This window comes from Anastrepha ludens, chromosome 2 (assembly GCF_028408465.1).
Source record: "Anastrepha ludens isolate Willacy chromosome 2, idAnaLude1.1, whole genome shotgun sequence".
In the NCBI taxonomy this organism is placed as follows: Eukaryota; Metazoa; Arthropoda; class Insecta; order Diptera; family Tephritidae; genus Anastrepha; species Anastrepha ludens.
The window spans coordinates 173,546,437-173,668,059 of NC_071498.1; the positions used below are offsets into that span (position 1 = coordinate 173,546,437).

The 121,623-nt window shown below is 32.4% G+C and overlaps 2 protein-coding genes across 3 annotated transcripts; one reads left to right on the top strand and one right to left on the bottom strand.

Moving 5' to 3' along the window:
* Positions 1–9,350: 9,350 nt before the first annotated feature.
* Positions 9,351–77,551, top strand: LOC128855894 (probable cyclin-dependent serine/threonine-protein kinase DDB_G0292550). 2 transcript variants are annotated; one of them, XM_054091121.1, is made up of 3 exons: positions 9,351–9,756; positions 22,737–25,812; positions 77,180–77,551. In XM_054091121.1, exons 2-3 carry the CDS (start codon positions 23,615–23,617, stop codon positions 77,181–77,183), a joined length of 2,202 nt encoding a protein of 733 aa, XP_053947096.1. In that variant the 5' UTR covers positions 9,351–9,756; positions 22,737–23,614; the 3' UTR covers positions 77,184–77,551. The 2 variants fall into 2 exon arrangements, with proteins under 2 accessions (XP_053947096.1, XP_053947095.1); XM_054091120.1 differs by lacking the exon at positions 77,180–77,551 and adding an exon at positions 35,963–36,327.
* A 15,139-nt stretch (positions 77,552–92,690) lies between these two features.
* Positions 92,691–94,095, bottom strand: LOC128855850 (histone-lysine N-methyltransferase SETMAR-like). The gene is made up of 2 exons (XM_054091062.1): positions 94,083–94,095; positions 92,691–93,421 (listed from the first exon to the last, which is right to left on the bottom strand). Exons 1-2 carry the CDS (start codon positions 94,093–94,095, stop codon positions 92,691–92,693), a joined length of 744 nt encoding a protein of 247 aa, XP_053947037.1.
* Positions 94,096–121,623: the final 27,528 nt, after the last annotated feature.

The following is a 121,623-nucleotide window of genomic DNA, read 5'->3' on the forward strand; positions in this document are numbered from 1 at the left end:
CAGTAACTCTTAACCTTACATACTAAAAAAACATTAAACAAGCAACGGCACCGGATGACAGCTGCTATGCGGTGAATAATTAACACTGTCCAGCCATTGTTTAATTGTTTCTGTTTTATTTATTAAATATCTATATTTTTATTATTTATATTTTTTCCTTATACTCATAAATACATAAATTTTGCTATGAAAATAAGTATTAATGCGCGCTTGCTAATCGGGCTGCATGTATGTATGTATATATGTTTGTATAAGTCTCCTATTGTGAAGTCGTCGCGCCCCTATGACTATGCATCGCTATCAGCAATGCGCATTTGCTTTGAACAGCCTCGTCGTTGCTGCTGCCTAGTGCCAAGTGTGGTGTGGTGCGTTTAACGTCCAGTCTATGCGCCTTATTTGTGGAGTACCCCTGCAGGGAAAATCCGAAAACTGAACCAGTAAGCTTCTGGAGAATGTTGATTTGCATTTTCCCCCGTTTTTCATAAAGCCAAATAGTGTCTTTGAAATGGCAATGTTCTATGAAATATCATTTTTTCTTCGTTATAACACTTTTTTGTGGAATCAGAAATAATTTGCTTAGATTTTATTCTTCGATAGATTTAGATTAGGAAAAGGGACCAAGACAGGTAGTATCGTCATCAGTTCAAGCATGACAATTTCGATTTTATGTTTCAACTCGTGAATTGTCTGCTATGCAGCTTCTGATCACCAATTGGCTTCACCATTACAGCTGACTATTCTATTGAGTTGGCAACTAAGTAATTGCGGATTTTTTTTAGAAAATCGAAGATAATTTTTTCATGGAACTAAATAACTTTATTCTGTAATGTATTGTCCATTTTGATCAATGACCTTTTGCCATCTTTCAGGCAGCATCATAATCCCACGTTCATTAAACTTCTGGTTTTTATTAGCAAAAAACTGAATCGGGGACGATTTTTTTTCTTCTTCTGAATATTCGAAGATTTTTCGTGCAGGCTTATGCTGTCCATACTCATTTCTCACTTAATAATCGTAAAACGAATTTGTGATTGTGATTGCGGTGGACATTATTTCGCGCCTGAAGATTACTTTGTGAATTGAGGAAAACTTTCCACAACGGTTTATTTGTTTTTCTTTAAATTTGTCAACAAGCGCATTATAAATTCCGCCTAATTTCTTAATTTTTACTGATATATAATTTGACCTTTTGACTCTGACGCGTTTTATGCAACTATGTTTATTTATTTTTTTCCTCTATATTGCCTGTTAGAATTAATCTCAAAACGTTTTTCATTAAAAATAATTTTTATTAATCATACATTGAGTTTGACTTTTTTTCGGTTGTATTTCGCATATTTATTTTTCCTCAGTATTGAGGGTTAAAGTTGGTCTTAAGTAGCTTTTTATTATCATACATCTGATTTTTTTTTTATAACATTTTCACGTGCCCCTATCAGACTGTGAGGGGATTTCAGCTGTGAAGAAATACTTACTAGGTTGTTCCATAAGTTGCGCGATTCGATAAGAGAGGCCGTTGCTGCTAGCCTAAATGAACGTACGTGAAGTTTCGTTGCAATCTGCCAACTCATTCTTTGTTTACAAGTCATTTAGTATCGACGTGTCACTGTATTTTCTAGAATGAAAAAAATCAAGTTTCATGCAGTGATTGAATTTTTATTTTTGGAAGGTTTAAAAACCATAAATAAAAGAAAATTTGTGAAAGAATGTTGAAAATGTATAAGGACTTTTCGTCATCAGTTTTTGTTTTTTCTTTTTTCCCGGCTCACTCCACACGGAGGCATAGGGCCTCGACAACACTCAGTCTTGCGTTGGTTTCGTTAATCTTATTTTGCTTTCTGACAGGGTAGGTGATTAGCCTGTCGCTACTAGTCATAAGTAGTAGGAATGCCCACCTGTCGTTGCTTAGGAACAACGTCTTCTTACTGCTTGAAGCGCCATCTGTGTTTCACATTTTTCTGGCAGAAGGATCGCACAGATGGTTAAGGGCTTTGCTAAATTTGGTGTGCCTGCGCTATTACCGCGGTCGCCAGCTTCTTCTTGCTGGCGCCACTGATGCAATGTGTAACTGTGTCTTTTTTGTTTTTGGTTGTTTTAGCAGCCACAATGCAAGTAATCCGCTGACTCTTGTGCGGGAGTAAGGATTGGGAGGATAAGGTTTTTAGGGTTGAGGAATGATTTTTTGTTTGGAAACTAGTAAAGTAGGTAAGTTTAGAAAAGTGCGAGGACCGTGCTTTACGTGGGATTCGAACCCATAACCTCTGGGATGGCAGGCTATTGCACTACCGAGGCTGCTTCGTCATCAGTTAGTACTGTAGAAATATGGATTGCTAAATTTAAACGTGGTCGTACGAGCCTTGAAGACGATATACGTCAAGGACGCTGAAAAACAGCAACAACACCAGAAATCAAAGAAAAAATACAGGAAATCGTATTGGAAAATCTTCGAGTGACTGAAAGAGATTTAGTAAAAACCCTAGGCATCTCATTGGGGAGTCAAAGCAATTTTTTGACTGAAGTATTGGGTTTCAGAAAGCTGTGTGCACAATGGGTACCATATTCGCTAACAATGGAACAACAAAGACACATTGGAAAGCGACTTTCTCAGCCACATTTATGGTAGAGCGTTTTCGAAAAGATAAAATGGATTTTATGCGTCGATTCATCACTATGGATGAGACATGGGTCTATCACCATGATCCTGAATCAAAACAGGATACTGAAGAGTGGTGCGAACCTCGTTTTTCGTGGCCGAAAGGAGTTCGTGTTCGTTCTTGAAACCTTCTAGACCAGTTGAAGCAAAAAAATTTGTGAAAAAAAATCCAGTTTGCAAAAGAAAAAAAATATTTTTCATCGGGATAATGCACCGTCGTGTCACAATATCATTTTGACAATGACTAAAATCCATGAATTAAGGCCGGCGGGCCAATTAGATGTCCTAAATTCAGTAGTTTTCGCGAAGCGTTGTAGGATGAGAAAAAAAAACAATTAGCCAAATGAAGTTTTGGGGATAGTTTAATATATATTTGAACTAAAAAAAAAAATTTGTACAATCTCCAACAATATATTGTAAGCCGAGTTATCAATAGATTCCCAGAGCGCCTTGCCACTGAAGTATCCAACTTCTGTACAAGATACAACTTGCAATTTTCATCTGAAAACAAAAAAAAAAAAAATTATTAATTTTGATGTAATTATCTTCGATGTGAACTAAGAAAATTGGGAGAAACACGTAAAATTCGAATTTTTGGGGAAGGTAGAAAAAAAGAGTGGTTTTTCAAGGAAAAAAAACTCTTCAACTGGGTAAAAAAGTCGCTTAAAAAAAGTTGTTGGATGTTTTTTTTAGTTCACATAGAAGAGAAAACAATACTGAAGATAACGCATTTTGAAAGAAATGTATAGCTCGTTTAGTTTTTTTGCAATCGTGTACATAAATTAGGTAAAAACGTGAAAATGAAAAGCCGAGAAAACGCGCTTCAAAGTCAATGGCCAATGGGCGGAGCACTACAACAATAAGCGCACGGTTGCTCGACGCCGCACTACGCTCGGCTCTGTAGCTCTGCAAATACTTGGAATTTAACTCTGAAAATTTGTGTCTCATGTTTTTGAATATCTAAGCTATTGATTTCAGGAAAAAAAAAAAAATCGATTTTTTTGACCTTTTAATTGGCCCGCCGGCCTTAAAGTTCGAATTGTTGGAGCATCCACCAGATTTGACCTCTAGCAATTTTCAACTGTTTCGAGATGTAAAAAAATTCATGCATGGAAGGAATTTTTCATCAAATGGTGAGGTTATAACAGATGAGAAAGCGTGTTTTGCAGTCCTTACAGATTCTCACTGCAGGGATGGGATTCATAAATTAGAATTAGTGTAGTGATATTGATACTGAATAACAAATTGTGTTTGTCTTATCGCACCGCAAAACGTAGTTGAGCTGAGAGATAGTAGGGGGCCAAGTAAGAGTTAGGATCGATCTACCATACTAAAGGTACAGATTACTTTTTGTTAGCAGCATTTGTTCAGCTCAATGAAACTGCTCTTATTTATTTGGCTCCAGACTCGAATGTAGCGAACATTCCTTAAGAGACGAACAAACAGTATTTTGCCCTCACCGAAGCTGTGTTGACGAAACCAACACTTTTCGCATCATAGTTGAGTGGCGCTCCCCAATTTACATGCTGCTCATTAACTTTAAGAAGGCATTCGATACAATTAAACTATACTCAATATGGTTGGCTATGGCTGGCGTTGAGTAGAAAGGGAGTTTCCGCTAAGATAATCCGCCTCATCACGCCCTTCACGAGAAATTCGTAACATCAGCGACCCATTCACCACCAACGCAGGCATTAGGCAAGGTTGTTCCCTGTCGCCCCTTCCTGTCGCCATCGTCCTAGACGATATTATGAGCCAATTGACCCTGCACAAAAGAGGCATCGTATGGAGTTTCACCAGACATCTTGAGGATCTAGACTTGACCGAAACTGAAACATGTATGGTCTCCAACACCATCACACAGAGGCTGCAATCTCTCGTCATCAACTGTTTCGCATCATCTGTAGAATATTCTAGCCAAACACCATCAGTAACGGCGCACTGTGGAGATTAACAAATGAAGAACCCATCCTATGACAAATAAAACGCAGAAAGAGGCGATGGATATGTCACACGCTTAGAAAACCCACCAGATAGTATCATGAGAATGGCACTACAGTGGAGCCTGCAAGAGAGCAGACCGCGACGGTAGGCCAAAACTTACTTGGAGACGGTCGGTGTCGCGCGAGCTGGCAGATGCTGTCATCATACATATGGGACGGGGCAAAAACAACATCCCAGAACCGTGTACGATGGAAGAGTCTTGTCAAGGCCCCATGCTCCCGAGCGGAGTGAGCAAGGATATAAAAAAAAAATTAGTTGACATGAGCCTGATTATGTAAGCTGATATGACAGCTTCATTAAACATCTTTATCCCTTTGGGGACGAGTGTCGGCATATAGCCGCTCAAATTAGTTCGTACCAGCAAGGCTCGCGAGGCTGTCGTTGTGAGGGATATGATACGCATAGGTATAGTAAAAGAGTCACGTTTTCATTCAAAGACATTAGGAGACATTAGCGTTGAAATCTTGTCTTCCTTGTAATGAAACTTACGATGTGAGACGACGGTAGAGTCAGAACGAATTTCACTGCCAGAGGAACCAGCAGGTTTTTTATATATTTTATATTTTATCCTACGCACGATGGCTAAACGATCTAGATATGGTGCGTTAGATAGTGACAGTTCTGACGAATATTACTTTGAATCTGATAAGACAGAAGATGACGGCATTACTTCGTCAAGTGGAAGTGAAATCCGTGCAATACAATCCAATGAAATCAGTCTACTTATTAAATTGTGTTTATTTGCCTAATACGGTTGCTCTCAAAAGTTGTTTTCAATTTCCCAAATTTGTATTATTTCTAATATTATTTATTTTTTAATAAAGTATAGTACAGTCCAATTTTAAATACGCAAAAGACTTATTGGCTTATCAAAATATGTTACCCATATTCATATACATACATACAGACACACATATGTACTGGTGCTTGTACGTGGGTATAAATTAAAAGTCTGCGCTCAATCTCTATGCCGTTCGTTTCCCATTCGTATTATATTTGTGTGCAATCAAAACAATTGTCCAAATCATTGAAACCTTCGCAAGAAATCTATTCAAAAAGTTACAAAAATATGTTTTATATATTTCGCTTTGTTGTTTTATAGAAACGTGCGTGACGTAACTGTGGACATACATACATACATACATACATATGTACGCTTGATCACTTTGCCAATATTTCGATTGTTATTGTTGCCGCTGCTAAGGCTGTGGCTGCGGCTGTGATATTTTTCTCTAACTTGCCAATATAAAAGTAGTTATTTTGCTAAAAAAAAAATTGGTTTTATTTTTCTTTTCACTTTGATTTTATTGTGGGTGCGCGATATTTTTATAACAGCATCTCTGTATCTCTGGTATCTTGCCCGCTGGGTGTGGCATACCTCTGTGTCTGTTGTTGGTCTGGTGGCTGCCGCGGGCGTGCTGAAGGAGACAGTTCGGCTCATATACGCTAAGATTTTAAGGTGGCAACTCATTAGCGCCCAGTTAGTGTCACGTATGCGGAATTTCCATAGTTGATTTATTGTGACTATAAAACCATTGGTGGTTTTCTTGTTACTTCTAATCTTTTTAGGACGTACAAAATCTCAACTACATATGGATTAAGTTGTGCTGCATGCCAGCCATTTAATATTACAATTAATCATTTTGCGTTGAATCAAACAGTTTCCTCGACCCAGCGATGTCAATGCATCGTCACAAACTAAGCCACAGGCCGGCACTTAAAATGGGATTTCAGTTGCTGACATTAGAATCTCAGAATAGGTTTCCAGCCCAAAGTCATACTGATAAATACTCGTATATGATCGAGAACTGCTTTGGTAACATATTCTTAATTATGTATTCCAAAGTCAATGTAAAGAATGATAATCCCAAGACTAGAATCTTAGTAAGACGCAATTTTTATGGCGCAAATTAAAGTGCAAAATTAGTTAGTTAAGAGCCTCTTTCAAAGTTCTTATAACCATGAATTGATGATAATCTGTGGCATTTCTACAGGCCCTAGCGAACCTAAGAGGCAGTAGTAAGTAGTCTGCTCCATGGCAGCACTGATTCCACTTCCGCTATGAAGCTCGAACAAATGGACCTGTGGATAACATAAAAGTAATAACTCGCACACTCATCTCTATTTTCCACTCTGCGCCTCCCACTCTAAGATAACCAACTGAGCTAATAGTAGTAGTTAAAGCTAATAATTTCTGTATGATCAGTAGGTGCAACTCTCACAGCTGAGAGTACATAACCTGATATGGGTCTTAGGATACAAGGCAATACCTGAAAATGAATCTAGTGAAGCGTTAGTAGAAAGTCGATGGCTTCGCTACTAATAGGACCCCAGCCCTTCCTTGCCTGGGACAACATATCATCAAGGAAGAACTTAGAAGCGAAGAGCTAAGAGAGATATTAGCTGGCACCAAACTACGAAGAAGGTTAAGACATCTTGACCAACTGCATCCAGAATAAAGGTACATACGCTCTATCCTGAGTTTTATATGAAAACTGGGTCAGGATGAGGTACTGTGATGAGTAGAGGGAGCAAAATACCATGAGGTCCAAATGCAATTCTCATAAATTATCTATCTATGTATCTATCCGCCGTAGCCGAATGGGTTGGTGCGTGACCATCATTTGGAATTCAGATACGTTCGAATTTCGGTGAAAAACCAAAATGAAGAAAAAGTTTTTTCTAATAGCGGTCGCCCCTCGGCAGGCAATGGCAAACATCCGAGTGTATTTCTGCCACGAAAAAGCTCCTCATAAAAATATCTGCCGTTCGGAGTCGGCTTGAAACTGTAGGTCCCCCCATTTGTGGAACAACATCAAGACGCACGCCACAAATAGGAGGAGTAGCTCGATCAAATACCCAAAAATGGTGTACGAGCCAATTATATACATATATATATCAAACTATGGGGCTACGTCAGGCTAATTCGTCATTGGAAGAATACAATCGTAAGCCTGTTTATTAACTAATATCGAAAACAATCTGCTTCTGAAAAGCATTTAAATCGTTTTTCAAAGCAGTATAAATTTTATTAAAATCTACCAAGCGGTTTTTATCTGCATGGCTTATCTAATCGAATAATGCTGTCGTATTCAAATTCGCCTGAAATGACCGCGCAATCACCACAGAACAGAATTAGCAGCGGGTTAATCAATGAAACAAGCGTCCAATTTACTCACCTTTACTTTTGTGTGCTGCCATAAAAACAACAACTAATTTACTAAAAAAAATATATATCGCGGATACTATAAAGTCATACAATTTTTAATCGCTTGCTATAAAACTTAAAACGTCAAATTTGCTCTACCAAAGTCCGCCACACACAAGATCTACGCCGTGATTTCAAAAGCTGATAAAATACCAAGTGTTTGGGTGCCGAAAATACTTGGTGGCTGGCTGACTTTACGCGAAGTACTACCGTAAAATGCGTACAATTTTAATGTTTTCCCATAAACATCATATCACGTTTTTCATAAAATTTTCGTAGACACAAAATCTCAATTGAAAAATCATTTCAAAACAATACGAATAAAAATCTACACATACTCGATATCTATTGATTTCTGTCCAAAAAGTGTTTGCGCTTATTGATCGACTAGGCTTGTAACGAACGTGAGTTACATAAAAAAACAGAAAAAAAAACATAGATTTCGAACAGTTCATCGCACGCGATCGACTGAGTGCCGCAGGGCTCACGCAGCAGGCAATTAACATTTGAACAATCAACACTTGTTCAAAGCTATTCGTACGCGCGCAAACAAGCCATAATAAAAGCGCGTGAGGCACATGGAAAATTATTATTAAAATAAAAAGCAAATTTGTAGATACAGAATTATATACATAAATAGAGGGGTAGGCATGTATGTATTTGTGTAAAAGAAATAAATATTATAAATAAATACGCTAATCTCGATATCATCGTTCACATGTGGCCGCGGCAAGCATAAGTCTAATCTAAACGTTTGCTACTATCTTTTGGACAGCAAAGGGTATGGGTTTCATTTGAGTAATTTCCGTTTTGCTGCTTCAAGCTATCGGAACTCGACTGTAGTATGTAGCTGGCGAACGTCTCACCACGCGTACTTGCTTGCTGCCCATATTTTCTACAAGTTTAGTACTCTTTCTCCTTTTAGGATAATTTATGCAGAAATTTGAAGTAAAAACAAAACGCACAATAATTCTATCATACTTGCAAGACAAGACAAAAGTTTATTGTGCGACATTTGTATGTGTGCGCTTTTGTGTGCATGCAATATGGGAGGAGGAGTGGGTGGGTGCGTGGGGGCAGGCGGCGATAGCCAAAAACCAAAAACCAACAACCAAGTCGATCGATCATGCAAGTGAGTGGCGCGTTCGAACACATGAGAGACCTAGTGAGCGAGTGTTGTCTTCGACTAGTGAGTGTTGTTGTGCGCATGGTTTCTCGTTTAGCTTTTTTTGTTTTGTTGTTTTTTAGTTTAATACTAACGTGAGAGCCATTGCAAGCGAGAGCTACTGCGGTGTGTGTACATGTGTATGGCCGCCGATCATGACAGCACAGCTGTTTAGCTGTTTCCTCGACTGCAATGATATACAAGAAATACACCAACAAAAATGCACACACTTGGTGGGACATTTTGTATTTGTTTTTTTTTTTTGTTTTGTAGTCATGTATGATATTGTGTGCGCGTGTTTGTGTTGTATCTTGCCATTTCTTTGGCTAGTCTTAAATTCGCCGTAATTTTGATACACTCACACTCGTCGTCATAGGTAGTTTGGTGAGCCTTTGTCATTTCTTAGCTCGCCGCCTGCTGTTGCTCAGACGCTATTTTTACTCATAATCTGGTTTGTAGTCTGCTGGAAAGCGGTGACTTCTCATGCTATGTGCCTCTTTGGAGAGATATGTATGTGCGCGTGTGTGTTTCTTTTGTATCTGTGATCTTTAGCGGCGTTGCTTGCTGTTGGTGTATTTCGACTTTTTCGCCGTAAGTAGTAGCAGCAACAGCAACAGCAGTTAACGATCCGACACTTGTTTGGAACGGACTGTGGTTGTGAAAATTTAGTCGATGCGATTACTTTAAAGCGGATGGAGGTGCTCACTTGTATGAAACGGAAGAAACGTGCGTGTCTTTTGTGTTTTGTTGATTTTTTTTTTGTTTCTTGCTGCTTTTAAGAAAATGCAAATTTGATATAATATTATTTGGGTGCTTACTTGAGTTTTAATGAATATAGAAATGAAACAAATGTGAAAGACTTCAAATTCAAATCGTGAAAATGAAATGTGCTTTTCAAGAATTATTAAAATTTCTTTGGGTTTTATTTCCGTAAGCTGTGTGTGACTTTATGCGCAATTTTAATTTACATGAAATTCATATCGTTCACGCTAAAGTGCTATTTAACGCTGCAATATGCGTGCAACTTTCAAGGAAACATTTCGTTTGAAAGAAATTTCTTAGTGTTTCAACTGAAAATACAAATTTTTAAAAACCAATTGCAGGCATGCGAAAAAAATCTACTATAAAAAAATACTATTCTTTAAGCACAACTGTCAAAGTGTACCAATTTTTTCGCCCAAGAAATTAATAATGAATTATGCATTTTTGTATATTAGATAAAAATTCGCGTTTGCCTCAAGTGCCGTCATAGTAAAACCAACAGAAAGAAAAGAAAACAACACCAGCCATGTTTAATTAAAACTCTTTACGTCGCCAATGTAGCGCAAAGTAAACTGAGCAAATGAAATTAATAACGTCTTGGCGTTCTATGAATAATCACCTGTGTTTATCACTGAAATCACACGAAAAACGAATTTAAAAAAAATTCCCGCAATCGAAAAAATTATCTGATAATGCCTTGAAATGTGCTCTTATAGTTATTTAGGCATAGCCTGTTTCTATTTTTTCACTCCCCCGGGCAAAAATTCCATTGCATATGCATGTATAAGTCTTCTTCTTCCGCTTACATTCCATATGAATCAGTGATGAGGTATCAGCCTAAGCTACTTAGAATTTATCTCTTCGTATTTCCTCTTTATCACACTGTATATTTAGCGCTTTGTTGTTGTTTTTTCTTCTATTAGTGCGATTGCATTACACTTCTTGTTTGTTTGTTTTTGTTGTCGCCTGAGCGCACCGCATAGCAGTTGGCTCCATGTTAATCAGCGCATTTATTTAGGGCAAATAATTGAAAGAGTTGATTGTTGTGGCACATTGGATTACATAAAATTGTAGTAATCTTTGGTTTTGTTGCTTTAAATTGAATTGAATGTAATACTATGGTTTTAATCGTGTGTATGTATGTGTGTATGGGTACATATACTTAATGAAGCACTTGCTGTTCCCAAGTCGAGCTGGGTGTGACTCTATCAACAGCGATAAAGCATATCAGCTGCTATTCTAAACGTACAAAGTGGAATAATGTTGAAGTGTTGTTGTTGTTGTTGTTGTGATTGAAATTGTGCATAAGCTCTTAAGTATGTGCTTAAGTACCTAGATATGAAAATGCGTATTTCCTTAATGCATTCCATCATCATCATTATTTAGTTGAATCCCTAGCGGGATACGGGGCACCAAAATTCCAAACGCTCCGAAATGAGGGTCCAGTTTTTATTGGAAATCCAGAGCTGAAACCCTTTTGACGTTGACCTTCCACACTGCCCTTCTTTGTAAACTGATTTACTGGCTGATTGTTACGCTACTTGAGTGTTTTTCAAGATTTCATTGAAATCGAGTGCGCCCAGTCCTTCCAACACTCGCACCTATAAGTCCAGCTCTGATAGATTTCCGAGAAAGTTGAATAAAATATGCCTGAGCACAGCCCATTGTTAATATTAGCGAGCGCGTATGTGATTATTCGTTGCTCTTTATGTGACAACTGACAGGAGCTATCTGAGGCGAGACCAGTTGTGGTTCTGTCTGGTGGGTTTATGGGTTGCTTAAATCCCTTTTTTTCATATTAGACCAGCTCAATAAGAAGTTTGGCGGCACAGTTTATATCGCATAGCATCAGCTTTTCGCTTCTACGCTCTTCCTCAATGCCATGTTGTTCCATGACAAGGAAGAGCTCGAGTTCTATTAGTAATTAGGCCTCAGTCTCTCTAGTTAAAGTATCCACTACTTCGTTTCCGGATATACGCCTATGCACTTGCACTCATTATGAATGAGCCTGATACGATTGTGTACGGCTAGTAAATTTACTTTCTCTATGCACTTAGGGACTAAAGCGGATTTAGTCTCAAAACATGGCAAGGCCTTGCATGTAGCTTGACTGCATTCCATCGCTCACTCCGTAGATTTCTTCCTAAATTGATCTGTACACATATCCAAATGAAAAACTATCAATCGATAAAAGCAGTATTGCTTTGAGGCCAAATATCCCAGCGCCCAAGTCGTCGGTTTGTTTTGAACCATCTGTATACCAGTGCAGCGTGCAGTCTTGGAGCTTCCTTTGAAGGACAAGAGTACTCCAGTTAGCGTCATAAACAATATTTTGGATTGAGAGAGGATAGTCGCTGTCCAAGTTGTGTTTGCATGGATTTTTGTCTTATTATACGTGGACAATCACTTGACATTATTTATTTATGGCCTTTCTTCAGCCGATCCACAAAACCTCTTTGCTGGCCTTTAAGGGCCTAAACGGTTTGTCTGCTATGTAGGTAGGTTTGGCAGCCGCATCACACAAAGCAGGAAAAGCAATGCTACTTAGGCCACGAAATGGGTCCGTTGTGAGCCGCGGTGGCTGGGCTACACTTCCCCTTCCAAATTAGACCATCCTGGTCTTTAGATAAAGCGTAAAAGGTTATTGATACCTAAAGTGTATAGATTATCCATATTCATTAAGAAGTAGGATCTTAAATATCGGATTCTGTTTCTGGCTAGAGCCAGACATGTGCCAAAAATGTGTTGAATTGTTTCCAACTTCTCCTCAACTCAACTCGGACAGACAATGTCCGATGAGGGTCCCTACTAAGGTCCTAATTTGAAGTCTACGCAATTTTATAATATTCTTAGACAGACGTAGATTTAGCCTTGACCATGTTTGCCTAGCAATTTCACAGGTATTGACAATAATTCACCTTTGATTTTACAGAATTGATTACTGCGTCCATAACAAGAAGCTTACAAGTTGCGAGAGGTACCCCCATAAAAATATTTATTTTTGGCATACAGGTACCTGCTCTTGCAAGTTGGTCTGCCCTACAGTACCTTGGTATATCTCTGTGGCCTGGAACCCTGCATGAGTTAATAGGGTTGTCTGTTGTTTCAGTAATTTCTTTGAATCACTTTTTAACTTTTCTCTCTTACGTGGCGTAGGAGATGACACATACAGCTTGTCCAATTACATTAGTTATCAAATTTGACTCTTTGACGATACTCGCACGTAAATTTTAAAAGTTGGCGAACTTTTTGTTAATAGCGAAATTATTTGAGGCTTGGACACCAACCAAGAATCACTTCCATCAACATTCCGTGGACTGCGAATAGCTTCGATGTTGAAAATTTGCATACAATTTACTTTGAGATCGGAATTGAGACCATTTCCACATTGGAAATTCCCAGTGGTGAATGAACATCTTTTGCCAACAAGTGCTACTTAGTCCAAAGTAGGCAACTGAGTAGTAAAGTCCTCTCTCGACGTACAAAACTAACACTCTATAAGGCTCTCCGCATGCCCGTCCTAACGTGTGGCGCAGAAGCTTGGACGATAACAATGCCCGATGAGGAGTCACTTGGAGTATTTGAGAAAAAGATTCTGCGGAATATTTTTGGATCTTTGCATGAAGGTAGCGGCGAGTATCGCAGGTGACCAATCAATGAGTTGTATGAGTTTTACGACGACATAGACTTAGTGCACAGCGAATAAAGATCCAGCGCCTACGTTGGCTTGGTCATGTCGTCCGAATGGATACAAACGCTCCGGCTCTGATGTGGTAGCAGAAGTAGAGAAGTCCTGCTCTGTTTTGGAAGCAACAGGTTGAGAAGGATTTGACTTCGTTTGGTTGTTGTTGTTGTTGTTGGTGTAGCAGCAATACTAAGCCTTTTTGACTTCACTTGATGCGTTCAACTGGCGCCGGTTAGCACGAGAAAGAAACGACTGGCCTGGCACGCTTTGTTGAACTCGGCCGAAATCGCGTAAACGGTTATCGCGCCAATCAAAAAGAAGAAGATTCCCTGGTTTACCAAAGTCATTAGCGGTCTCACTTCCCTATATAATGAGGTCGTCCGAAATTGGTTATTGTGCCAGAGAAAGTCCATGCTCTATGAGAAGTCTTCGTAGTTGGTTCCACGTAATCGGTACGAAAAGGATTCGTATGTGGCCCAGGCAGGCCGTTAAATTCGCTTTATTCCTAAATTCCTTGATTGATGATCTTTCCTTTATCTTGATTAGATGCAATTGAAAACTTTCTTATTTCATCGAAAACCACTTACAGCTTAATGCGAGGTCCATCTGCGGTAAATTTCAACACTGTGCCACTTTGAAGCGAATTCTCGAAAATATTTTCAATTTCTATCAGCTGTGCGTACGTATGCCTATCTTCGACATGGTACGCACAAAATACAATAACAATGGAAAAGCAAAACAGGAAAATTGCTATTGACCCAAAAAGCAACGTTTGTCAAGAACTTGACAACATTTTGTAATGCCTCGAATGCTTCTCTTCGTGGATAGCCAACAAGCAAGCCAGCCAGGCCATGCCAGGCAGCATCATGTCACACTCAGTCACAGTTGGCCAAGAAGCAATCGAGCAGCTGAAAAACAGGTCAGAGGCAGACAGCTAACAGCTAACCAAACGTATTGCTAAAGAAGGAACTTGCAACAGCGCGAATTGTGCTATGCTTCTTAGTTATTAATAAACGTTGAACGACTGGCAATGGGATGTTGCCGTTCTCGCTGCCCTGCTGGCTTGCTGCCTTGCTGCTGCTCATCGATGTTTTCGATGTCAATGCGCTGGGTAGCAGTCACAAATCAACAAAGTGAGTCAAGCGTACACTGATAGGCACTGATGCGCTTAAGAATTTATAGCATTTCGCTTACTCTTAGCAACTAAAAATAAAAATAAAAATCCCAGTATTAAAATAAAAACTTTTTACAACGTCTTCAAGTCTTCATTGCACAGGGCCAATCAACTTTGTTGAGCTTCAGCGATAGCTGCAAACTTATTTGTGAGCTACACACACACACACGCACACATACATACACCCGAGTATATGGTATTTTGGTCCGGTTGGTGGACAGTCGAACATCCGTAAACGCAGGAATGCTTTGATTTTCCTTTTCCAGTAAACTCATTAAGCCAAATGCCGATTGGCAGCAATGCAAAGTGAGAAAACTGGCTGAACAAGTGTAGGTAGCTGGGTGATCACTGCTGCGCCTAGTCATTCTGCGTGGTCAACAACATCCTCTCCTCCGTATGGGTGATGTGCAACTGGTTCACGCTGGAGTGCTGAAAAGTAAAACTTCCATCCATGCACGTCAGTCGTATGCCTTAAACCATACGCACTGGCTGTTGTTATGTGCTGTTGTTGTTGTTGTTGTTGCTGCTGCTATTTTTGCGTTTGCATAGGACTAATGAACCTGCTGCAAGAGTCGCACTCATCGGCGTAGACTTTCTTCCGTCGCTCCAAAGATGTTGTCGGTCGATGCCTCACCGACGTTGGGTAGCCAACAAAAAATGTACGGCCGTTTGATTGGTCTGGTCGATCGATCGATCGGTCGGCTGTTTGGGCGGTTGAATGGTCGTTAGGCGCGTAAACAGGATTTTTGCTCATAAGCAATGAACACCGGAAATTGTTATCGATTTATGATAGCAATGAACTTTAAAAATTTCTGCAAACTGCTTTGCGCTTGCCGCACTAAGATCTCCTTGCGTAAGCCATCAATGATTGCTGATTACAGATTGGTTGGTTGCTTGTTGCTCAGCGACGTTTGCGGCAGCACTTTTACTTTTAATTTATGTACACAATTTTTGCATAATTTTTGCTAAGTAAATTCAAATTTTTTACTTTGTGAGCTAAGAAGCCAGAAATGCGAGGATTTAACGTCATTCTTCTAACCGTATTCGATAATCCCTAGACAGACAGCTGCGCAGCTGTGCGATGTGCACATCCATGCAATTTTTATACATAAATTTCTTGCTGCTTGTTTTTGGAACTCTCTTTGGCTGGCAGCAAATGTGCGATTTATTAGCACATTTTTGCGCGGTTATGAAATAAAATTTGTTTGTGCGCTAAACTAGTTTTACTCAGAAATGAAAGCCAAATGTTGCTTGTGTGCGTTGTTGTTGTTGTTCGAGCTGCGAAGATGCAGTGCTCACGTACATATTTTTTCGATTAATTTGATTTGTTTTTTGTGTGGCTCTAGAAAAGAAAGACTTCAACTGTTCGTTTGGCCGGCGTGATGCGCCATTTTTCGTTTGAGTGCATAAAATAAACCGCTGCAATTTTTTATGTGCCACTTTTATTAATTATTAGCTAATGAGTTTTTGTTGAAAAAGTAATGGAGTTAAAAGAGAGTGTGCAAAATAATCCCAGGAGTGTGCACGAACATTTAAAATTTTTATTTAACAGTCTAATTTTTTACAAAAAAAAAGTATAAAAAAGGAAATGCCGTCATTGTTAAGTACCTCTGCCCACCTTTCAGCAATGTGACATTTTTTGATTTTTTGAGGCACGTATCTGTTGGTTCTCAATCGAACGATCGGTATCGGTCCATTTGTGTTGCCAAGTTTGTCATTCATGTTAATGCAGTTTTTGTATGCTAAGCGGATTTATTATTATTTTCGTTCTTTAGCCAGCTAATAATTTTTGCTTATTTAATTTGTTTTTTTTTTTTTGTGGTTGAAATACAGTTTCGGTCACTAAGATCCGGATATCTAAAAATTTATAATTTTTAGTTCTTTTCCAGCTGAGTGTTTGATCTTCCATTATCGAACAATAAAATATGTATTTGTGGTCACAAATAATAACCCCTTAAGTCGATTTAGTAGGAAATAAATGCAGTACAATTTCTGTTCTCATAGTATTTGTGACCGCAAAAGTAGGCTTAAGTTCACCCAAAAATGTTTGTTCAGATTATCATCAAAACTCTGTTGACTTCCCCTCATTAATAAAACAAAAAATTAAATAAAAAATTTTTAATTAATATAAAAAAATAAAATGAGAATTTTTTAAACTAAAAAGACTTCAAAATAATTCAAAAACTAAGAATTAAAAAATTAAATCTTAAAAACTAAAAATTAAAACTTCAGAAAATAAAAATAATAAAGAAATTAAAAAAAGAATATAAAAAAAAGCACAAAAATAAAATATAGAAATAAAATATAAAATAAAATATAAAAATAAAAATATAAAAACATAAAATAAGATATAATTAAAAAATGAATAAATAAAAATAAATGAATAAATAAAAACATAAAAACATAAAAAAATAAAGAAAGAATAAATAAATAGATAAAAAAAGAATCATATTAAGAAAAAAATAAGACAAAATAACAATTAATAAACGAAAAAAATTATAAATTAAATAATTAACAAAAATAAAAATAGAAAAGCAAAAACAATAAGACTAGAAATAAATAAAACAAAAAAAAAATAAAACACAAAATTAATAAATGAAAAAATAAATAAACTAAAAAAAATCAAAAATAAGAAAAAAATAAAAATAAATTAAAAAAGAAAATAAAACAAATTAAAAAAGTAATAAACAAATAACAAAAATATATATAAAAAATGAAAAAAATATAAAACCATATAAAAAAAATAAAAACATAAAATATATAAAAAAATAAAAAAATATGTATGTAGGCAAAAAAAAAAAAAATAATGGAATAATAAAAAATATTAATAAAAAAATTTTAAAGTAATAAATGAATGAAACAATAGAAATATAATACAAAAAAAAAACAAAAAATAATTAAAAAATTATAATAAAAAAAATAAAGAAAAAATAAAACAATAATTATAAAAAAAATGATAATAATAAAACAAATTAAAAGAGTAATTAAGAAAACAGGTTTACAAAAAAATAATAATGAAATAATAAAAAATAATTAAAAAAAATAATAATAATAAGAATAAAACCAAAAAAACAAAATAAATAAAAATAATAAAGAAAAGAAATTAAAGTAAACAGAAAATAAATCAATAAACGAATTCGTTAAAAAAATAGAAAAATAAATAAATTAAAAATAATAAAACATATTAAAAAAAATATATAAAAAATAATAATGTAACAATAAAAATAATGAAAAGAGTAAAAAAAAAAAAAATTAAAATAAGAAAAGCATTAAACAAAAATAAATAAAAAATAAAAAAGCGTAATTATGAAAAGTGGAATACTCAATAGAGTAGGTGTTGCTAACCGCGAGATAAATTCCCCACTGTACAGTGTGCTTTGACTCTGCGTTCTCTCAGCAATCCATCAAGCACAATTTTCCATATACGCAGCTACGCTAACGTAATTTATGTGAAAATTGCAATTTAAACTCAAACACTTTGAGCCTAGCCAAAAATTTGTGAAGCGTATATCAATTGGTCTTTAAATATATCCGGCTGATAGTTTACCTTCACGATAAAGTCACCTCTAAAATTAGAGATTAGTTGAGAGATATTAGTTGAAAGCCCTTAAAGTAGAAGTTCATTACTTGCAATTTTCCAGGGCCTCCTCTATTTTCTAAAACGACATGAATTTACAAAATTCTGTTATGTTGCTGTTATATGGTGCTCACCCGAGAATCTGAACTAACTTAACGAAATATGGCTTGCATTTTTCTTATCTGAATCTTCGTGATAAGCCAAGTTTAACAGGTAGCAGGTTGGTAGTTCAACCTCGGGTTGGAGCAAACGCTTTGATGATATTGAAATTTGGCATGTGCGGGAAAAGGACTGCCAACAAAGTTGTTTTTCCCCTACCTCAGGTGATTTCTGCGCGTTTTTGTTGTCAAAAGCGGCTTCGTCAAGCATTTCTAACGACACCCTGAAGCCTTCGTTTCATGGCATTCATGGTAATTTCGACACCAAAGTGTTTAGCTACTTGGATTTCAATGGCTGCTATTGTATTTCTTACTGCACAGTTGTGTTTGGGAAGCAATGCTGCCGTTTAATAGTAGAAAAACTCGAGCATTAAAGCTTAGAGAATTTTTTAAATCCACTTCTCTTTGCCCTTTAGCTACGCTCGAGTGCAAGTAACAACCGACTGTATGGAAAATCCGTTATTGATCAACTTATAATATTTGCAATAATTAGCAGCGCATTGTGCCTTTGCTCTGAATGCGATTTCCAGTTTGTAAAATTCTAGTTTTTTTTTCCATATTTTCTGAAAAATATTTATAATTCAGGTGGCCATATTTTCACTTTTCCACTTGGTTTTGCGTATGTAACAATTCAAAATACCAAGTTTTACAAGCGCATGCATATGTATGTATGCATGTATGTATGTGTGTGCGTGCGTGCCAAATGGTACATCTTCCTCATCGTTTAATCAAAAATTTACAACAGCCCATCACAATGTTGCCATGCCGCCATTTGTCTTCTTTCAAGGTTGAATTTTTACTGCTTAATCATAAGCCATATACCCGCAATGTATATACACACACACACACACACACACATCCATGCATACATATTCGTTTAAGTAGATTTCTTTTCATTCAGACGCGCCAACGGTTTTGCACATACAAGGCAATAGTAAACAGATTCTACTACGGCAAATATTCGTAGACAAGTAGGCAATCATGGCCCCCACCGTCGTCATTCACAGGTCTTCATTTAGCTCTATTAGTCGTGCTTGTCTGTATGTATGTATTTCTGTGTGTATGAACCTACATTGCGCGGCCAAGTGTGCATATTAAACTTCAATGTTGTACAAAAATGTAGTTTTCTCTAATTCATTTAATACAAGTTTTCATAATGCGCAGACACACACACATACAAATATATTTGTACACTTGTACATTTGTATGTTTTTGCTGTTAATTGCGCGAATAATTAAAATTTATTATTTTTAATTAATTTTTATGTTCTATCGTTAATGTTTTTTTTTTACTTTGGGGTTTTTTTTGTTGCAATGATTACTCAACATAATAGAAAAATTCTTTATAGTCGCGTATGCCTTTGTTTTGGTGGTTATTGACCGCTTGAGCTTGAGCGAGTGAAAGTTTTCAAAGTCTTCGAAGGTCGCAAGTTAAAAGAACTTTATGAACTTTAATTTAATTTCCTTTATGTTTTTATAAAAGCGCAATGCATTCTACAACAAACAACATAGCGCTCAAATTTTCAGACTTCGTAGAAAATTAAAAACAACAAATTTTTTATGCCTGAGTTACATGGTTTTTGTTGCACCATGTAGTATCCTTTTATAAAAATATACTACCAACAAAATTTAGTACCAAAAAATGTTCAAACTTGCCAATTCGTAGCGCTCCTGTAATATAAAAAGAATATAACAAACAAAAAATGAAAAACTAAACAAATTTAAAATAAAAAAATTCAAAAATATATAAAAACATAAAGAACAAAAATAAAACATTATAAAAAAAAATTAAAAATAAATAAAATAATAATATTAATAAAAAATAAATAAAGAAAAGGATAAAAACAAATAATAAAAACAAAAACCATTGAAAATAAATAAAAATAATAATAATAACAAATTAAAAAGCAATAATAATAACAACCAAATTAAAAAATAAATAAATAGAAAGATCAAAAAAAAGAAAAAAAAGAAAAAAAACGAAATAAAGAAAAAATAAGAAACACAAAATAAAAAATAAAAAAATAACAAGATAAACAAAAATAATTTTAATAAAAAATAAATAAAGAAAAAGATAATAAAATAATAATAATATTCAAATTAAACATAAATAGAAACAATAATAATAATAACAAAATTAAACAAAAAGATACTATATTAATAACAAAGAAATAAATAAATAAAACATAATATTATAATAAAATTTGAAAAAAAGAGAAAATTAAAAAAAAAAAGAAAATAAAAAAAAAATAGAAAAAAAAATAGAAAATAAAAAAATAATATTAATAAAACATAAATAGAGAGAAAGATGATAAAATAATAATAACAAAAATGAATGAAAACAAATAAAAATAATAATAATAATAAAAATAAAAAATAAAAAAAATGACAAAAAAAAAAAAATTTAAAAGAAATTAGAAAAATGCATAAAAATAAAAAATATTAAAAGCAATTAAAAATATATATATAAAGAAATAATAAAAAAAATGTTTTTTAATAATAATAATAAAAAAACATGTAGAAAAAAAAAAGTTATAAAAAATAAATAAAGAAATAAATAAAAAAATTTTGCGGATTTTTTTATTTAGCAAATTCATTACGATTTTTGTGCTTCTCTTAAAATCTCTTTTTTAGCCATTTAAATTATTTTTCGTGAAGTGTTTTGATCATTATTATTTTTACAGGTGATGGCTTCTTCCACAACCTATTTTGGATTAAAAACTAAAAAGGTTTATCACTCGACATTGGAGTAGAATAGATTAGATAGTTTTGAGGTTGGCACCACAATCTCATGGTCGTTTGTATCCTCTACTCATCACAGTACCTCATCCAAACCCAGTTCCTTTATTAAATTTAAGATGGAGCCGTGATGGGCATGAACGCATACGCCTTACGTGTGGCTGCAATTGGCCGGTGTGTCTCAACTTTCTTCACGCTATAGCGCCACATTCAAAGAGCAGGTGTATTGGAGTTTCCGGAGATTGACCGCAAACACGAAAATAGTCAGTGGATCATATCCCAATTCTGTGCAGATGGCTGCGAAATATGTTATGACTTGTTATGAGTTTTTTTTTTTCTCTCCTTGTTCATTCCTCTTGGGAGCATCGGGCTACGACAAGACTCTTCCATTGTACACAGTTCTGTGCTGTTGTGTTTGCACCGTCCCATATGATGTCGGCATCTGCCAGCTCGCGCAACATCGACTTTCTCCAAGTGTTTTTTGCTCGACCTCGACCTCTGCTCCCTTGCGGGTTCCAGTCCAGTGCCATTCTCGTGGCGCTATCTGGTGCTTTTCCCAATAAGTTTCTTACAGCTCTTGTTTTTTTGTACTCCCTCAGTAAATAGTACGCCTGGCGTAGCCCCATGATTTGATGCCAGTTAATATCTTTTAGCCATCATTCGACTTTACTGTCAACTTAGAAGTTTCTAACTACTTCCTTTTTTCGTATAGTTCTTTTGTGTTTGCGATTTTAATCGTCGACTTTTGATCGCATCAACGGGTTGGTGCGTGACTTCGACTCGGCTGTGCACAGCTTCGAATCTCCGTGCATGAAACACCGAGTGAAAGAAACAGTTCTTCCTAATAGCGGTCGCCACTCAGCAGTCAATGGCAAGTCTCCGCGTATATCTGCCATTCAAATGTGGCTTAGAACTTTAAATCTTTCCAACATTAATACGCACACCACAATTTGAAGGAGGAACCTCGGGTAAACAGCCGATAAAGAGTGCTAGAGCCAATTCTTCTGTTCTTTCTTCCGGGCCTCATTGCCTCGAGGGACGTAGGGCATCAAAAGAGCCAATTAGATATGTCTATGCATATATTTTAATCGCTAAACGTGGCTCCTATTCTTAACTGCTCAATCTACGCAGTTTTTCCTCATGCAAAGCTGTCACGCGACTCGTATTGATTTCTACTACTGACAATGCCAGTTAATTCTCTTCACAAGTCGAGGCTGTCCTCAAACAAGTGGATTAAGCTAAATTTGCCCTCCTAACTACCTACCTTCAGCTGCGTTGTTGAATTGCTGTTTTTCTTTTCGATATTTTTGTTTTATTTTTTCACCATTTCTCACTGACCTTTTCGCAAAAATGCGGCCAGCATGAAGACTAACAAATGTTGCTCAGTGGTGCTTTGACAGTTGTGACGGATTAAAGAAGACATGTGCACACATGTCAACATGTGCAGCAGGCACGCGGCGGCACCAACGCAGCCTGTGCTGGTAAAACATTTGGAAATATGCAAAAGTTTTCAATTACAAAAGTGCGGCACTTGAGGCAACATTGCGTATAAGCGCTGACAAGCGGCGAAATACTTGCAATTTTAAATTCTGTTATCTGTATTTTAATTTAGATTCGGATACAGCAAAAAAGAAGATCCAGCATTAAAAGGATTCATAATTTTTTTTCAAATACAAATACTAGTAAATGTATATGTGCGTGCGCTTTAGCAAATCATGCATCGGCTTGTTTCAGTTAAAATAACAAATAAAGTTTAACTCGAAAGCAAGTTGCAACACATGAAGCTAACAACTAAAAATAGAAGAGAAATAAAAAAACGAATAATAAAAATCACAAGCAAATATTCTAACGACGAAGTCGGCAATTGATGCCAAGAAGCGAATGAAGAAAAGTAAGCGAAAAATACAAAAATCTAAAAGTGCTTTAACGGTGCACAGAGGAGTGATATAAAGCAGGAAAAGATATGATGAAATGAGAGTGAAAATATGTGATTAACCAAGTGAAAGAATCCATTCGACACTAAGCAAAAAAAAAAGAAACAAAAAAAAAAAACTTCGCGTAGCAGAAGTTGTTTCCATTGAATTCGCTCGCACGCAACTGCAAAATATATAAAATAAATATAAAAAAATAAAATAAAATATAAAGACTCATTTGAGTGTTCGTATGGTGCGAAAAAAAAACGTTAACTCTACAAGAAATCAAAACAACGAATTTATTTATTGATTAGTGATAAATTGAAATGTGATAAGCCATTAACTACGCCGTGGAGCAACCATTTCACAAGTCCATACTAAGAAATTAAAGCCGGCGTAATAAACAAAGTAAAGCGCTTCGCTTTCGTTCGTAAGTGATCGAATCGCTATTTAAAAGAAACGCGCGTTCTTATTAACGCAGGTGCAGAATCTGCTGCCTGCCTGCTTCTCCCACAAGAAGCTACCAGCTGTTGTTGATCTCAAATAGAGGAGCTAAGCGCAACACAAAAAAGGAAAAATGCCGGTGGGACATCAATTTGCTTCCAGACCGTACAGCTCGTTTCGGGCGACGCGCGGCAGCTGCAATACGCACTATTGCCAAGGGAGCAATAACAGCAACAGCAACAGCAACAGCAACAGTAGCTGTAATCAGAATAGTAATAGCAATGTTGGTGCGCTTAATGGCCACAATGGTTCTACGTCATCATATTCAAGTCAAACTAATAATTTTAATAATAACAACCATAACAACAACAACAAGACTAACGACAATCACCTTCATTTAAACTGCAACAATAACAATAATCAAGGCAATAATTTTGGGCGTCAACAAGCCTACCGCAGCAGTTTCTATGGCACGCGCTATCAGAGTAGCAGCAACACAAACGCGAATAATACGCATCATCAAGTGAATGGTGACGCCAATGGCAACACCAATGGCAACACCAACAACAATGCCTCAGACAAACGTTTCACCAGCATTGTTGCCACAAACACCATTAAACCGCTCACACCCAAGTTGGTGCGTCGCATAGAGACTACCTGCTCTAGCGGCAACTGTGGTGGCGGTGTGGTCAGTAATGGTGTAACGCACACCAAGCAGCGTGCGCCACTACCACCCGTTCCCAACAGCAATAGCACCGTCAACACCCCGCCCGCTGCTAACAAACAGTACTTGCGTACGCGTAATCAGCCACCACCGCCACCTCCCGTGCGCAATGCGTCCAACTTTGAAAGGTTCCACAATAGCAATCTGAGTTTTCGTCAGAAAAACTCTGTCAATTGCGCTGGTGCAGGCGCAACAGCGGTCAAAGCACCACCAGACTCGCATGAGTCGCCCAAGTATACGGGCGCTACATTTTACAATAGCAGCACGCGCGCATCGGGCGGTGTAGGATCTCAGAAGCGCACTTATTGTACGGCGCAAAAGGTGCACAAGGAAAATGTGCCCGTACGTTCGGTGAAGAATTATCCAGCGCCATTGCCGCCGAACACACCGAAGCCGGTGACTAAGAAAAAGTATAGAGAAAATCTGAAACTCGCATCGGTTTCGGCTTCGCCAAATTTAAATAATCGTCGTTTCGGTGGTGCGTCAATCGGTGGCGAACCGAACAAAGGTCTGTCCGCAAGTCAGCGCCGCAAGAATTACGTGCCCTTCAATGGTCAGGGGAATTGTGCGACAACGGCGGCGTCGAAAAATGGCAGCACTGGCAGCAATGAATCAACTGGTTCGAGCGGTTCAAATGGTTCACCGAAAACGAAAAAGATTTTCTCTACAAAATTCCCACATGGTTTACCCTTCGAAGATGAATTCTATCGTCAACGCTTTTGTCGTTCCTACTCGCAATCCTCATCGAGCAACTATAGTTTCTACAGTTCGGTTGGTGCGCCAGCAACGCCGCGTTGCAATGATTTTGATGATATCGAACACGGCAACGAGACACACGAACGTAGCGCCATCGATGAGGATGACGAATTTCAGCGTAAACCAGCAAGTGATGAGCCACTCTATGTGGATTTCTCGAAAGTGATGCAGCGTCAAAGTGACTGCAACAACGATTACGCCAGCCGCGATTGTGTGGCTGGTGGCAATACACATTACTGTAGTTCCTCTTCGTCAGGAGCAACGACAACAACGATTGTGCCGACAACGACATGGATTGGCACAACAAGAACTACACATTCACCGCTGCCCTCAATGCTGGCAGCTAAACTCGCAGGCGAATCTAGTCGACTGGATGCATATGTGGCAGCTGCAGCCTCGGCAGCGACTGTTTCATCATCGGCCGGCCAACATGGTTCGCCCCATTTACGACGTACAACGAAATCGAAAATTTCACATTCGATCAACGATTATCTCTATACCAGTTGTGGTGCTGCAACAACAACGACGGCGACGGCGACGTCAGCAACAAAGAAAACAAATGGCAACGTTTTTCTTACAGACGATCCCGAAGATGGTTACTATACACACACCTCACCTGAACCTCCTCCGCAAACGGATATCTACCTGGCTGTGGCGTCGTGGGCTCCAAAGTGTTCACATCCCACCAAGGTGCATATACCCGCATCCTCGAGCATTGCAGATAGGAATAATAATGCAACGGCGGCGTATGCAATGATGAACTCATACGATCATCGGCAGTATTATAGTAAGACGGGGACGGCGACGTTGACGGCCGGAGACATTTTGGAGCCCACGACAAACGAATGCAAGTAAGTGTTGTTGTTGCGCGGGGGGTGGGCACATTATTACTACTATAGTTAGGTCTAATAAATCTGATTGAATCGTGGGTGAGTTGCATCAAAAATTATGTGTTTCAGTTGAGTGCGATAGTGCAGTGTGACGTAGTGTGGAGTGGCGTGGTGTGGCATCGCGTGGCTTTTTATGAGTTTCGTTTGTTGCGGAAACAATAAATTACCTAAAAGTGGAAAGTTTATGCAACACGTGGGGATCAAATGTGCATGGCTGTGCTGCTCTAGTGTACGATATCTATGTGCGAGTGGGTGCTTAATCGAAAACCGCAGCAGCTCATGGCATATCTACTTAAATATTATATTTAAGTTTTCAATTTTTTTTTTATTTTTTCAAAAGCGAGATGGGCACGTTTCAGCGCTCATTTCTTCAAAATTAAAATTATATTGTTTTTGGAAAGTTCGCTATTTATTTATTTTCACGCTGCTCGAAAATGCTTAACCTCTCAATACGTAAAGTAATACACAGGAATATTTTTGAAGCGTTGCCAAAATTTGGCTGCTGCCTGTTTTTGTGTTATTTTTCTTAAATATGATTCATTAGTAGCATTAATGCAGTGATTTGGACAGTCGATATTTTAGGAAAATGCGATTTTCATTTTAGATTTGCTCACTGTTTGCACACCTTTGGCAGATTAGACAAACATTTCTTGTTTTTTTTTAAATATAATTATATTTTTTTTTATAGATATCTGAGCAATGCATTGCATTTAATATTCGGGAAGTGCAAATTTTAGAGTTCTTGTCTTTTAGCTTATTTTTAGCATTCCAAATATTCTACTTATTTTTCTTAATCCTATTCTTAATATAAAGTTGCTGATTAATGCTGCCATTGTCGATTTAAAAATAGGAATTTTTTTTGTTCAGAAAATTTATATGTTTAACACAATCCTGAAATTATGATTCAGTTTGATTTCAATCCAATGAATAGTTAATACCAATACCAATGTTGGGGGGACACTAATTCACCCTGCTCAATATTTTGTTCTCCGCTGACTCTCAACTGCGACATTCGGGAACGAACATAAGTGCTGAGCGCCCCGTGTCGACACGCCTTGGATGCTCTGTAAATATCTTACGTTAGCAGAGTTGATTGAACTTAGTAACATAATTTTTTTGCTGCCTCTAACTGATGCTGTTGAGCTTTACAGTGCTAACCGATAAGACTGGAAAGGTATTTATGCTAGTCAGAGACTTCTTGGTAAGGCATCAAGAATATCACCTGGAGTGAATCTTTCCATTATTCGAAGAACACACTCGAGCTTGACTTGTTTACAGTAGCACAGAAAACAAACTATGTGACATATCACGCTGAAATTTGCCATGTAAGCTTATAACAGTCCTACCAAGAAACAAAAAATTTATTTTTGCCATATGTCATTCGCGGACCGTTTTATTGATAACGTCTCGTTCATATTTGAGCAGAAGGTACATATACGAGTATCTGTAGTGGCTCTGACCTGGTGGCCAAAAGTTAATGAGTAGGCAGCACCGTCACTCTGCGCATGTTTCACATCTCGCCTTATATAAAGCCCGCAAAAATTTAGTACCTCAACATTTTCACAAGTTTTCACTATTTATTTTATTTTAAATAAATATTTTTCTCTTTTATAAAAATTTAGTTCATTCTGTAATAAAGAAAAGATTAATCCTAGATGCAAACTTTGAGCAAGATTTATAAAACTCCAAAAAATTTGCATCAACCTTTCAAAATTTTTATTCGGAAAAAAAGAATTCGGGTACACAGGCTTATAATCCATTAAATTTTAGTAAAATTAAGAAAAAGTTTCAAGTAATTCAAAATTCTCTTTATGTTTTGTTAATTTTTTCCCTGACGGTGTTGCCTATTTTCGCCATTGAAAAAAAAAAAAACAAAATCATCAAAGTTTTTAAATAACTTTTAAATAAGTATTTTGATGTTTTTATAAGAAAATAGCTTATATTTATTTTTTAATTTACATATTTTTTTTATAAGTTTCAAACTTTGCGCAAGATTTAGAAAAAAAATCCGACAAATCAAACTTTCAAAATTTTTAATCATAACTTGAAAAAAAAAAATTGGGGTACACAGTTTTATAGCCCATTAAATTTTCGTATAGTATATAACAAGTTAGAAGTCGTTCAAAATTCTCTTTAACTAAACTAAAACTATAGTTCATTCCAAACTTCAAACTTTGTATCCGACAAATTTTCATCAAACTTTCAAAATATGTAATCAGAAATTAAGGAAAGAATTCGGGTGAACAGTTTTATAATCCATTAAATTTTAGTAAAACGAAGAACAACTTTGAAGTGGTTCTAAATTCTCTTTGCGTTTTGTTCACTTTATCGCCGACAGTGTTGCCTATTTTCGACAGTGAAAAAAAAAAAGTTTTCAGTAATTATTTTTTAATTTAAATTTAATTTTTCTAAAAATATAGTTCATTCTATAATAAAAACCATATAAATCCAAGTTTCAAACTTTGTTTCCGACAAATTTCATTCAACTATTGTAATTGCCATCAAACTTTCACAAAGTTCAAAAAAAAAAATAAACGCGTACATAGTTTTATAGCCCATTAAATTCTAGTAAAATGAAAAACAAGTTTGAACTGGTTCAAAGTTCAGGTTGTGTTTTGATCAGTTTTTCCCTCACGGTGTTGCCTATTTTCTCTATATAAAAACATTTTATGGGCTATACAAAAAACATTGAAAAAATGTGAAGATAATAAAATATAAAAAATTGTCAAAAAGTTGAGGTGCTATTTTTTTTTTACTCGTGGTTTGAGCAGCTACTCTACTGATACGCTTGGCGTGATTATAGCCGTATATCCTCAGGTATTTCAATAGACAAGCAGGCCTGTTGAGTTGCTTTCCATTTACGCGACATAATCGCATTTCGATTTTCGGAGACATATGGTGGCCCTTAAACTATTCAATCTCGTCAAATCCTCTGGTACAATGCTATAGGAAATATTCTTCACAAAACTCTGCAAGAAATAATTCTGAAACAGACTTGCTGGAACACATCAGAAAGTGGAAGAGAAGCTTGGCCAGCACCTAATAAATGATGTACGCGGAATGTATGCGTATTACAGTGTACGCTCTCTTAAGCGGACTCCTAAGCGACTGAAAAATTTTTCCGCTTCCGAGAGGTGCCCGCTTATGGAAGGTGTCCTCTAGGAGAGAGTATACTGCAGTACTGTGAAAGGCGATTTTTTAAACTCAGAAATCTCTCAATGGACACATATCCAATTACAGCTCAGGTGGAAGTTTACGTAATTGAAATTTGTTCCTCATATAACATCACAGAAGAACCGTTAGATAGCGATAGCTTAAATACTACGGTAGATAGCCTGGTCTTATAAAGCTTAAAAAATACGTTAAGGCTTTTAAACTGATGCGCGACCCTGTTTTGTGATTGTGTAATTGTGATCTTATTTTGTTTGCGGTAGAACTCGAGACATCGAAATTGTGAGTTGACGGCTGGTGGTCGCTCCTCAATGGGGCATTCCATTTTCATAGCCTTTTTGCGGTGCTTGCAAGGCATATAAATGACTTCATAACTTTTTAAAAATTTGGAATCTGCTCAGTTTGCCACTACTGGTGTAGATTAGGTTAGATTAGCCAAGTTGATTGTCTAAAACAAGACACTGGGTGACCTTAAGGTCAATTGAGATACCTGCATTTGATTTCCATTCATCAACTAAGTTGCTTAAATCACTTTTATCTTTTTAAGAAGAAGAACTAATCCCTTCAGTGAGACATTGTGCAAATTTCCCAGGTATTCAATGAAATAATCGCCAAGATATTTGTGCACGGCTTACTACTGGTATAAGTCAATGTGGAAAAATGATATTCACAAATTGTTTAGCTGCTGCTCTGCATGACATTTGAAGCGTAATCGAAAGAGTCTAAGAACCCTTTCTGTCCAACCGACACTTGCAGTATCCTCTGCAAGTTAAATTACCATCTTCGTAAGATGGAACTGATATACGATTTTGTGCGTTGTTTGAGAAACTTTAAAACTTATTCTCTGTTCCTACTCTCGCATTCATCAACTCCATGCAATTTGAAGAGGTGTCTTCTACCATAAATGCCCTCAACAGTCCGTTCTACATAACCGTAAAGTCCCGGATTTATATCCGGCCAAGAACTGTCACTTCAGCAGAATTTCGCTTATATGTATGAGGAATTTCAGTACATACTTTACTTGCTTTTTATACAGAATTTCGTTTCAGGACTTTATTCAAAAATGTTTTGTTTACAGCTCACATTTCTATTTACAAACTCCAACCATCGCAATTCAATGCCAAACATGATTGTACCTTACCCAATGTGCCTTACTATGTATTTATGTATATAAAAAAGTAATAATAATAATAATTTTTCATTATTTTGTTCTTCACGATTTGCATATTACATTAAAATCAATTTACTCATACATTTATGAGAGCTCACATATTATGATTATATTGTATGTATGTATGTATATATGTGCACACATTTAATCATTATTGAATGACGCCGATTTTTCGTTTTGTCAACGCCACTATTAAGCGCGACTAGCTAGCTGTGTAAGCCGATTCCAAGCGCGTTGCCTTGCTGCCTACCAAATGCCAGACTTCCCAAATAAGCCGAAGCCAATAAGTTGACTAGCTGTCTATTCGGCTTTAGATTGCTCTTTTCACAGCTGCTCGCTCGTCGCTGCCTACATTCAAAAAGGTATACATTTATCGGCTGTGCTGTGCTGAGCTGTCTGTGGGCAGCTGTGACATTCGCCGGGCGTATAGTCGTGCTGTGTGGTAGAGGTTGTGCAGGGGGTTTATTCCGGTAGTTGTTGGGTTGCTACTACGTAACTTTGATTATGTGCCACACTTGGCATTGCTGGCTACTCTTAGACAACAATAGGTACGCTGACATAATCTTTATTCTTGTTTGGGGCGCTGTGGAATCACAGCTTCCGTCAGCAGCGCCTGAAGCAAAGTATATTACAAATTTGAAAACGAAGAACTCAAGAAGCGAACGTGCGGAAAATGTTTATTTGACTAGTATTTGCTGTGTGTGTTTTTTTTTGCTTATTTAGTTTTTGAAATTCCCTTGTTTATGTTTTTTGTAGAGTTAGCTTTGGTACTTTGACTATTTTCGCTAGTTAACGAACCGAATGAGCGAGCGTCTGTTGGCCGTTTATAAGCGCCAGCTGTGGTTGTTGATGGATGCATGTTTACGAGCGTTTAATATTTCTGTCTGTCTGGTTATGAATACCTATCGTTTTTTTTTTACATACAGTGACTATCAGTGAAAATCGTACAGCTAATGTTTCTTTGTGCTGAATATTTAATTTTTTTTATTTAATAAAAAACAGAGCTCATATGTTAAAAGAAACTAAAAACTTCGGTAAAATGTTAAAAAAAAAATTAAGAAAAAATAAAAAAAAATAATTTCGAAGTTTTTTTACAGATTTACATTTTTTTCTATGCATAAAATTTAGTTACAAAAACAAAAAAACTTGACAACAGAAAACTTTATTTTGTTCATTTTATATAAAAATAGTTTTCTTTTAAAGAGTAAAGTTCTTTTATAGATTTTAAAATTTTTTAAGTATAAAATTAGGAATCAAAAGCAAAAAACAAATAACAATTGACAAAAGAAAAGTTTATTTTATAGTTAAAAATAGTGTTCATTTTATATAAAAATATTGCACATAATCTACTAAAGGCAGTATAAATCCAAGTGCCCAACTTAAAGAAATATCGCCAATATTTCACAGAAATTAATTAGATTTGTTATTAATTTGTTTATTCTTTTTTTTTAATTTTTTTTGTTTTTTAATTTTTTTGCGTTTTTTAATTTTCTTTTTTGTTGTTTTAATTTTTTTTTGTTTTTTTAATTTTTTTTTGTTTTTTTAATTTTTTTTTGTTTTTTTAATTTTTTTTTGTTTTTTTAATTTTTTTTTGTTTTTTTTTTAATTTTCTTTTTTTTTTTAAATTTTTTTTTTTTTTTTTAATTAATTTAGTTTTTTTTGTTTTCTTTATTTTTTATTTTTAAGTTTTTTTTGAATTTTTTTTTTGTTAGCAAAAATTTGCAGAAGAAAAAAATAGAAAAAATCAAACTTCGGAATAAAAAGTTTCTTGAAATTTTTATGAAATCTCAACAATATTTTAACCAATTTAATGAAATTTTGTTGCTCTATTTACTACAAAACTAAACACTCCAAAAATATATCCAAAAATATATTGTAATTATATTTTGTTTGAAACTTTGAAAGAACTTTACAATTTTTTGTTTTTAAATTTTTTTCCTTGTCTTTTTGGCTTTTATTATAAACCCATATTTTGATTTTGATACTTCAATTAGAGACATTGAAAATATTTTTTTTTAAACTAAAATATTTTCTTTGAACAAAAAAATGGGAACCCAAAAAATCTAAAAAAGCTGATAATTTATGAAATTTTGCTTTGTTTTATTTTCAGGGTTGGCAACTCTGATTTAAGAAGAAAGTAGACATCGAAAACATTTCGAACATTGCCAACACAAACCTTTCTGTCTCATTTTCACGGATACTTACTGTTTACTTTGTTTTGTTTTTTGGGTTATAAATTTTTTTCAAGTCCAGACTTTCCTGAATTTTTTATTCTGAAATTTTTATAAGGAAAATAATTATATAAATATGTGTAAATATGGAAAATAATTTATAAAAAAAATTTATAAATATGCAAACAACTTTGATAAAATTTCGTATAGTTTTGTTTTAGTTTGAGCCTTTGGTTTATTCATTAATAATAAAACAACAAAAGAAAAAGAGTAAACATTGCAAATATTGTTAAAACTCGTTGCTGTACGATTTTCAGTGACATCCACTGTACATTTTTGTTTGTTTTGGTTTTTTAGTCGTAATCAGTCTTTGTTGATTTTACAAAAATTTGTCTTTATTTCTACTCTTAAAATAAGCAACGTTTTTTTTATTATTTTTTTTCACCACGCTTAGGCGACAAAAGTCAATATTGTTTCGCGTTTGGTTGCATCTGCTCTGTCGCGTTTGTCTGTTTTGCGTGGACTTTGTTTGTACATTTCTTTATTTGTATTTTGTTAAGCGTTTGCCTTCAAAGAAAACTTTTTTTCTGTGTTTTTTTTTATTGTCATAGCTGCCCAACAAAAGCTATGCGTATTTGGCAAGCACCAACCCAACAACAAGAATCGATTGAAAAGTGTCATAATTAGCAACAATTTGCATTTTGCACGACCTTCGAAAGCCGTAAAGTTTTACCGTAACTTGGCTCAATTCCTATTTTTCGCTGTTTAAACTTTTTAGTTTTTGGTTCTGCTTCTAATTTGTGAACTTTCCGCCTCGCTAAACATTGACAGATATTTATGCTTAGAACCAAAATATTTTATTAGCCAACTTAAAAATGCACTACTTGGAATATTAATTAACAAATTCAGTCAATTAGGGGATTAACATAAATTAAAAATTGTTAAAAAACTATGTTAATAAATTTCCAAATTTTTGCACTAATTCATCAATTTCAATATTTCAAGACAAAACCTGAAGAGTTAACATTGAGCTTAGCATTGATGTAGAAACAAATTTATAGAGAATAAATCATAAATCAAGTATCTAAAGTAAATCAACAAGTGGCTCACTGGCTCGCTAAGACCTCTTCTAATTGGAGCGACCAGTCGAAGGTGCTGGTGGGGCAACCTTGCGCGCGGTCTCTGTCTACGCTATAAAAGTAGACGAAAAGCGGCGGAAATACCGGCCTACGATGTGAAGAAGTCGAAAGCAATAATACTTAAGAATTGTGGTTGTCCCTATATGGCTGTAGCGAACCGGTTCAAGTATTTTGGCGTAATTAGCGAGTTAGAGATTTACTGGTGACGAAGCTTATGGTGATTATTACAAATCACGCACACACTTATGAAAATATGCATACATATCCATACATACATACATACATTGATCATAGCCTTAGGTATGAGCAAAAATTAACCACAAATTAAAACACAAATATAAAATAAATAAAACTGCGACGACGCACAGACTTGAAATTAGCGTGAAGCGTACAAAGGGTGTCAAATGTAGTAGAAAATTAAACAAAAAAATGATAACAATACTTAGTAACCGAAATCAGTACTACTTGGTATTCTAGATAATTCATACTAACAGGGCCCACAAAGCGTTTAGCTGCACGGCGCTCGGACTAATTTATTTCCATAGATGCCACGTCGTTAACCGGTCGTGCTGAAAGTGGAACATCTTGTGCAATTCGATGTAGTCATTCGATTCAGCTGTAGTCACTGCATTAATAGTCTTTCTATACAAATCATTTACTCTACCCTTGCTTAGGATAATCGCACCTGAGAGTCAGCGTATTATTATCATATCATTATTTCTCGTAGTAAAGTAGTTCTGCAAGTATAATGAAAACTAAAAATTATATGAAAATTAAACAAAAAATTAAGAAACCAAAAACAGATTAAAAAAAAATAAAAAAAAAGGAAAACCATAAAAAAAAAATAATAAAAAAATAAAGAAAAACCATAAAAAATAATAAAAGAAAACCATAAAAAACAAAATAAATAAAAAGTATAAAAACTGCAAAGCTGATGAGCTCGCAAGAGCTGGAGCTGCGCAATCGAATGTTAGTAACTTACCCACAATCCACATTCCGCTCTCAACATGTAAATTGCTCATTGATCGAGATTTTCACAGCATTGCTGATCGGAGGTGGAGAGTGGAAACTACTTGCGTTACGACCAGACAAATCTGGCCATCCTACAATCTGAAACAGACAAAAACCCTTATAAGTCTTTCGAAACACGAACTAAGGCATATAATATCTCTTATCACCGGCCACTGCCTTTTGGGCACTCACGCACGTCGACTCGGGGTTCCTCAAAACGACCTGTGCAGATACTGCGAGGACGAAGATGAGGAAGTATCGAGCAGACATTTGCTGTGCAGTTGTCCCGGTCTAGCCAGAAGTCGACTCGCTCTTCTAGGCTCTCCAACAATTGACATTCTTTCAGTACTCTCGAACCTGAAAATCGAATCTCTCATCAAATTCTCGAAACGAATTAATATCTTTGATCAAAATCTACAATAAAAATCTCGGTTAGGTGGGGAAATCATATAAAATAATGAGCTCTCGGACAACACAACGGACCCAACTTGCGGTCTATGTGGCACTCCGATGCGGACCATGTGGCACTCCAACCAACCAACCATAAAAAATATTAAAAAAAAAATTAAAACAGACAATATTAAAAAAAAAAATTATAAATAATAAAAAATTAAAAAAAAAAAAAAAAAACAGACAATATTAACAAAAAAATTAATAATAAAAAAAATTATAAAAAATTAAAAAAAAAATTAATAAAAAAAAAAAAATTTAATAACTAAAAAAAATGTTTAAATAAAATAAAATAAATAAAAAAAATTTATAAAAAAAACAATAATAATAAAACAAATTGGAAAAAAAAATAATTATTAAAATACAAAATTATACAATAATAAAAAAAATAAATGAAAATAAAAAAAATAAATAATAATAATATCGATAAAAAAATAATAACAATAAAAAGAAATAAAAAAATAATAACAATAAAAATAAATAAAAAAACCAAATTTTTTTTATTATTATTTTTTTTTTTAATCTGTTTTTGGTTTCTTAATTTTTTTTCTATCGTTTTTTTTATCAAAACTTTGTATGTTGCGCTATTATTGTAGGCACAGGTGTACAAGGCGTGTGTCTGTACATACATATGTATATGAAGGAGCGAATCGTGAGGATGTACCTGTAATTTAAAAAAAAAAACCTTCTCATAAAAACCGGCTTACCATTCGGAGTCGGCTTGAAACGTAGGTCTCTCCATTTGTGGAAAAACATCAAGACAAGACGCACTCCGCAAATAGGAGGAGGAGCTCCGTCAAACACGCAAAGAAGGTTGTAAGCGCCAAATATATGTTTATATGCATTTGGCTTGGCTGTGATTTTAATAGTTTTTGTATTTTCAATTTCCAGATTTTCTTATTCTGCGGAGTGTTTTAATTATTAATAGAAATTTTAATAAATATCTGAACGTTTTTGACAATTTTACTAACCATTTTATTTCTTCTTTCTCTTTTTAGGTAAGTGTTTAAAATGAAAAATATTATCCAATCGACTATCGATGCACAATCCAAGCTGTAAGTGATTAAATTCATTAATTTTGAGGTCTTTAGAAATTCCTATTTTTGCTAGTTCCGTGTTTTTCTAAACACCTCTGTTCAACACAATAGGAAAATGACGAATTGCCGAAGTTCGAAGAATTTTTTTTTTATTTAATTTGCTTTCTTACGTTTTTTATAAAGATATAGTGCATTCTACAACAAAAACCGTTTAACTCAAAACATCAAACTTTTTTACAAAATGAAAAAAGGTTAAAAAATCTAATATAAGTAAATATCAAAATGTTCAACTTTTTATTCAACCATTTTAGACAACTGGCAATGTAGGCTACTGCATTTGGAATAAAAAAAAAGAAAACAAAAAAAAAACTAATATAAATAAAAAAAATAAAAATAATATAATATAAAATAAATACCAATTAAATATCTGGTATTAAAAAAATTCAAAATTATACAAAATAAATTTAAAAAGTGTAAATAAAACATATATGAATAAATGAATAAAATAACTAAAAAGATAAGAAGTTTAAAAAAGTTAAAAATTATAAAAATAAATAACATTTTTAGATAAAAAAAATTAATTCAATTCAAATTTTGTTTTCTTATTTTTACTTTAATAAAAGCGAATTATTAAAAAAGTATCTAAAAACATTAAAAAAAATTACAAAAAAAAAAAAATAATAATTTAAAGTATTAAAAAAATTATAAAAAAATTAAAAATTGTAAAAACTTAATAAATTAAAAGTTATGACAAAATTCAATAAATAAATGAAAATTTTAAATACATACAAAAATAGCTACAATTTTAAATAAAAAAATAGAAAAAAATTTATAAAATAAAAAAAAAAATGTATTAAAATTACGAAAAAAAACAAATACTAAAATAGTAAAATGTTAAAAAAAAAAATTTTTTTTAATTATTAAAGAATATTAAAAAAATAATAAAACAAAAACTAAAAAGATAAATGAATGAATGAAAATGAAAACATTAACATAATAAAATAAAAAAAATAACTAATATAGAATAAAAAAATATGTATATTAAAATTAAAAAAAAAAAAAGAAGATATTAAAAGTAAAAATAAAAAAATTTTAAAATTACAGAAACGGAAACAGAAAACTTACAAAAAAAAAAAAACAAATAAAATAAAATTAACACAAAAATTTTACCAGAAAGATAAGATAAAAAATAAAATTAAAGAAATAGTACGCTACTCTTCTGAATAGCTTTCCACACATAAAGGTAGCATTTTCACTTTATCAGCTTCACACAAGAATGATATAAACAAGATTGCGCCCATCAGAGCGTACGTGTCGTCACGTTTGCTGAGTTGTGCAGTATTGCCAACCATTTGTTCTTCGCAATAAATTTAGTGCTTTTTTATACCGAAAATGCGAAAATTTTGAAGTTTCGTGTTTGTTTCTTTTTGCGTTTAATTTAAAGCTACCGAATGCTTCAATGCTATCACTAGTAAAATGCTTCATACATATAAAGCTCGTTTTTCGATTGAAGGTATTTCCTCGCCGGCAAAAATGCATCCACTGTTTGCAGAGCGCCTCATCCTTTGGAAATATAATATAAAAAAGCTTATATCACACGCTTTATTGAGGTTCTTACTAGCACAATTTTTCACTGCACATTTCATGTTTTCTTATTTTTCACTTATACGAGTACACTTTCACGAAATATCTTATTTTTGCGTAAATATTCACTAAAACGTTTGTTACCGTTTGTTCTTATTAACGCACATTTCAAATAAGAAACGAATATTCATAAACATCAACAATAACCGCAATCATGGGCAATGTGACCAGATCTCTGAGAAGATTTTAGTGCTAATGAAAATTTTTTTACTCTTATAAAATTTGATAATTTGAAAGTGCAAATTTAATTTTTGGCTCCATTTAAGGTTATGCAAAAATATTATTTGCCCCGCTCCCAACTCTTCTTAAGATTGAAAACCTTTTTACACATTTTAAAAAGCCTTTGAATTTATTGAATGCGAATTAAAACCTTAGAGGTGTAATCATTTCTTCCGGTCATCAATCCTTAGTGAGACATAGGACATTGAGAGTTATATTCATTGTAAAAATAAACAAGAAAATACTAAAGAAACCATACTGACATTTTTACAAAAAGAGTACCTTATCTAGTTACATAACTTCAAATATAGCAAAAAAGTCGTTCCCTTAACAAAAGAGTCTCGCTTAGCAAAAAAACTCATAAATTAAATTGTACATAAGCATAACACATTTATTTAAAAAAACGCATATTTTAAAGACAATTTGTCACGCATACAAAGTTCTTTAAGTGATTCAATAAAAATTTGTTGGGTTAATTTCTTTGAATGGGCATTTTAATGCGTTTTTATATCCAAAGCTAGGCAACACTGCAGTAGCGAGAGAGAGATTTGACTGCCGAAAGCAGAAGAACACCAACAACACCTGCACTCGCGGGCAATGCCACCAGATGTTAAAAAAAAGTAAAGCTAAATAAAACTGAGTGAATTATTTAAATAATTATTAAAAAATGCATATTTTACAAAATTATAAACATGACATTTTAATTAGAACAACTAGAAAAATGTCATGAAGAAAGAACTAAAACTCCGAGACACAAAATAATAAAAATAACAAAAAAAAAATGCTAAATCAAGTTACGAAAATGGTAATCTGGCCATACTGGAGCTAAAATCACGTAACTAGTTGTCAAATTCGCTGAGCGCAAAGTAACGGGACCACGATGGGCGCCATCTCATTATTCTTTGCATCATGAGCTTCACACGTCCTCAGCCTCACACGCTCAGTTTTGTGACACAAAACCTAGTACAAAAGAACACAACAGCCACGGCTGGCTATAATTCAAATTGAGTGGAGGGTGTCAATAATGATTACGATTAGACGGTAAGCGCTACACAAGCTGCCCAAAAACCTATACCAGAACACGTACGCGATTTTTCCATACACTTTTACTTGTATATACTTGTCCACTTTATTACATACATACATACCTACTGTTCAATAGGGGTGTCGGCAATTGGATACTGAAATCGGATATTTTTTAACACTCTTGAAATCGGTTTAAGTAAATTTGTTTAAGCAAATTAGCAAGTTGCCTTATATGGCAAGAACTAGAAAATATTTCGATCAATCTTATGGCACATATTTGCATGTGGTATTTATTTAAGTCATATTTCTTGCGCTTTATTTCTTAACGAAAAAAAAAAATAAAAAATTAATAAATAAAAATATTTATAAAAAACGCAGAGTGGCGCGAATAAAATAAAAGAAGTGATGAAAGAGGGAGAGAGAGCGTGAAAGAGCGCTGGGGTTTCAGCAGCCAAGAACTCTGCCCTCGTAGTTGGCGCATGTGCCACTGATTGACAAAGTGGTTGTGACTCACTCGAGCATTAGACAAGAACATTTCAAGTATTTAATTTCATAAATGGTTGGTAATATGTGATTATATGATTGGCTTGAAGCGTTAATAAAATATTTAGCTCTTGATGTCGTGAAGTGCTGGTGGAGAATTGCGAATCTAGCAAAGCAGCAAATTGTGCGCACAAAGAAAAAAAAAAAAAAAAAAAAAAAAAAAAAAAAAAAGTATCAGATTTCTACCATCAAAAAGTAGTAATTTTCCAATATCTTAAATTTAGAGATTTTTTTTTTGCAATTCAACTTTGTTAACAAAAACAACAATGAAACTAAAAGTACTTCAAAACTGCTGTATGGAAAAAAGTGTGCGTGCAAACAAGGCTTATACTTGTATAACAAAAGTAACTTTGTTTACAGAATATAATAGGACTATGAATAAGTTCGTGCGGTTTTTTTCGAAATTTAAAACTTTATTGACGTAAAATGGTTACAAATTTAATATTCAAAATATTGTCCATCGCTTACTACTACTTTTTCCCATCTTTCTGGCAATTCACGGATTCCCTTTGTGAAAAATTCGGTCGGTTTTGCCGCAATCCACGAATCGATCCATTTTTTGACTTCATCGTAATTACGGAAGTGCTGGTCAGCCAGGCCATGTTGCATCGATCGGAAGAGATAGTAATCGGATGGCGCAAGGTCTGGACTATACAGCGGGTGGGGTAGGACATCCCATTTGAGCGTTTCTAAGTATGTTTTGACCACTTGTGCAACATGTGACCGAGCATTGTCATGTTGCAAAATAACTTTGTCGTGTCTATCGGCGTATTGCGGCCGTTTTTCTCGCAGTGCTCGGCTCAAACGCATCAATTGTCGTCGGTAGACATCCCCCGTAATCGTTTCATTCGGTTTCAGTAGCTCATAATACACAACACCCAGCTGGTCCCACCAGATACACAGCATAACCTTCAGGCCATGAATATTCTGCGCCGACGTCGATGTTGAAGCATGGCCAGGGTATCCATACGTTGCCCGACGTTTTGGATTATCGTAATGGACCCACTTTTCATCGCCAGTCACAATTCGATGCAAAAAACCCTTTCTTTTGTGCCGTTGAAGCAGTTGTTCGCATGCCATAAAACGGCGTTCAACGTCTCTTGGCTTCAATTCATACGGCACCCAATGGCCTACCTTTCGGATCATTCCCATGGCTTTTAAACGTTTGGAAATGGTTGATTGATCAACTCCCAAAGTTTTTGCAACCTCTTCTTGCGTTTGAGCCGGATCTTGATCGAGCAATTCCTCCAATTCGGTATCCATGAACTTTGGCGGCGCACCCTCGCGTTCTTCGTCTTCCAAGCCAAAATCACCACTTTTAAAGCGTGCAAACCACTTCTGGCACGTTCGCTCAGATAGAGCATGCTCACCATAAACTTCCACCAAGATACGATGACTTTCGGCTGCTTTTTTCTTCATATTAAAATAATGAAGAAGAATTCCCCGCAAAAACACATTATTTGGCACGAAATTCGACATTTTCAAGTGTGGTAAAAATATTGTTGTTTACGCTTCAAATAAAAAACTTATACTGACGTTTGTGCCTTACGACAGTAGCTCTCCAATGAATGTTTGGAAATGTGGATCGATGGAATAATAATCAAGTTACGCCATCTGTTGTAAAACCGCACGAACTTATAAATAGACCTATTATTATTAAGCAGTTGGAGAGCGTTTACTTTGTATAAATGTTGACAAGGAACTCTGGCGTAGATTCCGCTATGGACGAAATTTCGGCTCATTTTTCGATCATAACATTTTCGAATACTACTTTGCTTGTTAGTGTACTCGTATTCACATCAGGGGACTGTAAAGGGTAAAACCCTTTGAGTTAATATGAGGCGAGATATGAATGAATAAAAATTAGGTTTGCACTTCGACTTCGCAGTCTTTGGTGCCCTCTACTTATTACGGTACCTCAAGATCTCAGTACCAGCTCTCTCAATAAATCTAAGCGTATGCGCCTTTCTTCCGGCTGCATCCGGCGGAGATGTCTACTTTTTCTTCCCGATTGTGATGATATAGAGAGAAGAAGGATTAGCCATAATTTCAGCGGCTTGGTTTGCATTTTTTCATTTATCAACGAAAAACTGTAAAATGTACCGAATTTTCTCTTAGTGACTTCCACTATTAATATCCTGTAACTCCCAACTGAATTGAACAAACAAAAAGCAAAATAATTCTTTTCTTATGGATTTCTTGTTCCTTCAAACTAATATTTTCATCGTAATTTCTTTATGGATAATAATTTCTGGAGTGACAGTCCTTGGCCGGATATAAATCTGGGTCATTCCGGTTACGCAGAATCGACTGCTATGGGCGAAGCACATGCAAAAGGTAGGCATATCAGATAGTGAACCCTGCCTAACATAATATAATATGTGGAGAGGAGGATGAGAAGGCGGACTACTTTCTGTCCGTCTTCCCGGTCTTCGCTCGAATCAGGCTTGGAGCGGCGACCACCCTGGCTCCTTGGCACCACAAGATCTACACAGATTTCTTCGGAGTTCGGGCAGATTTAAACAAAATTAAAAAGCGAGCCCGAGTGCGGTGCAATGGACTTGTTGCTGGTTGAGTGCGGCAAAATTGAAATTCAATCCAATTATTCGGATGTTGTTTTGATTTTTTTTATAGTTTCGTTTTTGTTTTTTTAGGTACATTTTTGTTACAATCCCAAAAGGTTTTTTACTTTTTTATTATTTTATTTTTATTTTTTTATTTTTTATGTTATTTTGTATTTGTTTTTTGCTTTGTAATTTGTTATTAAAAAAAATTTAAGTTCAATCCCAGTATTCGGATGTTGTTTTAGTATTTTTTGTATATTTTCGTTTTTGCTTTTTTAGGAACATTTTTTTTTGTATGTTTGTGGATTGTTTTACTTCATATTTCTGTACTTTTTTATTTGTATCTTTGTTTATTTTATAATTTTTTAGTATTTTGTATTTGTTTTTCATTTTATATTTGTTTTTGGCTTTGTAATTTGCTATTATTTTTGAAATGTTATTGTTTACATTTGTTATTTGGATTTTTTTTTATACTTTTTTTTTAGTTAATTTTTTTTAATCTTTTTTTAAATTTTTTTTTTTTACATTTAAAATTTTATTCATCTCTTTATTGTTTTCCTTTTTTATTTTTTTTTAATTTAAATTTTTTTTTTGTTTTTTAATTTTTATTTGTTTTTAATTCGTTTTTTTTTAATTTTTTTTTTTTTTTTAATTTTTATTAATCATTTTTATGGTTTCTTTTGTCTATATTTTTTAATCTCTTTTATTGTCTTCCTTTTGTTTATCCTTTGTAATTTTTTTTTATTTCTTTTCCTATTTAAAGTTTTTTTTTTAATTTTTTTTGTGTATTTTTCTGTTTTTGTTAATCTTATTTTATTGTTTTCCTTTTTTAATTTTTTTTAATTTCTTTTCCATTTTTTATTTATTTTTCTTTAATTATTGTTTTCAGTTTTTGGTTTTTAATTATTTTTTAAATTAAAAAAAAAAAAATTTTTTTTTAATTTTTTCTTTTGTTTTTTTTCGATTTTTACTAATCTGTTTTAATGTTTTGATTTTTTTGTTTAATTTTTTATTTTTATTTTTTTTTTTAATTATTATTTATCTTATTTTTTAATTTTTTTTTTATTTTTATTAATATTTTTTATTGTTTTCCTTTTTTTAATATTTTTTTTAAGTTTTTCTTTTCTATTTTTTATGAATATTTTTATTTTATTTTTTTATGAATATTTTTATTTTATTTTTTTCATTGAAACACATTTTATGCTATGTTTTTTGTTCAACCTATGACTCTAAGGCGCTTAATAAATTTATATGCGTTTCTGACACACCCGGCCATCAAATAACCGCTAGTTTTGGCGGCGCATATGCATTCGTAACACAAACTGCTATTTTATTGCCTCTTTGCATGTTTTATGTGCGTATTTAAAATGCGTGGAGCACGTCTACAAAATATATTTTTTTTTTCCAAACAGAATTCTATGGTGATTCTATCGCGGAAAACCGCAAACTCTTTAAAACTGTTTTTATATAGGTATATGTACATACATGTATAATAATGTAAATCTGTGTGGGCGGCTTGGCGTGTTATACGAGTCGAGTTCGTCTATTTATTTGCAATATTAATTTTTGTGTGTTTTGTTTTGCTTTTTTCCACTTATAAACCTAAGCTTGTCGCAGATTATCGCTTATCTGCCATCTTAGCAAGTTTAGAGTTTTTCCGCATTTGGTCATAATACGCGCAGACAATGCAATAAAAGTATACAATTTTTATAGAAAAATCGATTTCTGTTCAACCAATTTTAATTTGTTCTGTTCTTGAGCTGCTGCTTGAATTTGAGGTGTGCGTGTGTGCGTTTGTGCATTTGGCTATGCACCCCACACACTTGACTGCGGATGTGCGCGGCAAATGATTTTCGTTTACTCCAATAATAAAATTTTATTACTTTGATGTGATTACAAAAAAATTAAAGTGAGTGATATGCTTGCAACGCTTATTTGTTATTTTGTTTAAGAAATATTGCCAGAATTGTTTGTTGTGTCAGCGGAAAAGCATTTTATTATAAATTTTATTCTCTTGCCTTGTCTTCTAAAGTTCTAATTTGTCGTTGTTGATTGCTTCTTTATCACATTTGCCTATTCATGTATATGCACCTACATCGCTTTACCGTTATTATTTTGAATTACATTTCCCCAATCACTTTGACCCATATTTTTGCTTTCTTCTGGAGCCCCCTAATTTGCGCAATAATTTTCCATTTCTCATTTTTGTCGACTAGCAAAGCGCCTCCACACACTTACCTGCTTTCTGCAGTCTCCACCATTTGGCGCAATTTTTACGTAATATTGTCGACCTACATTCCAAGAAAATTGCAGCTACTTACAACGTATTTTTCACAATTAATTGCTATCTTACGTGAAAATTAGTTCAAAAAGATTATTTTACAAGTACAATTTGAGTTATTTACATCCTACGAATTCGAGAACGCGCGCGCTCATTTTCCCTTTGGTAAAATTTGATCCAGCAAATTACATAATTTCGCAGTGGCGAAACTGTGTGTTCGTGTGTGTGTGTGAGTTTGATTTTATCACAACGTATAACTGTAATAAGTAAATTGACTAATCGTTTGATTGTTCAACCGCCACGTTCATTTTTTTATGTTCTTTTGTTTTATTGTTTTTGTTGTGGCTTCGGATAGTTCAGTCTCGTTCAATGAACTTTTCTGGCTACACATGCGCATATATATGTACATTTGTTGTAGTTTGACAATTTTCGCTTGACTTTTTAACCGCAGATAAATACATACAAACACAGACACTCACACACACACGCACACACATTTTAATGAGCCCTAAAGCTTAACGAGCCAAAAAAGAGAAGGAAATTAGCGAATCTTGTGACTCAGAAAATATCTTCCTTTTGGAACTTTTTGAGGCAGCGCTTTTTTTTAGTCACATTTCAATAGCAAAATATTCCCAATGAAAAGGTAAATTTCTATGGGAAAATAAATAAATTTACAACTACAATCATTTTCTACACCGCGGCACTGAATTGTGCGTTCAAGATCAAAATTCGATAATGAAATTTAGTTATTATTTTAAAGGAAGAATTACAAGCTTTTCTTTTGTTAAAAACAAAAACGAAATAAAATTGGGAGTTTAAGCAAATTACAAAACACAAAAATCAAATGAGAAAAAACAAAAAAACAAAATCAAATGGGAAAAAACAAAAAAAAAAAAATATGATGAGAAAAAACAAAAAAAAAGTCAAATGGGGGAAAAACTAAAAAAAAAACAATCAAATGGGAAAAAGCAAAAAAAAAAGTCAATGGGAAACAACAAAAAAAAAATCAAATGGGAAAAAACAAAAAAAGACATATGGGGAAAAACAAAAAAACATTTTTTTATCTACTTTTTTTTATTATAAACTACGAAAAAGATCCTATTGGCAAGATTTATTTATTTAAAAAAAAATTTTTTTTGCTTGTTTCTGCACACATTTTTTGTTCGTTTATTTTTATTTTTTACACTAGAAATTTTAAATAAAACTTTTTTTTTGTTTTTGTATGTGCGGGTTCGGACACTACAGAAATTTAAAAAATCGAAAAAAAAATATTTTTTATTTTTTTAATATACATTAGAATTCAAAAAAAAAAAATTTTTTGTATGTTTTTGTGTTTGCATATATCGCTTTTTAACGGGTTCGGACAAAAAATCTATTTGGTTTTTGCACAAAACGTTTCTGAAGAGGTTCGGACACTAGAAATTAAAAAAAAATTTTTTAGTTTCAGTACAAATCGTTTCGTAAATAACAATAAAAAATGTTGAAAAAGTAAAAAAAAAAAAAAAACTTGAACTGCTTATCAACAATTTTCGAATTTGTTCTTTAATTTGTATCGGAAAATCCTATAGAAAACATTATTTTTATTATTTTCTTTTTACTTAGATCGATAATTATTTGACTTACCGAATTCAAGGACAAGAAAATTTACGGAATTTCTCAGAAATAAAAAAATATTTTTTTTTTTTAATTTTCGCCCTTCTTTTCTTCTCCTATAGAAGAGAGCATTTAGTTATTTTCTTTTCTCGTAGAGAGATAATTAATTATTTGACTCTTACAATTCAAAAACAAAACAAACAAATAAAAATTACGAAATTTTAAAAAATTGAATCAAAGCATTTTTTCTCACTTCTTTACCAAAAATTTAAATTTATTTTAATCTTTCAGCGGATAATTCGGCAAAAATTCTACTGATAGAAAACATATAAATACATATTTTGTTTTTCCTTAGATCGACAATTAGTTGACCTTAAATTGAAGAACAAAAAAAACAAACGGAGTTTGAAAAAGTAACAAATTTTTATTTGTTCACCAAAAATTTTCGATTTTTTATATTTTTTCTTGAAAAAATACGGAAAAATCCTTTAGAAAACATGTCATTGTTTTGCTTTCTCTTAGAACGACAATTATTTGACTTACAATTCAAGAAAAAGCAAATAATAAAATTTTAAAAAATTAAAAAAAAAAAAAATTTTTTTTACAGTTCACCAAAAATTTCGTTCTTTTTCGCTTCTTACAAAATAAACAAAAAATAAAAATTACGAAATATAGAAAGATTTAAACAAAATTTGTTTCTTTAAATTTTTACCAAAAACTTTCGATCTTTTTATATATTTCATACGGAAAAATCTTACAAAGAGAATGCATTTACATATTTTGTTTTCTCTTAGACCGACAGTTTTTTACAATTCAATAACAAAACAAAAAAATTATTATTACAATTAAAATTATATTTGAAAACAATAAAAATAAAAAAAATTAAACAAAGAAACTGTAAGAATCTCATGTACACTCGCATGGTCATACGCATGCGGTTGACAACTAAAACAGTTTAAATATAAAATACAAATTTCGCGCTGCTTGAAATCGATGTTGAATTGCAGGCTTTCAGCGCGAGTACTGATTACTTCTTCCCGATTCCCCAAGTGTTCTTCGAACAAAGGCAATAACATTCTAAGCGCTCCTCATATCTTAAGGCAACCACCCGTAGATCCGTTTAATTCGCCGAACAAAGCGCACTTTCCTGCAGCTCCAGTTGACTCTTTTGCAAAACCACTTACGCCGTTGAAAGTGCACTCAACTTTATTTGCTGTTTATTTGTTATTATTTTTGTTGTTCCAATTTTAGAGATGCGCAAGTACAACATACATTGTAGCCATTTGCCAGCCAAGAGTGAAGTTCACTTAGGGTTAAATAAACCGCTTTGCACGAATTCTTGACGTTTATGAAGAAATATTCGTGCGGCAGCCACACAACAGCGGGATACTTCGGTCTGGAGATACTGAGGATGGATGGCCTTAATTGGTTGGCATATATGTACCGCAATTTTTATTGTTACTGTTGTTGTTGTATACAAGTGGCGATCAAAGGGCAATGCTAATTCGTCACTTGATCATCATTTGTTCTCAATTTCATGCAATTGTGCTTAAAAGTGGATTGATGCACAGACATGCGCACATACATACACACATATGTTAGTAAAACTTCGCTAGATGATCGTCTTGTGTAATGAGCGATGAGTTCAAAAAAATCATTTTGGTTTTTGCACAAATCGTTTCTTCAGGAATTCGGACACTGTAGAAAATTAAAAAATCGAAAAAAAAAAATAAATTTTTTATTTTTATTTAATAATTTTTTTATTCATTATTTTCAATAATTTTATTTTTTTCCCCCCCTAGAAATTAAAAAAAAAATTATGTTTCTTTTCGTTTTTGCATAAATAATTTTTTAAGGTATTCGCCGCTAGAAAGCTAAAAAATCTGAAACAAAATTTTTTTGTTTATGTCTTATTTTTATTTTTTACACTAGAAATTAAAAGACCAAAATTTGTTTTTATTTTTGCACAAATCGTTTCTTCAGGGTTCGGACAATGCAGAAAATTTAAAAATCAAAAAAAAAAAAAAAAAAATGTTTTCTTTTATATTTTCACACTAGAAATGAAAAAAAAAATTGTTTTTGTTAATGTACAAATCGTTTCTTAAGGATTTCAAACAGTGTAGAAAATTAAAAAGTAAAAAAAAAAAAAATTCTTGTATTTTTAATTTTTTTTTTTTCACTAGAAAGTAAAAAACAACATTTTTTGTTTGTTTTTGTTTTTTCATAAACAATTTCTTAACGGGTTCAGACAAAAAATCTATTTCGTATTTGCTCAAAACGTTTCTTAAGGGGTTCAGACACTGTAAAAAATTACAAAATCGAAAAAAAAAATATTTCTGTTTTCTCCCTTTTTTCTTTTTTCTCCTTTTTTCATCTTTTTTCTTCTTTTTTTCTTTTTTTTTGCTTCTTTTTCCTTTTTTTTCGTTTTTGTTTCTTTTTTTTTCTTCTTGTTTTACACTAGAAATTTAAAAAATAAAATTGTTTTTGTTTTTGTCCAAATCGTTTCTTAACGGATTCGGACACTAGAAATTAATAAAAACATTTTTGTGCTTGTTTTTCACAAGAAATTACACTAAAAATTAAAAAAAATGTTGCTTTCGTTTTAGCATAAATCGTTTCTTCTTTAGGGGTTCGGGCACTAGAGATTGAAAACCAATTTTGTTTTGTTCGGACAAAAAATCTATTTTTTTGCACAAATAGTATCTTAAGAGGTTCGGACACTGGAAATTGAAAGCAAAAAAAATCATTTTTGTTTTTGCCCAGATCGTCTCTTCAGGGTTCGAACCCGCCCCGCAGGAAATGAAAAACTTTTCTAATTTTAGTTGTTAATTTTTATTTTCCAATTTTATGTTTTAATTTTTATTTTCTAATTTAATTTTTTAATTTTTTTATATTATTATTAGGTTTTATATTTTTTTAAATATTTCTTGTTATTTTTTTTATTTAATATTTTATCCCTATTTAATTTATTGTTTACATTTTTTAATTATTTTTATTTACTTTTTTATTTTAATTTATTTTTTTTTATTTTAATTAATTTTTTTTTTTATTTTAATTTAAGTTTTTTTTTATATATTATCTTTTTATTTAATTTTTGCTTTTATTTATTTTTTTATTGGTATTTGTTTTTTTCTCTTATTTTTTTATCAAAACTTCATCATTCTTGCAACTCCAAGCAATTAAAGTTTAATCGTCTTCTCACAAATAAATTACCTAAAAAGCACTCAAATATACAAGTGTTTAATGACTCGTGCGTATGGAGCTCCCACGTGCAGCAGGCCAAAGCACACAAAGAGCTGTATAGCCAAAAGATGATGATGATGACTCGTGCGTATGCTTAATCCATACATACATATACACATACGCACATCGGCAAAGGCAGGTATTGACCGCCACACCTTTTTCATTCTAACTGCCCATTTAGCTACCGAAATTAATAAAAACTTTTACGTAAAAAATCAAACTTAATCATCATTGCTAAGACGGCACAAAAGCACAAATGCGCGTCAGCGCATGCGTATTTGACTTGCTCACGCAAATTAGTTTCACCCATTGATTTTCCAACAAACGATGGGTGATCGAGTTGTTTTTATTTTTTGTTTTAATCATTATTATTTTAAGCGATATGCTTTTGGTTTTGTCTAAATTAAAACAAGAAAAAACTCTTAGAATTATATCTGCTTCTTTTTTCATTCTTTCATAGCGGCAAATCGCTATGCAAGAGAGTAAACGACCTTGCCTTCTATAAAATGCGTTTTTGTTGTTTATTTTTTATTGTTTTTTTTTATACTTAAGCTACCTCGTCGTTCCTTCTTCCAATTCTTAGTTCATATTTTTTTTGTTATTCACAGAAATTAAATATTGCCTTTTGATGTTGAACCGAACTTCTCTTAGTCACTAACTGTCTGCCTCTGCCTGACTGCTGCCTAGTGGCCAGTGTGTACAATCACCCTTTTCAGTTCGTTGCTTTTGTACGTATACGTACATATTTATGTTCATATGTATGTTTGTATGTATTTGCATATGCCTCAAAGCGTGTCAAGCAGAACGTAGAAGGAAGCGTCTGTTGGGTACTTCTCATTCATTCACAAGTCATTTTGCAGCTGCTTGCATACATATGTACATACATTCCCATACATACATAAGTATGTATGCTGCGGTTAGCTAAGCTTGCTGGCCGGCGCTGCTCTGTTTTGGAAACGTGCTTTCAATATGCAATTAACGAACACAAACAGCTGAACCCATTTAGAATTTGAAAACAACGGTTTTCGAGATGTCAGTCAGTCGGTGAAGCGTGTCACTCATATGTAGGGACTCAGTTATTCATTTGCTTAGTCATTGCAAGCCAATACGGACGTTGATGTGTAGGCCGAGTAAGATTACCGCACGAAAAGAAAGCTCACTTTTGTCTTCATTGCGATTCTGTGGGTTTGTAGGAAAATTTGTGAAAAACTGGCGCGCGCAGTCCACACAAAAAATGACTTTATTATTCATTTACGCTGGAATGATTTTAGTAGCAGTCGCATGCGTTCCCACGGTCAATGCCCACTCAGCAAAAATTAAATAAATCTCTCGCTTACTTAAATCGCGTGATTTTGGTTGGCACACACTTTGCTACACCCGAAATTTCGCAATCACAAACATCTTCAATACAAATTGCGGCCAATTATCAATAAAGATTACACCCAATTGAAGCTTGATACATGTTTTTAATCATTTTTTTTTATAAATTTTCTTTTTTTAATCACTAAACATTTGTAGTAGGGGATTACCTCACTATGTGTCATCGGCTAAATTGACTCCATTGTTACGTGGCCAATGACCATTTCGCGCTACACAGTTTTGTATACAAAGCCAGGCAACAATTACCTGTGGCTGGCTGGCGTGCTTGTGCCGTCGTATTTCCCAATCTGTGGCCTTTCCTTTGTTTAGCAAGAAAAGTAATTCTTTGCAAAGTTATGAAATCACAAGTAATATGCATAAAACTGTTTTTTTATTTTATTTTTTATTATTTTGATGTGAGTTGTACCGCATGCGAGGCGCAGTCATTGAACTTTTACACGCTAATGTTACTTTTGTTTTTGTTGTTATTGAGTATTTTGTAATATCATTACAAATTTGTGCTTTATTTCCGAGATTTGTGACTAACGAGGTGTGAGTATTTGAAGCGGTCTTGTAGTGAGGCAAGAATTGGAAAATGTGTTGATCAGATTTAAAGTCAAGGAAATCACCACGAAATCGACTCCAAATGTTCGATCGATCGCAACCATTGACTGCAAGAACTATTGTCTAAAAACCAAAACTCTGGTAGACCAAGTGTAGCACCAAAGGAAGCTGAAAAGGGTTCAACCACATATATATAATATATGACTGTATATAACGCTTCCGACGCTGTGCGGCGCTTCAGGCGAAACTACCGACGTAGTTCAGCAATGAACCTTTACTTATCTACTTGCACATAGACTTGTAGTTGATTGTGATTCATTACGGCACTGAGCCTTTGGTTGTCAGCACATCGCAAAAAATTTGCAGGGGCCATGTGCCGATCTTGAATGAAATGCGTTTGTTTTGTTATGAGGCTATAATCACCGTGAAATTCGTAGACATATACCAGGTATATACCTATGAAGTGAGACTTTCAGCTATTAGTCCATAGATGTCGCTAGGAGTATTTTTTAAACCTTTCCAAATGTCGTCTGTCATCTGTAAACAATATTCAGTTCATTGAAAAAAGTCTCAAATACCTGGTAGTCATATTTTTTTCTAAAATCTCTAACTGAGAAAAATTTTATCCGTTGAATTTGCAGTGTTCACAGAAGAATGTAACAAAATAACATCTCAGATAAAATTATTTTGTTTTAATCGAAATATGCTTAGAAGAGGAGACTTGCACTTTGAGACTCTTCTTTACCTTAAAAAATATATTTCATAATGCTTCATAACCTCAAAACTATAACCAGAAATCGTGTATTTTGCACTTTTAACCTCGATTTCTAATCGAGTTTGGATTCAGCATGTCAAACGTCATTGTAGTTTGTTTCTTGCTTCAAAAGTGGTTGCGGTATGTTTTGCTATCGTAGGAGAGGAACTTTAACTAAGGTTAAGATTTATTGTAATAGCACATTCCTCATAAGTTTTTGGTGATTACTGCTGGAGTCACAATCCTTGGTTCTCGAGTCCAATATAAAGTCGTATATTTCCAGTAACGGGGATCCGACTGAGCAGCTGTTTGTAGATCGATCTATGCAATTATATTGGAATATTAACAATTCTCGTTGCGCTTAAGACAATTAAGACTACGCCCCTTCTTTCCGCTAAGCGTTAGCAAGCGGCCAATTTTCATTCAAGTTTCAAAATTTGTGTAGACAGTTTTATAGCTTTTTAAATTTCAGCACAGCGCAGTGAAGTTTGAGTGGTTCTAATTTATTGCCGATTTTTGATAATTTTTTCTGCCTATTTTCTCCATATAAATTTTTTTTTTTTTTATTTGAAAATTTTTTGGCCTATATATGGAAGTCATATCAAAATGTCTTCTTTAATTCCCGAGATTAAACTGAACATCTATAAGTTTTAGTCCAGTAAAGGGCAATCTTGAGGTGGCTCAAATTCTCGCTGATTTTTGATCATTTTCCTATTTTCTCCATATGAAAAAATTTTCATCCATTTGAAAATATTTTGGCCTTTATGTGAAAGTCATACCAGAATCTCTTAGTAGTTTCTGAGATTAACCTGGACACCATTTAATTGTATTTATTTGAATAGTTCATAAAATATGTACAGGCATTGGTATGTCTGCGACAGATAGCTGAGCGAATATAAAAACTTTATCGGGGCCAGTTTTGGATTTTCCCGTATTATTGAAAAGTATTGGAAATCGATTTTCATGGATGCTTGTATATTAATCCACTTTCTATTAAGTTAGGGTTATACTGCATACATCTCCTACAAATAATAATAATTCACTTTCTTTCTTGTGTTGAAATTTTGAATTTAAAATCGCTGTTTGGCTCCATAAAAATGGTAAGGAATTATACTCATTTCAAGGGTAGTGTGCAGATTTTTCTCTATTTTCTCGCTGAGTTGCGATACATACGTATGTATGTAGTATTTACCTCTAATAAATATTTGTATTTATTTTCCTCATTTGCAACTTCCTTTATTGAATTTGTCTAACTACACACGACTCGTACGACACATAACTCAGCTGTCAATGTGTCAAATTGAACAGTGACATTTGTAAGAAATAATGGCGTGCATACTAAATAATTTATTTGAAAAAAACAAAAGCAGCAAGCAATCAAATAAAAAAGTTTTTACAGCTACACAGAATTAAAGCGAAACCTAAATGCCACAAAAACAAAAACAAACTATATTGTAATTATTTTTATTAGCTGCGAAAGCAAATATACATTCGTTTGTGTGGGGATACTTAGCATAATAAATAAGCAACTAAAAGTGATTGAAAAACGTATAAAAATTCAAATAAAATTAAAAGTTGGCATAATTTCCACTTTGCATAGAATGTTTCAAACGAGACAGACAACTCAAGTTTTTCAAAACCTGTTTACAATTTGTCTTAAATTTGAAGTTAAACTCAAACTAAAGTGTTTGGATGAAAATATGTGTTTCACTTGTACAACTTGCTGTTGATATGCTCCACATTTACACATGCACATACACACATACATGCGTGCATAGAGCCAAACTTTAATTTCGTATGAAAATTTTATGCTTATCTCATACGTTTTTGACCCTGAAAATCGATTAACGCCACAACGCCAACTCAGCCAGCGCTAGCGCGGCGCGACTCTGTTTTTTGTTTTTATTGCACTACAATTTTGTTTTAATTTATTAAGTTTGGTTGGCGCAAAGGGTTTTTAGCGTCTATAAGCAAAGTTTCAGTGTTTCAAATCGCATTTAATGGCGTACTGTTATTTTGAACCCAAACAAATTTGCCTGTACCTCCTTGCCTGCCTGCCTCTTTTCAGTGGCATGTTTGGCGATTTATATTTTTTGTTGCTTTTTACAACCTTTTTCTGCTTATTTATTTAATCGTTTCATTTTAATTTAAGGTCAAACAAGAGTGTCTGTCTATTGTGGTGTTGTTTTGGTCTTTTTTTTTTTTGTTAGCAGAAATATTTCTTGAAAATATTTTGACCTGTGTTTGATAAAGCAATTTATCGATACGTGAAAAGTGTTGCTATAAAAATGCATATTTACATACAGTTGCGGATATTCAAATTTGACCACCACGTAAAGTGTAGTTTTGTAGTATTTTTGTTAGCGAAATGTTGTACTAGCACCCTAATGGAAGATTTATTAGTTTTGCAAATGGTGTCGTACGTCAATCATTTTTTATACTTGAACTAAACTGCTGCTGTATACATTAGATTAGATTTGTAAGGGGTTGGACAAGCCCAAGCACTCAGTCAGGAAGACCATTGTACTACACCCAGATAGATAGCAGTGGAAGGAATAGAGAGACAGGATAGATGCAGTATGGATGGTAAAGCGGAGAAAAATTGGTTTGAAGTCACTACCGCAAACGTTTTGGATTCTGTGGTGAATCTTAAGTGGTCCGGAAGAGGAAGAGTGTGAACTTTGTCCATACTCAGTACATCGCACCCCAATAGCCTAAGTCGGATTCTAGAAAACGCCGAAAAGCTACAGAGAAAATGCTCTGCAGTGTCGTCATTCTCACGGCAGGATGGGCATATTGCGCTGTCAATAATTCCTATGGTAGCCATATGCTGACCGCAGGTGTTGTGCCCTGTGATTACACCCACCAAGTATTCTCAGGTACTTCCAAAGGAGAAACGCCGCTAGTTTCCTATTTGGTTCTTTCACAAAGCACATGGCTACTATTGGATGGCCTGAGTATCGTTATAGAAGACCTCATGAAGTGGTCAATCCATAGTGGAATCGATGCAGAATTGACTCCTAGAAAGGATTCAGGGCTTAGCGTTATGCTTGCAGAGCTTTCATTAACCAGCTTATCGGCCAACTGCACTATATAAACAGATGCGCGCGAAGGTCAAATTAAAAATTTTGAAACTCAAACTCATTTTTTTGTGTTAATAATTCTAAATAAAATGGTTTTTTTTTTTGTTTTTTACCAAAGTCTAAATAAAAAAGGTTTTTTTTATTTTTTACTGAATTCTAAATAAAATAGATTTTATATTTATTTTTTACTCAATTCAAAGCAAATATTTTTACTATTGTACTAAAATCTAAATAAAAGGATTAATATTTGCTACTTAATTCTAAATAAAATATTTTTTTTTACTGAATTCTAAATAAAATAAAATTCAAAATAAACTTCCTTTTTCTGCTAAATTTTAAACAAAATATTTTTATTTTATTTTTTACAAAATTCTAAATGAAATATATTTTTTTATTTTTTATTTTTTAATATTAAATAAAATATTTTTTTTCTATTTTTACCAAATTCGAAGTAAAATAATGTGTGTTAGTTTTTACTAAATTCGAATATTTTTTTTAGTTTTTCTAATTCTAAAACAAATATTTTTTTTTTTACTAGATTCTAAATAAACAAATTTTTTTTTGTTTTTTTTTTTTCTAAATTCGCAGTAAAATAATGTAATTTTACTAAATTCAAAATATTATTTTTAAATTATTAAAAAAGTGCTTCTTTTTTTATTACTAAATTCGAAATAAAATAATTTTATTTTTAATTTTTTGCTAAATTCTAAAAACGTTTTACGTTCGAAATAAAATATTTTTATTTTTTTTTAGTAAATTCTAAATAAAATAATTGTTTTATATAATATTTTTAACTTAAGTCTAAATAAATTTTTTTTTTATTTTTCCTAAACTCTAAATAATTTTTTTTTTCTAATTTTTAATGATGAATATGCGAAAGGGCCAGATGTTGTAAATACGGCAGGTGCAATGAGACTTCTCATCCTAAATTTCTTAAATGGTGTTTAAGCGGTGTAGCGACATGAGGTCTGCATGAGTCATGAAGCATTGCCATTGTTGCCATTGCCATTATACGCTGGTGTCTAGACGCGCATTTTCTAGTTTGTTTCTATGTAAATCTTCTCTTTTATTGAGTCAAGAGTAGTATAGTTTTGTCAGACCTTAACGGCGCCTAGTAAAGCATTCTTTTCCGATTCCATGTACAACAAAATATCAATTTCGCTTATGTATTTACAAATATTCGGCTTCGGTGGTTTGAGTAGTCGGACTTTCATACTTGATTTTCTGCGGATTAATTTTTCAATCACAGTTAGCACTTAGAGGCTGACTTACAGACGATGACTTCTTTGTGTCATTCAAAAAACATTGCTGGCATACAAAATCCTCTGCCTTTTGTCTGTCGCAAGGCTTCAACTCAAATGGGGCTCAGTTGTCTTCCCTGATGATTGGTGAAATAAAGTGCAGTACAGGCAGGTGCTAATAGTAAGCCAGCCCTTTTTCCACCAGTTCAGGTTGTTCCTACAGAGAATGTTTACAAAAATTAAAAACACAACTGTTTTCCCCCTCATCGCCTAAACTGGCAACCAAAAATATGATTCATAGCGGCAACAAACAAGCGATGCCTTTTGTTAGAAAATAATAAAATTCGCCTAATACAATTCTTATTTTTTAGATTCCTGGAATACTTTGCATATTTCAAATTATTGCTTCAGACGGCGCATGATAAGATATAAACAAATTATTCATAAATAAAACATGCCATTTATGATGTAATTTTCATCACTTCCAAATTGAATCGGAATGCCATTTCAAATGCAAATTTGCAAGCAATTCTGTTGTGTTAAGAAATTGTTTCTTCCATTTCTTCTATTTTTACTTTATAGCTTTTCTCCAATTGTGTGGCCAATCGCTGCGTAACGATAACCGCCAGCAAAGAAACTGCAATTATTAAGAAGTCTGTCATGCATTCGAATTTTATTTTAAGTTGAAGAATTAGTTATGCGCGTAATTATCGTTCTTATGTCTGGCTGTGTTATGTTGTTTGCGTTATGTTCTTGCCATGTATGTAAGCATTTGGCCAATAACCTGTTTTAGATTTGGGGTAAAAGTAATATTCAAATCACGTTTTACCCGAACATTAAGCGTTGGCCTGATGGCCTGGCCGTCTGTATGGAGTGCCCGACTCGGCTACCTACTTCTTTGTTGATGTCAGAGCCAAATTGCGATTTGAAGTCAATGAGCGGCGAAAAAATTTAAATAAGAAAAATAAAGGCGGTTAATTTTCAAGTGAAGAAAATTTAAATTTTTATATAATTATAAAATATAAATTAACAATAAGCTCCATACATACATATGTGGGTATGTATGTTTGTATAGGTCAGAGTGCTCACATTGAACTTCACGCAGAAATGTGGCTTGCCACACTCATTAGCTAAATTAATTGCCTTAGCGGGCGGTTTATATTTAATTGCTTAACTAGAAAACTAGAAAAATATACAAGGAGTCGTTAAGTCACTGCCAAATTATAAGGAATATTATTACTTAGTTTGAGCAAGCAGGTTTATATTTAGTCTAATAAATTTAAATTTGTAGCATATTTTAATTTATTATTATAAACTCGAATTAGTTATTGTATCAAATTTAGATAATGCCAAGTGACACCTTTTATATAAAACTAGTTTTGCCCGGCCATGCACCGCTGTGGCTAGTCTGATTAAATACCCTCAGCCGGATAACTTAAATTTCGTTTGGAACCAATGCAAGAACTCGTGCTGTAACGATTAAAGTAAATATTATTTCATTACAAAAAGTGGTAACCCTACTTTTTTTCTTTTTCTAATTTGTATGCTACTAACACCTTAAGTTAGCTGTGTATATTCAAATTTATTATTTAATTTTTGTTGGATAGTTGGCAACCCTGTCCAAAAAATTGCTATACAAGACGTCGCTTATTGAAAGTTGCAACCCCACTATTTTTTTGGGAATTTAAATGCTACTAACACCTTTGGTTAATTGCGTATATTACAATTCATTATTTAATTTTTGTTAGCTAGTTGGCAACCCTGTCCAAAAAGTTACTATATAAGACGTCGCTTATAAATGTACCACTCTAAAGCCAAGCGCTTAGTAATATTTCGCAGGCAGAGTTTGTATTAAACTTGTTTTTAATAATTACTATAATTGTATTAAAAGGGACAAGCCGAATAAATACTTAAATAATTTAATTTAAATAATTTGAAAATTTAAGTATTTATGCATCTTATTGTTTCAATATTTTTAGTTTCGATTCAATGTAAGAACTCGTGTTTTAAAGTTTAAATTAAAGATTATTTAATTAAAAAAGTGGCAACCCTGCTAGTTTTTTTCTGTGAATTGAAATACTATTAACACCTTTACTTTGATAAGTATATTAAATATATTATTTAATTTTTGTTAGATAGTTGGCAACCCTATCATAAAAAAATCTGTATAAAGGTTGCAATAAATATGGCACTCTCAGCGCCGACTGATTAATATTTCGGAAGCATAGAATTTTATTCAACTTTTCATTAAATAAATATGGGGCAACCTTAATAATTTTTTTCTGAATTAAAATGCTACTAAGCACCTTAAATTAGATGTGCATAGCAAACTGTTTTATTTAATTTGTGGGACGTAGTTGGCAACCCTATCGAAAAAGTTTCTCATAAATCTAATCGCCGACTTGTTAATATTTCAAAGGATTGCATTTCATTAAACTTCTAAAATTTTATTAAAAGCGCTCACCCAATTATATAAATATTTATGAACTAAATATTATTTAGTTAAGAAAGTGGCAACCCTACTACTTTTTATCTGAATTAAAGTGCTATTAACACCTTTAATTAGTTGTTTATATTATTTTATTCTTATTTGTTTATTTTATTTTTGTTGGAGAGTTGGCAACATTTCGCAAGCATATTTAGTATTAAACTGTTGTTTAGTAATTTCTAATATATAATTGCATTAAAGGGTCGGGCCCGGTAACTTAAATATTTAAAGCGGCAACCCTACTACAATTTTTCTGCATTAAAATGCTGCTAAATACCTTTAATTAATGTGTATATTAAAATATGTTATATATTTTTTGTGAGCTATTTGGCAACTCTACCCAAACGGCTACTGTTTTCTCGAACACTTTTCGTTTGACACCATTATTGTAATATTTTTTTGTTAATATCGTATTTAATTTTAATTCCTCGTTACATGATAACCCTATTAGGAAACGTGTCAATTCAAAAGTTTGCTTACTCAAACTTCTAGCATTTAAGACCAGTATTGTAATATTTTTTTTCTTCTACACTTTTCGTGTTCTTTAGCATTCAACTTTGTATCAAAATTTGATTATAGTGAAATGTGGATAAGTATTTAGATGCGACGCTTTGCCAAATCATACGACCAACTGCTTTTCAAAGAAGAATATACGCAAGGTGCATTTTTTTGACATGAAGATTATTTGAAAGCTACTTTCAGATATTTGCGCAATTGTAACAAATTTTGCTTAAAAATGTATCTAAATCCAAGTTTCAGACCTCCCGCTAGCGTATCCTCCAGTATCCATAGCTTTTTATTCTAGAAAGTGTCTCAAGAGCGGCGTACGAGATTACTAGACTACGCAGGAGACTTACCTCACTTACCCTGTTTTTAAAGTGTTAAAAATATGTATGCGCAAATTTTCTTATTTTATTTTGATTGCGTAACTTTTATCCAGGCCACAATCATCAACCTGACAATTTGACTCTTTTGCGGCCGAACTTGAGTCAATCGTTTCGGTCTGTCTAGTGCGCTGAATCTTTTTTTAAACAGAGGCCCTGTTCAAATAATCGCTGCTTTGCATGACAATGTTCGGGGAAACATGAAGTCAGTCAATTTCTCGTTATTCCCTATAACTTTGCCTTTACCTGCAACTTCAACTTAGGAAATTTTGCATCGATATTCGATGCTAAAGCCGAAAAGCCGAAAGCTTCAACTGACATAGACAGCTTCGTGTACTCCTTGGCGGGGCTCTGCAATAGCGCAAAATGGCCCGAATTTCCAACAAAAAGGGGAAACAAATTTCAGCACCAAATACATTTAGAGGAATTCACTGCTTAGTGCGCACTTTGGTTTTAGGGAGTCATCTTTCTATAGTTCCTCCAAAAGAAACTTCAATTGCCACACTAAATGTTGAAAACTGTTCTTTCTCATATACAGAAAAAACTTTAATTAGGTAATATCTCACACAAAAAACTGTTTTATTTTCATACAAAAAACAAGCAATAAAATTCCAATAATTTTCTTGTTTTTATAATAATTGGCAAATTTTCGAAAAATTCGCTTTATGCACTTGATCACTGCAGGCATACATTCGTTAGCGAATATCATAAAAAGTAGACGTCAGAAAATTTCGTGCTTTTTCCAATATTTATTGTGTATGATCTTTTCTATATGCTAAATTTATATAGATGTGAAAAAATTGAGAAGTATTTAATTATTTGATAAACTCATTTGTGTGCAGCTGAAATTATGACTACAAAAAATGTATAGCATCAAAACAAATAATGACTGAAAGAAAATATATGGGTTCATCATAATTTCTCAATTCTTTCTTTTGTGTTTAGATAGCAAGTTTTTTATTTTTTTACTTTTTTTTTAAGTTGATGATTACATATGGAAAACTACTAAATGCGCGAGAAAATTAAAGCTTTATGAAATTAATTCCATTACAAGAAAAAAAAAACACTATTGGACTACCCAAATTTACGGTGAGCCATATGAAAATGTTTAAACTCTTCTTAACCTCTCCAGGGACATCGGCACATATGTGTACGTTTAGGTTTTTTGAAATCTTTCCATTCATAGATGAACTTAAATGGCCACATATGTGGATATTATTTGTTTTTTTTTTTTTTTGTAAAAATTACTATTTTCTATTTTTTTCTTATCTTACTGAATTGTTATAAGTGTAAACTGAATAACTCGTAATAAACTGAAAAATAAAATTAACGTTTTTTCACCTTGAAAAATTCGTCCCTGAAGAGGTTAAACTCTCTCTTCTTTGTTCACTGAACTTTACTAAATAATATATTAATATTTTGCCAATTTCTTGGATTCAATTTTTATCTATTACAGGAGCTCAAGCCGGAAGCTAGATTTATATTTTAATACTGCCTAGTCTAGGCTTTTTCTTGCATATAAAAAAATTCTAGTATGACTCTGTATGGAAGGAAAAGTGCACATCTCAGCGAAAAAAAATTGTCAAAAATAAACGGTATTTTTCATTTATTCTTAAAATTTTTTTAACTTTTTAATCAGAATCATCAGAAAACTTTTGCGTAAGGAGTTTTTATAGCTCAATGAATTTTGGTGCATTTATATTAAGTGTAAGTTCAATTCGATCAGCAATCGCCTTGATTTTCAAATCTTTTTTGTTTTTTTGTTTTTACAAATGCTGTTGAGAATTTTCTTTCCTATTTAGCGGTTTTTTAACCAAACTTTTTAAGACATCTAGTATTTTATTTTAGTTTATTCGTATGCAATAAATATTCGGTTTAAAATTTGTATTCAAAATTTCTTCACTGCCCCTAAGTTCAGCCAAACTGGTGCCCATACGCCAGCGTTCATCCGAATCTTTCAAAAACCTCATCAGTAGAGTTGGATTTGCGAACGATTTTCTGCTTCTTTTTGGGGTTCGTACTGTATTCTCAGCACCTTTGCCAACACTGTTGTCTTTTTTCATGTCCGTAGATGAAGTTTGAGTTCAGCCCTTGCCGGTACTTGTTTTTTAGACAAATTTGTGCATACAAATACAAATGCTTGTGAACTGATTAAATACCTTTTCGAGGCGGCTACTCTGAGATTGTAAATTTCAAATTTAAAATGTAATGATTTCAGCTGATGATTTCTGGCCTTTGGTGCGTGCTTTTACTCGTATGTATAGCAGTCTCGGTATTCAATAGCCGCAATTCGTATTTTTTCTTATTTTTGTATAGAAAAATGTGCCTAAATTCACTAAAGTCACAAGAAAATTGTATGAAGTACTCCACCACCAACTTCATCTCTGGTTACAGCTGTTTGAAAATTTGTTTTTTTTTTCCTTTTAGAATTTAGAAATTTTTATAAAATAATCTTGGCTATGTTTAATGTCTACATCATCAGATGACAGCAAAATATCAAAGCTTTTCATTCTCAATGACTAATAACAATTAAAGTGGAACACTTTCCTAAGAACAGAAGAAATCACGCTGAAAGCGAAATTACCAACATTTTACGCTCCAATTTACCCACCGGTTTCGTGACTTTGCACATCGTCAGTCAGTGTGTCAGTGGTTGTTTGCACTGCTTGGCAATTTGCTGTAGAAATTAGCATGTTGGTGTTATTTTCGGCCAAACTCTTTGCGCCAACAATGGCGACAGTCGACAGTAAACCGTCAATTAAAAAGCAATCCTGACATCCGCAAAGGCGAATGCGGGCTGACAAACAAACACAGCCCCGCACATTAGCAAAAGTAAAGAGACAATGCACAAATTAATATATGAAATAAACTCCTTTAAGTGTGCGTGTGTGTGTGTGGTAGAAGAAATGTAAAATGCAAAAGCAAATATCAACTACCATAATTTTCACTTTTAATACCGCCCAGCAGAAGAGAACAAACACAAACATGCAACAACAAATAAGAGTAGTGATTCAGCGCTGTCAGGAGTCTGAGAAGAAACGGGTGAGAAAAATTAACTGCGTTTTGGAAAGTTACATGGAGTATTTAGTGTAAGTACGAGCGTTTACTTACTTCTGCACTTAGTCGGAGTGTCGATATGTAGATGTTACTTATGTATGTATGTATGTACGTGTACGCAGAAAGTCATGTCGAGTTAAGTGAATAAATGAATGATGCATAGAAACTTTTTCCACAGTAAGGCTATAATTACAACAAATTGTAGTTGTTGCGCGAATAACGATTTGTGTAGTTAACCTACTTCTGGAAAAAACAAAAGTACTTTGCAATTTGTTTTAAGTGATAGTTATGATTTTGCTATATACGCGTCGCGACAAAACGATAGCACATCTTCTTTTTGACCCGTTTGTACAATTTTGTTTTTTTTTTTAGGATTGTTCATTTGTTTTAATATTTTTTGTATAAAATTTTGTTTTGAATTTGGTTTTTTTTTCGAAAAATTTTGTTTTGTTTTGACATTTTTTTTTGTTTTTGTGTTCATTATTTTTTTTAAATAGCACATCAACTTTTTGACCCGTTTTGACAATTCTTTTTTTCTTTGTGAATGTTCATTTGTTTTAATAATTTTTGTTTCGAATTTTTTTTTTGACAATGTTTTTTTGTTGTGAAAATTTGTTTTGAATTTTTCTTTTTTTTGTGAATGTTCATTATTTTTTTTTTTTTTTTTAATATTTTTTGTATAACATTTTATTTTGAATTTTTTTTTTTTTTTTTTTTTGAAATTTTTATTTTGTTTTGAAAATGTTTTTGTTCTGCAATTTTTTTTAAGTAATAGTTATGATTTGTCTACGCTCCGCGAAAAACGTTAGGAAATCAACTTTTTGACCCGTTTCGACAATTTTTTTTCTGTGTCAATGTTCATTTCTTTTAATATTTTTTGTATAAAATTTTGTTTTGAATATTTTTTTTAATAATTTTTTTTTACAATTTTTTTTCTGTTTTGAAAAGTCTTGTTTTATTTTTAAAATTGTTTTTTTTTTTTGTGAATGTTCATTATTTTTTATTTTTATTTTTTGTATAAAATTGTGTTTTGACAGGTTTTTTTTGAGAAATTTTTATTTGGTTTTAAAATTGTTGTGGTTTATTAGTTTTTTTTTTAATATTTTTTGTATCAAATTTTATTTTGACAAATTTTTTTTTGTTATGACAATTTTTCTTTCTAATAAATTTACATTTTTTAATAAAACTTTTGCTTTTTTTCTTTGTTAATGTTCATAATTTTTTATATAAAATCTTATTTTGACTAGTTTTTTTTGTTAATACATATTTTTGAAATTGTTTTTTATTTTTTTTTTGTTTTGAATTTTTTTTTTGTAAATTTTCATTATTTTTTGAATAAAATCTTATTTGTAATGATTTGTTTTTTTTTTTTGTATAAAATCTTATTTGTGATTATTTGTTGTTTTTTTTAATATGAATTTTTGAAATTTTGTTTTGGTATTGAATTTAATTTTTGTTTTGAAAATGTTTTTTTTTTATTTTTATTTAAAATTTTTTTTTTGGGAATATTCATTATTTAGTTTCATAATGTTTTTATAATTCTTTTGGTAGATTTCGTTTAGGTTATGGAATCTATTTTATGCTGTTTATAATAAAATAATTTAAAATTTTTTCTGAAATACTGTTTATCACATTTTGAGCTTGAATTACCTCTTCCGTCTTGTCTTTCAAGGTGTTAGCTTATCAATTTTCATAAAAAAAATAAAATAAATAATTGGCGCGTACACTTCTGTGAGGTGTTTGGCCGAGCTCCTCCTCCTATATGTGGTGTGCGTCTTGATGTTATTCCTCAAATGGAGGGACCTACAGTTTCAAGCCGACCGGCAGATATTTTTATGAGGAGCTTTTTCATGGCAGAAATACACCCGGAGGCTTGCCATTGCCTGCCGTGGGGTGACCGCTATTAGAAAAATGTTTTTATTAATTTTGCTTTCACCGAGATTGAAACCAACGACCTCTCTATGAATTCCGAATGGTAATCACGCACCAACCCATTCGGCTACAGCGGCCGCCTAATTTCATACTCTTCTTAATAAAAAAATAATCTCGCCGGTTACATTTATCTTTGATACAGTAGAATAGAGTGGAATAGTTGGGGGTTTGCATTTTGAACTAAAGGTTGTTCTTGTAATTGTTGTTATTGTAGCATCATAAACATTCCCCATACTGTGCGAGGAATGCTGCTGGAGTGGCAATTCTTGGCTGGTAATAAATTCGCCACGTTCCGGTAACGTAGAATCGACTGTTGTGGGAACGCAAATAAAAGATCTTTTCTGTCCTCTTCTCATCACAATACCTTATCCAAGTTCCCTAAGTAAGGCTTAATGGGATTGAGTGTATGGGCCATTTAATAATAAATTCCGCGGAATTGGAGTGAAAGGTCAAATGTTGGTGTTGTTTTCTTTGGTGTTTTTGTTGTGGTTGTTGCAGTTCAGCCCTGCAAGTGCGGAGTAGTCACCGAACGGTAGGCCCTGGGCTCAGAGTGAAAGGATTGTTAGGTGAGTGGGTTTGAGAGGGCACTGACGAAATCCAGGACAAAACATAATTACACTACTTCAGCTGCCTCGCTTAACCCGCGTAGCTTTGGCTCAAGTATGGTCTGGAAACTGTAGTAGGCTAAACTTCTACTTATCCAGAATAGACCCCGAAGTACTCAATATATGTCTGGCATGTGAAGGCACATCGCACGATACCTATTCACATGAAAAGTCGAATCTTGTTGCTTGCGTACTTTTTTTAAATTTTATGTACCCCTTTCTCCCTCCCTACACTTCTTATGCGGCATTGTTTTGTCAATTTATTAAATGTGCCGCACAGTTCACTTTATCAGTAGGTCGTAATTAACCTCTGTTGAATAGCAATTCATTTCGAATTTGATTTGAAATTGTAATTAATTGATATGCCAGCGTATTTCAGGCCAATTACAAGTTATACTATTCCGAGTTGTTCATGCATTTTGCTGCAACTCGTTTACTACACTTAAAAGCCACTAATTCCAGCAGCTGGCGACTGCTTGTAAATGCATTAAGCGCAACAAGAACTCAATACTGCAACATTTATTTTTATATTCTTTGCATTTGCTTTTTTTATATATTTATTTTATTTACCTCCGTTTTGTTTTTAATAAACTTGTGGGTGTTGCCCTGACTGCCACTGCTGCAACAAACCTTCCACTCAATTTTCGCAAGCACTTTAATCGTCGTATTTTATTCCTCTTGTATGACAGCAAACAAATGTTTTATTATTTATGCGCTCACACTGCTTGTACATACAACTATTTGCTATTAGATTTAACTAATTTTGTTACTTTGGCAATATAAATTCAATTTAAAAAACTTGTTTCTTCAAGTGGTTTCAATATTATCATCTCATTTTCTTAGCAATCGCTTTGCCACTCAACTTGAATTTTGTATAGAAGCAAATCAATGAACCCACGCCTCCGCCCGCTCGTACTTTGCAATCAATGTTTGCAACCATTTTTTTCTTCTTCTCAATTTTCAATTGTTTGGTGGGCGTTCAATTACACTATTTTCGGTTTGCTTTTTATTTCCAAAATCACTTTCAATTTCATCTTAACTACTCACAGATGTGCTGTGTAACTGTCGGACGGGTGTTTCGTTACCAAGTTTGGTGGCTAATTTGCAGCAGCGTAATCTGTAAATGAGAGAAAAAAATTAAAAAAAAAAAACAAATGTTTGGCCTTTTGAACATCTTTAATGGTGTCTAGGTCAGCGTTAATAATGTTTTTGTGAATTACTGAGCTTTTTCTACAACAATACATACATACACTACTCGTAGCGTAAAAAAGAAAGGGCGTGGAAGAAATTTTAAAAAACTCTTGCTGTTTTGGAAATCGCCCGATAATCGTGGCCGTCACTGAATGCTAAACGCACAGCATCTTTGCAAAGCCAAAATAATGGTAAACATTGCTAGGCGTGCAGGCTCAAGACTTCTGCAGAAGTTGTAAAAACGAGGGAGAGGAAGAGACGAAGATTCATCACTAAAGGTAAACAATTTTTTAATGAGACTGTGGAAATCAGAGATATTCTAAACATTTTTGAAAAGTTCATATTACATAGTTTTAGGCGGATAAGAAGAAGTTCCCCTTGCTACGGTATGACGATGGGTTATGAGCCTCAGTTGTGGTTGTTGTTCATGTTTTTTATTTCATTTGTCAGAAGTTTTTGAAAAGCGGTGGGTGTGCAGTTGATTTTTAATAATTTTTTTGTTGACGGTGTTGTGCTTTTTCTTCTATGTATTTATTATAGGAGCTCTTGGTTGTGCGTGGTTGGCTAAACCAAATATTTGCCAGCCAGACAGTTTAAATCATTAAAATATTTTTTAAAAAATATATTAAATATTTTTTTCATTGATTAAAAATACATAAAATGTTTTTTTGTGTTTTGTTTTTCTTTTTCTTATTAAAAATGTAAACATTTGTTTCCCTCTTTTTCGCTTCAAAGCTTATTTCAAGAAAACGTGCGGCGCTTATCGCACGCCGTAACTCAATTTCTCGGCATTAAAACATTGAACTTTTAATTCCCGACAGTTAACTAATTAATATCGGCAATAACAATAAAAATACTAAATGCAAAATGTGATTTTAATAACACAACGTAAATGTTATCATTCAAGCTGGAGGTTTCAGAAAGGTGCCTTTGACTTATTAAATATTAAGCAAAATAAAAATTGTAGCTACCGTAAAAAGCCGATGCCATGCGAGATGCAATGTCGTGATAAGAGGTTGTAAAGCCGCCTAAGCTATTGGTCGTTAGGAGCGCGCGCGGCTACCGCTAACTCCTCCAGTGACACAGCTAAAAACGAGCAAATACGAGAAATTATAAAAAAAAATAATTAAATAAAAAATGCAAGCAAAACAATCGGCGGGAATCCGTCCTAAATTATGGAATGTCGCATACTTTTGCATAAATTAATAAATTTCAGAAAAATTACAAAAGAAAAAAACCTTTTATCTTTTGATTTCTTCGCAATTTTGCGATGAGTCGTTTTACTGCAGTGACGCTAAACTTTTATCACCATTTAATGTTCAACATTTCAATATGAATAATTTATTTACGCAGAATTGTGTTGTGAGTAGTGGCGTTAATAAAAAGACGAGCGATATCAATTCGCAATTATGCAAATTCTTTTGTTTACTCTGCTTAATATTTCTACATCCGCATTTTAGTGTCCGTTGCAAATGTCGTACGGCTGATAAGTAGCGAAGTTGTTTAGGTGATTAAGAGATTATCTTTTTATTTGTGTTGTTGTTTGTTGTTGTTGTAAGTTCGCAAATATACCGTAATCAGGATATGCCGTTAAGTCACATCGAAGTGGGAAAGTTTCATGAGCGCGCTTATATTCGCAGATTAGTGGACAAGTAACGGCGAGCTATTTTTATGCAGGTATTAGAACGCTAGCTAACTTGACACACCCTGTTTTGTTTGTTTGAATGGGTAATGCCATTTCATGGTAGTTATTTTATAACGAATGGTAAGTGAGAGTGAGGCCGAGAGTGAGAGGGAGGGAGAGAGAGAGAGAGGAAGAGGGAGAATAAGTTGGGTGCATTTAAATTAACGTTTTAAGTACGGTTACGGACAAATCAATAGAATAGCGATATTTTACCCAGCTTTGACTACTTCTCTTCTTTTTTTTATTTTCATTAATTTTTTTTTATAATTCTAAAACAAACATATGCAAAATTCGACAATCACATTTCAATTGTTTTATTTAGAATTTTTTTTTTAAATTTTCACTTTTCTAATATATTTTCATAATTTTACAACAAATATTTGAATAAAATTTTTGATTTTTAATTTTCATTCAAATATGTAAGTTTCAAACTTTGTACAAGATTTATAAAAATTCGACAAATTTTCATCAAGATTTCAAACTTTTAATCATAACTTCTTTTTTTATAAAATTTAATTTTACAACAAATAGTGAAATCAAAGTTTTATAAAAACTCGACAAATTTTCATCGAATTTTTTAGCTTTTATCACAATGTTTTTGTTTTTTTTTTTTTTTAATTTTCAATTATTCTACAAGAAATATATAAATCAAAGTTTTTTAAAAATTCGACAAACTTTCATACAAATTTCAAACTTTTAATTCAATTTTTTTTTTTTAATTTTTATAATTTTACAACAAATATATAAATCAAAGTTTCATAAAAATTCGACAAACTTTCATACAAATTTCAAACTTTTTATTAAATTTTTTATTTTTTTTAATTTTTATAATTCTACAACAAATATATAAATCAAAGTTTTATAAAAATTCCACAAATTTTCAGCAAAATTTCAAACTTTTTGCTATTTTTTTTTTGTTTTTTTTTTATTTTCATTAATTTTTTTGAATTCTACACCAAATATTCTAATCAAAGTTTTATAAAAATTCGACAAACTTTAATAAAAATTTCAAACTTTTTATAACATTTTTTTTTAAATTATTATTCATTAATTTTTATAATTGAACTAGAAATATATAAATGAAAGTTTTATAAAAATTGAAGAAACTTTCATTTTGTTTTAATTTGGGTACACAATTTTATAGCTTATTTAAATCTAGTATAACAAAATGCAAGCCAAAAGTGGCTCAACCTTCTCGTTGCATTTTAATATTTTTTTCTCTGACGGGTGTGTATTTTCTCCATGTAACCAATGAACCACACTTTTTATATCTTTCTACGCTTGTTCACTTTTCATTCATTTATGTTTAATTTCCTCATAAAGAGATTATTTCATACATTGCAATTATTTTTCTATGTCTAAATGTCATCTAAAATATTTACACATTTTTTACATCATTATGTATGCATGTATGTGCGTGTGTATGTATATCTGATAAAACTTCATTAGCTCAATTAAATTTTATTAATATTCAATTAAATATTATCATGCAAACTCTGGAGTGCTGTGTACGTACGTATTTGCACTTGACCCTTCATCAAGTTGTACAGCTGTCAATTACATTTTAATTGAAAATGGCGCCAAGGCATAATTATGTTTGTCCTACCGCCATTATCTGTGTGTCAACGCTAGTTAGGGTGATTGTCGACTAAATAAATAAAGCTTTAAACCAATAAAAGCTGCACAAGTGAGTTGAATTATTGGTGCTCAACTGTAATTTTTTATGCAAATGTGTAATTTTCTTTGCTAAAACTTTTCCTGATTGTCCACGATTTACTTCTATTATTTTAAGCTTATCAGCTAATGACAGTGTTTTATGTGCACGTTTTTTTGCATTTTATTTAAATTGATGTTTTCCCGACTAATACCACAACTAAACTATTCGCAACAAGAAAAATACACTCTTACATACATAGAAGGCTCTGTATTTCAATAATGTCCCGTTAGTTTTAAAATTCCGTTCATGGTTTTGTGAAAAAACAGACTCAAAAATAAAAAAACAAAAATTCGGTTTAGCGAGCTTGCAACGAATGCGGACTATAGAGCACGTAATGCGTCATAAATTCAATTCGGATTACTGGATAATTCGGATTACACACCTTCGGATTAGCGAGCTGGCACTGTATTTTATTTTTTTTAAGTTTTTTAAATTTTTTTTTTTAATTCTATCATTTTTTTTTTATTAAACATTTATTTTCAAATGTTTATTTTTTGTTTTTTTTTTTTTTTTGAAGATTCTGTTTTATTAGCTTTGTTTTTTCAAACATTGTTTTTTAGAATTTTTTTTTTTCAGAAGTTTGCTTTTAATAAAAATAATTTTTTCACTAAATAAACGTTTAAGTAGCCCGCGCACCCGAAAACAAAAGGACTTCGTCGAGGGGAAACCATATTTTATAATAGTTAAAAAACAAATAATAAAATTATGTATAGTTTAGGATGTGACATTTACATTGAATTTTTTTAAATTTTGATTTATTTGATTGTACCGCTAAATATGTTTGCCTCCGCTGGTACTTTTGCCTACCGTCTCAAAATTGTGTTATAAATTGTTGAAAGTCATGCAAACGCTCTTTCTTTCACATCTGCAGACTAGTCTGCAAGCACATAGCCAGACTGAGTGAATAACTTTGGCATATCAACTATTCTAGCTTAAATTGTGAAAAAAGAACAAAAAAAGGTGAAAAAATACTCCCTAGGGTTAAAGTCCAAACCTTTGTCATGCGGCTATTTTGATACCTTACATTTATTTATCTATTCACACTCATTCTAGTGATATGCATCACCCTGCTGGCCGCAAATAGTCTCAATTTATTCACACAATGTCTCATTGTCCCCCAAAAAAGATTGAAAGAGTTTATTACAACACAAAACACCAAAAAAATGTGGGTGGTATACATGCAGTGCATATTGAACGCTGGCTGCATTGCTCACATGTAAACCTGCCTACATACAAACACACGTAAAATACAATGATAGGTGCACAAGAAGGCAGACACAAATGCAAGCTCTATATTCATGCTGGTGCAATTCAAATCGAGAAGATAATAAGTACCGAGCACTACTTTACGAGATTGTGTAGAGTTCAGTTGAAGTGGCCTTGTCTGCGACGACTATTCAACGGTGCAGAGCCCATCAATGCGATGTGCAATGCAAAGTAATGCAGGCAGTGAATCACTTTAGTAGTCCGTCAGTTGGTCCGATATTGTTGTTTGTGTGTGTGCCGGCATGCATACATACATACATACATAATTTGCTGGCATTCATTTTTATTTCTTTATATTCTTTTACTTCTCAAATCAACCATCCAACCAACCAGTCAGCCAGCCAGCCAAACAACTCACTGACTGACTGAGTAGAGCTTGTCATAGCCAGCCCCGTCCTCTGTCTAAGCAGCTGAAGTGAAGTGTTTACCGATTTGTTTGTCGATCGGTTCGAGTGTCTGCCAAGTGACGCTCTGCTGCTGCTTAGCCGCATTGTCAATTGACGGCGGCGGTTATATTGTGAAAAGGCGTTAAATGCAACAAGTTTTTAGTGCAGAGGTGCCGCGCAATCGCCACTATTGCCGCTTTTCATGCTTGTATGTTCACTATCGGCTTCGTGTCGGCTGTTCTTGTAGAGTTTTTGTTTGCGCACTCAACTAGCAGCCAAAAGTGTAAAGAAGCAATGACGGTGTGTTTGTGCAAAAGTATGTGTGCCTACATATTGTAAATATGTACGTAAGAAATGTAAGAAACACTTGAAAGGCTACAGCTGAGCTTTTTTGGTGGGGCGACGCTTTGTTGTTGCTGCTGCTGCTTGACTTGCATTCTGTTGCGTTGGTCTAGATGAATTGTTTGAAGCTGATTGTTGTATGCGCACGTGGGATGAAAATGAATATATTTCTTTTATTTGACATTGGAAAAATGAGCAAATGAACCTACAAAGATTACGGTGCTTATTCAATTTGTGTAGCAATAGCCATAACTTTTTTGGCTCTTTAGTGTTGATTTGCTGCTGATTGCAGCAACAACGGCAACGGTTTACGATGGCGAGTTGGCGAAAAACCAGACATTTTTGCACATTTAAATCGCTCGTAAAAATGTTTATGTATTGAAATGATATTCAATTGGATATCAATTTTCTCAATCTGCACACAAAATAATGGTAAAAAAATATATCTTAAATACTCACCTTGAAATATGCAAGCCGTTTTTTAAGGCACAAAATATTATTTTTCAATATCTGCAGTTGATTATTGCGTGAGTTCAACCAGCTGCAATAGATATCCTATTATATAAAATCAAGTCTATCGAAAGCAGCTCTTTTTGAAGCGAATTACTCAATTGCCATTGCAAAGTTACAGCTCCGGTCCGGTTTTAATAATAACTCTAATTTATAGCTGGAAATACTAATCAATTATCTTTTTGAACTATGCATTGGAAATTGTTCATTAAATTCGAAGTGGCTTATGAAGTTATTTTAAGTGTGAGATGCATTGAGATGGGCATTTATTTTTGTTTTTTATTTCTCAATTTTGTAAAAAATTAAAAAAAAAAAATGCATTCTTTTTACTCAGAATTTTTGAAAACTTTTCAAGTATGCAGTTTTATAGCTCATCAAAGTAAGTGCATGTTTAATTTGGATCAAAAATCGCACTGATTTTTAACAATTTTTTTCGGTCTTGTGCATTTTCTTCAGTTAATGTCTATTCCGCTTTTCTTTTTATATAGAGGAAAATACCCAACACCGTCAACACAAAAAATTGTGAAAAACCAACGCGATTTTTGAACCACTTGAAACTTGCACTTTGTTATACTGAAATTTAATGAGATATTCAATTTCGTACCCGAATTTTTTCTAAAAATTCTGAGTAAAAAGTTTGAAATTTCGATAAAAATTTGCCGATTTTTGTTTAAATTGTATGCTAAGTTCGAAACAATCCTTTATAAATTTGTATTCATTCACGCTATGTTTTTTTTTATGTGGAGAAAATGCCTAACACCGTTAGGGGAAAAATTTATCGAAAATCAATGAAAGTTTTGAGCGATTTCAAATTTGCACTTTGTTATACTAAAATTTCATGAGCTGTAAAACTGCGTACTCAGATTTTTTTAAATTTTTTTTTATTAAAATTTTTGAAATTTTTATGAAAATCCGTCGTATTTATATAAAAATCGTGAACAAAGTTTCAAACTTTCATTATAATATAAAAATGTTTTCTTCTTTGTTATAGAATTGAAAAAATTAATGAGTAAATAGTGAAAAGTTGCGGTATGTGTGGGGCCTTTATTAAAAATTAAGATTTTGTTATAATTAGAGATCAACTTTTAAGCCCCGAACCGAAACGAATTTGAACCGAACCAAATGCTTTAAAGGTCGCAAGTAACAAAAAGGAAAGCGGTTCTTTAAATCCAGTGCTTTTTAAAAAGGTTTACAATTTTAAAAGTTTTTACAACTTTTTTTAAATTTTCTTTTTTAATTTATTTTTTTTAATTTTCTTTTCTAATTTTTTTTTTAATTTTTTTTTTAGTTAAAAATTTTTTTATTTTCAATTTAATACCTTTTTTAAAATTTTTTTGTTAATTTTAATTTATTTTTTTATTCTAAAAATATTCTGTTTTATTTTTAATATAAATAATTTTATTTTTAAATTTTTTTGAATTTTTGTTTGTTTTTAAATTTTTAAAATTTTTTTTTTTGTATGTTTTTATAAAAACGCCAAAACGCATTAAACTTACTCACATTAATTTCAGTTCATAAAATTCATTTATGTTTCTAAAAATTACAATAAACTTCTTTTACATTTTTACTATTGTACTTTTACATTTTTACGTGTAATAGTGTTTTAATATAATGAATAATTGTATATAGCAAAAATATTTACTAATTTTCGCCTTGCTAGCAGCGCCGTCTACCGGCATAGAGCTGGCTTGCAGCACTCAACAATCGCTCACTCAACAGAGGAGCAAATTTAATTTCAAAACAATAAAAAAAATTTGGTTTTTAATACCAGTATTCAAATAATGTTCCAAAACACTAAAAGTTGAAAAAATGTTTAATCAGAAAAATTTACAGGAATGTGCGGTTCTTTTCTAACCGAAACCTAATTGAAATTTAGTGACCGAAGCCGAAATTCGGTGCTTCTCTAGTTACGATATTAGGGTGAAGTGTGACATACTCGACCTCGATACCCAGTTACATTAAAGCAAATTTGAATGTTTTACTTTAAAGGTGAGCAAGCCATAGACAGGCGAAAGCATACCTGGATAGGTAGAGAAGGTGAAGGTTAGATTTCCTTTTTATTGTTTAAGAATATTTGACAAAACAAAACCTTATTCAGCTGTTTTATTGCTACAAATTTGGCGGGTCCTGCGGCGCATAACACCTGGTAAACAATATTTGTTACTCGTAATTTAGTAAATCTCAACTTTGGCAATAAAAACCCTCGGCACATTTTGCTATAACGCAAAATGCAACATCTACTAATAAAAAAAAGTGTTTACTTTCGATTTGTATCTTCGTCTACTTCTTCACACTCGCTTTTTGCGCAAAATCAGGCAAGCGCAACAATTTTCTTTTTCCATTTGTTTTTTTTTTGTTTTGGCCACATCAATTGGAGTTCGACACACCGAATCACGTTGCGAGAGAAATGTTGTCACTGATCTGGTTGCAATTACAGTCATTGCACCACGACTGGTGGTGAATAGTTGTCTCTGACCGTGCGGTTAATTGCAATTTATCGAAACGGCACACTGCGCACTGCGCACTGTTGTTGGTTTGCTTGCTTATACAACTTTTTATTTTTTTATAATTTTTTTATTTTTTACTTCATAAATTCATTTCACTTTAAAGTGGAAGGCATTGACTTGTCTGCAATCATTTTGTATTCCAATGCATTTTCGTTTTGTTGTTTTTTCTTTCCGTTATCCCCATCTCATATTTTCTATATATAGAGGTATATTTGCTCATATTTGTGCATATATTCATATGGCAATTGTTCGCAACGCCTTTTCCGCTAACAAATATCCGTAAGTAAGCGCATACTTATGTTATACTCGCATGCAAATTATTTGCGATATTTTACTGTCAGCCAATGCCAGGCATTCATTTTGTATGCAAAAGCTCAACTAACGCGCGCAAGTCTTTCCAGGCGCCTTACATACCGCATACATACAAAAACCCGCCGGGCGCAGTGTATTTTGCACTACATACATATTTGGTTTAAGCAGTGATTTGTTGTCGCTGGCATTGTTTTTGTTTTTTAATTATTCACTAGCAAGCAAGGCGGTAATTAGTAGCTAATAATGCAGCTCATTTAAGTGCGCGTGTGCGCATGGCTAATGAGAGCAGAGCGCCCATTTAGTCTAATTTTTATTTCTCGTTCCAACATTGTCTGTGCTCTGTCTCCTGCTTTGCGCGTGCGCAGCTTTTACAACGCACATTCACAAACTGGCACAATTTTCTTTCTTTATCATCACGGCCAGCTGTCTGTCTGTCGGTTTTTGAAACAGCAAGAATTGTCTGCAAGTCATCTGTGGGTTTCTTTAGGTTCTTGAGTGAAAAGTTTTATAAGTAGATATTTATATTGTACACCTGTGTTCAAAATAATAGCAGCGCAACATATTGCAACGTTTTGAGTCATTATTTATTGTTTATTTAAACCTTTTTATAATTAATTTAAACTTTTTTGTATAATTTATTTTAATTTTGTTTATGATAAATATATAGAGCTATATTATTTATTAGTTATTTGAACTTTTATAATAAAGATATTCTACAAAACCCAAATACCTTTTTGAATTTTATTTATAATTTTTTAATACTATTTAAATTTTTTTATAATAATTAATTTTTTTTTATAATTTATAATTTATTTAAATGGTTTTTCTTTCAATCTTTTATAATTTTTTTAAATCTTTTTTATTTTTTTATAATAAATATATCCCACATCAAAAACGATAGAACTTAATATAACTTTAATTTAATTTCTTTATTTTTTTGCGATATATCATCTATTATTTTCTATATAATTCTTTTTCATAATTTTTTCATAATAAATATATCTTACACCAAAACTAATATAACTTAAAGTTATATTATTTATTTTCACTTTTTTTATTATTTAATTAATTTTTTTCTATTTTTTTAAATTTTTTTAAATTTTTTTTATTTCTTTTTTTTTTATTTAAATTTTTTTTTTTATTTTTTTTTTTTATTTTTATTTTTTTATTTTTTTTTTTTATTTTTTTTTTTTTATTTTTTTTTATTTTTTTTTTTTTATTTATTTTTTTTTTTTTTTTAAACATTATACTAAATATATCCCACAACAAAATCAATATTATTATTTAGTTTTTTTTTTTATAATTTAAACAATTTTTGTATTTGATTTTTTTTTTTTAACTTAATTTTTTATTTATAATTTATTTTAATGCCTTTTTTTCATTAAATATGTCCTACAACAAAAGCCATAAAGTCCTAAAGAGTCAAGCTTTGTACAAAAGTCTAAAAAATTCAACAAATTTTTATCAAAATTTCAAACTTCTTAATCACAATTTTTAAAAAAATTTTAGCGAATTTATTGTGCTATGGAAGAAAATGCATAACACTGTCATTTTTGAGCCACTTGAAACTTGCAATAAAGGTCAACGGGATCTAAAGATGTGTACTAAATTTTTTTTAGAAATTTGGACTAAATAACTTCAAATTTTGATGCATTTTTTTTGTTTTAATTTTTTAAGTTCGAAACTTTGAATTTTATTGTTTTATTGCAGCACAATGTAAGAAGATATAAAAGCAAATAAATGAATAATCAAAACTTTGGAAAATGTTGTGCTGCTATTATTGTAGGCACAGGTGTAAACGACGTGTGTCTGTACATATATGAAGGACCGAATCGTGTGGATGTGCCTGTAAATTAAAAAAAAGCTTCTCATAAAAACCGACTTACCTTCACAGTCGGTTTAAAACTGTAGGTCCCCCCATTTGTGGAAAAACATCAAGACGCCCACCACAAATATGACGAGGAGCTCCGTCAAACACCTAAAGAAGGGTGTATCTGTATGCTTCAATTATATGTTTGTATGCATTTTGCTGTAATTTTAATAATTTTCATTTTGCCGGTTTTACGATTTTCTTATTCAGCGGAATGTGCTCGTATTAATTATTATTAGAAATTGTATTTAATAAATTTATGAACGTTTTTGACAATTTTACTAACCTTTTCTTTTCTTCTTTCTCTTTTTAGGTAAGTTTTTAAAATGAAAAATATTATCCAATCGACTATCGATGCACAATCCAAGCTGTAAGTGATTAAATTTAGTAACTTTGAGGCCTTGAAAAATTCCATGTTCCGTGTTTTAAAATACACCTCTGTTCAAAACAATAGGAACGTGACGAATTACCGAAGCTCGCAGAATTTTTTTGTATTTAATTTGCCCTTTTATGTTTTTTATAAAGATATAGTGCATTCTACAACAAAAACCGTTTAACTCAAAACTTCAAAATTTACGAAAATTTAACGTTAAAGAAAATCAAAATTGTTAATTTGTTATTCAGATTTTGTGAAAACTTCGTGGTATGCAGTAGTATGGTCAATTCAATGTTAGTGTAACAAAGTGCGAGTTCAGTTCAGTTCAAGGTAACTCGAAATACTCCCCAAGGGTCTTAAGGTCTGTTCAGGTCTTAAGATGGTACCACCCATTGCGCTGATTATATCTAGCCGAAATAAACGTCGGTTTATTTATTTATTTAAACAAAAAAAAAAAAGGTCAATAAACTGCAAAATTTCTTACTGACTAAAACTTGAGGCGATGGGGAAGGTTCAGCGTACTAAACGGTGGTAGTTTACGAGGGCGGTAGACCTTCTTCGGGAAGAAATCCGATTCATTCCGGTACGTTGAACGAGCTGAAGTGAGAATGGCTTTCTTCCCTTTTACCTAGCCGTCGACATGAAAGCTGATTATTTTGTAGACAATGACATTCCTGGAAAGGGGTTTGTTTTAATAATAATTTTCTCAACATCTCTTCATGGTTAAAGCAACTCATTTTCCTGCTCGACGTTATGTTAATGACCAACAGTCAAAATAACTATCGAGATGATGTCTGTGCTTATTGCACCCTGTATACTCTGCAATAGTAGACATTTTTCGCTTTAGCTTTACACCATTTTTGGCCTAAAAGTGACTCAGCACGTCTATGTGCTATGCATGACCCGACCCGACCCGAAACGTGTCTGCTCGCTCACAAGCGTACAAACTGCAATTGCAATTGCTGCTTTACACTGTACAACAGCGATTTTGCAACAGCTTTGTCTTGATATTATTGAATTTTTCAAATGTTTTTTATTTCGTTTTTGCTTTGTATGCTGTACTCCTCGTACAAGTCCAAATATGATTTTAATAACTTTGCATTGCTACATAATCTGTAATTATAATTAGGAATAATATGCCAATCAGTGTAAACTAGACCAAAAACAAACAACAACAAAAAAAAAATACAAAGAGGGAAAAACAAGAAAAATATAGAAAACAAACAAGTACAGGGTGCGTCGGTATGTAAACGCTGAATAACTTTGTCAGTTACCAACCGATCGACTTCAACATAAGTATATGTTTTTGATACGTCAATTCAGTACAATTTCAACCATGGATCCGAAACAAACGTAATCGACGCTATAAAACCCGAAATGCTTGACAAGGTGATGGTAAAATGGCGAAGGTAATAAATTGTAAATAACCAAACCAAATAAAAATACCTCACATATACAAATCAGTTGTTTTTTTCAAAGTTATTCAATGTTTTCATACCGACATAAAAGATGGTGCACCCTGTACAAAAAAGGGGGAAAACTACAAAAATAAAGGAAACAAATAACTAAAAAGAACCAAAAAACAACAAAACACAAGAATAAACATCCAACAACAATTAATGGTTTAAGATTACGAACTGTCTATAATGTTTCGTCATCTGTTTTTTATGGTATTAAGGTTTTTTTTTCATTTTATTATTTTTTAATTTTATTGTATTATTATTTCTTAATGTATTTTTGTATATAATATATTTTTATTTTATATTATTGTATATTATTATTATTTTTTTTTATTATGATCTTTCAATTTTTATGGTACTTTTTTTATTCTATTTTTTCATTTTATTATTTTTTAATTTTATTGTATTATTATTTCTTAATGTATTTTATATATTTTTTATTTTATATTATTATTATTTTTTTTATTATGAGTTTTCAATTTTTATGGTCTCTCCATTTATGCTATATTAATATTTTTTTTTTAATTATTATGATTTTTCAATGTTTATGGTTTTTTTTATTTATTTTATATTAATATTTTTTTTTAATTTTTGTTTTGAGTTTTAAATGTTTTTTTTTTTACTTTATATTTTTGGTTTTAATTTTTAATATTATTTTTGAATATTTCATTGCTTTTTTTTAATTTTTGTTATTTTTGGCAATTTTTATATTTTTTATTTTATATTATTATAATATATATTAATATTTTTTTTTAGTTTTAATTATTATATTCCAATTTTTGTATTTTTCTTAGTGTTACATTATTAGGTTTTTATTTTTTTAGTTTATATATATTTTGTTTTAATTTTTATTTTTTATTTTTGTATTTTATATCATTTGTTTTTTTGTTTTGTAATATTTGAATTTTTATAATTTTTAATTATATTTTTTTTTGTATCGTTTTTTTGTGTATTTTGTTTTTGTAATTTTTTTTTTTCTAGTTTTGTTTACATTTTCTGCTGTATTTTCTAACAATGCATGAAAATCATTTTATTAATCTTTTAATAAGTAGTATAATAGCAGAATCATTGACAGACAATAAAATAAACGCAAAAAAAGAAACAAAAAACGAAACGAAAAAATTAAAAAAAATTAAAAATAGAATAATAAGCAGTCAAGTAGCCAAATTAAATAAATGGTTTAAGATTACGAAGTGTCGCTAATGTTTCGCAATCTGCTTTTTTATGGTATTTAATTTCTATTATTATTATTATTTTTCTTTATTATTATTAAATTTTTTTATTGTTATTTTTTATTGAGTATTATTTCTTAATTTATAATATTTTTTTGTTGTTGTATTAAGTTTTGTTATTAGTTTTAATTTTTATTATTATTTTTTTAACTTTTATTTTATTGTTTTTCTTTTTAATTTGTATTGTTTTTTTGTAATTTTTTATTGTAATGTAATTTGTTTTTATGATTTTTTTCCCCTCTTTATCATTATTTCATTTTCATTATTATAATTATTTTTTTAATTTTTATTTTGATTATTTTTTTAATTTTTATTTTGATTATTTTTTTAATTGTAATTTTTATTGTAATTTTCTTATTATACTTTTTTGTTTCATCTTTATTATTATTTCATTTTTCACTCTCATTATTATTATTATTTTTTAATTTGTGCTTCCTAGTATATTATTATTTTCATTTGCTGCTGTATTTCTGCACAATTCACAAAAATCATTATTTTATTATTCTCTGAATAAGTATAATAACACAATAAATGACAGCCAATGAAATAAACGCAAAACTTGTTGCTCAACTTAAGTCTATTTATGCAACAAATAAATATTTGCATGTCATCAGGCGACAATTCAATCATTAATTTAGCCACCAAATCAAATGGGGAAACTGAGCTGCTGCCAACCAGTGGCTATTTTGTGCTGTTTATTAGAGCAACAAAAAACTTTGATTAAATAAATCTTGATAGAGTCTTATTACTTGGGCGTTTTTGTATTGTTTCTACATGCACATATACATGAACACACACACACACACACACACATACACATACGCATATAAACTCACACATACACACTTGCATGCTAGTTTTTATTGCTACACATTTCTTACTTCATTTTGATTTATTTCATTTTAATATTCCGTAGAAATACCAAAAATGTGCAAACGACTAATAGCCAACCAGTCAGTCAATCAGGCAACTCAGTACAGACGTCAGCAGCTTGCAGCAACACATATCCACATAGGTTTGTTACAATTTCTATCAATTTTTTCCTCGCCATTTTTTGCTGCGACAATTCATCATTTAAATTCATTCTTAAGTGACAGTTATTGTTGTTGTTGCAATCGACAGCGCGTTCTGTTCTTTTTTTTGTTTTTTTGTCATTGCATTCGCACTACAAGGCGGCAACAACGTATTCGCTTGGTTATGCCAACAATGCATCTGTGCAATGTGCAAAGGCGCGATCATGCAACACTTGTCAATTTACATTTTTACGATATCTAATCGCCTCGCAATTATGACACCTCTGACACCACCTCAGCAGGCTGTTATGTGTGTATACCCACTTACATTGGCCCTTAACACACAGTGGAGGAGAATTTCTTAATTGCCAGCGCAAAAGGCAAAACCGCATATTAATCAACCGTTACAATGTTATGATTCATAGAGTATTGAAGTCGAGCTGTTTTTTTTTTATTTTTTGTAGTTCATAACTTTTTCAAGCTTAGTATTTGAGTTTTTTTTATATTCGTTGCCAACTGTTTTCTTTTCTCGATGCCTGCTGCGATATCGTGGCAAATTGTAGCAATGTTTTACTAAACGTTTGCTGTTTTCAATGAGTTTTTTTTATTTTTTTATTAATTGTTATTTTTATTTTTTTTTTTTAATTAAAGTTCTTTCGCTGCGCTGGCTTACTTATATTTGTGCTTGCTTGTGTTTACTTTATACGAGTGGGTTTACTTACTCACCGTTATATTGTATTTATTTATTTCATTACTTATTTGAGGTGCAATCGTTGCTTTCCTTCAACTTGTTGGTTCAAGGCGGGTACGCCCAACGTTTATGCGCATACAATGCGTTGCTAAAATACATATTCATGTATGCATGTGTGTACTTGTATGTATTTGAGAATTACTAATTAGGCGAAGGACTTCATTTGAACTGGTGATGATAAAGCAATTAGCTTTTTAATCAACTTCATAAACCAGTTTGTTTAATTTTTCCCAAGAAAGTTTTTTATCGGCCGTCGTAGCCGAATGCGTTTTTGCGTTGTGCGACTACAATTCGATAGGGCGCGGGTTCGAAACCCACTGTAGGTATGAAGTAGCAAGTGTTAAAAAAAATTTTTTCTAATTGCGGTCACACCTCTCGGCAGAAAATGGCAAGCCGCGGAGTTAGTTTTTGTCATGAAAAATTTTCTCATAGCGAAAAAAATCTTCAATTCGAAAGTGGCATACAACTGTAGGTCAGAAAACAAGATGCACTGCACACTACAATTTGCAGTTGATGCATGGCCAAACACCTAACAGGGGATCCATGCGATAATTATACAAAGTGGTGCAACATCATCCAAATTTGTTTGTAAAAAACTTTTTTACGTGATAAAAAAATCTTTCTCCATAAAAAGTTATGTCTCATTTTGAAAGAAAAATGCCAAGATTTCCTTTGAGCATTATTAAACAAAAATTAATGAACAATTTCGAAATTAATAAAAAATAATTCAAATACATTTTTTTTAATAAATTTTTTTAACTTTTTTTAATTTATTAATTAATTAATTTTTTGATTTTTTTTTAATTAATTTTATGATGTTTTTAATTTATTAATTTTTTGCTTTCTTTAATTAAACAATTTTTTTTTTTGATTTTTTAATTAAAAACTATTTTTTTGATTTTTTTTAATAAAAAATTAATTTCTTTTTAATTTTTTTATTCTTTTTAATTTTTTTATTCTTTTTAATTTTTTTAATTAAAAATTTTCTTTTTTTAATTTTTTTTTAAATATTTTTTTGTTTTTATTTTTTTATTTTTTATTTTTTTAATATTTTTCCGTGGCACCTTTATAAAAGCTATGAACGTTTCTTAGAAAAAAATTACGAAATTTTTTCAGTATCCATAGTAATGAAAAATGTGAGCGCCTAATAATACGATTCGGCGCTGTAGTCGAATGAGTTGGTGCGTGACTACCATTTGGGAGTGCATAGGCTCGAATCTCCGTGCATGAAACATCAAAATGATAGAAAAAGTTTTTTCTATTAGCGGTCGCCCCTCGGCAGGCAAATATTCGAGTGTATTACTGCCATGTAAAAGCTTCTCATAGAAAACCATTTGCCATTTTGCAGAGTCACCTTAAAACTGTAGGTCCCTCAAGCATTTTCTAATTCGTAACAGAGGTGTACGCGCGTTATAATTTTCAATTAAAGTGTATAAATAAATTTTTTAAAGAATATAAATTTATCAACTCTGGATAGAGTTCAATTTCGCACATCCGCAATTTTTTTTTTTTTTTCGTTTTTTTCTTCGCTTTAAAGGGCCAAATACGCGAGGAAAAATGTTGAAATATACTTTCAACAGTTGATCAAATGAGCTCATCTTCTTTTGAAGGTACATTGATGCCTTCTTGACACTCGTCAGTTTGCTTAAACTGAAATCCTTGAAAGCGCGCAACCAACCCGTCAGCATCATTTCAATCTTCATCTCGACGTTCCACCTCAATCCGCAATATTTCATGCTCTACGAAATGACAACGGCGGTGGCACTCACTCCTTTGCTCAACTCTAACAATAATATTTGTTTAGCATTCATGCGAATTAACAGCTTTTTTGTTTCTGTTTGTCTGTTGATCGCCCGCAAATCGTATCGATACCCACTTGTCAGCCGGACAGAGATGATCTACACAAAGCTTGTGATCAGTGCACGAGATGTGCAAATGCAAATAATGTCAAAATGCCAAAAAGCAAATATTTGCGCAGCGTGCGTTTGTGTGTTTATTCAACAAGTTGACTTATGGGCAACGTTTGTTGTCGCTATTTTTTTATATTTTTTTCTTTGCTTTTTTACAATAAGGAAGCAAAGCCACAATTCAAACAAGTTTATTGTTTATTATGAATATTTAAAAAGTCTAAAACCCCAATTGGCTCAATATTATTTAAAGCATTTCATAGCTGCATGAAATATTACAACTTTACATTTAAAATAGCAACGAAAATGTATTAAGTTTTTTATTTTGTACCGTGCTGTGTCTGCTGACTGACTGGCTGACTGGCATACCCTTGCACGTATAATGGCTTCATTTTGTGTTTTCTTGCCATGTGAAAATGCTCTACTCACGCACGTACATTCGTCATCTTTGAAAGAGAAAATTTCCGCTTTAAAGAAACGAAAACGCAGCAGAAAAACTCCATAAAACAAAAGCGTTAAACAAAAACGAAAGTTTTACTACTCTTTTTTTTCCTAATTTTTTTGTGATGTTTTTTCTTTATTTTTGTTTTTTTTTTTTTTGTTACCTTTTTTTGGATTTTTCGTTTCTGTTTTTATCTACTTTTCCACTGTAACAGTTTGTGCTCAGTAAGCGCTCATCTTTTCATGTTTTACATGCACACACCGCTTATGTAGTTATGTGTCGGCTGTGTTTGTTGCAGGTTTACTCGCACGAGTCTGCTATCAGCATAAAACGTGATTTACTTTTTTCTATTTCTTTGTGCACATTCCAAACCGCAACAAAATTTGTATTGTCTTAAGCTGCGTCTATTTTGCTTTTTTCTTGATTTCATAGTTGACTGATTTGAAGCCCTGCTATTGGATTGTACACACATATGTATACGTCTTTAGTTGTATGTATGTATGTGTGTGTGTTTGTGTCGTGTGCTCACCAAAGCATTAAAGTGTAAACTTAAATCGATTAGTTGAACTTTCCTTTTTATCTGCCTCTTCTATGTCACTTTTAGTCTTGTCTGTTGTAGTTATTTACCTTAATGACTGGGTGTTACAGTTTTAATCGTCATTTAGTTTACTTAAATACTCTGGAAGCGCTTATGACATAAATTTTGTGAATTTGAATTTGTAAATAAAATTAAAATTAAAAAAATTAAATTAATCAAAATTAAAAAAATTAAATTAAAATTATAAAAATAAAATAAAATTAAAATTAAAAAAATAAAATTAATCAAAACTAACTAACTTAGAAAATAGAATATCACCAGAGGATATCCGCTTTTTCATCGACAGTCAAGCGGCCGTTCGAGCGCTCAGCTCCTCTTATACCCACTCAGATGTGGTTCGATCCTGTCTCTTATCTCTTAACGAGATAAGTGTTCAGAATTCTGTCCAAGTTATCTGGATACCGGGTCACAGTGGATTCGAAGGTAACTGCAAAGCTGATGAGCTCGCGAGAGCTGGAGCTGCGCAATCCAATGTTAGTAACTTACCCACAATCCACATTCCGCTCTCAACATGTAAATTGCTCATTGATCGACAATTTCACAGCATTGCTGATCGGAGGTGGCGAGTGGAAACTACTTGCGTTACGACCAGACAAATCTGGCCATCCTACAATCTGAAACAGACAAAAACCCTTATAAGTCTTTCGAAACACGAACTAAGGCGTATAATATCTCTTATCACCGGCCACTGCCTTTTGGGCACTCACGCATGTCGGCTCGGGGTTACTCAAAACGACCTGTGCAGATACTGCGAGGACGAAGATGAGGAAGTATCGAGCAGGCATTTGCTGTGCAGTTGTCCCGGTCTAGCCAGAAGTCGACTCGCTCTTCTAGGCTATCCAACAATTGACAATCTTTCAGTACTCTCGAACCTGAAAATCGAATCTCTCATCAAATTCTCGAAACGAATTAATATCTTTGACCAAAATCTACAATAAAAATCTCGGTTAGGTGGGGAAATCATATAACATAATGAGCTCTAGGGCAACACAACGGACCCAACTTGTGGTCTATGTGGCACTCCGATGCGGGGTCACCCTTAAACCAACCAACCAACCAATCAAAACTAAAAAAATTAAATTAAAATTAAAATCAAATTAAAATAAAATAAAATTAAAATAAAAATAAAAAAAATAAAAATTAAAAAATGGCGCCTGCTTCTGCTTTGGAAGGCAATGTAATCTATGTATGTAAAATTTTTGCAAACATTAAAAAGCAAATATAATAAAAAAAAAATCACTTGTAAATTTTAGCGCGCTCGCTTCTGCTACTCTTCTACTCTTTGCGTTTGAAATTGTGACGCCACCCTCACTTGTTGTGCTTCCACAAGAAAATAAGTTGATTCGATCTACAACTGCGGGCTGTCATCTGTTCTTGACCATCCCATTCCACTAAGGGCACTGTACTCAATGAATACCTGCTAGCAAATCGACGCGGCTATTTTCCCAAGATAGTTGGTTCTCTACGCAGGATTCGGCATTTTCCACTACCACTAAATTGCTTGCAGTGCTAGTTAAAATAAGTGTTTCATTATCACCAAGTCTTCAGTTTTTCAGTGTTTTAACTATTCACCTATTTGGCCTCGAAACCAGTTTAATATTTTTTTTTTTCTAAAAGCGATCGTCTCTCCAAGCAATAGAGAACATCTGAATGTATATCTGTGTCATAAAACTGTACTCGTAGATTTATTCACTTGTAGGAGTTGCTCGGCTTGACACCTAACAGGGGATGCACGTGTCAAATAGCTAAATTAAAGGATGGTCAATTTAGAGGCATTGGATTTTAAATTTAAATAAAACAAAGAAAATTCAAATTGATAGGAAAATCTTTATTTTTTTGGAGTAGAACCATACATGACATTTATCTTTTAAAGATCATCTCTTTCAAATATTGGACTTGGACTAAACTGCGGCGTAATTCGGCCATTTTTTTGACTTCATTTTTTTTACTGTACCCTTATTTTTTTAAATTGTTTTTATACTTTTGACTTTATTTTTTTTTTATGTTTTTATTTTTTGTTTATACTTTGACTTTATTTTTATTTTTTTTTTACTTTTTTTTGTTTATACTTTGACTTTTTTTTTATTTTTTTTTTTTACTTTTTTTTGTTTATACTTTGACTTTATTTTTATTTTTTTTTTTTACTTTTTTTTTTTTTACTTTTTTTTTTTTTACTTTTTTTTAAGTTTTGTTTTTTAAGTTGTGTGTGTTTTGCTTTTTTTCTTTTACTTTTGACTTTTGCCTTTATTTTTGTGAGTTTTACTTCTTACTTTTTCCCTTATTTTTTATATTTATGTAAAGTTATCTATTCCAATTTGCATTAACTCAACACCTCGAATCCCCTCCAAATGTTACTCATACCACCTGTACACCTTGAAGTGCATTTATTTTGCATTCACATCAATCATCTTAAACACTTTTTGCATTGTTTGCAAAAACCACCAGTAAGCAATTGCAAATTACAATGGTATGCAAATACCTTTGTCGAACTGCCTATGCAACAACAAATATTTGCATAATGAATGTCGAGCAAGATGTAAATTATACAAGCAAATACACATGTAAATTTGCACACACAAACATGCATACCTACCTCCGCTCAATGCTCACAAATGCCAATAGTGTGGAAATATTTAACTATAAATAAATATATGCAAGTACACACATACAAACATTGCAAGTGTAAATTTGTGTCGACAAGATGCCAACAAGACATGCAGTAATAGCGCTACCGCTAAAAAGCTCACTGGTCTTATTTCCTCACCTCAAAAAAATTGCTTCGAAACTGAAATAAGCGTCAGCGGAAATCAGAAAATCAACCGAATAGAATACACTATGTGGGCTGAGAAGGCGAAAGATATGCCAACTCAAGTGGCAAGCTGAGAAAAGAAATAAAAGAAGCAACAGTTATAAAGCCACTTGCCCACAGCGCTCGATCGGATGATGCCAATCGTCGAGCTGCCAAATAGGCAAATTCGCGTGGTCTTAAGACTTTGCACAAAGCGTAATGTTGCCGTCATTATTTGCTGACAATTACAACTCGCTGGGATTAAGACACATGGTGTAATTTTTTTTTCGCAAGTTTTGTGTCTTTTTGTCCATTAGTCAAAAGAATTTCTTCGATCAAGAATTATATCATAAATGAAAAATGTTAACGAAAAAAAAAAATTACAAAACCAAAGAAAATAAAACAATTCACTATCGCTGGCCAACATTTCTAACGCCCATACAAACTACAATCGCTAGCTTTGGCAACGCAGTTAAGTGCAAAAAAAAAAAAACGAACGAGAGAATAAATGAAATTAAAGCTGTTAAGGCGGAATTGATTTTGGGTGTTACGGCAAGGTCGGCCGTTTGACTTTGCGCGATTCGCAACATTTTGTGAATTCACACACACGCATGCCGCTGTACCCAAGTGGAGACTTGCACAAACAATTTCGGCCAACAATGATCGCGAATAACGATAAATCCCACACACATGCGCACGCAGGCGCGCAAGCTTAATTTCAATAATTTTTTTTTCTATTTTTAACCACAACTGGCATTGATTGCTCACCGCTGTCGCAAAAAAAGCAACAAAAAAGCGCTATACCTTTTATCAGAGTTTTTATTCGTAAAGAATGTTGGATTTTATGTGCCGGATTATTGTCAGATTTTTATCGAGCTATCAAGAAGTGTAACAAGCCGAGCGCCCATGCGGCGGCCAACGGCAGTGAGACCAATTCATGTGCGCGCAAGTGTGGCTGACATTGAGTGTGAATTCATTTCTTAATTTTATAGCGGCACTTCATGAGTTTAAAGTGAAGTAATGACTTGATTTTTTTTTCACTTGAGTAAATGTGGAATGAAGACCTGGCTAGTATTTTGTTCTCCTGCAAAAATTTTTTTTGGTTTTTATTTTGAGTTTGATTAATTAAGCAGGGATAATTTAAAACTAATTTTAAAGCTTAAACTTTTCGCCAGCATATTAGCGTTTCAAGCTTGGATGCGATAGAGAATGTTGACATGTTTTTCCATACATTTTGAATTTTCTCCCTTTTTTATACTCTTTGTGGGAAGCTGCTGGAGTGAGAGTTCTTGGGCGAATATAAATCCGGGTCGCTCCGGTGGTTCCTAGTCAGCTGACCTGTTGCACACTTATTCAGTTTCAAATTTTTCTTCTGTCATAGCGCATTTGAGAAAGCCTATTTTATTTCAATTAACTGTTTTTTATCACAATTTTCAATGGCACTGGGAAAGCAAGCACACAAGCGTGAAATTAGCTGCGTGGAATTTTCTTAACTGTACACTCCACCCACTGTAGAAGAATAAAAGCCATCACTTAGTGACCGCTGTTTTACCGCTCTTAACAGGCTGTTGTGGTGAAAAATATGAACCCAAATTTAAGATTCGAAAAACAACAAAAAAAAAAAATGTATTAAATTATTTTGCGTTGTATTTCGCGGTATTGTTTTGCTAAAAGTAGCGCCCGTTATGAACGGTGCAGTGGAAGTGAACGCGAATTGCATTCAAATTTGCAGAAAAAGTTGACGAACCGAACGTCTTTATCAATTTTTACAAACGCAATTTGGTTATTAATGTAAAAGTGGTATTTTTTTTATAAACAATACAATTTTTATACTACCTTTCGGACTTCAATTTCTATGGAACAAAAAGTTTTCTGTTGGAGATTGATTGAATTGTTATGAATTTCAATTAAAAATTTTTAGTACCTTCGAATATTTTCATTTTCACATTTTTGCGGACAATGTACGCGCGATGAGTTCGGCCATTGCTGCAACATGCAACAGCGCATTGTTAAAAATCTAATAAAGCAGTTAAAAATTTTAACCAATAAGATTTGTTTGATATACTGGAAACGCGCTTTGCATTTTCTTGATTTGGGGCTGAAAAGGCCAATGAGTACAAACTTTTACTTAAAAGTATGTGTTTACTTTTTTTTAATAATTTTTCAATGTCGCTCGCATGAGAGCATATAAAATATTCCAATTAAAACTCTACACAAATTATTACATGGAAGAGATGCAGGGTGGGCCTGCTTGTTGCCACATCTCTTTCATTTTTAGAATTTTTGGTATTCAGATAAAATGCAATTCGCAGAGGCAGGACTAAAGTTCTAGGAAGAGTTTTTTAATTAAATGCATATGCAAATACATAGGCAAATATATGAATTTTAATACAAAAAAAAAAAAAAAACTAATAAATAATAAAAAAAAATTATAAAACAAGAAAATACATCTAAGTTTGAGCAGTTTGTCCTCCTATATATTTATTGCGCATACACCCGTTTTGAGTGTTTGGGAGAGCTCCTATTTGTGGTGTGCGTCTTGATGTTGTGCCACAAACAGTTTCACGCCGACTCCGAGCAGCAGATATTTTTATGAGGAGCTTTTTGATGGCAGAGTCTATTTCTGAGGAGGCTTGCCATCGCCTGCCGACCGCTATTAGAAAAAAGTTTTTCTTCATTTTGGTCGTTCAGCGAGAATCGAACCTAAGTTCTCTCTGAACTCCAAATGGTTGTCACGCACCAGTCCATTCGGCTACGGCAACCGCCACCACATTACACTTTTTAAACTTCTGAAAATCACCGCCGTATGAAATGTGGGTATTTTCTACGCTAATCCACCAAGGCTAATCTGTAAATCGAGTTTGATAAAAATATCTCAATATTTTTCCGAATTACTCCTTGCACAAGCGGGTATAAAAATAGCGCAATTAGCAAAAAGATGCAAGAATTTTGGTGATTGTAAAAAATTTGAAGTTGATAAAAAAAAGAAAAAGGTTATAAAAATGCTAATATTTTTTTTTTTTATTTATTTAATAAAAAAAAATGTTGTGCCTCATTTGACGGAATAACCCGCGAACAAAAACTCTCTCTTATTACCAAGAGCGGAATAAAGTTATTGAAGTTTGAGGAAACTAAATAATTTCGGTAATCCTGAAGCATTCTTTTTCATTAGAATAAACAGTAAGAAGTCTTGCCGACGCAAGGTATTATGTACAGACGATCAGTGGAGAGCGTAGAATTTTCGAGTACATCCCGCCTTTCGAACGAAGATGCAAATGGGTTAAGAAAAAATTTTTTTTTTTTTTAATTTTTATGGAGTTTTGTTTTGATTTTTATGAATTTGTTTTTTAAATTTGTAAGTAATTATTATATATTTTTTATTTTTATAAATTTTTTGTTATTTTTTATGGAATTTTTTTAATTTGTTATTAAATTTTTATATATTTTTTTATGCAATTTTATTTTAATTTTTTGTGGAAGTTTTTGTTAACTGTTTTAGGCATTTTATGATTTTTTATTTTTCATAAATTTTTTGTAAATTTTTATGCACTTTTTGTTTAATAATAATGGAAATTTTGATGAATTTTTTTTTTCCATCTAATTTTTTCCATTTTTTTTTTGTTATGCGATTTGTTTTTGTAGTTTTTATAGAATTTTGTGTGTTTAGTTTTAATGGAATTTTAAATTTTTAGAAAATTTTTCTTTTTTAATTTTTTATGAATTATTTTTTGTAATTTGTTATGAACTTAATTCTTTTAGGGTTTATGCAATTTGTGTTTGAGTTTTTCTGCAATTTTTAATATTTACGCTTTTTTAATTTTTTATATCTTTTTTAAGGACTTTTCTGTTTTAATGTTATAAGGATTTTTTTTTAATTTAATTTAATTTAATTTTATTTAATTTAATTACTTTTATATAATTGTTTTTTTTTTTTCTAATTTTTGTTTAATTTTCGTTTTAATTTTTTTTTTTTAATTTTTTATGTATTGTATTCTTTTTTAATTTTATGTATGTATTCTGTTTTTATTTGTATTTTGTATTTAATGCTATATAATAACCATTGGAATGATGTGAACTGTTTTCCATTTTTAAAAAATAAATTCTCACACCAAGCACACATTTTTAGCTGGAACTTAAACAATCTTAATCTTATATTATTGATAGCAGTTATCACAAAAACAACAAAAAAGCAAAAAGCCCAATCTGAGATTAAGGCAAGGGAATCCTACTCCATAGTCTGTAAAAATATAAATATATAAAAAATGTTAAATACATTAACATTAAAATAAGTTTTTGATAGAGGATCCGTATAAAAAAATTAAAAAAATATTTGGCACGTACACTTCTTTTATGTGTTTGGCGAGCTCCATGTGCCATTTGTGGTGTTGTTCCACGACATGGTTCGAAGTCGTCCCGAAAGATGGGCTCTTTTCGACGGAAACGACACAAGTGGATACAACATCTTCCTATACATATAGAAAGAAACGCATGCGCACACCATTAAGCTTTCAGAATGCATAACCGCTCTCGTCACACAACTTTCCTTAGAGCGTTCCCCTGCAAATCAACGGGCATACGGTAAATGGTCGTTCCAGTGCAAATTAAATTTGCTTTCACCCGGCCAAATTACCATTTTCCATTGCTTCAAGGTCAAGTTACGGTGCGATTTTACCCATTCCAACCGAAGGAGTCTTATTTTTTTTTAGACAAAAGTGGCTTTGCGCGGCAGTTATTACTGTTTTCTTGCTATCTCGCGAAAAGGCACTCGTTATTTTTCTAAAGTAAAAATAATAAATTTTTGATCACGAATTAATTGCTTATATTTAGCGCACATTTTTTCAGTCGTTGTGTTCAACGCACGATTTCTCACAAATTTCTCAAATACATTTGTCAATATTTGCACTTCCATTTTAAATATACTCTTGCGTAGATCAAAAGAAAGAAGGTTTGCGTGGCCACGAATGTATCTGCAGCGATCTTTTTTATTACTGCAGCTGTGTACATTTGCAAACATTTTTTTATTTTTGTTTTTATTTATTTATTTATATATTTATTTTATTGGGTTGTCCGGCAAGAAATTGACTCTTTTTTAAAAGAAAGTAATTATATTTTTATTAAAACTAAGAATGAACTTTAATCAGTTATATATTTTCCATTTTGTTCGATAACGTTTTGCCATCTTTCCGGCAAATTCATTATTTTGCGCTCATAGAACTTCTGGCCTTAATTTTCAAAAAAACTGAACCAAGTGCGATTTTTATAGCCTCGTCATTGCCAAAATGGTAAAATTTAAGAAGTTCTGCAAAGACCGAAACAAATGGTAGTCTGACGGTGCAAGATCAGGGCTATATGGTGAATGCATCAAAAGTTCCCAGCCAAGCTCTGTCAGTTTTTGACGAGTGACCAAAGATGTATGCGGTCTAGCGTTGTCCTGATAAAATATGACACCTTTACGATTGATCAATTCTTGTCGCTTCTCATTGATGGTTGTATTCAATTTGTCCAATTGTTGGCAGTAGCCAACTGAATTAATCGTTTGGTTCCTTTGAGGCAGCGCAAAATATACCACACACTTCCAGTCCCACCAAACGGACAGCATAATCTTCTTTTGGTGAATATCAGTCTTTGAAGCGGTTTGTGGCGCTTCATCATGCTTTGACCATGATCGTTTTCGATTGACGTTATTGTAAACAATCCATTTTTGATCGCCAGCGATAATCCGCTTCAAAAACGGATCGACTTCATTGCGTTTAAGATACATATCACAAGCGTTGATTCGGTTTGTTAAATGAATTTCTTTCAACTCATGTGATACCCAAATAGCAAGCTTTTTTACCAGTCCAAGACTCTTTATACGCTCATGACCGGTTGATTTTGGTATATTTAACTTTTCTCCAATCTCACGCAAAATTACATGACGATCCAATTCGGTTAAGGCCTTGATAACGTCTTCATTGACATCACTTGGCCGACCTGAACGTGGCTCATCTTTAAGTGAAGAATCTTCAGAACGGAATTTGATAAACCAATTTCAACACTGTCTTCCTTTTAAGGCTTTATCACCATATAAATCACGCAACCTTTTAGCAACCTTCTCTTTTTCCTTTATGGAAATAATAAAGTAAAATAACACGAAAATGCCTTTTTGTGGGCTCCATATTAAAATTGACGTCAAACAAACAAATATAAACAAAATTACGCGCACTTTTTATATTATTTTTCTTACGCAAGCTAAAAGTGGCAGCTAATAACTGTCAAAAGAAAAAATTAAAATAAATAGTCACAAGCTGTTCAAAACAATTATCAACGCCGTCTATATGTAAAATCGACAATTACTTTCCGCACAACCCCATATTTATTTATTTTTTATTTTTTTTTTATTTTTTATTTATTTTTTATTTATTTTTTTTTATTTTGTTTTTTATTTTTTTGTTTTTATTTATTTATTTTTTTTAAATTTTTTTTTTTATTTATTTTTTATTTTTTTATTTATTTATTTTTTATTTATTTATTTTTTATTTTTTTATTTATTTATTTTAATTCTATGTTTTTATATATATATTTTTTAATTTCTTTTTATATATTTTTTTTTTTAATTTCTTTTTATATATATTTTTCTAGTTGTATAACCACATACATTTTTTCTTACTCCCATAATGCATTATGCAATCGAATTTTATTTTCTACACTTCTTCAACAATTCATACCCACTTGCGCAATGAAACCTCTCTAAGTTGTTACACATTCACGTTGCTTAACAAATTAGCATAGCATAAATTTAATATTCATAAATGAAAAAAGAAAAAAGAAACTAGAATATGAATAAATTCGCTTACATACATAAAAACGCGATGCATGCCAACCTACCGACAAATTGCTCAGCTCAGTTGTCACTAGACAGTTGTCACTCACCTTATTTGGTATTTGGACGCAAGACTTCTCAATGTTTTCGCTTTCGATTTTTTTTATTTTTTTATTTAATTTTTTTTTTTAATATATTTTATTTTTTTATTTAATTTTTTTTTTATTCTTTTTTTATGTTATTTTTTTATATATTTTTTGAAGTGTTATTAAGCACAAAATCAACTCAATTGTTCCGTAAACGATGGCAGCGACGGATCGTAAAAGCCGCAGCGCTAATGCCGTCACCACAGCCATAAACTCATGTGTATGTGTGAATGGGTAAAACTAGCTTGAGCAGAGCATTGCATTAAATCGTAACTGCACTGTATATATGTAGTATAGTATGTATGTGTGTGTGTGCCTAAATACATTTGAATGCATTTTTTAAAGTTTGCGAGAAACTGAAACAGCAGACAGCCACTATTGATAAATTAAAAAGAAAATGTTTTCTAAGCTTACTTGGGTGTGTATGTGTGGATACATTCACTCACACGCACACACACACACACATACATGCATAGTGTTTGTGCGCATTCGTAACGACGATATTCCATTTAACTTTTGATTAATAGACTAAAATTGTTTCGACTCGCTGCCTCAGTAACAGCAGCAGCACCAGGAATCACTGTTGTTGCTGTTGTTGTCAACAGCTGGCTTTTATTCGTTTGTTTAGTTGTCAATTGTTTGGTTGTTTGGCTGTTTGCCTATCTACTAACTGTCTGTTTGTCAGTCTGTCTGCTCACTTTATTCATTTGCTATTTACTAACTCAATTGTGCTGTTGCATGTCAGCGACGCGTAGGCTTTGCCCCATCACTGTCAGGAAATGACGGAAATATTGGTTTGGGGGCCCATATCATTAATTTTAACGAGTTTGCGACAAACAAAATCAGTTGTATTTGAATTTGTTGTATTGGTTTGTTGTTGTGCTTGCTGGTTTACGTATGTTTTTATCTGCTTGGTTCGGAAGTATTTTGCTTATCATTCGCTAGCGTGGGAGTGGGAGGGTTTGTTTTTTGTTGTTTTACGTATCTGGAAGGTATTAATGACCATTTGCTTGCGCTGGGTAATGTGCTGTAATTAATATACATTTCACCGCGGAGACATATGTACAAGTATATATTGCGTTGGGGAATAAGTTCGTAGCGTCGTTACCGAAGACTTTTATTTGAATAAAATAACAATAATTACACAAATACAATAAGGTAATCAGTTATATATTCGCCGTTGCTGTTTATAACCTCTTCCCATCTCTCGACCAATCTGTTGATGTCGTTCCACCAAAAATCAATCTGGTGTCAGAGAAGTTCTTGAACCAGTTTTGAAGGACGTCTTTGTTATCAAAGGTAACGAAGATAATTAGTCGGTGCAAAGTCCGGAGAATGCGGTGGATGCTGAAGGACCTCCCATTCGAGCTCTTGAAGTTCGGTTTTGACGACTTGTGCAACATGGAGCCTGGCGTTGTCGTGAAGGAGTATGGTTTATCATGGCTACCAGGTCTTTTCATTCGAATAGCCTCATTCGCGCAGTGTAGCTGGGCAATGTAGAGCTCTTTGTTGGCCGTGGCATTCTTTTCGAGCATTTCCCAGTGCACTATGACCTCCCAGTCCCACCAAACACATATCATGATCTTCTTTGGATGAAGATTTGGCTTGACTCTCGGCTTTGGCGTATTTCCTGGAGCCACGCGCTCTATTCTTTGCTTCATTTTGATGTATGGGCACAATTTTTCATCTCCCGTGACAATTCAGTACAAAAAGCGCTGTTTATGATCGCGTGTTGCACGATGGCGGGCGAGATGCTGAGGTACCCAGTCTCCCAATTTTTCCTTGAATTCCTGTGAATGAAGGGGATTAAGAAACTTTTTATGATCGCAGTTCATTTTTTTCCGCCAATTCACGACTGGTTTGGCGACCGTTCGCCTTCAAAAGTGATTTGAGACGTTCTTCATCGAATTCAGAAGGCATTCCACTTTCGTGTCATCGACGTCAAAGTTGTCATTTTCAAATGTGGAAACCATTTCCGTGCTTTAGACTCGCCTACGACACGTCGCAATTGTCCCGGGCTGCTTCGGCATTGGCAGCTTTTTGACCTCCATGAAAAGCAAAGAAGAGCAGGTGTCGAAAAGGTTGATTTTTGCCTCCTGGGTATTCCATTTTTAAGCCTCAAAACTAATAAAAAATTAAATAACACAGAAACACAATTAACATAATTTTGTAGTGTTGTAGTTTTGTAGTCGTTGTGAAATAAAAGAAAGTATAAAAACGCTATGAATTTATTCCCCAAACCAATTTATGCATACGTACAAATAGTAAGAGCGCAACGAATAACCCATTTTTTTTTTAATTGTTGTTTTTTTTTTAATTTAAAAAAAAAAAAAAAATTTTTAATATTTAAATTTTAAATTTTAAATTTTGTTTTTGTTTCGGCACTTGAGAAAAGTGCAACAAAAGAAAAACAAACATTTAAAAATTCTTAAGGATTTGTGGTTTGTACTGCAAAAAGTGTCCGCTTAAGAGAGGCGTCCGTTCGGAGAGAGTATACTGTGCCAATATTGAATGGGCTGTAAAACTGCATGCCCAGAATTTTTCTGAATAAAAATTTGGAAATTTTTGTTTTTAATTTAAATTTTAAAGTCTAATTGAAAGTAGCTGCTCTTGCAGTTGTAAAAAGAATAAAGTATTCAAAATTGAAAAAAAAAAATTGTCTTATTATTAATGATCACCCAACATTATTAATTATATAGACAAACCAAAATGAAAAAAAAACCAACAATTAATTAATAAATACTGAAACTGTCGTTTAGCGCATTTTAAACGCAATTAATTCCCATACAAAAAAAATTTAACAATCATTTCCGCAAAAAAAAAGGAATGAATACATGCAAAAAGCAAATAAAGTAAACTAATACGCGCAAAAAAGCGCGATTTAGGCATTTTATTAATGGCTCGTGCTTTATAAAGAAATTTTCGTATCTACGCTCACGTCAGTTGCGTCATAACAACAGCAGCAGTGTGTCGTGGTAGCGACAGCAGCTGAGACAAACAGACGTCCTCAGACGATTTTCCATGACAAAATTGTAACTAAGCAAGAAAACAAACAAACAAAAAAAATTTACCCACTTACAAATAGCAACCTCTGCTGCTGCGGCTAGCATAAAAAATGAAATGTGTGTTTACAACTACATGGAGTGGCCTGAGTTTGCGCGACGACAACAACTGACAAACATATCTACATGCGCAGACACATCGGCAAGCAAACGTACTTAACTGTTTTTCTTCAATGCACGCAACAATTTAGCCAAGTTTGATACTCAATTTGCGGCTTTTTCAAAATGTGCGCACAGGCACAGACATACAAGTCACGAAAATATAAATAGATTTTGTTGCAATCTCAGTAAAAAAACACACACACACACTCACGAGCATACGACATGCGTGTTGTTTGGTTGCAGACGCACTCGCAAACACACACACACACGCATGAACGCATGCGCCAAATCGCAGCCTATTGTGCGCGCACACAGCTAAGCGCGAGCTCGTAGCTTTCAATGTTTCAATGTTACCCCAACCAAATTGTTTGCTTGCTTTACTTTGTCAGTTTTTTATTGCTATATTTTGCTATGATTTAAATTGGTTTTTGTTTTTGTTTTGCTAAATCCATAGCAGGTACACTTATTTGACTTTCAAAAGGTAGATTTTAATACCAGTTTTGTGATTTGCACCAAATTTGGCTTGCTAGACGTGCAAATAACAGTAGCTGCAACTGTAATTTTGTCTGTGTGAGTGAGTGTGTTGTTTGCTTGTATGTATATATGAAATGCGCTGTGGAAGTAGCGTGACGTCAGACGAGGTAACGTCTATGGATGAACGATTTTTGCTGTCAAAACAAAATCTCAAACATCTGTTAAGCTATACACTACTTCAGGGATTGTCAAACTTTTTTGCTTGCGTAACATCTGCTTGCATGTAAATTTGCTGCATGGGGCATTTTAGCGTAACTTTTCTTAAGACCTTGGCGTGAATGTCACTTGTGGTCCCCAGAATCGTGTGCAGCGCACAAAAATACATCGGAAACCAGTCTTATATGAAAAAAATTTAATAAAAACAAATATGTATACTTGTGTTTGATGCCCTATGCTCCACAAGGGATTGAGCACCAGAAGCAACTGTATACTTGCGTAGTTTGCATATCGTCATGTACTTTCCTTTTCAGATTTATTATCATCCCTTGAGTGCCTGGGCGGGGCTACTCAGCCGCCAAAATCGTGTTTAAATGAAAATAATACAGAAAATATCTAATGAGCAAGTCGATTTTACGATTCCAATATATGCCCCTATTCTCCTAAAGGAGAAACTTTATGTAAAAAAAAAAAACTACAGTCAATTCGAAGTATATAAATAGGGTCATTGGTGACTCCACCTGGGCATATTTGTATCTGATTTCACATGGGTTTCCTTACTTTTAGAAATAAATCTGTAATCTGCTGATTAAATCTCTCCACCCTTCAGCATAAGTCCTGCCAACTTCGGTTTATCCGTTCCGGAGATCAAAGTGTTCACACAGCCGGGAAAAGTATTTAAAAAAAGGTCTTACTATACTTATATGACTCATTCACATACTTTTTTTTAGTTTTTTTTTTTTTTTTTTTTTTTTAATAACATTTACAATGCACAAACTTTTGAGTATCCAGTACTTCAGTATTGATTATTTTAATAGTCGACTATATTTAAAATTATCGCCTACTTAATTTTTTATCTTGAAATACTTCATTTTTTTAGAAAGAGCTGATTTTGTATGACTTCAAAGCTTTCAATTTGGAATGAAAAGGGGCTATAAAACTGCATACTTAGAAAAAATCTACAAATACTGGTGAAAAAGTTGAAAGTGTTGATGGAATTAGGAAAATTTCGATCTATTTTGAGAATAAAAATTTCGAAAAATTTTGAAAATAAAAATTTGAAAAAAAATTTTGAAAATAAAAATTTGAAAAAAAATTTTGAAAATAAAAATTTTAAAAAAATTTTGAAAATAAAAGTTTCGAAACACGCTGAAAATACAAATTTCGAAAAAATTTGAAAACAAAAATTTCGAAAAAATTTGAAAATAAAAATTTCAAAAAAATTCGAAAAATTTTGAAAATAAAAGTTTCGAAAAATTTTGAAAATAAAAATTTCGAAAAATTTTGAAATTAATCCCCATCATCAAATTAATCATCCCATTTTGTTTTTGAATTAATTTATCACTAAAAAAAATAATATTTTTGAGTGATGGAAGTCTTTATTCTGACCTTCCCGCGCTCTATTGCTGGTCTGTTTGTAAACTGATGTTGTCTAGTGCACGAATGTCAAATATGATTGAGGTACGACGCTATTTGCAAAAATTATAATTTATTAATTTGCGCTTATAATTTTGTAGAATAGAATAGAAAAAAAAATTGAGGATTCCACTTCGGCCTCACGGCCTTTTCTGCCGTCCACTTATCACAGTATCCCATCCAAACCCTGTTCCCATATTAAACTTAGATACGGCTGGATTGGGCTAAGTGTATATGCCTTTCTTATATTTGCATCTGAGCGAGCTATCTCAATTTTCTACGCGCCGTAACGACAAGAGCCACTGGGTCACATCCCAATCCTGCGCAGATGACATTTTAGCTTCACTTAGCTCTTAGGCTTAGCTCTGATAATTTTGCAACCAGGTGCTTATGAGAAGAAATCGCAAGGGTACGAATTAATAGTGGTTAGGACAAGTATATTTAGGCTCTAAAGTAGAAATGATGACTAGATAGAGGAGGATTTCCACAGTCTTTAGCATCCTTTGAAGTCACTTACTCATCTTTTTACGTGTAAATTTACGATTAAAAGAAAATAGAGGCACCCTTAATTAAGTTCCTTCGAATTATGAAAATATATACATTTTTAATATCATGCAGCCATCGTTTCTTTTGCTCGCCGGCTTTATCTGTTAGTGTACCACTTCTAAGATAACCTTTTCACTGCTGAAGGCACGCATACACGCAGTTTGAGAAACACTGCAGTACTGCAATGCTTTCTCGGATAGCCTAAAGTGCTGGGTGATAAATTTTCATGACGAGTGTTTCTGTTACTGAATGGGCTATGAATTTGATTAGTTTGTATGGAAGTAGAAATATTTGTTTTTATTTTTACGAGTTTTTCGATTTTTAGCGCTAAGAAAACTACATTTATGCATAATATTCATGAGCTGTACTAGGCTATTTCAATGTTCATGTCTAATAAAAATATTAATAGTCGAATATATGTGTGTATGTATGTATTACACAGGAAGTTGTATGCCAAAGCAGGAGTGGTGATAGGTCACCTTATTTGGTGCATGTAAAATATACCATTTTATTAAAAATGGAGGCTACCTTTTATACCTTACAATTCTAAGGTATTCGATTCATCGGCATGACTAGTAAATCTAAACAGATGTTAATTTAAAAAAAAAATTAGAAAAAAAAAATCCTGATTTCTCTCTCACCCTCATAAAATCAGGATATGAGCATTACTCCTACTACCACATCAAATCTCATATGAAAAATGATGTTTATCGATTTATAGAGCAGCATAGGCAAAGCAAACTAGTTTGCTGACTGGTTTCACTCTAGCCATCACTATTCCAGCATTAATCCTAATCGTATTAAACCAACTTATCCATCATCCCTCCCATCTAACTATACTACGCCATACACTCGCCTACGCATTGGACACAGTGTAATCACTAATGCTTATCTGCTACAAGGGCGGCAACCAAGCCGGTGCCCATTTTTTAATACTCCAATCAGTATCCTGCACTTAGTAGCATTTTGTCTTAGACTAGATAGAAAAAGACATCAGAATTTTGACTATCATGAAAGAAAATGCACTATCGCTACTAATTAACCCTTCCGATTCCAGCATTTTCAAAATCTATAAACTTCTGAAGGACTCTGATCTTCTATGACGTATATAAACCAGCAACTCTTCACCAGCAAGTTGAAAGCCTCCGTTGCTAGCGCAGCGTTACCTTTTTTTTATCAATTCTATTGTTATTTAAGCGTTGCAAAAACAATAAATAAATAAAAAATAAAAAAAATTTAAAATTAAAAACTTAAAAATTAAAAAATTAGAAATAAAAAAAAAATAAAAAAAAATAAAAAAATTAGAAATAAAAAAAAAATAAAAAAAAATAAAAAAATTAGAAATAAAAAAAAAAATTAAAAAAAATTAAAAAAAATTAAAAAAAATTAAAAAAAAAAAATAAAATAAAAATTTAAAAAAAAATTAAAAATTTAAAAAAAAAAATTAAAAATTAAAAACAAAAATATTAAAAATTAAAAAAAAAAAATATTAAAAATAAATAAAAATTTATAAATAAAAAAAAATTATATTGGATATTTTCATATCTGCAGAAAACTACACAAATATAGCGCTGCGTTTTTTTTTTTTTTTTTTTTGTAACAATTCAATTGTTATTTAAGCGTTGCACAACAAAAACAAAAAAAAAAAAAAAACAAAAAAAAAAAAAAAATTAAAAATTTTATTGTTTTAATATCTGCAGAAAAATATACGAATATATTATCCATTATTATTGTAAAAAATATTACTTAACTCAGCTTACTCGTAAGGGCCCTTTCGTCAGCTCTTACATTCAACCCGCCAAATATAGAAAAAGAAGGGAGGGTATCTACTACATTCATACGAGTACATACACATACATGCATATATATTTTTCCACTATTACAATCAACTTCTTCTATCGTACATCTAGGAGGTGAATGGTCTCGCAAAACTTTTTCTAAACAATGAACCGTATTAATGTGCACACGTAAGAGTTTTATGCTTAAAATTTAAGTAGATTTTTATCTGAAGAAAAAACTTGTTCAGCTGTCAAAAAATTTGCATAAACTCAGCTATCATAGTCAAACGCAGCTCTACTGATCAATCGATTAAATAAAAACGACATGTCGTGCGGCGGTTTTTGTTTTTTTTTTTTCTATTTTTTTTTAATGAAAAATGAAAGGCTGCCACTAATTTTAACTGCTTATAGAATAGTTAGAGGATATGCTTGTGCTTGGATTTTGATGTTTTGTATATAGGAGACATAATTAGCTGTGGATTGTCAGTGGCACCGAAATGGATCAAATATTTTGTGTTTAATTCCTTTTTTGTTTGTTATTATTTATTTGGTGGTCTTTGCTGGTATGTTAATTTCTGTCAAAATTAATTCTTTACGCGTAAATTGAGCCTTGAAGCGTTTAAATATTTATGATTTTTTTTTTCAATTTACTGAAAACAAAACGCTAGCATTTAATTATACTGTATTTGATATTAACTGATTTATTTGATTTATGTGCAATGTAAAAGCAAAAAAAAAATTGTTTAGTATACTGGGTGAGTGATTCATTTTGAAATGAAAGCGATAACCTGCCGTGGGTCGATTTCTTACAAAGGCTATGGGTGAATTTGTTTACATGGAAGAAAAAGACGAGCACAGTCAAAGCAGAAAAAAATTGTCAAAAATCAACGGTATTTTGTAGTCACTTGAGAATTGTACTTTGTTATAGTAAAAATCAGTGCGATATGCAACTGTATACCCAGAAAAGTTCTAAAAGTTATGGTTAAATGTTGAAAGTTTTGATGAAGTTTGAAAGTTTTGTGCACAATTTGACACTTTGTGATAATTGGGTTGTTTTTGTAGTTGAACTATATTATATTGTACTTTCGCTTTATTACACTAAAATTTGACTATAAAACTGCGTACCCCCTTTTTTTTGCAAAAAATTTGAAATTTTGATGAAAATTTGTCGAATTTTTATAACTCTTGCACAAAGTTTAAAACTAGGATTTATTTGGTATTTGTTATAGAATGAACTATATTTTTATAAAAAAAAAATTGGAATTAAAAAGTAAAGAAGTACATAATAAAAACTTGTCTATTGTAAAAAACAATCACAACTTTTTCTTTCAGTTCAATGCTGTCAGATTTAATGAAAACATCAAAAGTATAAAAAAGTGAATAAGAGAATTATATAAATAATAAAAAAACAAAATAATTATAAGAAATAATAACAATAAAAAAATAACAACAAAATAATGAAAAATAAATATTAAAAAAATAATAATAAAATAAATAAGTAGTAAGAAATAAATAAATAAATAATGGAAAACAATAAATGAAAAAATACCTCAATGAATAACCGTATAAAAAAAATAAGTAAATAATGCAAAAATAATAATGAATGAATGAAAAAATACCTAAATAAATAATAATAGAAAAATAATAATAATAAAAAAGTAAGTAACAACAAAAAATAAATAAATAATACAAAAGTTAATAATAAGAAATTAATAACAAAAATTATAAAAAATAACTATATAAATAATAATAAAGAAGTTATTAGAAAAAAATAAGTAAATAATTAAAAAAAATAAGTAAATAATTAAATAAAAAATACATAAATAAAAACAATATACATAATAAAAGATAACAAAAAAAACAAGACCAATAAGAACTAAATACAATATATTATATAATAAAAAAAGTAATAGAAATAAAATATAAAAATAAAAAATGAAAAAAGGAAAAGCATTTAAAACAAATAATAAAACAATAAATAAGGATAAAAAATTAATATAATAATAGGGAAAAAATAAATCATAAGAAATAAATAAAAAATTATAAAAAAGTCTTAATAAATAATAATAAAGAATTAATTTATAAAAACATAAGTAAAAATTGAAAAACCAATAAAAAATACATAAAAAATAAAAAAATACATAAATAAAAAAAATATGCCATTTATTATGCAAACAAAAAAAAAAGACCAATAAGAATTATATATATAATAAAAAAAGTAATGGTACTAAAATATAAAAATACAAAATGAAATTATCAAAAGTATTTAAAACAAATAATAAAATAATAAATAAGAATAAAAAAATAAGAAACAAATAAATAATAAGAAATAAATAACAAAAAAATGTCAAAACTATTTAATTAATAATTACATTAAATTAAGAAAATACATAAATAAATAATAATAAAAAAGAAATATTTAGTCAAAAAGAGTAATAATAAAAAAATAAAAAATAAAATGAAATATAAAAATTCAGAAAAAAAAATTTAAAAGAAATATATAAAATAAAAAACAAAAATATATAAAGCAAAAATAATATAAATAAAACGAAACAAAAACAACCTGGTATCACTGCTTAACTTATTCTTAAGCTTACTGTTAATAAAGTGTTTTTTCACAAAGTGGCGCCGGGCATCACTGATGATGCCTTCTTTTCATTCAGCCTATAGCAATTCCCTTTATTTAGAGATCAGTTACTATAAAAAACACAGAGCCAACGATCAGGTTGTAAAAAATATTAAATTTACCCAAAATATTAAATGAACGCGATCAATCAGATCGAAAATAAAAATAAAAAAATAGTGCCTTATAATTTCTTCGCTTATTAATTTCTAATCTGGTTTATTAAAAACAGATTCCACTCGTAAACACTATCCACGCGTGCCTTATAACATTTGAAATCTCAGTTACTCCACCATGGCGTGCGGCGTACCTGTTGTTTAAGTTATAAATTGTAATTTAGCTATCAGCATTTTTCTTTTACTCTTACTTCCGAGAGCAACAATCCAAATTACCCTGTATAGAGTTGTACCGACATCCATACATACATATGTACGTGTTGTTGTATGCCTGCATGGCTTTTTAATATGCGAATAGCATTGACGTCGTTATTTGATCTCCTAAAATTTATGGCTCTCACAGCTGGTGGTGCATACATATGTACATATACATACATACATGTGCATGTGTGTGTGTATCTCAAAATATTTTGGCAACATTGCCTTGCTGGCTGTAGGATCGTGTTATATAACCACAACAAGGGGCAGGCCAGCACGCGAACAAATGAGCGATTGTTAACTATTTTACCTTTCGCTAATTTGTTGCGATTCAAGCGGCATGCCACAAATGAAGCACGTGCGGCGTGGATGCATAAACATATATATATGGGTATAAACATAGATTTGCTACATACATATTTCCGCATCTTACATGCGCATACATACATACATACATATCACATTGAAGTGCTTGCTGTGTGTGCTGATCGATTTCCACTAGAAAGGTAAAAAGGTGAAAGTTTTGTTGCGGATTCTTTTAATTAATTTGAATGCGGTGCGCGTTCGATTGTCCGCTTGCCGCCTTAAGCGTTAATTTAATATATGTGCCTGTGTGTATGTATGTTTCTGACAGCAAATAGGCAATTTTCACACTCGTAATTACAATCATTTACACCTTGTATTTATTTGCACATTTCTAATATGCATACGCACATACACTCATACACATTTCTGCTGTTTATTCTTACTTTTTTGTGTGCGCTAAAAAATTGTGTCAATGTGAAGTGAAGTTGCTGTCAATTAACAGTTTGCTGTTTGCTACAGAATTGCAAATAATCGCACATTCTCAATTGCTTCTATTTATTTATGCATTTCGATTTTTTTCTTTGTCTTTTTCCCCTTTTTTTACTACAATAAAGTTTAATTGTCCCCTACGTCGTCGAACAAGATCTAGCGGCCCACGGCAAGTGCCGATTCAAAATGCAACCCCGCTGGGGCGTCGGTTTTTGTTGCCTGCCATAACGTGTGACTAGCAAGTGACTTGCGTGGGCTTGCCATATCGCCAAGAATTTGATAAATCACTTAAATTTGAAATTTGTGATACAAAGTTGCAAAGTGTGGATGTGAATCGATTTGTGGTTCATTTGGAACAATATTTTTTAGATTGCGCACAGATTTTTTTCTGATTGCGTTTGCCTTCAGGTGCTCCTCATATATAAATACTTTCATATTTTAATTTGTTTAACGAACATTTATTTTCTATGTACTGGATATGTAGCACATGCATATGTATGTATGTATCGATGCGTACGACTGAGAACCGCTGGTGCGGCTTACTCACCAGACTTGGCGCCTTCCGATTATCATTTGTTCGCATCGACGGGCCACGCACTTTCCGAGCAGTGCTTCAATTCTCACGAAGAAGCCAAAAAATGGCTCGATGATTGATTTGCGGCCAAAGACGGTCAATTTTTTTGGCACGGCATCCACAAATTTCCTGAGAGATGGAAAAAAAGTGTCGCTAGCGCTGGCTATTATTTTGAAGATTATATTTGTAACCATTTTTTGTTAATAAACGTTTGAAATTGAAAAAAGTCTAATTTCATAGGTATATACCGTATTTCCATTTTTTCAGTTTCCACGGAAGAGATGTTTTCTTGCAAATTGAAGCCTTTTTGTTTTGTTTTGCAAACTCAAGAACGGCACTTTTCTGGATGTCTACCAAACTGTATCGAACTGTCCGACTTGTAACTTGCAAATTTAGCTCAGTTTGATGTCAAAAATGGCTTAGTTCTAGTATAACGTAGAAGTTGTTTGTTTTCTCTTCACAGAATTTTACAGTTTCCTCCTCGAGTTGAAGCTTTTTCTTCGTTATGAATAGCATTAAATACTTTTTTCTTTGAAAATTTCGTTAATTCTCCTATCTGATCCACCGTTTTTCTTTTGCTTCCTCCGTACAATTCTTGACACGGCCCATTCTGTTTATTTTATTCATTACTACGTAGCCTAAACTAAAAATTTCGAAATCGGCAACGTTTAAAAGTTGTTCCTACCACCGAGTAGTTACCGTTTCTATTATTTTTCCGAAGCACAAACCTCATTCGTTAACTCAAGTGTGTCCAAAATAAGAATAAGACAAAATATGATAGAAGATGAAATGTAATACAGAACAGAAAATCTTAACAAAAATAATTTGCATTCGAAAAATTCAAGTGGACTACTTCTATTATATTTTCCAACTGCGTATATTCCGAAATTTCTACATTTCGATGTCATAGCTGCTTTAAATATTTTAAAGTATGAATACTTCCAAAGCATTAGCAATACCAATATTTCAACTGCAGCTGCGATTTCCCTTAATATTCACCACAAAAAAAAACACTCACACAAAACGCCAATGGCCTTGTTACTGCCAACTTGCAAGACTCGTGCCTGTCAAAAGGTCAGCTGCTGTCAAAATTTGCTATAAATAAACAAAGCGATGCCAATTTGTCGATAGCTATTTTTGTGTGCACAAATTGAGCCCTCAATATGCATTTCTTGTTTGTTTTGTTTTCGCCGGCCACGCCACGCTAACATAAAAGGCAATCTAATAAACAAACGCCGGCGCCAAGTGCCGCATTTCAATGGCAAACATAAATAATTATTTACAAAATCATAATTCATATTTGTCTATCGCAAATTATCAGTGCCCAGCTGTATGTAAATGCTGTGTGTGCTGCTGTTTTGTTGTAATGCGCAAACAAAAACAAAAAAAAAACCATCGATTATTGCGCTCGCTCTCTCTCAATCGAAATAGCGCCAAGTTTATTAACTTTAAAGGAAAATTTGTTTATATTGGTGATGTGCGATGCATTTTTTTCTCTCAAAAATTGATTTTTGTTGTACGCTTTTTCCTTATTTGCTTATGGCAAACACACCAACAAAAGTAGGCACAAGTTCTGTATTTAATCACCTGTTTTGACATATTGCATGCATGGGCGTTAGAATGACCTGTTAATAAGTGAATCGTTTGTTGACTTTTTGTTTATATGAGTATTTGTTTAGTTGCACTTGTTGAGTTGTGTAAATTTACAAGTACGAGTACGCTAATTCCCAATGTTACTCAAAACACACACAACACGTGCGATAACAGTGCAGAATGTTGCCAATTGAGCTGCTGGGCGAGAAGAAGTAGGACGTAACTAAGTACGTATAAATGGGCAAATACGAGGTGCGGCTTTCGAATAAGTGTGCCGACTTTATAAAATATTTTATTTTTACTTCATATACAGTGCATTTCATAACTATGGGACGGGGACTTATTGACAAGTTTTGACGTTTTATTCTCGCTTCTTATTTTTTAATTTTAATAATTTTTGCTGAACATTTATAGTAGTTCATTTTACTGCAAAAACCATACAAATCCAAGTTTCAAACTTTGTGTAAATTAGAAAAACAAAAATTAACAAATTTTTTTCAAAGTTTTTGTGATTAACATTACCGAATTAAGAAAAAAAAAATCAAGAAATTTTCTTCAAAATTTTTAATTGTTTGGGAGAAAATAAATAGAACTAAGTATATAAAAATACGAGGTGCGTCTCTTAAATAAGTATACTGATTTTATAAAATTTTTTTTTTTGTTTTTATTTCCTGTACAGTGCATTTCATAACTATAGCACAGGGACTTATTCACATGTTTTAACATTTTATTCGTTTCTTATTCAATTTTAATATTTTTTTTTTTTTTGAAAATACAATTGATTCCAATGCAAAGTCCATATAAATCCAACTTTTAAACGTTTTGTAAATTAAAAACAAAAAAATAAATAAATAAAAATTCAACAAATTTTCATTAAAATTTGCAAAATTTGACAATTAAAAAATTTTTTTTTTTGGAATTTACATTACCAAATTTACGAGAAAAACTACAAAAACTGTTCGTCAAAATTTTCAAATTTGATTTTTATATAACGACCAAATTTATGAAAAAAAAACTAGCAACATAAAACTTCATTCTACTGAAAACTCCGTATAAATCCAAATTTTAAACTTTGTGCAAATAAAACAAAAAATTAAACACACTTTCATCAAAATTAAATTTTTTCATCAAAATGTGGAAAATTTAAATTTTTTTTTAATTTTTTTTTGTATAATTAACATTACCAAATTAACGAAAAAATTCCAAGAAATTGTCATCAAAATTTTAATGTTTTTTTATATTAGTTTTAGTGTTTTTTTATATATTTTTTAAATGTTTTTTTTTATATATTTTTAATGTTTTTTATACTTTTGTTTTTGTAATTAGCATTACCAAATTAACGAAAAATTCCAAGAAATGTTCATCGAAACTTAAATTTTTTTAATGTTCTTTTATATATTTTTTTTAAATTTTTTTTCTCGTAATTAATATTACCAAAGTAACGAAAAAAAAACAAAGCAAAAACTCTTCATCAAAATTTTGAAATTTTTGTTTTAATGACCAAATTAATAAAAAAAAAAAGAAAATAAACAACATGAAAATACGGTTCATTCTACGCGAAAACCAATCGAATCCATGTTTCAATCTTTGTGCAAATAAAAGAAATTTTCAAATTTTCATCAAAAAAATTTTTTTTTAACAAAAATAAAACTCTAACAAATTTACATCGAAATGAGCAAATATTAAAAGTTTTTTTATGCTTTTTTTTTAAATTTTTTTTAATGTTTTTTTAATATTGTAATTTTTTTTGTACTAAGCATTACCAAATTAACGAAAGAATTGCAAAAAATTTGCATCAAAATTTCCAAAAAAATGTTAGTAACATCACCAAATTATTAAATTAAATAAAAAAATTTAACAAAATTTCATCGAAATTTGCAAAATTAGAAACTTTTTTTTATAACTTTTTTTTAATTTTTTTTTAAATTTCTTTATTAATTTTTTTTTTATAACTTTTTTGTAATTAACATTACTAAATTAACAAAAAAAACTGCCAAAAATGTTCATCAAGAAAAAAAGAACATTTCCAAATTAAAGGAAAAAAGCTATAAAACCGGACTTTTTATTTGTTTACAGTACAGTACCTCTGCATTAAAAAAGGAAAATTGCACCCATCAGTCGTTTAGCGGTTGCGTGCTTCTTCTTTAGTAGCGTCTGTCGCATTATTTAATAGCCACACCTCGTGCCTCGTGAAAGGTATTGCACACACTGGACACAGCCAGAAAATATGATTCTAGTAAAAATAACAAATTTACCTACATATGCATGTGCGTGCATGTGTAAGCAGTTATGACACAATTTGTAAATATGTACGTGCTTTGTGTATGTATGCACTTGCAAGAAAAGTCACATTCATAATTAATTATTCTTTAATGTCTCTCACCTTACCAAATTGAGCAGGTTTTGCTGAAATTGTCGCCGGCGGTTAATCTTTGATGATTTACTAAATATAGAGATGTACAATTAAATTTGTTTATATGTGTGTGTGTGTACTTCAATATGAAAAATTACTGCGAACATCTCTCTTCCCTGCTGTAATTGGGTCATCGTTTGCGGCAATTAAATATTTTAAGTTTCTTTACTCATTTGAGTTACAGGGACTCTCTCACGCATTCAATGAGTAAATTGAGTTTTATTCACGAATTTCCACTCAATATATGCACGTATTTATGCCCGGCGTATAAATCGATAGGAACAACTACTTTTTTTTTTAATTTTAAAATTTTTTCTTAAATTTTTTAATTTAATTTTTCATATTTTTTTTTTTTAGTTGTAAGTATTTTTTCCATTTTTCTATTTTTAAATTTTATTTTTTTACTCATTTTTTCTTAGTTTTTTAATTACAGTTTTTTTGATTAATTATTATTTTTTATTTTTTTACTTGTTTTTGTTTTGTTTTAATTATTATATTTTGTTTTTTAAGTTTTTTTTTGTTTTGTTTTAATTATTTTTTTTGTTTAAGTTTTAATGATATACATATAGTAGGTTGGTTTAAATTTTTAAATATTTTTTATTTATATTTTTTTTTATATATATTATTTTTTAATGTTTTTATATATATTTTTTTTTTTTATTTTTTTTTTGTTTTGTTTTGAATGTTATTTTTTTTGTTTTGTTTTAATTTTTTTTTAGTTTTGTTTTAATTTTTTTTAGTTTTGTTTTAATTTTTTTTTTAGATTTTAATTGTATATGTTGTTTAAATTTTGTAATATGTTTTCTTTATATATTTTTTAATATGTATTATTTTTTAATGTTTTAATATTTTTTTTTTTAATTTTTTAATATATTTCTGAATTTTTTAATTTTTTTATTTTTTTTTTTATTTATTTAAACTATTTTTTAGTTTTTTAATTTTTAGTTTTTAACTATTTTTTTTTTTAATTATATATTTGTTTTTAATTTTTTGATTATATATATTTTTTAATTTTTTAATATTTTTTAACATTTTAATTTTTATTTTTGAATAGTTTTTTTTTTTAATATTGTAATTATTTTTTTTTTTAATATATTTAAGATGTTTTTTTTTTATTTTTTAATATTTTTTAATATTTTTTAATACAGTGCACTCGCGATAACTCGAACTAATTAAAACAGGCGCTGTTCGATTTATCGAATTTGTTCGACTTATCAATTGAGTGTGCTATGTTAAAAAAACAGTCATCGATATCGATTTTTCGATCGATTGTTGAAAATGGAAGCCAGTAGAAAATTTCTGTGGTATAGTTTCGTTATACGAATTACATTTTGGTCCATTGGCTGGATCAATGGTGTCACATTCGGCGGCATAAACATAGTTAAAATTAAACCATCCTCGGACTTTAATTCGATTTCGTTGGGATGTGATGGGGCATTATCAATTAGAAGAAGAGCCTTCTCAGGTAATCCCCATCTTTCAATTTTTTTCTTACCTAAATATTAAAGTCATTTAACTTGGTTAAAAAAATTGTTTTAATGAATCTGGATTTTACCTGCGGCACGAACGAATTATGAAACCAGTCTTTGAAAATCGCCGAAGTCATCCAGGCTGATTTGGAATTTTTGTACTCCACCGGACAGTTAAAATTTTTGAAAACACGAGGATTTCTTGCTTTGTCAATAACGAGAAGTTTAAGCTTATGGTTGCCGGTAGCGTTAGTGCAAGCCATAAATTGTCTTATCTTTCTTTTTTATAAGACTTATGGTGGACTTGGCTACCCCATATTCCTTCGCTAGAGAAGTAACACTACGTCCACGTTTAATTTTGTTAAGGACTTCAGCCCTCTCTTTTAATGTTAAACACTTCAACCTTTTACGATCCATTACTCACGTGCACTGATATACTACAAATGACAAATTTAAAGCAATTTGGTCAATGCAAGATGTTGTTCCCAGAAAACTAACGGGATATTAACCCCGAAATATTCATATGGACAATACACTAGTATACATATAATTTATATACATATACTATTACATATGTATCTATGTACAAAATGTACATGTTTGAAAAGAATGTGTGTACAAATAAATTTGTTTTTTTGTTCGAGTTATAGCGCTTTTTTATTGTTCGAGTTACAAAGAAGTCAATAGGGGAAAAAATGTGTTCGAGTTAGCACGTCGTTCGACTTAGCGGCTATTCGAGTTACCGCGAGTGCACTGTATTTTTAAAATATTTTATTTTTTTTTTATATTTTAATCTGTTTTATTTAATTTTTTAAAATTTGTTGTTTTTTTTTAATTTTTTAAAATTTGTTTTTTTTTCTTTAATATTTAAAATTTGTTTTTTTTTAATTTTGTATTTTTAAAAATTTTTTTAAATTAAAATTTCCCAGTTGACAAGAAATTAACTCAAAAGTGAAGCCGTCACAATGAAATCTTCTCTCATTTTTCAAGGACCTCGACACACTGATTAGAAATTCTGGCTGAATACACCAGAGGATCGGTACAGTTTAAAAACTAGTAGCATCTATTTAAGGGAAAATTTCATCTTTCTGCGTCGCCCAATAGTAGGGCCTTCAGTCCTTCGCGTGTAGTCCGTACAGTCCGCGTCACTCAATCTAACGTCTGTTCGCTATCCACCTCGTTCTAAAAAATGTCATTACTCTCAAAGAAGCGAAAATCAACCCCCCACCTACCTTCTTTGTCAACATTTGATCCTCGTCTGGTGTTGGCGAGAATTGTACTTTTACAATTCTAGTCGCTCATACCCGCATGTGTCATCGGTTAGTCTCTTTCTTATCAATTGATATAAAATAAATTGTTTGAGATGTCTTTTAATTGACTTTACTCAATTGACGTATTTACATTGCTGTTATCAGCACACAGCACTGGGAAACACAATTAATTTACACGGCGATAGTTCGTTTCACCCTACCTCCTCACTGTCATTCGCTATTGCAGTCTGTTTTTACAAGCAAGCCGGCAAAATGCACTAAAAGTCTCATGGCGTTACACGAGACAGCCCACTACATTTCAAGCGCTTGCATGTAGGAAACATATTTCATTTAAGCATTCCTGTCTCGTGTCATTACACTTGTTTGAGGCACCGAGCCCTACCTACCACTGGCCACCCGCCATTCTTTTACGTAGGTTTGCATATTAGGAATGTCAATCCCGCGATGCCGGTATTTTTTTGTACTATGGGATTAATTGGTGTGAATCCTAGGGTAGTTTACTTATTTATTTTTTGTTGCTTTTTTCAAGTTAAGGTGTAGAAAAGAGTTGGCATTCGAATTAGCAGATATTTTTTTTTTTGCTGTGTAAAAAAGCGCTGTGAGTGTACCAAAACATAAAACCAAGAAAAAAATGGTATTTTGAACTTTTTATTGACTTTTCATCCCGGTGTTTTTAGACTAAAATTCAAAAATCCCGAAATTTCGGGATTCTCAAATAATTGGCATATAAATTGGCATTGGCGTATAACGCATTTACTCAGCCAATAAATAAAAGTTTTTAAACAAAAAATGAACCAAAAACAAAACCAAATTTTGGAAATTTTAGTCCCGAGCTTTTCCGAAAACTCGAAATTCCGGATTCTCAAATAAATGACCATCTCTAACGCAAATAATCTGTCACACATATGTGCCAAACTATCCGTATGCACGCCTGTCGCTTTGTTTATTTTACCGCCTTTGGCAAAATACAATTTTTAAAACAACAACAAAAAAACCAAGAAAATTGCAGAACAAGCAAAATTTTTCCCCATAACTGCCCCAAGACACTTGATCCTCTTTGCCATCACCAACGCCAGACCGCCATCCCTTTGCATTGTCTAGTTGGTGCGCCGGTTTTGCCACCGCTCACTACTTTCGCTTGACCGTTTGACAATTGTCTGTATGTCATCCTGTACATACGTATGTATGTTGCTATGTATGACTGCCAATAATTTTTCATTATTTCGCATTACAGCAAAATTACGGTTTTTATTATGCGCTCATTAGCATTTCTTATACATACTTAGTTCAGTACAAATTGTGCCTCAATCAGCGACTGTTGCACTTTGCATTCGAGTGCAGGGCCTTGATGCTACCAAAAACTGTGTTGTCGTGTAGTGAATCTAAAAATCTAAAACTTGATAAGAAAGCTACTAAAAATTTCATATAAAATTGTATTGGTATTGAAAAATAATGAAATTCATAAATAAATCGTAATAATTTCTTTATAGTTGCAAGTGTAAAATACTAAAAATAGCTGCGAAATAATTGAAGCAAATATGCATACAAATGCTTGCTAGGTTGCAAAAATAATTTTATAAACTTCAGTGCTTATAAATTTTCTGCTGCTACTTGTGTCTTGTAAATTGGGAAATATATGTATGTACATAAGTATAAGAACACAAATAGACACTCCTCGCTCTCTCTATACTCTGTGTACACACCACCCAGAGAGTTGAAGTTGGCTGAAATATGTGTTGGAAGTACTCTTATCTGCTGGGGCACCAATCGAATGCTGCTATGAATTTGAAATCTTGCATCGCTAATGTACTCATCTAGTAGGTATTCAGTTCTTTTTTAGTTCTTAGTTGTTGAAATAAGATTTTTCATTCAAAGTTAGTGGAGCGGTATGATGGGACAAATACAAATATTCATGTAAACCAATGTTTTAAGGTTTCATGTTTTTTTCTATCTATGACTGGTTGTGGTAAAAATTTCTCATAATGAGTTTGGTTGGCAAGCATGCTGCTGTGCAGGTTATTGAAGGTGGGTTTCGTCGGGTAAAAAAAGGCCTATTTTCAATATTTTTTTTTTTCTATGTAAAAAAATTATTTATTAAATTCAAACTTTTTTCTGTCTTATATGTAGATACATATTTAAAGAATAATTTCTGAAGTTTAAAAAAAATTAAAACTCCTCGATTGTGACGTCATTTCCGGGGACCCCTCGAAAAAAATTTCCGTCCGCGTTGATCGAAGGAATGCAAAAAAAAGTAAAAACTGGAATTTTGGCAGACACTTTTCCAAAAATGAAAATTTCGGTCAAATTAGCTTGACATTTTTTTTTTTTTTTTTAAATAGTTGTAATTCACGCCGCCGTAGCCGAATGGGTTGGTGCGTGATTACCATTCGGAATTCACAGAGAGGTCGTTGGTTCGAATCTCTGTGAAAGCAAAATTAATAAAAACATTTTTCTAATTCAAAAAAAAAAAAAAAAAAAAAAATCCTTCGTTCAAGCACGAGCAAATTGTATAACGAACACCTGTGTAAAATTTCATCAAGATCGGTTGAGAAGTTTTCGAGAACTTTTGACAACCGACTTTGAAAACACGGTTCCGAGAAAAACGCGTTTAAAGTGTTGAGTAACAATAAAAGTGGCTTGGAGTGCACACATTACACTCCAAGAGCCTGTTCTTCAGTGCTGTTTAACTCTGTAGTCCAGTTACACTAAGTTGTGTCGTCCAAATTTGAAAGCTAAGTTTGAGAAACTCACCACTGCTATACTAGTACCGAAAAACCGATCCCAAAATCGGCAACGCTGCCTATTAAAATATGCAATTTCGGCTCGAATTGGCTATTGATACTTAAGAAACATTTTCACCACAGACCATGCCGTGTTTCACGCTGCCATGCTGCCAGCGCAGTAGAGTTGCGGTTACAGGAATTACCAACAATTTTTGTTGAGTTTCAATAATAATAATTTTTGTTAACAAAATATGATAGTTTCAAACGGCAGCAGAAAAAATTGCAAGCCTTCAAATGATGCTATTCATAGCCGTTTAGCATAAATTGCACTCCTACGCTGCCTAAAACGCGAGACATCAGCTTTTTGCCCCAAACTAGCTGCAGATTAGGTATAAACAACGCTCCTAGATCCACGTTTTCAGTGCTAGTTTAACAGTGGTGAATTTTTAAACTGAGTTACACCACTCTGCAAATTTGAGTGATGATCAGATGCAATGATTAGAAAGTACCGGGAATGTTTAAATAAAACAAAACCGAATTAAATTTTAGTCAAATTTATTTTATCTCCTTCAAAATATGACCCGTCTGAAGCAATACACATGTGCCAACGTTTAACTCAGTCCTCCATGCAAGGGGGGCAAAATTAATTTTTGTTTTTGGAATTTTTTTTTTTTGCTAAATCACTAATTTTAAGTGATGAAAATCACTATTTTGACCTCTACGCGCGCTATTACTTGTCTATTGGTGTACTATAGCTGTCTACTTAAGTCTCAAATGCGTTTGACGTACGCGACCATTTGCAAAAATTATAAATCTTCCGAAAGGGTGATTAATTTTGCGCCACCTTCTACCTCTTCAAATGCTCAGTCGCATGAGTTTCGTCTAACGCCTTTTACTCACAGATCCCAGCCCTTCGAACATGAAATGTCGGCCACGATCGACATTTTTTCAATGCACTGGGCAGGATTTTGTGAACTGCTACAACAACAACAACCCACACAACGCTTTCCCGCACGCTGATAAGAGCAGGAAGGATGATAAACGGCATGAAACGGCTCGTTCTTGTTAGCATCAGTTTGGATTCCAACTGGTTTTTAGGTGGCGAATTTCCTAGCCGAGTTCTGTTAGCAAATCGGCCCGTAAACTTCACCTTTTTATCTTTATCTGCACTTTTATAAAGTTCCTGTATCTTTTTGCCAAGAGAACTTGCTTGGAAATTTCATCTTCAAAACAAAAAAATCTAATTTGAACTAAATTGATTCCAGTTGTTGTTGTTGTAACAGCGTTAAATATTCCAAGCATATTCCGCATACATTTTTGATGAATGCTACTGAAGTGACAGTCCTTCGCCGAATAACTCGAAATAGATCGAATTGGAGGTTTTTTTTTATTTATTTTTTTTTGTTTTTGTTTTTTTTTTCTCTCCTTGTTCACTCCTCTCGGGAGCATAGGGCCTCCACAAGACTCTTTCATCGTACACGATTCTGGGCTGTTGTTTTTTCGCCGTCCCATGCGATGTCGGCATCTGCTAGTTCGCGCAGCATCGACCTTCTCCAAGTGTTGTTTGGTCGACCGCGACCTCTGCTCCCTTGCGGGTTCCAGTCCAGTGCCATTCTCGTGATGCTATTTGGTGGTTTTCTTAATGTGTGACATATCCATCGGCACTTTCTGCGTTTGATTTGCTTGAGGATGGGTTCTTCGTTCGTTAGTCTCCACAGTCCGTTGATGATGCGGAGGCATTTTGTTGATGAAGGATTGTAGCCTCTGTGTGATGGTGTTAGATACCAGCCATGTTTCGCTTCTGTACAACTGTACGGACTTCACGCATGAACCGAATATTCGTAGTTTAGTGTGCCTGTAGACTTGCGAGTTCCCCCATACCGTATGCATTCGCCGAATGCCGCCCTTGCCTGCAGTTGACATCTTCATCTGCTCCGCCATCTGCTGTGATGCCTTGCTACAAACAATAAGAAGGCGTTGTTCCTAAGCAACGACAGGTGAGCATTCCAACTATTTAGGACTGTTAGCTGCAGGCTAATCACCTACTCTGTCAGAAATCAAATAGATTAACGTCGCTAACGCAAGACAAAGGCTCGGATTGAGTTTTAGCGTGGCGAAATTTTCTAGCTGAGCTTGGTCAGGACTGCAGCTTCTTGCCATACGTTATTTAAAACAGTTTTAAACCATTTGCGCAAACATTCTACGCAAAAATAACGAATTTCTTTTTCGCCAAATTAGTAAAATTTGTGCCCGCGTTAGCTACATGAACTGCTGTTCTAAAAACTCTAATTTATCGCCATTTTCCACAACAAAACATTTTTATTACTATTTCATCTTCTCATCCCACCGTGCATGCACATGCCTTAGACTGGCTTACGGACTAAAAACAGCATTAGCGCATTAAAGAGTGCTATTTTTTATGTTTATTATTTTGCTAGCCCATTTCGCATGTGCCAACTACAAATTCATATGTGTATGTATATGTGTATGTACAATGTGCATACGTGCATGTGTATATATGTGTGTGTATCATGCAAATTGCAAATCACTTTTGCCCTTACCACTTTTGCTGCGTTTCAAACAATCACGGCTATCATTTCGGGTGTGTTTGAGTGTATATGTATATGTGTGTGTGTGCCTGAATTGTTTTAATTATTTTATACATTTGTTTGGCATATGCATGATTGTGTGTTTACTTCAAATGAAAATTTTTTCAATTTGTTTTCAAAACACACAAATCAAATTGAGAAAGAAAACAAAAAAAAAAACAAAACAAGGCAGAGAGCGAAAATCAGCAGACAGGCAGACGAACGAACGCAAGATAAATCAAAACAAAAAACTGAACGAAAGCCAGTCAGCAGATTGAAGAGAGCGCATTCAGCAATTCAGCGTTTGCGGTGCGCAACGTCTACAGGAGTCTCTCTGCCAACGGAACCCACTAAGAGTGTAGCACAAAAATAAATGGAAATTTATGCAAACAAATCAATTAAAATAGACGAGAAAAAATAACTTACAATCGCAGCCAGCGATATTTTCATTGCCATTCAAATCGCCAATTAGCCGTTGTCACGTTTGTTGTTGTCGTTGTCGCCTACATACATACATATAAATATATTTGATGCAAAAGCTTGTCACCATAATAAATTTGAATGATTTTAGGTCACATTGTGCATCGATTGTTGTTCTTCCACAACTACAGTCAAGTTTTACTAATTGCAACACTTTTTATTCAAATCTTCTTCAGCTTTGATCGTTCATCACGTCGCCGCAAGGAACGCTCCAAACGTTCGCACCGTAAGTCACCCACATCGGGTAGGCGTGTTCATAAATATCGTTACAGAGATGAGACCTCCAATTCGAGCTCACGGCGACGCCATCGGGACCGTGCCAAGGTGGCTGATGAGCGGGACTCGGGACGTAACAATCGGCGCTCACATTCTAAGGTAAAAACTTTTCATTTTATATGCAGGGACAAAATAATAAATAGCTTAATAATAATAATAATAATAACTAATAATCGAAAGAAACGAAAAACTAACTTTAATTAACTCAACTTAAATATCTTTTTATATAAATTGTAATTACTTTGGTACTTTGGACAGAACAAAAAAAAAAAAAATAACAGAAACGTAAATTAATTTTTTCTATTTCAATTTCTCGACAAAGTAAAACGGCACATATTTGCAAATGTGTTAGTATGAAAAAAAAAACAATAAACACAAAAACAGCAAGAAATAATTATAGAAGTATATTTATTTAAAAAAAAGTAGTAAATTTGCCAAATATTACATGAATTTTATTTATTTTTTATAAGTTGCTTTACAAAAATTATTATATGCATTTAGGTATCTCAATGCTTCGGCTTTACGTAACAACATTTTTTTTTTTGAATATTTACTAAATAAGGATTGCATAGATTTAGTTAGGTTTCCACAATAATTTGGTGTGTAAAAGCTGCCTTGTTTTACATAAACATACGCCAGAAAAGAGGCTAATCCTATTGCGGATTTCACGCCGGGTTCACGAGTCATTTTGATTAAAACTTTATTTATTTATTTATTCCTTATTGAATGAGGCTGTATCTTTAAGAAGCTTTAATTAACGCAATTTGTTTTTTTTTTTTTAATTAATTTCCCAAACATAATACTCAGTGTTGCCAACTTTCGAGTCACATAAAGCACAAAAACTTTACACAAACACAAATTTTTTAGTTTAAGTTTAACGCTGCAAAGTCGAAATACTATTCTTGCATACTTTTAGGGGGCCATATATATTAATTTGCCTGCCAGAAATCAAAATAGATTAACGAAACCAACGCAAGACTGAGTCTTGTCGAGGCCCTATGCTCCCGAGTGGAGTGAACAACGGAACAAAAATATTAATTTTTAAGGTCTGTGGTAAGGGAAAGTGTTAATTTAACTGTGGTGAATTTTCAAACTGACTTGAACCCTGCAAAATTGAGCGTTTATAACTTAGTTTAGCGGGAAATTTAAGTTAAGTTTGCGTGGAAACGCTGACCCTTAGATTTTTTTTATTTTTTTTTTTAAGTTATATTTTTTTTAATTTAATTTTTTTTTATTTAATTTTTTTATTTAATTTTTTTTTACTTAACTTTTTTTTTATTTAATTTTTTTTTTTAATGTTTTTTTTTTTAATTTTTTTTTTGCCGTTTGTGTTTTGCTGGTACAAACCGTTGTAGCTAAATTTTTGTTTTGCGAATAAAATAGTAACTGCGTGAAGTCGAAATTACATCCCCAACCATGTATTTTTTAAATGTTCAATGGCTTTCTCCAAAATATTCTGCATTACAAAATATTTTTATCCACATTTCGCGATGTACTAGGTATAGTACAAAAATGATTATGAAGATGGACCCAATAATCGCATACGACCACTTCACCTAGTTTCAGGTAGTATTAGCACTTCACTTCTTGACTGCGAGAGCTGAAACCTTTTAGTAGCACCAAGCGCTTGGGGTTTTTGATCCTCATTCTTTTTTTTTAATGTCAATCTTTTTTTCTTCGCTGTTGAAGCTGCCTTGGTTGTTGTTAGTGTTGTATTTGTTGTTGTTGCTTTAGCAGCATAAATTTTCCCCTTGCTTGTACGGGGAATGCTGGTGGAGTGACAATCCTTCGCCGGTTATAAATCCGGGTCGTGCCATGTTTAGTGCCAAGGATGATAGGTTTGCTCTTTAACTATAGTGAAAAAGAAAATTGTGAGGAGTACTTCGGCTGGCACGTAACTTGGGAGATTCAGCCGAATTCTCTACCATCATTTCACATGTATTCACACACTCTCGTCCAATCAGTTGTTGTTCAGACGACAACGAAGTGTCATTGGTTGTTTTTTTTCTCCGTATATCACCAACACAATCTGAATTTTTGTTTTGTAAACACATCCCAAGTGACGTCAGCTCATCAGCTGATTCTGTCAATTCGTTCAGAGTCGAAAAACGGTCTATAAAGACGCACACCTTCTCAATTCTTTTCACCGTGGTTTAGTGCCCGGAAGTATTTATTCAGATTAAGGTGTTTTGAACAATGACCTCATATAGCTCTTGCGTTACACGTGTGTTGCCTCTTGCACAATATATTACTTTTTAACTCCAAGCGTAATAGAATTGCCTGTGCTTATATCTGCATAACTGAAATTGAAGTTGCAAAAAATTATGTTGTGCTTATTTTCTTGACAGATTTTACAGTCTTTGCTCTAATTTGCGGTGCGTACCTTAATGCTTTTTTCTACTAGTCGAGGTCCCTGTAATTTTGTGCCATCACCAAACGGCAGATGGTTTTATGCGAAGTGGTAGGAAT

Excerpts from the sequence above, each read along its gene's own strand:
- LOC128855894 (XM_054091121.1), top strand. The coding sequence starts at position 23,615 with ATGCCGGTGGGACATCAATTTGCTTCCAGACCGTACAGCTCGTTTCGG.